At 41.3% G+C, this 144,179-nt stretch overlaps 4 protein-coding genes across 7 annotated transcripts; 1 reads left to right on the top strand and 3 right to left on the bottom strand.

The window, feature by feature from the left end:
• Positions 1 to 23,974: 23,974 nt before the first annotated feature.
• On the bottom strand, positions 23,975 to 37,142 carry BATF3 (basic leucine zipper ATF-like transcription factor 3). Its single transcript, XM_089528424.1, has 3 exons — positions 37,074 to 37,142; positions 31,108 to 31,212; positions 23,975 to 24,160 (listed from the first exon to the last, which is right to left on the bottom strand). Exons 1-3 carry the CDS (start codon positions 37,140 to 37,142, stop codon positions 23,975 to 23,977), a joined length of 360 nt encoding a protein of 119 aa, XP_089384550.1.
• A 6,323-nt stretch (positions 37,143 to 43,465) lies between these two features.
• NSL1 (NSL1 component of MIS12 kinetochore complex) lies at positions 43,466 to 69,247 on the bottom strand. The gene is made up of 6 exons (XM_089529272.1): positions 69,024 to 69,247; positions 66,198 to 66,276; positions 60,102 to 60,232; positions 57,860 to 57,914; positions 50,360 to 50,427; positions 43,466 to 46,342 (listed from the first exon to the last, which is right to left on the bottom strand). Exons 1-6 carry the CDS (start codon positions 69,210 to 69,212, stop codon positions 46,067 to 46,069), a joined length of 798 nt encoding a protein of 265 aa, XP_089385398.1. The 5' UTR covers positions 69,213 to 69,247; the 3' UTR covers positions 43,466 to 46,066.
• Positions 69,248 to 69,365: 118 nt separating this feature from the next.
• On the top strand, positions 69,366 to 93,169 carry TATDN3 (TatD DNase domain containing 3). Of its 2 annotated transcripts, none has more exons than XM_089529273.1 (10): positions 69,366 to 69,436; positions 72,647 to 72,679; positions 77,456 to 77,529; positions 78,458 to 78,542; positions 79,186 to 79,248; positions 80,735 to 80,844; positions 81,400 to 81,455; positions 82,133 to 82,245; positions 89,203 to 89,283; positions 90,363 to 93,169. In XM_089529273.1, the coding sequence occupies exons 1-10, from the start codon at positions 69,386 to 69,388 to the stop codon at positions 90,504 to 90,506; spliced, it is 810 nt and encodes a 269-aa protein (XP_089385399.1). In that variant the 5' UTR covers positions 69,366 to 69,385; the 3' UTR covers positions 90,507 to 93,169. The 2 variants fall into 2 exon arrangements, with proteins under 2 accessions (XP_089385399.1, XP_089385400.1); XM_089529274.1 differs by having other exon boundaries at positions 89,206 to 89,283.
• A 13,224-nt stretch (positions 93,170 to 106,393) lies between these two features.
• SPATA45 (spermatogenesis associated 45) lies at positions 106,394 to 111,807 on the bottom strand. Of its 3 annotated transcripts, none has more exons than XM_089528319.1 (3): positions 111,732 to 111,807; positions 109,232 to 109,512; positions 106,394 to 106,577 (listed from the first exon to the last, which is right to left on the bottom strand). In XM_089528319.1, the coding sequence occupies exons 2-3, from the start codon at positions 109,494 to 109,496 to the stop codon at positions 106,552 to 106,554; spliced, it is 291 nt and encodes a 96-aa protein (XP_089384445.1). In that variant the 5' UTR covers positions 109,497 to 109,512; positions 111,732 to 111,807; the 3' UTR covers positions 106,394 to 106,551. The 3 variants fall into 3 exon arrangements, with proteins under 3 accessions (XP_089384445.1, XP_089384444.1, XP_089384447.1); XM_089528318.1 differs by having other exon boundaries at positions 109,232 to 109,515; XM_089528321.1 differs by lacking the exon at positions 111,732 to 111,807 and adding an exon at positions 111,512 to 111,535.
• Between the last annotated feature and the right edge of the window lie 32,372 nt (positions 111,808 to 144,179).

Here is a 144,179-nt window from a genome sequence, read left to right on the forward strand (position 1 = left end):
GTGGAGTGACTTTCCTTTGTTTGGGGATAGGGATGGGGAGAAGAGGAGAATGGTGGAAATGTGATGCAACAACAGGAGGGTCATGACATTGTGTGATAAGGACGGATCAAACATATTACTAGGCAAGGTAATTGTGCAACAAACCTATTGTGTGATAATGTGTGATAACTCACTCACCTCTCTCATATCCTTCACTTTGACAGACTCGCCTCTCTCATTCTCGTATTCTTACATGAACTAAAATGAGTCTAACTAATCTCTCTCTCTCCTTTTTTCTAAACCAGAGACTAATTCCTAACACTGACAGAGCCTCTAACTGGCCTGGGAGTTTATCACATGTGGGGAAAATCGGGGGGTTAAACAGTAATTTTCCGGGATAAGTTGCACAATTGCAGTGAAGATTTTCATACACATTGCAATTAGAGAGGACTTATCCTGGGAATAACCAGGGAATAGCTAGCAACAAATCAGTCACATGATTTCCCCGTGAATTATTTGTTGCTGGTTATTTCCTGGTTATTACTGGGATAAGTCTAATGAATCGTGATGTCATGTGCAAATCTTCACCACGATTGCATGCCTTTCCCGAGAAAATGATTATTTAAACCCCTGATTTTCCACAATTTCCCCAGTGTGATTAAGTCCCTACACACTAGCCTTTTACACATGAATGAGAACACAGCAAATATAAAACTTCTAGGTGCTAATGATTTTCAGTGTCTCATTCTTTGTGCTGTTAGGATTGTGAGTAATGAAGGAAAAATTTCATGGATGTGTTCGGAGAATTTTGGAGGCACAAGACCTCATTTACCCTCCCCTCACCCAGCTACACTCCTGGCTTGCAAAACAGTCATAAATTGAAAACAATGGCCCGTTACAGACGGGCCTGAAAATACGGACTGGGTCTGTATTAGGGTTAGAAAGGGGCGTCACTTCCTGACGCTTCTAACCCTAATACAGACCCAGTCCGTACAAAATGGCGGCGGCTGTTCCACACGGCCGCCATTATGACGTCACGACTGCGTCGCCTCCAAACAAGGCGGCGCGGATGTGACGTCTTTGCGCTGTGTGAGGACGCCTAGAGCACCCTTTCAGCGGTGCAAGAAGGAGCTCCGAAAAGGAGCTCCTTCTGGGGTTAGCGTCGCTGGGCGCAGCCTCTACATGGCTGCGCCCACCATCGCCAGGTGTCCTTGGGGCTTGAAGCCCCAATGACACCCCTTTCCAGGCCGCAGGGAAGCGGCCTTTTGCCGCTTCCCCGCAGCATGCAAAGCGGTGGATCGGGGCCTCGGAGGCTGCCGGTCTGGCAGCTGAGGCCCCGATACAGCGGGGAAAGGGGCGGGTGCAGGCTGCCCCAAACGGGCAGTCTGTAACCCGCCATTACATATTAAAATGTTGAAAACATTCTCTAATTAGCAAAAAAAAAAAAAAACCACACACACACACAAAAAACCCTTGAACAGCCCAGACATGATGCTCACTGAGTTCATCTGCAGAAGTGTACATGCATCCAGTAATGCTAGCTCATAGTTGTGGAAACCAGATGACATGTAAAGATGAAAAATTTACATGACACTCATTATGGCAACAGGGAAAAAGAATGACATTTCCCCAGCATCTACATATTGCAGTTTGTATAGGAAAGGGAAGGATTTTTGGACAAATGTTGCTACAGAAGTATAGCCTGGGAAACAAACACTTGGCCGTCCCATGACAGAAAATTTATAGCAGTACATATGCTGCACAGTGAAATGCTCGTCTAGAAATATCTTAGGGTTATTCACACTCATGTTTTTGCACTGAAGATGTTCAAATCACATCATCGATTCAACACCGAATAGAAGTTCCAACTATGTTTGCCATGACCGAAGGTGTCTGTTGGAATTTAACCCACTTCACATTCACAATTAGCTTTGGACTGATTCCTAATGGATTCTCCATCATGGACAAGTTTGATCAGAGCCGACATTTTTTAAAAACTGTCAATCAAGTGATGTGCATCGTTGTCACTGTGACATTTTGCAGGTCAAGTTCAACAGTAAACTGCATTCCCCTGCTGTGTGGAGGAATTTAAAGTGTGAAAACTTCACAGAACTTTAAAATATTTTTGATGTATTCTTAGATATGTGTGGAAAATAATCGCACAATTTTGATCTTATTTTTGATGCATTGTCATGCAAGAGCACGACTGTAAAACTTGTGCTATAGCACGACAGTTCTTTTTTTTTTTTAGTACCATGTACTGAATAAATTCTTGGCAAGAAACACCCGTGAATGGTTCCCCTTGGGGGAAGGAACACTATCTCGGCCTCAGCGGCCAATGCCAGGAACAACCCCATCCCCAATACCAGCTATGTGCCAGCAAGAAAAAAAACCCTGTGGAAGCCACAGAAGTGCAATGGTGTGCAAAAGCTGTCAAACATTAAAAACAAACAAATAAACAAGTCACACCATGTTCCCAAAAGAATCCCCTCCCCAACTTTGGTGACCTCTGGGCATCAGGCATTGGTGCAGATAAGAGGACTAATCCATCAGCAGAAGAGGAAAACAGCTGCATGGTGGTTTAATGGGACCATTTGATAGCATGAGAAATTTGACTACACTGGTTTTAAAGAGCTGGTATCTTCACCCACACAACCGCGAATGATGAGATGGGAAAAACATAGTCAAGACCTGTGGGGTAGGGTGGATATGTTCCGCCCCCTGCCTACCCTCTGCCCATTTGCCATCCCTCCTGGATTTCCTGAATAAGATTGACAGTGTGTTCCAATTGGTGGCTCCCTAAAAAACCCAAGTGCTTTTGAAAAAAACACTATAAATGCCACAGTTTCAAAAGCACCAGGTAAAGGGGGATTTGTGCCAGCCTGCCTGAAATTCGGGTCAAGAAAAACAAGCACAAGTATGAATGACCTCCTTTTCAACCAGTTTTCCAAACTGGTTTATAGCATAGTTTGAATGGGGTCCTTAGACTCCTGGGAAGCACCCTTTCGATTATCTGTGTTCAATATTTTCTGAAGTAAAACTCTGAATAAACCCAGCATTGCATTGTAGTTTGAGAATTAGACAATGACGCTGGAGACCAGGGTTTGATTCCCACTTTGGCCATGAAACCTACTGGCTGACCCTGAGCAAGCCACATGCTCTGAGTCTCAGAGGATGGCAATGGCAAACCCCTATGAAGAAAGTGCCCAAGAAAACCCCATGATAGGTTCGCCTTAGGGTCACAAAGCACTTGAAGGCACACACCAACAATGTTGCTCTATGAAATATAATTTCTGAATGGTTTTGAATACGTATTGTCACATGATTTCAAGTCTTTAAGAGTCCTGAATTATTTCAGATGTGTATCCTTCTTAATAACTTATCTATACTGTATACTGTTTAGGATAAAGTCTTTAACATGGATTGGTAGAATTGGTGTGATGGCAGGGATTGCTCAAAAACATTTTAAATGCTCAGAGATCAACACTGTCAGTGTTACTACTCCTGTGTGGGAAAAGGACAAGGCTATGGAATTCTGGGATTTGTAGTTTGGTGGGGCACCAGAGCTCTCTGACACGGAAGGATAAATATCTCACAAAACTACAGATCCCAGAACTCCATAGCATTCAGCCACGGCAATTAAAGTGGTGTGGAACTGCTTTATTTCTGCAGTGTGGATACAATCATGGTCAATGGCCTTATCTTGCTTTGCATGTAGAGTACAAGTCTTCTATTTGAAGGCAGGTTGTTTGAAGGATTTTCTAAATGGAAGTTCAGAAGTCTGCTTTAAAGATAAAGAACAGTAAGAAGGCAGAAGATGGTCCTCTAGCCATCTTATGAATAGAGTGTTGGACAGATAGGTTGGTTTGACCCAATATTTTTATTTCATTTCATTAATATCCCACCTTTCTCAAAAGATGGGGCCTAGAGCTTTCCAGGTGGAAGTTTAATTACAAAATTAATTTTAAAGCATTAAAAAACATATTTAAAACAGGATGATAAAAGTCCAGCCCACCCTATTTAAAACCCCTTTTGTATAACCAATTAAGGGTCAAAGACTTGTTGAAATAAAATGTTCCTTGCCTGCCAGTGAAGAGAGAACAGAAAGGGGGGCAACCGAGTCTGCAGCCCTCATGTAGTGGGAGACACAGTCCCATTGGCAAAGCCAGAAGAAGGTTCATCTGCCATTCAAAACAGTTTTCGTGGGAGGAATGGGAGAGAGGATACATTTTCTTCAGGCAGCAAAATGTCTTGGGTCAGCCTTGCTCCTCCCACCCACCTCATGTCTGAATTTAGAGTGATGAGAGAGGATTTTATTTGAAATTTGGAAGATAAAGAAGCCCTTGGGAACCTTGAAAATAACCCAGAGATCTAATAGATTTCAGTCTACTTTCTGGCTCATGCATGTTCTAAAGACTTGTAAAATATAGGCAAGAAATGGCAGTCTTTCAAACAGAACTTCAGTGGTTTATTTCAAGGATGTTTCTCCTAGTTGCTTAGTGAGAAAACTGGAGAGAAGGAGATCTCTATGTGAAAATTAATTGCCTTCAGAGTCTCAGAAAATGGACAGGTTCTAAAATATAATTCTGAGAAATTGACACTATCTCCTTCATCAACATTGTGGCAAACTAAGGAAATCCGTGGTTGCACATTTACCATTAAAACCCCCTTATGAACGAGAGTTCAGCTATTACAGAACAAGAATGAAAGGTAAAGTGAGTTTTGTTTGTAGAAACTGCAAGGTGGAGATACAATGCTGTACACAAATGAAGAGCAAATTCATATATAATCTTTAAACAAACCATTCATTGGAGTTTATTGCAGGGGAGGAATTTCTCTTAATTTCGAATGAAAAGAAAGTGGGGCCAGAACGCATTCACATGAATTCGCTAGTTCAGCAAATTTACGTGAATTCGAATTGTGTTCGAACTGACTTCCCATTGCCTGAAAATAGCTTGCCATTGCCCAAAATTGCGTGTGATCACCTCTCACGCAATAACGTGAAACCTCATGATTGCGTTCGGACTGATTTCCCATTGCCCGAAATTGCGTGTGGTAGTCTGTCACACAATAATGTGAAAACCCATGTTTGCGTTCAGATTGCCATTGAATTATACTTCCGATTTGCCTTGTCTGATAAACTCCATTGTTGCAATTCATTTCATAATGATCAGGTGATTAAGGCGGCAGGAGCCTGATCCATGTGTATTGAACTCTTTTGCCTGATCTTCATCCCCATGCTCTAAAAAGGGATATTTTACTCCCATGGTCATTTTTGTGGAGAATCCACACTGAACTAGACCTTACAACAGTGGAGACCTTGTGGCCTCTTCCAACTTTTAATTTATGCTTCTATGGTTTGGCAGTCAGGAGGTTAGCATCATTCAGGAGAATTTCTTCCATTGGGAGGATATTTCAATTCACTGGAGTCAGGGAATACCTTACAATAGAAGACTTTTCAACAAAATCCAAATACATATCATGATGATACCTGAATTAGGCCAATCAGAAGGTGTACAATAACCATGCTAGGTTTTGAAGCACACTGGCTTCCCAAGCAAAATTCAGATCCTTGACACTGAAACCATCACTTTTTTCTCTGTAAATGATTTTTACCATGTGTGCATGAGGAAGAAGCCAGCCAAAGCATACTAACCTTGAAAACTAGCATGATGTATTTTGGACCTTTTGGTTGGCCTAATAAAGATGTCACTGTGGTGTATATTTTAGATTTTGTTGTACAAACCAAGTATCCCTTATCCAAAATGCTTGGGACCAAAAGTGTTTTGGATTTTGGAAATTTTCAGATTTTGGAATATTGGCATAAACATAATGAAATGTCTTTATGTGTATCCAAATATCAAACAAGTCCCAGGGCAGCAGCAAGGAGGTGGCAACAAGCCCCCAGGTGCTCATTTTTGGTCTCCCACCTGCCTCCAGGAAGCTCATTTCTGCCTTGTGAATGAATGAGCAGAAGCGCCACAGCCGCCACCTCAAAGGCAGAAGCGGATGGCTGGCAGGCTTCCCAGAGGCATGGGGAGGTCAATAAAAATGTGTCTTTTTATATATAGCTGCTGTACAACTGAAACCCATCACACGAAGTCAGGTGTGGAATTTTCCAGTTAGAGCACCATGTCAGCACTCAAAAATGTTTAGATTTTGGAGCATTTTGGATTTTCGGATTAGATGCCCAACTTGCAATTTGTTGCATGACCAATGCAGACAAGCCTACAGTGCTGTTTAAAAGTTTGTTTTTACTTTATTTTATCTGATTTTATTTTACTTCTGTTCTGCCTGAAGTTTTCTGGCTCTGAATATTTGGATGGAAAAGATCCACATACACACCTGTGGACATGGGGCATTTTAATACTTGGTATCATACTGTATCTCTCATAGGGCTCAGAATAAGACTTATAACTAATTCAATGCATTCTTTTTTTCCCCCTTAGTGCACAAGGGTTAAGGAGTGGCTCTCTCAGAAAGTCACTGGCCACTCTGAATCATCAGGCTTTCAGGTTGCATGCAAGTTGATCATTTTGATCCATTTGCAGCTTTAAGAAAGGTTCCCACATATTTGTTTCCACGTATGGATGTTTCACTTGCCATTTTATCCCTGCATCAGTCGCCAGTGTGGCTTTAGGTGTAGTAGTACCAGTAATAATGATAGCAAAACTATCAATACTACTAATCATATCCTTTTGTTTTTAAAGTTTCATAAACAATGTTTGTACATGACACTTTGGTTTCCAAGAATTCAGGCAATTTAGTTTAATTGTTATCATGCAAATGCAACTGGAAGCAGGGCCGGCTCTAGGTATTTTGCCACCCTATGCGAGAAATATTTTGGCACCCCTGTTGCCCGTCATAATTATTTTCACCCCTTGATTTCCGCTGTTTCGTTTGTTAAAGCTAAACATAACATAAAATTTAGGTTCCAATCTCTCGTCGCAGTATTGATAATTAGTCAAAAAGCCAGTTAGGTTTATACAGGTTAAAGACTTTTTTTATTGCTGAGATATTTGGAATGGAAACTAATGCATACATGTTCCTTTTGCAAGCTGGAAGCATTATTCATTCTAATGATGTGGAAACATCTGGATCCCATCCCCATGAATTTGTGGGGTAGTAGTGGTCCATCTATGACCCCTAAACTAAAAATCTTCACCCAAGGGGCAAAAAAGGCGTGTCAGAAAGAGAAGAAAACCAGTAGGGTCACCAGGTGAGAGGACCAGGGCTGCTGCCACACTTCAGAATTAATGCAGTTTGACACCTCTTTAGCTGCCCTTGGCTCCCATGGTGACCGGCTGTCCTAACTGCAAAGGAGGACAAGGCACTGCAGAATGTAGGTCTTTCAAGTAAAATGGAGAACATGACTAAGTAAAAGCTAAAACACCTCATATAAATATAAATTCATGCGTCTTAGTGATGCTCAAAAGGGAGGACATTTTTGGAATTCCTCCTGGACAGAAGACTGAAATGTAAGATATACCCCAGAAAAAGAGGACATCTGGTCATCTTGCTGGTTCCATGTTATGGAGCCCTGGGATTTCTAGTTTGTTGTGGCTCCACTGCTCTCTGACTGAGAAGGCGAATTCTCCTCCCAAAATCCAAATCCCAGGATTCCACAGCATGGAGCCAGGACAGTTAAAGCGGTGTCAAATTGAATTATTTCTGCAGTGTAGGTGCAGCCTGTGAAAAAAAGGATGGGAATGGCTTCAGGGTGAGAAAGAAAAGACACATAGTAGGCACACCATTTACAGTGCTTTAGAAATAAACTATAACAACAACAACAACAACAACAACAACAACAACACCAAGAGTGGGCAAGCCACACTTTCTCAGCCTGAGGAAGGCCATGGCAAAGCTTCTCTGAACTCATATTACCAAGAAAACCCCATGATAGGTTTGCCTCAGCAGGGCACGGCAGACCTCCTCCTCTTCCAGGACATGTCCTCCATCCCAACCTTCTGTCCAGAAGGTTTTCTAAAACATCCTCCATTTTGAGCATGACTAAGAAGCATGCATTTACATTTCTAGGAGTGTTTGGAACTTTTCTTGAGTCCTGTTCTCCCTTTTTCTTTAATGTTTTCCATTTTGTGGTGCCTTCCTTTGTGGTGAAGACATTTGGAAAGAAGACCAAGCTTTTAAAGTGGATTGTTGGAGCCAGTGTGGACTAGTTGTTTGAGCATTGGACTCTGACTCTGGGTTCAAATCCCAGTGCAGCCGTGGAAACCCATTGGGGGACTTTGGGAGAGTCACACTCTCTCAGCCTCAGAGGAAGGCCATGCCAAGCCCCCTCTGAATAAACCTTGCCAAGGAAACCCCAAGAGAGGGTGGCCAGGAGGCAGAAAGGACTTGAGGACACACAACAACAAAAAGTGGGTCTAGGAATCATAGAAAAGGGTGAGTGAGTGGGAAGGGAGTAGGTGGATAGGGAAGGAATAGGGTCAAAGTCTGGGAAGGAGAAGGAGTTATTGGAGGTGGGGGGAAGAAATGGGGCCATGGAAACCCACTGGGTGGCTTGGGGGGAGTCACACTCTCTCAGCCTCAGAGGAGGGCTATGGCAAGCCTTTCCTGAACAAGTTTCTCTCTTGGCAAGAGAGAGAGGGAGAGAGGAAGGAAGGAAGAGAAGAAGGAGGGAGGGAGGGAAGGAAGGAAGAGGAAAGAAAGGGGGAAAGTAGGAAATAAGGAAGGAAGGAAGGAAGGAAGGAAGGAAGGAAGGAAGGAAGGGGAGGGAGGGAGGGAGGGAGGGAGGGAGGGAGGGAGAGATAGGAGGAAAGAAAGAGGGAGGGAAGGAAGGAAGGAAGGAAGGAAGGCAAGAAGGAAGGCAAGAAGGAATGGGGAGGGAGGGACAGGAGGAAAGAAAGAGGGAGGGAAGGAAGGAAGGAAAAGGAGAGAAGGATGGAAAGATGGGGCAAGGAAAGAAGATAGAGGGAAGGAAGGAAGGAGTGAGAAGGGAGGCACTCTGCACTCCACAACAAACTCCAGCTCCCAGAATTCCATAGCCTTGAGCCAGAAAGAGTTAAAGCAGTGCCAAACCGGGTTAATTCTCCAGTGTGGATGCAGCCCAGGAGTTGCAGAGCACAGCAAATTTCTTCCCTCCTTTCAGCCTCAGCAAGCAGCTCTCTCTTCCTGCTACTTGGAGGCTGGCAGTGCTGCTGGCTGCTCTGTTTGGCTGATTCTGTATCCTGAGGCTAAAGCCACTCTCTCTCTCTCTCTCTCTCTCTCTCTGGCGCCCCCTAGAGGTTGGTGTCCTAGGCAGCCACCTAGTTCGCCTATCTGGACGAGCCGGCCCTGACTGGAAGTCAGAATCCTGCTAATGAAGTATACCGGCAATTGCACATTTTCTAGCAGTTGCAAGGGTGGGTAGGCAAAATCTGCCACTTTGGAGGCAAAAACTACACTGCAGAGTTAATGTAGTGTGACACCACTTCAACTGTCATGGCTCAATGCTATGGAATTCTGGGATTTGGAGTTTTGTGAGATATTTAGCCTTCTCTCTCAGAGTACTCTGGTGCCACAACAAACTACAAATCCCAGGATTCCATATGTTAGGAAGTCTCTTGCTTAGGGGAATTTTAATTAGCTCAAATATAGCCGAGAGGTGGCCCTAACAAAACCACGTGCCAGAATCAGGTCCCAACAGTGTATACCAGAGGTCGCCAGCAAGCTCCAAGAGAAAGAGATGCTGATACCAACTAGGTCCAATTAAAAGGGTAACGTTTATTAAAGCACAGGGAAAACCAAACAGCAAAAGGGAGCATACACACACACACACACACACACTCAATGCTACAGCAGGGGATGGATGAGTTAGGGAGATAGGTTTGAGAAAGAGAGGCACCGCTAGGGAATACTACCTTAGAAGTCTTTTCCGGGAAGTCTGATGAAGCTTGGATGGATAGTGGATCACGGCCGCAGGAGTGTGGGGGAAAAAGGCCGCGGGAGCTAAGATCAGAGTTCAAACTGGCATGGACCAGCTTGCAACCTGGTGATAGCACAAGGAGGGTCCAAAAACCTGGGGTTCTTATAGTATGAAACGTAGCTGGAGGCTAGGGAGGCTTGCAAGACAAAGGTGTTGATTGCTTGGGCTTTGTTAAGCCAAGAGCAAGTAATGTGTTGCACAATGCATTTAGGTCTGGACACAATTTGGAGGGGCATCCGACTTGATTACTGAGTTGTTAAGCTGATCACTGGCTCATCAGGTGTGAGGCCAAGTCTATTGCCTTACTTGGGTAAGCAGTGGCGATTCTGGTTTGGCGACTCCCAAACTTCCTGAGGAGAATTTTTTCTAGTGACTCTGCCTTTGCAAGGTGAGTTGTCTATGTGGCCTCCTCGCCTTTGGCTTAATGGTGGGTCCTTTATGAGGTCAGTCAGGGGTCATAGTACATACCACATGTACCCCAAATTTTATCAGAACCAAACTTGCTAACACATAGAATGGAGCCATGACAGTTAAAGCAGCATCAAACTGCATTAATTCTGCAGTGTGCCAGTAATCTTAATAAGTTGTCTAGTTATTCAGTACCTCCCTTTCTTCATTGCTGCTACTCCCATCATCGTTTTCCTCCTATTGCCATCTCCCATGTACATCCATCAGGGCATTGTCAATAAAATTTCTTCCTGTGTGTCCATTCTCCTATTCAAAAGGTTTGTGAATGAAAGCTTCTCCACTACATGCAATACTGGCATTGAGACTGTTGAAAGCTCTTTTTTTCCTTTTTAAAGGAGGGAGTAACTACAGAGTCGAAAATACAGGGGAGCGCCAGACCTGGAGGCTCTGATCCCTCTTCCTCCTGCTCTTTCCATACTTTTTATATGTCAAATTTACACATGCATTGTGTTAAATATTGTCTGTATTTAAATAAATCTGTCCAATTTGAACAATGTTATTTCCTTATAAAACATTAAAATATGAATATACATGAATGTGTGAATGAAAATATGCAAACTAAGTGAAAATATTTTTGTTCATATACTACAATGACTCTGTGTGTGTGTGTGTGTGTGTGTGTGTGTGTGAGAGAGAGAGAGAGAGAGAGAGAGAGAGAGATCACAAGGGTAAAAAGTACGTGAACCATTTAGTTATACTCCCGAGATCCTGCATCAGGAAACAAGACATAAACTTTGCTGCAGGAAGAACTGCACATGTCTTCACTCTCATCTCCTGCAGAACACACTTCGTCTTACCACCCCAACATAGCCATGTATTGAGCAGAAAGGTGCTGGGCAGTGGCAGAGTGCCTGGCTACATCCCTATAGCTGGCTGCACAATGGCAGCATCATTCTCTGAAGGACCTACAGAAGCTTCCAGATGATGATGGAGTGATCTGGAGGGCCTGATCCTCTCCAGTCCAGCTCAGTTCAGATCAAAGAATATACTGAAGTAAAACTATATAATTGAGAGTACAGATTTTTACTTTACTGATGGCAAATAGATGGGGAAAGCATTTGTTGCTGCTACTGTGTGCCTTCAAGTTGTTTCCAACCTATGATGACCATAAGGCAAACTTATCATGGGGTTTTCCTGACAAGATTTGTTCAGAAGATGTCTGCCATGGCATTTCCCTGACACTGAGAGAGTATGACTTGCCCAAGATCACCCAGTGGTTTTCATGGCTGAGCGGGGAATCGAACTCTGGCCTCCAGACTAACACTCAAATTACTATGCCATGAAAAGCATGCTGCAACAGAAATAGACAAAGAAAGTATTCTTGTGTCCCTTTAGGAAATACATAAGTTCCAATTCTCTTGGTTTGCTAGGAACATCCTCAATGAATCCTCTGTCATCCCACTTTTGCAGATGTTTTAAAAATGTCCTTGTTTCTTTTTCCTTCTCCCCGTTTTCTCATTCTCCTTGGTTTACTTCAATTGCTGCAAATTAAATTCAAAGTGTTAATTTGTTTCCAGTTTAGTAGCAGGAAGGAAAGGAGAAGAGAAGGTGGAATCTTGCGCTTCCTAAATGCTGTGCAAAAGTTTAATGGTTTCTTTTCTTAAAATAGTAATTTTGTATCTTTTTCCACATTAATAACTTTTGCCCTTTTGTTACCTTGCCATATCCTTATGATGTAGCTCAGCCACCTGTGTTCCAGTTTTCATCTTGTAAAATATTGGTGGGCATGTGAATGCTCTCACAGCCTCAAGTGCAGATGATCTCCAGGTCTGCACTTCTATACATTATGATGCTTTCTTATAGGGTTGCCATAATTTGCTACCACCAAACCGGGACAAAATGTAGAAAAAATGTAGGACACAATGTAGGACAAAATTTGCCCAAAATGTAGGACATTGAAGAAAAATGGAGGACACAACCAACTGAAAGCCAGAAACATTAATTATTTTAAAAAAATTAATATAAATTCTTATTTACAAAAAAAATCAAGGAGATTTTGACACTAGACAGAAGGCACACAACAACAGATATAATAAAAAATACATCTGTACCAACCTGTGAGACGCATCTGCCGCTGCTGCAGGAGGCCGCTGGAGGACTCCTTGGCAAGACAGCCTCTCTGTAGAGGGCCCAGCCAGCTGGCTAGGCCCCTCGCGGCTCCCTCGCAGGCGGCAGAGTCGCTGAAGGAGGCCTCGCCACGGCAAGGGCTCCTTCTTTGGGGCCTAGCTGGTCGGCTACACCCCACACAACTCTGCCACCACTGGAGGAGGCCACCACTCCTCCATGGCAGCTTCCTTCCAGAGGGCCCAGCCAGCCAGCTCAGGCCCTGCGTGGTTCCTCTGCTGCTGCAGGAAGCCTTGCCGGCAAGCATGGAGGCCCCTCCCCTTGCCCCTCCTTGGGCCCAACAAGGCCTAGCAAGGCAGATAGGACTTGCTTCATACTGCTGCCGCTGTGCTGAACACATGGCAGCGAAAACAACAATGGAGGAGGCAGAGGAGGAGGAGGAGGGAGCCAGGAGCTGGGAGTGGCTGCAACCCAGGACGGGACATTCAAAACCGTTAGAAAACCATAAATGTCCTGCCAGAAACCAGGATATGGCAAGCCTACTCTCTTAGCACCATATAGGACTTCACCTTCTCAGACAAAGCACTCACGTTTCCCTTTTTGAGACTGGAACAAACGGAAGACCACCCAAATGGGGATTATATAATTATATAAGTTGAGGGCAGGTTTTGGGGCCAGAATTATGAATTTTGATATGACCCATGGAGAAGTCAAGAGTAAAACTTAGGGGCATGTAATGAAGGATGTAAAGGATGAAGCAAAGAAAAACAATGCTAAAAAATTTACAAAATTCCAGCAGGGATGATTATTTGTGCTCATACTAAAGGCTGGATGGATGAGCGAGTAGAAAGGGGTCAGTTCTTCCAGGGTGGATTAAACTCTTGCCTTTCACTATATATATATATATATATATATATATATATATATATTTAAAATACAGTACTTACATTGATTCATGGATAAGTTGACTCAGGTTTTTGGGGTCAATTTTTAACCTAAATCTCTAGACTTATACATGAGTATATACAGTATTTTCAAAATGTTTTGTGTCCCAGCCTGCCAGCCCGCCAGTTTGTTAGTTCACTTAGAGTTATAATGCAAATATAATAATCTAGGAATATATTCCCCTGCACAATTATAGCCATTTAATTGCAGTTTAATTGCCATAGTTTCTTGCTATGGAATGCTGGCAGTTTTAGTTTGGTGAGGTGCACAGAATTCTGTACTAGGGAGGTCTGGTGCAGTACTGTACTACTTTAATAGTCAGAGTTCATTCTATTGGGATCCCAGGATTTGTAGTTTGATGAGGGTAAAAGGAGGGACAGATTGTATACTCATGTATAAATCTAGAAATTTTAGTGATAAAATTGCTCCCCAAAACCTGAATTGACGTATCCATGGGTTAATGTAAGTACTGTACTTTAATTCTTATATTAAAAAAGAAATCCTGTGATTAAAGGGAAGAGTGTAATCTGCCCTGGAAGCACTAACTTGTCTCTTTTCCCTTATCCATCCAGCTTTTAGTTTTAGGAGACAGATATGCCTGCTATAGTTTTTAAAGTTGCTTGGCATTGTTTTTCTTTGCTTCATCCTTTAGATCTTTTGTTACATTACCTTTGGGTCATATCAAAATCCATAATTTTGGTCCCGAAACCTGCCCTTGACATGAGGTCAACTTATAGTTGAGTATACAGTGGGCCCTTCCCTTATGCGGGGGAATCTTTCTGGACCCCTGTCCCTCACATAAGGGAAAAAACATGTATGCTTGAACCTCACTGAAAACAATGGGGTACATGCATGCAGTGCGGTGCAGTGTGCACGTCATGGGTGCACGTATCATTGTTTGTCCCTTGGTGCAGCTTCACCATAAGCTGAAAGCCACTTATGGTGCATATGGTGTGGTCGCACTGTATATTGTGGATTCACTGGTGTAGTTCAAGGGAATACACTAGATCTTTCTAGCACAGAATTCTATATGCCTCATTAAATTACAGATGCCAGGATTCCATAGGACTGAATTATGACCATTAAAGTGGTATCATACTGCTCTAACTGTGCTGTGTTGGTGGTGCTATTCTTATGTATTTTCCCATTTGAGCAAGGGATGCATTTATACTGTAGAAATAATGCAGTTTGGCTGCCATGGCTCCATCATACAAAACCCTGGGATTTGTCATTTTCTAAGGCACCAGTACTCTTTGGCATAGAAGACCTTGTTAAGGAAAAAGCAACATGGGATATACAGTGATTGAAATAAAACTTGTATGTGAGAGTCAGGATGACTCAGCAGAAGCAAATTAAGAGCCACACAGGTGTATATGGTAATGTAATTAGCAAGTCCTGAATGCCAAGGACAGAAATGCAAAGTGGATAATTTAACACACCTGAGAATTGTTAAATTGTCAAGGCTGAGATGATGAAATCATTAATTGTGGGTTGAACCAAGAGAGCCAATGAGAGTGGATGTACACGCCCACTGGGTGGAAACAGACAACAGTGGGTGGTATTTTGCAATGACTATAATAATGGCTATGAATCCCAATGTATTTTGTGGGTAGTAGTGGATAGTAGTGAGGAGTATTGGAGTTGTGTTGAATAGTTTTGGAGCTGTATATAGTAGAATAAAGTAGATCTTTGATATAAGACTACTGAGTTGTCTGGTGTCTTGAGTGAAGATACAAGAGCCAGCTGGATCCTGAAGGAGTGGGAAGACTTCTGTGGAAACAAGAGTGAGAAGGCTTGGAGAGTTTGTCAGGGTCTTCAGCCTATTCTCTGTAACTCTGCTGCTTTTTGAAGCAAAGCTTTAACCACTGACCAAAACTGGTCAGCGCCGGTGCGTAACAAGGTGGTGAGTTCGAGCCAGAGGTGAAGAGCTACAACTCCCATCATCCCTGACAGACCAAAGACCATGTAAAACTACAAATTCCACGATTGAGTTACAGAACTTAAAATGATATCAAACTGCCTTAGTTCTACAGTGTAGATTCACATCAGGTCTCTCTCTCTCTCTCTCTCTCTCTCTCTCTCTCTCTCTCTCACACACACACACCCTACAGACACCCAGTCTGTATGTGAACTGATGCAATGGAAGAAATTGTCTAGGAATATGGTAGGGTACATTTTCTATGAAGAAACAAACACAGCAAGAGCAGTGTTACATTTTACCTCTAGAGATTTTTTTAAAAAATATAAAAGTAAAATTATGGAAGCATGGCAGGGCAACAGAAGATCATGGGAGGATTAAAGCAATATGAAAAGCATCTGAAAAGTTTGATAGGGTTCAATACATATAATGTCACAACCCAATGTCACAACCAAGATGCCCACAAATGAACTGAAATTTGAACTGAATCTTCTATTGACATTTTTTAAAAAAAATTCAGGGGAGGTTTTGGATGAAGGCAAGAAGCATCATTAATATAAACTGGCACAAATCACCAATCTGGATAAATCCTAGGATACCTTAAGATATTTTTTCTCAGAGGGCCTAAATAGCCTAAAGGCATCAGATCCCATCTGATCTTGGAAGCTATGCATGGTCAGCCTTGGTTAGTACTTGGATGGGAGACTGCCAACAAATACCAGGTGCGGTGGGCCATAAGTTGACCGATGACTTGAAGGCACACACACACACACAACCTACTTTGGAGGATGTGAGGCTAGAATGGAATGTGGATACCTCTGAATATTTAAAATGGTTTTTAAACTATCTTGGCTTTTTTTTTAGGGTAATTTAAGTTTCCCAAGGCTTGAGCCCTTGCCAAGGAAACAAAAATGTCAAATGTCAAAAATGTTAGGGTATTGTTTTAAATGAGCAGAGTAGCAGAAATGTGTCTTTGTCTAACTATGAGCTTCCCTAACAACTATTTATTTATTTATTATTTTATTATTTTATTTGACTAAGACTGACTCCAGATACAACACAAGTAGCTTATAGTTCAAAACAAAAGTTGATTAATGGCTTAATTAATCTATTCTTACATAAAAGGCTATATCCTAATCTTGCTAGTGAATGGTTCAGGTAAAAAGAAATCTTTATCATCTCACCATCTTTCCAAAGAAAGTTGAAAGAGGAGGAAGATGGAAAACCAACAGTTCAGTAGAAATTCATTGACAAAAATTTCTGTTAGTCCCAAAGGGGAAGAGACCTAAATCACATGGTAAGTTTGAATGAGAAAGAGGGAGAGGAGAGTTTGCATGCAGGAAATCTCTATCTATCTAAGGAGGGGAAAAGAGAATGCAAAAATCTTCTAACAGTTTTAACCAGTTAGATTGTTTAATTTGTTTTTAGTCTATTCAAATTACTTTTTACTCCTTTAAATTCCTTTAAATTGGGCAAGTTGATTTGATAGTACACTGCCTTGAGATCTTTAACTAGAGGCTGGAAAGAAATATGTTAATTTTTTTTACAAAATCACACACGGCACCATGAGCTGCAGAACATGGAAGTTACTAGGCAGCAAAATTAACAAACCAGAAACCCCTAGCTAAAGAGAATATGATTCCAGCCAAACATACCTCATAAAATAATAGTGTGCATGATCGTGTGTGGGTTTTCCAGAACTATGTAAAGCATTTCTCCTAAATCCTAGGTGCTGCAACAGCCTTACATACAAATTTTATTTCCTTCAAGGGCACAATCGCTCAACGTTAACAGTAAACCTTCTTTCCCACTCCTTCCTGTTAAAGAAATTATGTTACTACATTGATGGGAAGAAAAGAAAAAGGGATTTCCCCCAAAAAACCTAGTATCTTATTCACTAGTTTTCTTTCAGCACTTCAACATTCTCTAGATTGATTCACCAGCGGAAACCCCAGACGCTGTTACTAAAGTTGCCTGAGTAACCTTGTGGGTTTTTGCTCTCAACTAGGCTCAACAATTGGTTTAATTCCCCACTTGGTGGTGCCAGAGGGTTCATTGGCTCTCTTCTTTTAAAACATGGAAGGCAAGGAAGAGAGACAAGTCCATGTCTTGGAAATAATAGGCTACAAACAACTAATAATCCATTATCATTAATTTTTCTTTTCTGTAGTATTTATCTATGTATTTATCACATTTATATGATGCCTTTCTCCAGGATTGGGACCCAAGGTAACTCAGGCTGCTGCCACACTGCAGAATTAATGCAGTTTAACGCACTGCGTTGGTTGTTATGGTTCTATCGTATGGAATCCTGGGATTAGTAGTTTGTGGTGGCATCAGAAATCTCTGACAGAGAAGGTTAAATATCCCAGAATTCCATAGCATTGAGTCATGGCAGTTAAAGCAATGTCAAACTGCATTAATTCTACAGTGTAGATACAGCTTTAGTCACGAAGGCCAAGTACACTGACCATGGATATACTTTAGCATCCAATGTTAGTAGAATTGGGACATATTTCTCCTTGATTTTGTTGCAGCCCCCTCAAAATGTGCTCCAAAGGGTTTAGGGTGTATGGGGTAGAGGGCTGTAGGTCAGGAGAGGTTCACTAATTCTACCAGAAACATCAGAGTCAAGTGGATATGCATGGTTGGATCCTAGCCTAAAGGATAATTATATTACATTAAGAGACTATAACTTAATGAGAGATAATGCTATTTTTGTGGTGTAATTACAACATCAAAAGTTACTTACTGTTACTTTTTGTGTCCTCATGACGTCTTCATAAGTTGAAGCTCCCAAATCATTTTCAAGAGCAACCTTACCTACATCACATTCCAGGAACCTATAGATCACCATGGCAAGGATATACCTTAGTGATATATCTGAAGTGTTACTGATCATTTTCTCTAAGGCTTAGAACAGGAAAAAAGGAAGATGGAGAATGTACAAGCAGGCATCCAATACCATACTCTTTTGAATGAACCAGGAAAGGAATGGATGAATAAGATTAATAAAAAGGTCAAAGAGTTTTATGAACTGCTGTTGCTGTTGTTAACTGCCATCAAGACAACTTCAATGTATGGTGACCCTATGAATGAGAGACCTCCAGGTTACCCTGTCATAGACAGCCTTGAAAACTCAGGGTTGTGGTTTCCTTTATTCAGTCAGTCCATCAATAATGTGGTCTTCCATTTTTTCCATGTTAAAATATAGCACTGAAATCCTATATGACCTTTCACTAAACATAAATTTGTGTACACCTAACTACATAATAGAGGTGCTAAAAAACCCTGTTAGTGAATTGTGAAGATGTGTAACAAGGCACCAGCAAGTGCCCTCTGCTACATATGGCCATTGTGCATCTTCGCAGTTTTGATTCCCACAAGAGACCACCAGGGCCATTCCATCTGCCCCCTGCCATGCAATCAAAGCACGCCTGATAGATGACCATCCAGCCTCTGCTTAAAAATCTACAAAGAAGGAGACTTCACCATAATCCAAGGCAGGGGATTCACTATCAAACACCTCTTATAGTCAGGAAGCTTTTCCTAATGTTTAGGTGGAATTTCTTTTCCTGTAGTTTGAATCCATTGCTCCAGCTCCTAGTCTCTGGAGCAACAGAAAACAGGTTTGTTCCATATTCCATAAAACAGCCTTTCAAATATTGAAACTGATGGAATCACATTCCCATTCCTATGCCTGTCTAGAGGAATTACTCAGGGACAACAATATTGTATTCTATCAGTATTGGCTTTTATATGTGGTATGTGTTTTAGATTATTTTTTTAACTTTTGAATGTTTTTAATCTTAATTTTATGCTGTTTTAACTAGGTTATTTTAATTGGTATTCTAAAAATTGTTTTTAAAGTGTTTATCTTGTGAGCGCCTTGGGTCCCTTTTTGGAAGGAAGGCGTCATAAAAATGAAATAAATAAATAAATTGTATTTGAGTGTCAGAGAAACAAGAGATACCTGAGAGACAAACATCTGAATGCTCTGCAAAAGAATTCAAAAGAAAGGAGAGGTGGGGAGGGGGGTGAGAGGAGTAATATCTATATATTCCTTGCACAATGACAAAACATCTGGAAAAATGCAAGGACATATTCCCTCTACCAAGCAATTTAATAGTTTTCTTCTCTTCCCAAGGAATCCTGAAGTGTAGTTTTTAGAAAAGAAGTGACAACTTCTAACTTTTCACCAAATACAATTCCCAGGACTGCTGTGGTGGGGATCCATGACAGCTACAGTTGTATAAATGTAATACAAGTACACAGGATATTCTTCAACTGGCTAAATTTGAAAAGAAGAATCTGATTCATATGAAACCTCAGGTTCCATTACTGAATCCTTGAATTAGGAAAAGATGTGTTTATTATATAGCCACATTTACAATGTGTACTATAGCAATGAGGATATGGCATTGTCCAAAAGGAGAAGTTTGTGACTTTTGAAAGAAAAAGGACTTCTGGTTTCTTATCCCTTAAACAAGAGGATAGTTTCATCCTAGTCTCTGAAGTACACTTTTGGTTTTGAATTTGGAACACTGAAATATCAAATTCAAGTTCAGTTTTATTGTACAGTCACAGATCTGTTGAAAAACAAACACCTCATCAAAGACCAACACTGTCATACATTAAATGAAGCAACATAATTTGTTGTTATTTGCTGTCAAGTTGCTTTTAACATATGGCAACTCAATGGATGAGAGACCTCCAAGAGCCTGGGCAATTAAGGACACGACTCTGGTTTTACAAACCTGACTGTGGCTTCCTTGATGGAATCAGTCCATCTGTAATGTCATATTTCTTTCCCCCTATTATGATGTTGTTGCTATGTGCCTTCATTTCCAACTTATGGAAGGTGAACCTATAATGGGGTTTTCTTGGTAGGTTTTTCCTCACTACCTTCAACTTTATCAAGCATTATCTTATCAAGTTATCTCATGTCATGATAAGTACAATAGCCTGAGTTTAATCTTTTTGGATAGTTGGAATTGAGTTTTGATTTGTTCTTGGACAATTGCACATTTTTTAAAAATTAATGAAAAAGTAAAACAATAAAAGACCAAAATACACTTGATCTGACCAGACCTTAGAATATAAATTTCCAAACGCTTAATTTGTTTTATTGATTATTAATTAATTGTATCCAAGAAGTAATCTGCCGTTGTAAACATTGTCAGGGAACCAGTGAGCCTGTTCAGTTCATCTTCTATTAATTGTTTTGCAAATTGAATTTTTGTACTCTAAGCTAGTGCTTTATGTGGGATGCAGGCTGCATGGGATGGGGTGGGAATGCCGGGACCTTTCCTGACATAACAAACAATATGTAGGAGAAGAAATCTCTCTGTAATTGTAAACAGGCATTTTTCAAGAAGAAATAGTATCATACAAAATAGATTTACTTGGTTCTGTGAATGAACCACATTTTGCTGGCAGTCGAGTTTAATGAACTACTCTACACATTAACAAATAAGATACTATTTCAAGCCAACAATATTATTGTATGAGTCTTTGAAGCAAAAAAAAAAATTAACAACTATTTCTGTAATTATTTTGTTAGTATTGATTAATAAGAAAAGCCAAATACTGCTCAAAAGTCTTTCTTGGGTTCTTTAAGAAGCTGAGTGTTCAGTTAGAACTCTGGAGACCACGGGTTGAATCCCCACTTGGCCACAGAAACCCACCCCTAGGAATGTCGCACTCTCAGTTAAAAGGAGAGCAAAAATCTGAATGCTAATGACTAGGCTCTACCTTTCAGGCCACAGATGAAATGAAAATAGGGTACAGAAAAGATGGTACAGAATATTATTGATAACACAAATTTGACAACATGCTTAAAACTTCACATTTAGACTGGAATATTGTAACAACTGGAATAAGACTTTCAACATCCAGAGAGCAACAGGGAGAAAACGTATGCAAACACCCCATCCCACATTATACAGATATCTTCTGTGGTTAATTTCTGTTTGAGCAGAAATGCTTTGAGAAGGCTTCCAGTCAGGGATGCATCTACTAATTCTACCTCTGGTAGATTTGCAATAGTTGAGTACAGGTTTCTGACCTCTAGCTGTTTAACAATAACAGCAACAAAATGACTCTTTTTTCTCACTTCCACATCATACTATTGAAATAAACATAGATTACAGGTTTATTATAGGTTTGAAATAAGCAGGGGCAGACAGACAGAAGGTAGTTCTGGAACTTCTGGTATACCTTTGGGGGTGATTTGCAGTGGTTCAGCAAGGATACCATTCCTGTGTAACGGTAACAACAATAAAAGAGCTTCCCTCCAAACACTTTAAATTATGCTGCAAAAATGAATAGAACTAAGAATTTATTATTATTTATAGAAGGTATGTGAGTGCCATGCAGTTCTGGTACTGAGCACAAATTCTTGGGCTCAGAGTACTTAAAGTCTAGAGGTGGGATAGTGATAAAAAAGCAGATCCCATAGCTGTCAAATTCACCCACCTCTGCTGTTAATGTGTTATAAAAAAGGGAAGATCTCATCAAGTGTGGTTTCCTATCTCACTGCAGCATGGTGAAGTGAAAAGCCGCACCTTCTTTCTGAGCAGTTCTTAAAAGGTAAAGCCCTTTCTTCTCAAGTTCAACCTGAGCTTATCTGTACAAAGCATCACCACATATCCAGGGGTATCTGGTGGCCCCCATGCGAGTGGGACAGTGAATCTGAATCTGGGTTCTAGTCCCAACTTTAAATGAGGTATCTAAGATGATCAATGTATTTTGTGGGGTGTGTGGCTGAGCACATTGGAGTGGTTTTAACAAGTTCAGACTACAATCCAGAGTAGACTCACATGAAAACCACTGGCAGCACCATCAAATCCCTGTTTGTCTGAGGCACGTTTGATCTGTGCAATCTCAACTGGAAAACTCTAGAGAATGTGGATATCTTTTGGTTCACTGAACACTCCAGTGTGGAGGGAGGCACAGCTTTAGGCTGCCAAAAGCAATAGCGATGTAGTGGAGGCACACCTCACAATGTCAAGGTCAGAATTTGAACATCCCAAGTAATTCAGTTACCTGTAGCAAGTGATAGGAAGGGATTAATGAAGATGTGTTTCAAAAGGATCCTACTTTGAGCTTTTCTTCCAGAAAATACATTCAATGGCTGGTGATTGGGTTGCACCTGACAAGGATGCTGAAGCCAGGGGAGACTTCCTTTCCCCTCCTTCCCCTTATACCTATCCTAAAAAGCCTCATCTTTTGGTACTGGACTGACCCAAGCACCTTTCTCACTACACAGTTATAGCGCTATAGCCACATTAACTTCCATGGTGCCATCCTATGGAATCCTGGGATTGGAACTTCTGCTATATCTTTGGGGGGATTTGTAGTGGTTCAGCAGGGACATTCAGGATCTTCCACCAGAGAACTCTAGTGCCCTCTTCAAGCTACAAAATCCAGGAACCCATAACTGTAATTAAAGTGCAATCATAGCACTATAATTGGGTAATGTGAAAGAGCCCCAGGAAAGAATTGAGACATCAGGTTGGCGGCTGAAAGGGGAGTCATGATCATTGGTCATGCAGTTGGGGGAATTGTGGCATTTCTGGTCCAAAAAAATAATTATTTCAAGCTATTTCAACAGTCTGATGGCACAAGCTGTCCAACATAGAACAGAGGTTCTCCGTTGGAATGTGTGTCCTTCAGTAGAGTGCTTCAGGAAGAGGCTGGATACCCGACTTGGAGGTCTGAAGCACTTTCTGGCTTTATTATTCTAGGAGTAGGGGGGCTCCTACAGAGCAAGCTCTGCTCCTACTCTTTTACAGGTTGATAATAATTATTATCCTCCTTCTGGAGCTCCAGAAGGCTCCCTGCTTTGTAGCTGTGATTCTTACCTGGCTGTACTTTGTGTATATCTCATTACAAGTTTGTTTGGTACCCTGACAAATGCCTAATGGGAATGGTTTGGGAGTTGGTGTCCAGTTCATACCACAGGCTGCCAGTCTTTTCCAGGCTTTGAGAATGCATGGCATTGCTTCATGATTGACACAATGCATGACAAATCAGCACAGGGCAAAACATGACTTTTCAATAAATGGAAAGAGCCACATGGCTGTTGCTGAATTGATAAGCAGCCTGAAAGCTAAATGTCCAATTGTGGTGTTAGAGTTTTCACAGAATTTGACATCTAGTTGTGAGTGGAGTGTAAGCAGAGAACAACAAGGGAAATGTCAGGGAACAAGGAATCAAACTGCTAAGCACAATCTGTTGATTGCAGATTTATAAGTTCACAATCCCTTTTGGTTTCAAAAGCTGCAGCATTTTCTTCCTCTTTTCCATGAGCACCAACTTATTTCTTAACAATGAGAACTAGGCAGTTGTATAGGTAGAAAATAAAATGAGGTGAAAATTATTTGTATTCTTGCTTCTGCAATATGCTTTGGATTCTTTGCAGGACAAGAGCAAACATTGAAAATTTGTGGAATGCAGACTGTTCTGTTCAAAGGTCCTCCAACAATTTTAGAGCTCATCATTTTTTTCACTATCAAGGTGGCTTCCTGATGGTCAGTAGTCTCCCAACTGTAAGATGAAGTCCTTATTGCTGTGAGGCTGTTGTGTTTTATGCAGCATGATGAAAGAGAAAGACAATAGATCTTGAACACTCTCTCATCTCAGTAGCACTTTAGGGACTTCTGGAGAAGGTTTCATCTCGGCAAGGGACCACTGAGGACGTCGTGCCTGGGAATCAAGCCAAAGTTTAAAGAGCAATGTAAGAGAGGACAGACTTTTTCATGGTTCCTCAAAACTTCATTCAAATGTTTCAGTTCATCTGTCAGTTTGCTGATCTCTCTTTTCAGGGAGGTATTTTCTTGTTCCAGGCACTCATACTCCTGCAACAGATTATCAAAATAAATAAGGAAGCAATACAATATTTCTTTTGTTTGGGCACACAAATGTTGGATTCATGGTGAAAGAGGGATCCCAACAGGATTCAACACCAACCTTGAAAAGTAAATTAAAATCATTCATTTCACCCAATTCATAGAATCATAGAGTTGGAAGAGACCGCAAGGGCCATCCAGTCCAACCCCCTGCCATGCAGGAAATCTAATTCACTTTCAGCCAGAGGACCAGCCCTTACAGGGCACCCTTAAGAGCCCAACAAACCAAGAGCTTCCAAAACCATAGCCCTTATACCAGAAACCTTTACCAGCTGGTATAACCAAGGCATGATGCCATACCTTCCAGTCTGCAGGGTCAGTCCTGATTAATTCACTGTCCTCCCACTTCTACAGCTGCTTTGAAAATGTCCCACTTTCTCCCTATTCCTCCTACTTTCCCCCTTTGTCCTTGGCTTGCTTCCATTGCTGCAAAGTACAAAGTGCAAATGTAGTTCACACTCAATTAATTCAGCAGCAAGGAGAGGAGGGGAGGAGAGAATCTTCTTCTTCTTCTATTTCATTGTACCCCGCTTTCCCCAAAAAAATTGGGATTCAAAGCAGCCTACAGTCTAAAACCACAGTATAATTAAAAACCTACAAAAGTGATAATTAAAATGAAATTAAATTGTTACAATATTAAAACAGAGCATTTGTTTAAAAACAGAATGTAATTTAAAAAAAAAAATAAAAGCACTTAAAAACCACTTTTGCCCTTTCCATTAAGCTCAGGCAAAAACAAACCCTTCCTAGCTTGTGCATTAATAACTTTTGCCCTCTTGGCCACACTTTAATGTTGTCTGGCCACATGTGTCCCAGTTTTCATCTGTGATAATCTGTGTATGTGATACTAGATTTAATACTGAAACTATTTGGCTGGAAGCATACATATAGAGAGATGTATTTATTTATAAGCAATAAACTTTACAGAGAACCAGAGGGATATTTGGGAAAGTAGAAAGGGGCAAAAATAATAAAACTTAATTTAATCTAACAATATATATCACAGTACAGATCTTATCATTAGCCAGTACAGTGTACTGGTTTCAGCATTGATTTACAGCTCTGGAGATGAGGGTTCAAATTCCCCACTCGGCCATGGAAACCCACTGGGTGACCATGGGCAAGTCACATATTCTCAGGCTCAGAAAACCCTGTGGTAGATTGACTTGAAGGCACACAACAATAACAGCAACCACACCTTATCAGACCAAAAGGCAACTGCAAGACCAAGGTTTGAGATCCCAGGATTTATATCTGAAATCCATTAGCAGTCTCCAGTAGTTCCCATCAACTGATCACTGGTTGAGTAGCCACAGAGCTTTCATACTTTCTAAGGCCTCTTTCCCACTGGGAGGATGAATCGCTCCTGCTTCGCTTCTGTCCCGGTTATAAAAGTGATTCTAAAAACTCCCCAGTTCCCACTTATGAAAGGGGATCTTTTCCTTACCCCAGTCCAAGCGATTTAATTCACCCCGATTGTAGTTCCCACTGACAGCGCGCTTCAGAATCTCTCGTCAATCATTAGTGATGTAAGTGGCTGCCCAGCTTGGAAATTGGGGGGGGGGGGGTTGGAGGTTGGGCCCAGAGGCTGAGAGAGTGTGAGGCAAGGCCAGGGAGGTCACAGGTGAGCAGGCAAACCAGGGAGAGGACAAAGGGAATCCCAAGTAACACAATTTTAAAATAAAATAAAATAACAGTAATCACAAAAGCACTAGAATGGTTTAACAGCTGCTTGCCTTTGCAAGCAGCTGCTTTGCCAATCTATCGATTTTTCGATAAATTTTATTTTTTTTAAAAAAGGACCCAAAAAGGCAGCACTGGGGGTGTCCCTGGGAATCCCTGGGAAGAACACAGGCAAAAAGGGGACGGGGGGGGGGAAGGATGAAGGAAATCCCAGGGAGGACACAGGCAAAAAGAGGAGAGGATGAAGGGAAGCCCAATTAAAAATAATAATAATGATAAAAGTAATCGCAAAAGCACTAGAATGGTTTAGCAGCTACTTGCGTTTGCTATTTATTGCTTTTTTTGTTGTTTATTGCCTGACTATTCCCTGGTTATTCACTGGATAATGGCTCTTGTGTTAATCTCATTTTAATCGAGTTTTAATGTCAATTGTGTAGTTTTCACAGATTAATCACTGTTTAAACTCCATATTTCCCCCCATGTGATAAACTCCAGAGAGGATGAATGGACTGCAGGGAGCGCAGAAGGAGAAAGTGGGAGCGTTTCTGTGACCACAGCAAATCACCTCTTGAATCGCGGGATTGAAGCCACTACATGCAGTCCCAACACCCCTTCCACTCTAATGGGCCTGGGGGACCAAACTTTGCCCAGCCCTGCTCCAGAAGATGAATGCTTTCTTTTCAGAGAGTATATACATGGGAGTGTTGATGATAGCTAAGTTGTGGGGAAATCACTAACATCAACCCATAACATCAGTGGAAATTACAGATAAATCACTAAGGTGTCCACTTGCACACTGCTAACAAAGAGAAAATATACTACCAAAACAGAGACAAAAAGGACACAAATCTGCATATATTTTAATGTACACACAGAGGTGCAACTATAGAAATAGTTACCAAAATTTCAACAGAAATACAATGCATCGCCCCATAGTGAGGCAAGATTGAGATAAGATTGACCAGGCAAATGCAGATGTCTGCTCAGTCTACTGTACTTGCTCATACTTGATGAACAATTCACAGTCTCATTACATAAAACAGGTTATAGATGTTTTACTAAATAATAATAAACAAACGTCATGGTCCTTGCTGTTCTCATTTCTTCTTATTTTTGGCTGGGGTAGCCCTTAAAATAGGTGACACCTTGAAATAGAGGGCACTAGTCACTCCACAAATTACAGAGATAATGTATATAACTGATTTCCTGAAGTTATATATTACTTAAACTTGCAAAGATTAGTAAGAAAGCAGACCACAAAAACAATATATTTGAAAATAGCAACAGGAAGTGCTTTTTTTAATGAGCTATTTTAATCAAGTTTTAAGAAACAGGAAACAATATTACTAAATTTTTTAAGAGATGGAGAGAATAAGTCATTGGCAAAACATCTATTCAGTTATCCCAGTGGAAATCCATGGACATTCATCATAGCAATAAAATGATGTTAATCATCACCAGCAATTATACTGCTGAAATGAAAACAGGAGTGGATTTTCATAGGAGCCACCATGAGCTTAATTCAGATTGTAAAACAACCTCTTGGACTACAAATTCTTTAATTCAGGTAGAGCAACCCTAATGATAATACCTAGAGATTGGACTACTCCTACATTTCCTAAGCTCTTACCAGGCTCTTGCTAGTCAAGCCTAAATGAATTTGGGAAATTTCCCTTTTTTGAATTGCAACTTCCAGGCTATGCTGGCTGGGGAATTTGCAAAGATATAGCTGTGTTTGTGTGGAAAATCAGTATGCAAAGGGATCTTGCAGTGCCTTTGACACTAAATCGAGATACGGTGCTGGTGAAGAGTGCTGAGAATTGTGTAGACAACCAAAAAGACAAACAAATGGGTCATAGAGCTGATTAGGCCAGAAATCTCCCTGGAAGCCAAGATGACAAAACTTAGGCTATCATACTCTGGACATATGATGACAAGGCATGAATCACTAGAAAAAACAATAATGCTAGGAAAGGTGAAGTAGAAAGAGAGGAAGGATGCATGCTAGATGGATGGACTCTATTAAAGAGATCATGAGTATGAGTCTGCAGGAGCTGGGCAGAGCAGTGGAGGACTGGGGTCTTGGAGATATCTCATCCACAGGGTCGTCATGGGTCGAGGTTGACTCAAGGGTGGTTAACAACAAAAGAAGTTGGTAGCATGAGCTTTTGTAGACTTGAGTCTACTTCCTCAGATGCATGGAGTGGAGGGTCCAGGAATAGACCTATATAAGCAGGCTGTGTGTGTGTGAGAATAGCAATAGAAATGCAAAACGTAGGAGAATTTGCATAACTGTAGTCCAAAAAAAAAAGGGGGGGGGGAATTTCCCTAAGGCTTGGCTTAATAATGTTAGCTTTTCTTCCACTATTTTCTTTCCCTACTCTCCTCCTGCAAATTCTAATACCAGTCTTAATTTTTCCCACTACTGTGGGCATGGAAGATGACTAGAAGGACTTTGGGTTTAGTGAATCCACAGCACCTTCTGTTCCACTCATTGGTTCTCTGTGAATTGTTGGATCACAGTTTCCTTCGTCCTTCTCCATAAATTAAACTACTGTACCTTGGTTTGACGGGAATTGCAACAATCCAGATAATCTGGGAGATAACACATTCCCTACCACTGCTGTAGAGGAAGGGAAGAGAGAGAGAGTGGGAGTTGGGCATAATAGTTTTGCAGTGCAAATGTACAGCAAATGTTTAGTTTCTCCCTCAATTTGAATGAGGGTGGAACATACTGATACACTTAAAACACAAACACACATATACATACATTAAGAGAGAGAGACACTTCTGTTCAGCCACTGTGATCAGAATGTGCACCACCTGCATGAAGATTGTGCTGCTTGACTGTACCACATGTGGAGTTGCTAGAACAGATGAATAATCAGCTTTCTTCCATGGAAAAGACAGATTAGTCTCTGGATCTCCACCCTTAAAGGTTTTTTTTCTTAAATGGCATTCATGGTTGCTCATAAGAAAGCTTTCAGTATGAATGATAACAGTGGTGGCAAACATTGTTAGAACTTCAGATTTAGTCAACACCCTTATTATAATATATTTGAGCAATTTTCCTGAGAAAGAGCCATACCATAATCAGTGATGTATGCACAAGAGGGTAGCTGGACTTGAAAGGAAGATGGCAAATATAATCTGAGAATAAGAAAGGAGGGGAAAGACAAAGGATCAAGCTAGGTCCCACTAAAGACAATGGAATTTGCTCCTCAGTAAACTCCGTTTTGTGCTGTTATACTGTACAGAGGTAGTTTACAAACTTAGGAATCCTGGTTCCTTATATTTTGATTACTAATTCAGGCTTTGAACTGATGACATAATAAATTTATTCTACAGGGAAATATATGACTTCCTAGCAAGGTCTGCAGCAAAATCTTTCTTAGATTCCAAGTGGAACAAATATGCATATTGGGATGCACAAAAGGGAATAATGCACAGTTAATCCACGGTGTCTGAATCCTGAGGGTGGTGGTGTCCTTAGTCACGTGGTCAGTAATGACTGTGTAGGTTACAACCATCCATAGAAATTGTATTTTTGATTTCTATGTATGGCTGGACAGTAAAATAAGGTGACAGGAAGAAAATCAACACATTTGAAATGTGATGCTGGAAAGGAGTTCTATGGATATTGTGGACTGTCAAAAAACAAATAAGTAAATGAAGGAGTCTTAAGGCAAATCAGGTTGGAACTCTCACTAGAAGTCAAGATAACTAAATGAAAGCTGTCATACTTCAAACATCTCATGAAACAACATGACTCACTGGAAAATACAATAATGCCTGGTAAAGTAGAAAGCAGTTGAAAAAGTGAAAGACTACGCTACAAGTGGATTAATTCAATCAAGGAAATCAGGGCCCTCAGTTTGCAAGACCTGAGCTGAGCAGTTGATGACCGTGGCTTTTGGAGGTCTTTTATTCAAAGTATCACTGTATGTTGGAGTCAACATGATGGCAAAAAAACCAACAAGGTCACAACCTCAGTTGTGGCCACAACAAAGGCCACAACCTTTGACACAGGTCAAAGTAGTGAACACCTGACTCTATACCCTAGAACATTCTCAGACCCCTTTGCTATACACCAGATTCTTACCACAGACATGAAGTGGACTCTTCAGTAGATTGCCAGAAAGGCTGTTAAAAATGCAGATCATGTTGAAGAGTGTCTCAGTCTCTATCATGTAGAGAAAATGGAAACTGTGGGCGATATAGTTCAAGAGCCTCTGATAACCAAAGGTTGGGAGGAGGAAAGGCTAATGTGTCCCTTCTTTTCTGCTGCAGTGTGTATTCACTTCATTGTTGCTTTGCAGCTGTTTGACAATATCCCACCTCCAAGACCTGGACACATGGTTTAATTCTCTCCTTGAAATATATTAAGAATAATCCTTATTTGTGTTTATTTCTAGAATGATATCTGTTTTACATGACAGCCAGTGTAATGTAGTGGATTGAGGGCGAGACTATGACTCTGGAGAACAGAATTCAAATCCCCACTCCGGCACAGAAACGCACTGGGTGATCTTGGGCAAGTCACACACTCTCAGCCTCAGAGGAAGGCAAAAGCAAACTCTCTCTGGAAAACCTTGCCAAGAAAACCCTGTGATAGGTTCACCTTAGGGTCGGATACAACTTGAAGGCCCACAGCAACAACAATCTGTTTTACTGTTACAAGAGTCTTCTGATAGTTTACAATAGGTGGGAATTGTGCAACCCTCTAAAAGTTGTTGAACTGCAACTCCCAACAGCCCTAGCCAGTCTAGTCAATGGCGAGATACATTGGGAAACTGTTGTTGTTGCTGCTGCCATTGCTGTTATGTGTTTTCAAGTTGTCTCCAACTTATGGTGACCCTAAGTCAAACCTATTGCAGGGTTTTCTGAGGCTGAGACTATGTAACTTGCCCAAGGTCACACGGTGGGTTTCCATGGCTGAGTGGGGATTTAAACCCTAGTCTCCGGTCTACTGCTCAAACCATTACTACACAATGGCTCCTCCTGGGAAGATACACTCCAACAATATTTGGAGGTCTACACAATTCCCACCTCTTCCTTAGAGACTAACTATTTTTTTTAAAGAAACAAGCATTCATGAGCCATGATAGCTTATTATGTCACAATAAATGAGTCAGTCTTTTAGATGCCACAGGACTCTATCATTTGTACCTTAGACTGATACAAGTACTGCTGAAAGTCAGGGTAACAATCACCTCATGGAGTTTATCTGCTTTCTGAGTTTGTTTCTTTCTGCTTCTCTGTGCGGCCACTCTGTTCTTCTCTCTTCTTCTTATTCTCTTTTCATCGTCTTCTGGACCCTGGCCAAAAAGAAATCACATGACTTTCAGTTAGTTAGTTGTTCTTCCACCCTACCCCTGTGATCCCTTAGGATTCCCAAAATGGTGCAGTGTTTATCATCTGCAAAATGGCCAACCTAACCATGCATTCCAAGATGATTCCACTATACCCATCAGGAAAATGAGGTACAGAGAGTCCCAGCTGAACTACAGTGGATTTTTCTACAAATTTTTAGACTGGGTTGACTGTTGCTGCATTCACACACAAGAACTTTTAGAACACTGCTTGGAGAAGGTTTTGAGAAGGACCAGACTAAAGTTGTCTACCTTCTTGTGCCTCCACAACTACATTTCTGAGAAGGGAATTTTAGAAAGAAACAGTGAAAGACATTTGCCTAACAAATTGTTAAATTAGATCAAGTCAACTGCAAGTCAGACTTAACCAAATTAAGCCAAGGAATCTTGTAGCATCTTTGAGACTAACTAATATAAACCCACTGGATGACCTTGGGCAAGTCACACTCTCTCAGCCACAGAGGATGGCAATGGCAAAGCCTCTCTGAACAAATCTGGCCAAGAAAACCCCATAAATCAGAAACGACTTGAACACACACACACACAACAACAACATGCTAAACTAAATTAAAGTAGACTCACAAAAATGGCATGAAATCACAAATATTTTTGGGAGGAGGTTTTATTGTGATTTTAAATGGGAGGTGGCTGGGTAGGTCCAGAAGAGTTATCCATATAAATTACTTGATCAGAGAATTTCAAAGGACTTTAAGAAGCATGTGCCCAAATACCCTAAAGGCACAAAATCTTCTCTGATCTTGGAAGATAACCAGGTTAGTACTTGGATGGGAGACAACCAACAAATACCAGGTGCTGCTGTAGGCTATATTTCAGAGGCAGGAACTGGCAAAACCACCTCTGGGTATTTCTTTCCTTAGAAAACCCTGTGAAATTCATGAGGTCACAAGTAGAGAGGCGACTTGAAGGCACATACACACACATTAAAAAGCATGAGCTAGGCTGAGAATGAGAAGTTCCAAGCAAATTGTTTTCACAACTTACAGAGATCCATAAGAAAGTGAAAGGGAAGAGGAAATGGTAGGAGGCAAAAGAGGGAAGTTAGTGAATGAGAAGCGTGGATGGATTTTGCTTTCATCTCTGGTTCTGATTGCTATAACAGAGAATACATGCACATCTGGCAGGTTGCTAGTATGCAAAAGCTCTATCCTGGCCTGGCAAGATGAGGCTGAGTATCTTCAATTTTGTTTCTCATTTGTATTAACTAATTAGGTCATCATTAAGACAAGAACTGCTTCATGTTTATATAACAGCACTAACATGCTGGGAGTAAATTTGCTTCTGCTTGGAGAGTGTACCATGCAGCACTTGGAAAAATTATTTTATTTTATTTTATTTTAGGATGACCACACCCAAGGTTTGCCAGCCACCATGGGTAATACTGGCAGAGGCTTCTGGGAGTTGCTGTTCTAAAAAGTAACTTTTCTAGGTCCTGAATTTGTATTAGACAAAATAGTGGAGAATATGTGCAGTGGAAGGTACCAGAGGTAGGGAATGGTAATGTTCCATTCTAGTCCATTTTGACCCACTCACCCTAAGTATTGCAATATTTACACTTTCCATTTCTTATTTTATCACATGTAACTTCCCATGATTCATGTGTCTCACATACCATATACATATATTATGTTATACAACTTCGGACTTTCCTTTCATCTCTGAGCATGTCAACAGCTGAATATTTTTTTAGTTTGTGTCAGTAGCCAAAGTGCTACTCGTAGTTGTCCCCTGCTGCATCCCAGTAGCTTGGTGAATGTCATTTGATCTGGGAGCGTCATCTTCTGGAACTATGTCTTCCTTCATTTTGGATTGTTTCATCATAGAGTTTTCATGGTAAAAGATATTCAAAAGGGATTTACCATGCCTCTTTCTGAAAAGCAGTAACAAGTGTTAGCTATGGTGTCACTGCCATTGTCTCTAAGAGATCCTCCACCAGTGTCATCAAGGACATAGCCAGGATTTTAGGAAGGGGGAGGGTCCAAACTAAGTGCCACCATTATAATGGGGCTTGGGTGCGGCGGTGCAGCAGCACACACCATTCATTTTTCTAATGGAAGGGGGGCAGACCCCAAGATCTCCCCCCTTGGCTACGTCCCTGGTGTCATACACCCCCCCCCCCCATTACTTTTGCTGACCAGTAGCTGTTTGGCACATTTATTCTGGCTCCTCAGCAAAAGCCTATCTGTCATGGGAGACCCTACCAGCAGCACTATTGCCATCAGCATAGCCTCTTGCCTCTTAGGATCACACAGTTCCTCCGCTGTGGAAAGGTAGTGCCATTGGTGGGTACATAACCATATTTTACCTTAATTTCTCTAGTGAACACAACAGTTTTTAAACAAAAGTTCATGATCTGACAGACTACAACTCCAATCATCCCCTCTGTTGGCTTGAGGGTGAGGGGTGCAGTAGTCTAACAAATTTGGAAGGCAGAAGGTTGGAGGAAGCTGCAACAGAGCAAAGGGGCAAATGTAGTATTATCTCTCTCTAACAATCAACATATAGTGCTCAATGCAAAGGTGATCAGAGTTGCCAAGCTGTATGGGTGTGGCTGTGTGTGTGTATGTGTGTGCAAGTAAAATGAGGGCTTTGGGGAAAAGTAACAGTAAAAGAAGGGACAGTCAAAATATTGAACAAATTTGCTATTTAAATGTATATAGAATAATGCCAATGGATTGTTTTTCAAACACTTTGAGAAGTAACAGGAATGAATGATTTTTCAAAAAGTAACTTCCCACATTCTGACTAAGGCCAATATTCTGTATCCTACTAGTGGCTGACCAAATGCCCCCAGGAAGCACACAGAGAAGACATGAGGACAATAGTTGATTCTCCTCAGAGAGTGGTTAATTGTTATTCAAATCTGGAGGCACTACATAGCCATCATGTCTAGTAGTTGCCACTGAGAATGTGATTCCCCCATCAATGTGTTCTCATTCCTAGTTAGCCATCATTACTTCTTGCAGCAGCAACTAAATCCACAAATAAAATAGGCTCTGGTTGAAGAAAGATGTCCTTCTATCTGAAGAACTCGGAGAAGGTACTTTTGGGGGCTACAACTCCCAGCATGGTCAAGTAACTATTGCAAACTTTGTGCAAACTAGTTTCATTAGATAGCTCTGAATACTAGTAGTAATGAGATGAGAGAAGGAAAACTCCCTGCATGCAACACCACCCATGATTTTATTCAAAATCTATCATGTCCCTTCCCTGTAGCTTCCTCCATCCTCTAACTAAAAATAAAATAAAGTTCAAATTTTGCCCTTTTTTCACAGGGAAATCACTCCAGTTCCCTTAGCATTGATCTTGATCATTTCTGCACTATTTCCTGGGTTTTATGGCTGTTGTGTGCCTCCAAGCCATTTTTTACTCATGACAAGCCTAAGGTCATTGGCATCATTGGGGCTGGTATCAACCAGTGTGGTAACCCTCATGGTGTCAACCCCCACTGACCCCATCCCATCGCATCCCAAATCCTTAGTTATGTTTTTTCCTGTATATCACTAATTCCCATATATCCCGTGACATATGGGAATTAGTGACATTACTAAGGATTCTGTATGGTGTGGTAAGGGAGGGGGTCAATGGGGAGTGTAATGGCAATGATGTGACATAAACAACCAGCACAATTAACATTATACCTTTAAATTGCAATTTCACACGGGCATCCAAAATATATTTACATATACAAAGTTTCCTGTGGTTAAAGTGAAAATTTGGTTAAATGTGATGTTTCTAAAGTCAATTTTACAAGTTTTTTTGGTTAAATTTAAAAATTAATTTTTGAAATTTGAAATCTGAAATTAATAAAAACAACAACCTGGGGCCTTTCCTTTCTCCTCCCACTGAGCCTTCCCCCACTCCCGCTACCTCTTCAGCATTTTAATTTAATTGTTTGGCTTGTTGGGACTTGCTGGAAATCTGATTTGATGTCAGTTAATGATCACTTTGGACTTTCCTTTCACCTCTGAGCATGTCAACAGCTGAATATCCTTTTGGTTTGTGTCAGTAGCCAAAGCGCTACTTGTAGTTGTGGGGTCATCCCCTCTTAGGGAATCACCTGGTGTGGTCAGCACCCCCCGCACCCCTTAGTGATGCCACTACCTAAGGTGACCCTATCATGGGGTTATTTTCACAAGTTTCTCCAGAGAGAGTTTGTCATTGCCATCCTCTGAGGCTGAGAGAGTGTGACTTGACCAAAGTCACTCCAGTGTGCTTTGGCGCTTGAGCAGGGAACTGAACCCTGATCTCCAGAGTTGTCATCCAGCATTCAAACCATTACACCATGCTGTCTCTCCCTGGTTTACAAAAGCCTTTTGAAAAGGCTCTTGTAAATTAGGGGGAGCCAGTGTGGTTTAATGGTTTGAGTGCTGGACTATGACATAAAGCAATACGCATGGAAGGAGTGCAACAGCACCCTCCCTCTCGCACTCTGAGAGAAGCTTCAGCCTTTGGTGGTGGTGGTGGGAATGAGAGAGAGAGGGGGGGTGGTCCTAAAGAGACTGCAGAAACAATCCAGTTTGAGACCGCTTTAGCTGCCCTGGCTCAGTGCTAGGGAATCCTAGGAACTGTAGTTTATTTTGGCACCAGAGATCTCTGACTCCTCATTCCCACTTATACATAAACCGGTGTGCAATCCGAATCGATAGATTGATTCGACATCGGATCATGGTTTACACTACACTTGCCCCAATTGCATTTTCTGCCATCAAAATAACCCACTTGTGGTTCCCATTCACAAATGAATCGGTTCAAAATGATTTGGTTCCAGCTGGCTGAAGGGGAAATTTGAATCGATTCCAATCTGCTTGTGGTTCACACTTGTGTGGAAACGATTTATCAAAAAAGAAGCAGAAAAAGTCAGTGTCAAAAAGACATGGGTTAAATGGGTCTGGAGCATGCCCCCCCCCTTGGAATCGCTTCAGTGATTTGGATTAAGTGGGAACCAGGGTCGTTTAAACCGGTTCAAACTGATTTGCAATCCAATTTAAATGGTAGTGGGAATGAGAGAAGACTATCTCAGAGAACTTCAATTCCCAGGATGATGATGATGATGATGATTAAGATTAATATCCTGCCTTCCTCCCAGCATAGGGATTTAAAGCGGCTATTCCCTAGCAATGCTAGGATTCTCTAACATTGAACCAAGGCAGCTGAAGTGGTCTCAAACTGGATTATATCTACAGTGTGTTTTGGACCAAGAGAGATGAGGACTTCTGGTCACTCTGGCTGAGGAGGGCTATGGAGGAAAAGTGATGGAGAGGAGGAGAGAGAAAAAGGGGGACATTGTAAAACCAAGTGTGCCTCCTTTCCAGCGCCTTTGGTCCACTGTAGGAATAGTCCTGTTTGAGACTGCTTTATTTTATTTTATTTTATTTCTATCCCGCCTTTCTCCCAAAAAGGGACCCAAGGGTAGCTCACAATATAAAAAAACATTACAACATTAAAAAAAAACACACAATTAAAATAACCTAATTTAAAACACTAGAAAATTAAAAATTTTAAACATACAAAAGTGAAAACATAATCTCAAAAAGCTTTGAATTGCCCTGGCTCTGCGCTAGGGAATCCTGGGAACTGGAGCTTGGTGAGACATTTTAGCCTCCTCTGTCAGAGAGAGAGAGGGAGAACTTGGTCTGGGGCCACAAGACACCATCCTCCCCAGGGTTCCCTAGCCCTGAGCCAGGGCAGTTAAAGCGGTCTCAGACCGGATTATTCTTCCTGCAGAGGGGCTGCAGCCTCCCTGCCCCCCTCCCTTCCCCAACCCGCTCCTCATACTTTTGCCTTACCTGAGGAGCCCCTTCAGAGGAAGAGCTCCTTTGCAAAGGGCTGCCAAAGGAGGAGAAGCCTTGAGACATGATCCTCTGGAGGGAGAGGAGCTGCAGAAAAAAGAACCCTCCTTTTACGGACAGAGCCTCCAAGGAAAGGAAGCCAAGTGTGTCAGGCACTCTCTCTCTCTCTCTCTCTCTCTGTGTGTGTGTGTGTCTTGTGGGTTTGTGTGTTATGTGAGGAAGAAGAGAGTCGAGACGCCTCTCAGTCGGAAAGCCCAGCCAGCAGGGAGATCCCAGCAAGAGAGACTGGTTTCACAGCAGCCTCCCCAGCCTCTCTGGGAGGCTTTCCCTTTGCGCGCCAGTTTGGACCTCTGCAGAGAAGGGCCTCTCCAGCTCCACAAGGCTTTCCTCCTCAGCTTCTCCTCCATTCATCTGGGGGCCTTTGGAAACTTCAGCAAGGAACTGGGTGGCTTTGAGAGCTGCTCTAGGGAAGCCCCTCTCTCCTCAACCCCCGTTGCCTCTTGTGCCTTCTTCCTGGGAGACAAAGTGCCCCAAGATTGGAGTTGCTTTCAAAAAGAGGGACTCTCTCAGACTGCCATGCCCAGCCTCACAGGTCCCAAGCTCACCTCAGAGGCCACCCCTAAACTGCAGTGCCTCAGCCATGGCTCCAGCAAGGAGAATGTCATGGCTTCCTGATTCACTCCATACATTCCAACACTATTGGACCACAGTTAATAAATAATAATAATAATAATAATAATAATAATAATAATAATAATTTATTTCTACCCCGCCTCTCCAATTAGACGAAGGTGGCTGACAACATTGAAACATTAAAAGGCAATAAAACACAATATCCCACAAACCAACCCACCTACAGTAAAGTTTTAAACGAGTTTCATTTGAAACCTTTTCAAGAAATCAGAGGACCAATACTAAGGAGGCCCTTTTCCTCCTGCTCCTGCTTCTTCTGCCTCTCACTACGTGTTGTTTTCCATGGCCAAGTAGCGCATTGCAGGAAGTGAGAGAGAAAACCTCGCCAAAACCCAAGCCAAAAATACATCGGCACTGTCACCGTGGTCTGTGGTGTAGGGGATCCTGTAGACCAAACCAGCACTGATAGAATTGATATTAACGGTGAAAGTCATTGCAAAGTCTGGTGAAAAAGCAGCATTTTTCTAGGTGCTAGTGAACTCTGCAGGAGTAGTGTAAAAAGAGCTCTGGATGCAACTGAAAATGCACACAGTACCACAGCTAGATTTATCCTCATGCATCCTCTTTGGTCACATATGCAGCAGTCATGTAGTTGGTCTCAAGAATATAATAATTCAGGTGAAAGAGAGCATAATGCATTGTAGAATCCACTGTGATCCAAAGGAGACCCTTTGCTTGTCTGAACTGATATAATGCATCTAAAGCTCAAGCTGTCATTTTTGGATTAGGTATCTGTAGCGGAGTTGAGCTAAATTAAGAAAACAGCCAGACATCTTCTGATGCAATACCCGTTAAGTCCAAGTTAAAAATAAAAAACTTGAATGTTGTAACATTTCAAGCAAAGGGAGATTTCAGACTTTTTACATTGACTCCAAACTCACTGGAAAGCTGAATAACTACACGGAGCTAATTTTCTCAATGTTAATGCAACACTTGCGTATTATCTGATCCACCCACCATGGCTGTTTCCAGAAAAACAATATTACCTTGGCCAGCAAGGTCCTTTAGAGTTTTATAGATATTTTGTACTTCTTCAATTTTGCCTCTTTAAAGTCATTATTATTATTATTAAACTTTATTTCTAAAGCACTGTAATTATACACAGCGCTGTACAAAGTCGGTAAAATTAAAGAGTATATAAAAGCCTGCCCAAGGCGTACATTCTAAGATAATAACAATTAAAAGAGGAATAGATAAAATTACCATATAGAAAAGAAAAACAAATTAAAAACATCAAATATAAAACAAATCACATCACATCAAACATTATCAGACAGCCAGATGATAATCACAAATTCCCAGAGAATGCTTCCCTAAACAATATGGTTTTCAGCTCAGCCTTAAAGCTGGTTAGGGAAGTGATGAGCCGTGCATGCAGAGGAAGAAGGTTCCAGGAATGAGGGGCAGCAAGAGAGAAGGGACGGATCCGGGATGGGGCAGAGAAGATCCTGGGTTGAGAGAGGAGACTTTGGCTACCAGAGCGGAGAGTGCGAGTAGGGATGTAGGGAGAGAGAAGATCGGTTAAATAAAGAGGGGCCAGCCCATGCAGGGATTTAAAAGTGAGTAGCAAAAGTTTGTACCTGATGCGGAAAGGAAAAGGGAGCCAGTGAAGGGAGAACAACAGAGGGGAGACATGATCATAACGGCGAGCGAGTGAAATAATGCGTGCAGCTGAATGCTGAACAGATATTAATGGGTGGAGATGAGAGAGGGGAAGCTCTGCCAAGAGGAGGTTACAGTAGTCTAGTCGTGAGACCACTAGGGCATGGACCAGTGTTTTTGAGGTAGAAGCTGAGAGATATGGACGGATTTTGGCGATATTATAGAGAAAAAATCTACAGACTGGCTGTAGTCTGGATCTGAGGGATAAATGACAAAGAGGAGTCAAAGATGAAACCAAGAGTGCGGGCTTCCTGGACCGGCTGGATAGAGACGTTATTGACAGAAATAGAAAAGGAGTAGTGAAGGGTGGGCTTAGGAGGGAAAACAAGAAGCTCGGTCTTGGACATATTGAGCTTCAGACACAGATGGTGCATCCAGTGGGAGACAGCTGTTAAACAGGATGACACTTGCTGCTCTAGCTCTGGCAAGAGATTAGGGGTGGAAAGGTACAGTTGGGTATCATCGGCGTACAGATGGTAGGAGAAACCAAAAGAACTGATAAGTTTGCCAAGGGAGAGTGTGTATAAAGAGAACAGAAGGGGACCCAAAACAGAGCCGTGAGGAACTCCAACAGATAAGGGGACAGAAGACGAGGTCTGACCGCCCGAGACCACTGAAAAAGATCGATCTGACAAGAGAACAAAGCCCGAGAAACCAAGGTCAGAGAGTACATGTATTAGGAGACAGTGGTCCACGGTGTCGAAGGCCGCAGACAGATCAAGTAGGACAAGGATAGAATAGAGGCCATTTGCCTTGGCCCGCAAAAAATCATTCAAGATCTTAGTAAGGGCCGTTTCTGTGGAGTGCCGTGGGCGAAAACCAGACTGGAAGGGATCCAGAATGGAGTTGGTTTCAAGAAACTCAAGACAGCGTGAATAGACAACTCGTTCCAACACCTTAGAGAGAAAAGGAAGAAGAGAGATTGGACGATAGCTAGCCAAGGAAGAGGGGTCGAGAGAGGGTTTTTTCAGGATAGGGGAAACTAAGGCATGTTTGAAGACTGAGGGGAAGGAACCCGAAGAGAGAGAGAGATTAAAGATATAGAGGAGGGAGGGTAACAAAGAGGGGGCTATAGAGATTAGAAGACGAGAAGGAAGTGGGTCAAGAGAGCATGTGGTGGGTTTTGATGTGTTCAGCAGTGAAGAGAGTTCTTCCAAAGAAACAGGAGGAAACACAGAGAGTTTATTAGTAGGAGGGGTGAGGAGATTACTGGTGGGAGCCAAATCATGAGGAGTTAACTCAGAACGAATGGTAGTAATCTTTGTAATGAAGTAATTGGCGAAGTTGGAGGGAGAAAATAATGGAGAGACGGAGGGAGGAGAGGGTTTTAACAGTGTGTTGAAACAGGAGAACAAGCGCTGTAGGCGCCTCTCGTTGGCGCAGATCAATGATTTGAAGTAGTCTTGTTTTGCCATCGACAGGGCGCGTGAAAAGGATAAAAGAATGAACTTAAAATGGATAAAGTCGGCCCACTCCCTGGACTTTCTCCAGAGACATTCGGCTGCTCGGGAGCAGGACCGGAGAAATCTAACAATGGGAGTGATCCAGGGCTGAGGCCTAGTCGTAGAGGAAGAGAAGGACATGCGCGTAGATACTGGGGCAAAGCTGTCAGTGTTACTCTTACCAAAACTGGAAGAGGATTAATGAATAGCATTTTTATGATCCTTGTGTAAGCCAGTCTCTGCATTGCTTAATTGCTCAACATTCTTCTCCTAGTTCTAACTCTTGCTTTGACTTCAAAAAACCAATTTCATGTCATATACATTCTCATTGTCATATCAACTTCACTTTACAAATATTCATTAATGTTTCTCTGAGTATCTCAGACTGCTTAACTGTATTTAACTCTTCACATATAAGGAATCATAGATTTGGAGGTGACCCCCCAAGGCCGTCCAATTCTACCGCTACCATGCAGGAAGACATAGAGCATCCCCCCCCCCGCTGCAACAGATGGCCATCCAGCCTCTATTTAAAAACATCCAAAGAAGGAGACTCCACCACTCTCTGAGGAAGTGTGTTCCACTGTTAAACAGCTCTTACTGTCAGAAAGTTCTTCCTAATGTTGAAGAATCACTTTTCTTGTAGTTTGAATCCATTACTCCATGTCCTAATCTCTGGAGCTGCAGAAAACAAGCTTGCTCTATCCTTAACATGACATCCTTTCAAATATTTATTAAACAGGGCTATGATTATCACCTCTTAACCTTCTCTTCTCCAGGCTAAGATGCCCAGCTCCTGAATTCTCTCCTCATAAGGCATTGTTTCCAAACCTTTCACCTTTTTGGTCGCCCTCAATATCCTTCTTGGACTGTGGAGCCCATAACTGGATGCAGTATTCCAGTTGAGGGCTGACCAAAGCAGAATAGGGTGGTACTATTACTTCCCTCAGTCTATACACTATACTCCTATTGATGCATTCTGGATTTGCATTGGCTTTCTTAGCTGCCGCATTACATTGTTGACTCATGTTTGGTGCTTCTACATAGCCTATTCAACAAAAAGGCTTTCTGCAGCAACTCTTGTCTCCTAAATAGGCTTTTGTGACAACAACAACAAAAACCAGTGGGAATAGACCTTTGAAAAGTTCACGCAGGGCAATTGTACAGTACAATACCACAGTAATGTCCACCTGTCCTTGACGGGGGTCACGCTTCCCCTGAAGGACTCTGTTCGCAGTCTGGGGGTGCTCTTGGACTCGTCGCTCCACCTCACATCTCAGGTGGATGCGATGGTCAGAAGTACCTGTTATCAGCTTCGGTTGATACGCCAGCTGCGACCCTACCTGGGCCGGGGGGACCTTGAAACTGTAGTACACGCTCTGGTAACCTCTCGTTTGGATTTCTGCAATGCGCTCTACATGGGGCAACCCTTGTATCATACCCGGAAGCTTCAGTTGGTTCAGAACATGGCAGCTAGGCTGATCACTGGATCTTCCAGGGCTAGCCACATAACACCGGTACTTGAAGATCTTCATTGGCTGCCTATTCGCTTCCGGGCGCAATACAAGGTGTTGGTCGTTACCTATAAAGCCCTAAATGGCTTGGGCCCAGGGTACTTAGAGGACCGCCTCTCTCCATATAATCCGCCCCGCACTCTCAGATCTGGGGATAAACATCTTTTAAAAGTTCCAGATGCGAGACAAGCTGTCACCACGCAAAGGGCCTTCTCAATAGCGGCCCCTAAGCTCTGGAACTTGATCCCCGATGAGCTCCGCTCGACCCCCTCCCTAGCCCAATTTAAAAAAGGGCTGAAAACGTATTTGTTCAAACAGACTTACCCCCAATAGCCCTATTATGTTCCCCTCCCCCATTGCTAGCCTGGATGCTTGGAAACGCTATTGTGTATTGTTGTTTTTATGCTGATATTGTAACTGTTTTTATTGTATTTTATCTGTTATTGGGATGGTATATCCCATTATTGTACGCCGCCTTGATCCCTGGAAAGGCGGGATAGAAATAAAACTTTTATTTTATTATTTATTTACAATACTTGTCTGGAAACACGCCTCTAAGAGAGAAACAATAGCAAGGACTCCATGAAAAGGCCTACTATAAGCATGTTTGGATCTTGGTGAATTTAGTGGGAATTACCTCCATTCAAATATGTTAAGAATTGCAGAATCAATGGAATTCATCAATTTGATTAGTGACAGAATAGTGGCATCAACATTCAGGAGAATATATATTTCTGGATTTAATTCAAGGTATTGTTCATGATGTCCAGATTTAAAAGAAAATCAGTAATCAACTCCTATTCTGGGGTTTTCGAGATAATATTGACTTTAAGCATACATAACAAGGAGACCTTCTAATGAAGACACTATAGCAGTAAATTATATTGTTCATTTTCAAGATGACTCAATACAGAATAACCATTGGATCTAAAGATGGTTGCTTGGAGAATTAATCAGATATAAATGTTTCATTTTTATCTCTTAATATGCATGGGAAAACAAGACATATACTGGAAAGCATCTAAAATACTTAAAATCCCAACCTCTGCATGGTGGACAAAATCATAGAATACAGAAATCATGAGGGAAACCGCCCCTTTTATTGCATAATAGAACACATGGTCAATACTGAAGATGTTTTAACAGTCAAAGTTCTTCTCACATTACAATGTGAACTGCAGAATTCCTTTTATAACTAAACATGATTAGAACCCATAAATCTAATTAAGTTAAATTTAAGTCCAGTCAAGTTTTTTATACTCTCTCTTCATTAAAAGAGTGTTATGCTAGAACAAACTGCTTTTGGCAGTACTCTAGTTCAAGGGTGAAATTTCATATTACATTGTGAGGATAAGTTGTTGCTTGCTCCCTTGAATGTACAACGCCAGTTGTGATCCTAGCTACTGAATTTTCTATTTTATAACCATCATTTCTTTATATAAAATATACAGTCATATACATAGACTGTCTTTGCTTTAGTAGTTTTTCATATCTGAATTCTCAACTCTGCAGGTGATGAATCAGAAATATCATGGTGATAATTTAAACCAGAGTTTGAATATAAATCAAGACGTCTTAAGAAGTATTATGTGTAAAAAAAGAATGTTTTATATACAAATATACATTTTACAAGAGACAAATGAAATGCACACATTCAGAAAGCAAACAATACTCCATTGATATTTACTTACTAATTTTTCCACTTTTTTTTATAACAATGCTTTCCTCAGTAAAATTAATTATTAAAAAAGCTAACATTTTAGTGCTGATTTTGGAATTTCCAAAAATAAGCTTTTTTTAGTGCACCTATAGTATATAGACTGTTCTTAATGTAGGGAAGTTCAGGAGTCTGCAGTGGAGGGAGAATGGACACAGGGAATTGAGTTTTATTCTGTTTTGTTTTGTTTTTTTAAAGGCAAAAGCACTAGAGGCTTACAGGTCCCTCTGTGGAAATTTCTGCACAAACCTAGGCAAGTGTTATATAGGCAGTGCCAGCTCCTAAGCAATGCAAGTCCAGCAATTCCAATTTCAGAATTGCTTCTTTGCACCTTTCCTTGGGCATATATATGTCAGCTTAGCATCATCAATTATTAGTTATAATTTTACAAGAAATCTAAAAATACCATCACTTTAACAGAACACAGATATACATCTATATGCAAGTTCACCAGAAGTACAGCATAGTTTGACATTTATTCACAAGAACTCTAAAACTGGAGTTTTAATATAATACATAAATTAGTGGCCAGAATCCTGCTGGGAAGTTATGAATATGTAACCTATAGTTATGCATTTGTAACTGCTACATACTCATGAGCCCTGCGTAACCTCTAGTTTAGGGGCGACGTAAGGACCACGAAATCCCCCCAAACTTCAATTACTGGTAAGCAGCTTCTGGGATCAACATGGGTACATTCCTATTGGTCAAGAAGCAGCTACCTGACACTTCCACTCCCCTCATGCAAGCAATCTCTAGAGCAAGGGGGATTTGTGACAACAGTCCTTTTTCTGTCTGTTGTGCCAAAGATTGCTCATGGAAGGGAGTAGGACCATCAGGCAACTACTTCTCAATCCCAGTAGCTGATTACCAGTAAGTGAGATTTGGGGGGGAAGGTCTAGTTGGAATCCATTACGTAGCACTGTAGTTACGCAATGGTTGTGCAGAATTCTCGTGAGTAATCCTGAACTGGTTTTTCAGGCACACACTAAAAGGCCAATATAATTATAGAGGGCCCTTCTGGTTCTGATTTAAGACATAAACATATTAATACCAGACTGAAATATGCATCACTAGACTGTTTTAATATAAAAACAAAACATTATGCAAGCAAGTATTTCCATTAGTATTTCAAAAGCAGGTATATATAGTCCAGGCTGCTTGAGAAAACCAGATGTTTGGCAGAAGACCTGGGGCTTGCTAACTGGGTCTCCACTGAACAAATGAACAACTATATTTGGGATAAAGATGCTGTGGACGGAAGAGGACCCCTAATGCATGTATGTATACATACCTATGAGAAAAGAAGATGCAGAAGGGAAGTCTGGAGAGAAAGCAACAGGTGTGAGGAAGATTAAGTGCTTTGTCACCTGTCAAATTACAGCCTTTTCTCCAATAACTTTTTAGATGTTTAGAGAAAAATCCATCTGTAACAAATTATCTAAGTTATACCAAAACAAATCTCTTGCTGAGATCAAGCCTTTTAACATGCACCTATGGTACTGGGCATCTGCAACTGGATTTGGACCTTTCCGGGGTTTTTACTTTGTGTAAAACTGCTCCTCAACACACAGAAATACACACCCATGGCATGAAATCTCCCTGGGTGATGAACCAGAATCTTGGGTATGCTAACACACAGCTGTCTGCACTGTGCATCTATTCTGTGGAGAATGAAACTCAGGACCATCGCTGCTCACCTTGCTGTAGTACAGTGAATGTGCAGCTGCTTCAAAGAACAATGCTCAAATGTAATTAAAAATGTGCATAAGCATTCAATGTAACATTGAGATATGACACTATCTAGCAATGAACTCCTCCACTGCCATGTGAGATCTATTTCATTATACAGTTTTCAGAGGACACCACTCTTGATGTTTTTGCAGTTTGTATTTATGTGCTGCAGGTAAATTCAAATAAAGAACAGGATGGCTGTGCAGCAGTCCCACACAAAAGAAGTCCTCATGTATCAAGACTTATCTTTTTTTGTTGAAGTGGATAGCGTTCCTGTGTGGAACATGACGGTCTCTTTAATTTGAGTAGAATAGAATTACTAATAGCAGTCTGTGTGGGAATGACTTCCACTTGTGATGTGAGGTTTTTGACATCGATTTTGTTCTCCTGTTTCTCTTCTGAGCCAGCAACAATTTCTTGGTGGAGTTTACACTGTTCCAAAGTTGGCTGCAGAGACAACACTTTTGAGAAGCCTTCTGCTTTTTCCAAAAGAGATGACAAAGACTTTGGAGTATGTGTGAAGGGGAAAAAAGAAAAGAAAAGAAAAAATTAAAACATTTATGATATTAGAAATAATAATAACAATAACAATAATAAGTTTTATTTATAAACCGCTATTCCGTGTTGATCATAGCGGTATACAGGTAAAAATTGCAATATCAAATACAAAATAAAGGATAAAAATTGCAATACATAAATAAAACTTCAATAAAAACATTTCAGAATACAGATTAACCATACATCAAATCCAGGCCAGCTAAATGTGCTTGGTAATGCTGTACATATAGGGGGGAGTCATATATCATCAAGGAGCATCGGGGAAGGCTTGCCGAAACAGGAAGGTCTTGAGTCTCTTTTTAAAGAGATCCAGGGAGGTGGCGGAGCAGAGTTCTTCAGGAAGGGTATTCCAGATCCCAGGGGCCGAGATAGAAAAGGCCCTTTGTGAGGTTGATACATATCTCGTTATCGGGATCCTCAACAGATTCTTCCCAGACGACCTGAGTGTGCAGGGTGGACTATATGGGGAGAGGCGGTCCTCCAAGTACCCTGGGCCCATGCCATTTAGGGCTTTATAGATTATAACCAACACCTTGTATTGTGCCCGGAAGCGAACAGGCAGCCAATGGAGATCATGCAGAATCGGTGTTATATGGTCGGCCCTGGGACATCCAGTGACCAACCTAGCTGCCATATTCTGCACTAGCTGAAGCTTCTGGGTTTGGTACAAGGGTTGCCCCATGTAGAGCACATTACAGAAATCCAACCGAGAGGTTACCAGAGCATGTACCACTGTTTCAAGGTCTCCCCGGTCTAGGTAGGGTCGCAGCTGGTGTATCAGGCGAAGCTGGTAACAGGTGCTTCTGACCGTCACATTCACCTGAGAAGTCAGCTGGAGCGACGAGTCCAAAAGCACCCCCAAACTGCGAACTGAGTCCTTCAGGGGGAGCGTGACCCCATTCAGGACAGGTGGACAAATTTCACCACCCGGACTGGGGGAGCCTATCACTAGTACTTCCGTTTTCTCTGGATTCAAGCTGAGTTTGTTTTTCCTCATCCAGCCCATTACCGACTCCAAGCAGGCATTTAGAGGAGAGATGCCATTCCTAGTTACTGCATCAGTCGGGGACACAGAGAAGCATATTTGGGTGTCATCAGCGTACTGATAACACTGCGCCCCATGTTTCCGGATGATCTCTCACAGCGGTTTCATGTAAATGTTAAATAGCATGGGGGACAGAATAGCTCCTTGAGGGACACCAGATGTAAGCGCTCTCTTATCAGAGCAAATGTCCCCCCCCAGCTGCACCATTTGGAATCTACCTGAGAGGTAGGAACGGAACCACTGGAGCGCAGTGCCCCTGATACCTAACTCCCTCAGGCGTTCCAGGATACCATGGTCAATGGTATCGAAAGCCGCTGAGATGTCCAAGAGCACTAACAGGGACACACTTCCCCTGTCCATGCCCAGACGGAGATCATCAACTAAGGCGACCATGGCAATCTCAACTCCATAGCCCGCCCGGAAGCCGGTTTGAAATGGGTCTAGAAAATCTGTTTCTTCCAAGATCCCTTGAAGCTGGAAAGCAACTGCTCTCTCAATCATCTTCCCTAAAAAAGGCAGCAGCGAAACAGGCCGATAATTATTCCGAATCAGGGGGTCCAGGGAGGGCTTTTTTAGTAGAGGTTTTACCACTGCTGATTTTAAGCTCGATGGAAAACGCCCCTCCCTGAAGGATGAATTAATTATACGGCGTAAAATAGAAGTTACCGCCGTTCCCCCCTGGGCCGCCAGCCATGAAGGACAGGGATCGAGAGAGCATGTTGTCTTCCTAACACTTCGAAGAATCTTGTCCACTTCCTCAGTACTCACAAACTCAAAATGATCCAGTCTAATGGAGTCCACGGAAGCTCTGGAAACCTCTCTTATAGGATCTGAAGAAATACTGGCGTCGAGATCAGCCCTTAGCTGAGAGATTTTATCCGCAAAGAAGTTGTTAAATTTGTCACAGCAGGCTTTAGATGGTTCTAAAATAGGGTTCAGGGAGGGGGGCAGTTGTGTTAGCTCCCTCACTACCCTGAACAGCTCTGCCGGACGCGACTCCGCGGACGCAAGACGTGCAGCATAAAACAAATGTTTAGCTGCGCTTATTGCCACTCCATAAGCCTTCAAAAGAGACTCAAGGAGTGCCTTGTCGGCTAAGTGATGATGTCTTCGCCAGTTGCGCTCTAGTCGTTGCACGGCCCGCTTCCTATCGCTGAGGTCTTCCGTGTACCAGGGTTGCTTATTGGAAGCAGGCTGGAAAGGACGCTTGGGAGCGATACTGTGTATAGCCCTGGAGAGATCGCTATCCCAGGTGTTAGTCAGGGCATCAATAGAGTCGCCGTCAGTTCCAACCATATAACCCTCTAGGGCTTCTTGGAACCTTTTGGGTTCCATCAGCCTTCAAGGGTGGATCATCCTAATAGGTCCTCCACCCCCGGAGGGGCTTAAGGTAGAAGCCTTGATTCGAGCCTCAACCAGGAAATGGTATGTCCCTGATAGGGCAGAGACATTAAAGACCTCTGCCAACGGAGTGTCCGTGTCCGTACTAAAGACAACGTCGAGAGTATTACCAGCACAATGCGTGGGCCCTGAAACCAATTGGGACAGGCCCATGGCAGTCATGGTAGCTATGAACTCCCGAGCCGCTCTTGTTGGACCTTGACTGGCCTCGAAAGGGATGTTGAGGTCCCCCAGAACAAGAAGCCTAGGAGATTCCAACACCAGTTCCGAGACCAGTTGTGTCAACTCGACCAGGGAGTCTGTTAGCGCACGGGGTGGACGGTAGACCAACAGAATCCCCAGTCTGTCCCTGGTATTCAGGGTCAGGTAAATACACTCAATGAAATCAGTTTTACGGACCTGGTTCCTGGTCAAAGGATGAGTGTTCTTATAGACCAAGGCAACAACGCCCCCCCCCCCCCGCCCCCAAACCTGATCTGGTCCTTAACTGAGTATCCGGCTGGAAGGGCCTGTGAGATATGTATTGGCATTTATAAACAACAATTTATAAAATGCCTTAACAAAAGGTCAAGTAGGATTCAACAATAAGAATTGAGATAGAAATTCATAAATTGATAGGAGGGCCAAAAGAATAATGGAATTTCTTTTAAAGAAATATGTATGCAGTACTACAATTACACAAAATGGTTGCCCATATTTTCTGCAGCGACATTAATAATGTATGTCAATACCATCAACATATCACACTCCATGCTACATAACAGCATAAAGGTGTTTTTAGTGCTAGAGGTCAAACTACGTAACTTTTCTCTTGAGCTTCAAAGCCCAAGCATCTACTTGGAAGCTGCATATGTTCTGTTCAGCTAACATTTATTAGAAAAAGAGGTCAGCCATAATAGAATTACTTTCTGTTGTCATCAAATACTGGATCTCCAACACACATAAGTAGAAAACTTTTTTTTGAAACAAATTAAGCAATTTTATAATTTTACAATGCTCTATATTTTTGGTATTCCAAGTGTAACCAAATACAACTAATAATTCCTTAATGACAGAAAGATGGTTACATTATTCTTTGTTACCTCTGCATGGGCTTCTACACATTTACAGTCTTCCTAGGCTAGCTGTGCACATTGGTGAGAGTAAAAATCCCATGAGTTAAGAACCTTCATTGTCTTTATTAAATCCTAGATACAACAAATACCTAAACAGGCCCATTCAGCAGAACAATTAGAAGTCACTGTAGAAAAGGCACAGACTTTCAAACTACAAGTACTTTTTATAAATATAAAAGTTAAAAGATCACATAAAAAGATTAAAAGATATTTCCTTGGCTTCTGCTTTAGCAGGCACCCTATGGATTTGTCTAAGTGGGTTAAAATGCTTTAATGATGATAAGAACCACTGGGTTGGATCCAGAATTCAGAACAGCTAATCAATAATTGACTGGACATAGACAATTCTTGAAATGTGATTAGGTTGAGATCCAACCCATTGTCTCATCTTATAAATCTCACCTTAAATGACTCTCCAATGAGTTTGGATGCATTTTTTGTTGCAAGGCTCAAGTCTGCCATGTGCAAATCTGAAAAGAAAGAGTATAATTTTACATGCTCCCTGAAACAATAAAGTGAGAGAAAACAGAGTTGCCAATATGGTGTAATGGTTTGAGCACTGGACTATGGGCCAAAACAAACTGCAGAAATAATCCAGTTTGAGACTGCTTTAACTGCCCTGGCTAAGTGCTAGGGAATTTTGAGACCTGTAGTTTGTTGTGGTACCAGAGCTCTCTAACAGAGAAGGCTCAATGTCTCACAAACTACAGTTCCCACAATTCCCTAGCATTAAACAAGGGCAGTTAAAGTGGTCTCAAACTAGATTATTTTTGCAGGCTGATTTTGGCTATATGACTCTGTAGACCAGGGTTCAAATCCCAGTTTGGCCATGTAAAGCCACTGGATGACCTTGGGCAAGTCACACTCTCTCAGCTTCAGAGGATGGCAATAGCAAACAACCTCTGAAGAAAGTTGCCAAGAAAACCCCATGATGCGTTCACCTTAAAGTGGTCAAAAGTCAGAAATGACTTGAAAGCACACAACAACTACAGTTGGCTCTCCTCTTCCAGAGGTTAGCCATCTGCTGATTGGAGCATCTGTGGATTCTTCCCAATGGTGGTGTATGCACAAGCCCATGCCAATGTGCTCTTGCTGACGTTGCGCAGCCATTGGATATAAAGGGACTTGATGTCCCGTAGATTTTTCTATCCATGGGGGGAGGGGGTCTGGAATGGAAAGAGCTGACTATACAAGATTGCTTTTTTTTTATAAGGCAGGGGCACTATCACAGGTAGTATCTAACATTTACAATACTTAAACAGTTTTAAAATATCTTATTCAACTGGTAAAAATCCAACATTTTCCTTGGGTCTTCTGTAGATCCCCAGATGACAATGCAGATGTAATACCTCAGGGGTCCTGGACTGCAGCCAATAAACTGGACCAGACCTAGGCATGCTTACTGAAACAACGCCTCAGCACTTTCCCAGTTTCTTAGCAAAGCTGATGGCTACAAAGTCCCATCAGCAACCAAAAGCAAAAGTAAAACTTCAAGTTGTTTTGGGGCAGCTTTAGTTTTTGCTCACTGAAATACAACTATTTCCCCACCCCCCACCCCCTTTTAACAGAGACTTAGCATGTGAAATAAGTTAATGCCAAAAACAAAAAGTGGAAAGCCCATGCACTGCAAAATGAAAACTTTCTGTTGAGTCAAGCCCTGAGAATAGGAAGTTTTAGGAAGCAAGATGCTTAAGTTGAAATCATTTAAAAAGACAACCAGGTATTATGTCAGTAAAAAGAAAATGAAATTAAGTAGAAATGACTTCTAAAGTACTTTCTCTTACATTAAAAAGGACATGCTGAATTGGTGCAAGGCAAGAGTTCATCCAGGAAAGCACAGCACAAATAAAGTACAAAGCAGCAACAACAGAGAAGAAAAAAAATCCCCCAAAACTTTCTAGGTCACTCATCCCAACTTCATACAAGAGAGTTGACACATGGGAACAGAAGCTATCTTATGGTTGGGAACCTCACCCCAAAGAACAATGGCTGTAACCCTGAATTACAATGTCCTAAGCCTTCTGGCACCATCATGGTTCACTTTTACAGTCGCTAGGTAGGTGGAAATTCTCACCATTCAACAATTTAAAAGTCCCCCTCCTAGCTACCTTCTCAGTACTTTGGAGGAATTGTGACCACAGAATACTGGGCAAACTGGTTCCGATTCCTCCTAAGTACTGAGTGCATTCAACCTTCTACATTTGTCACTTTCACTTTTACAGATTTGATTATTCATGGATTTGATTGATATGTTGTCTCTAAGAATCTCTAGGTCCTCCAGCATGACTCTATGGACAGAGAGAACACTTCTCTAGGCATTTGTAGGTTCTTCAGCACAATTCTGTGCTTAACTTCTGGTGGCTGTTGACCATACATTTGCGCTGGAGCACCTACAGATACCTAGAGACGTGTTCTCTCAGGTAAAAAATATAGTGGGATTTTTTATTTGCAGTTTTCCCACTTTCATAGGGGCCCTGCATCTCTAACTCCAGTGAATGTGATGGGTCCACTGTATGTAAAACAGAAAACAGTTTCTGGAGATACTAGGCAAAATGGCTCAGTCTCAAATAAACCTGGGAGACTACTTCAAGTTCAACAGCCAATATTATACAGTTGTAATTGCATCTCCAAACACATGTATTGTATAGTCACTTGTTTTACCTCCTTCAAATTCTCTCCCTTCCAAACTTCTGTTTTGATGAATAATGCTTTGTTCTCCATTATCCTATTGAAACTAAAACTAAATATGTGAAATAGAAATGTGCATATCTGTCCCTAGTTTACCCGAGTTCCATTATCATTCCCTTCTTTTGTCATTCCCCACTGGGAGCTGATCCACTGAATCAGAAGAATTTAGATACAGTAGAATTTATGTAAGTTGCTGACTTATCAAAATAGTGCTGATTCAATGGGTCTAGACTAGCTGGGGCTAACAACAGGATTTATGCTACTGCATTGATTTTGTTTTGGGAGGCTCCAGTTCTTTCATATGCTGAGGGAGGTATGGAAGGCTGGCAGTACTAATAGATGTGCACAATATACCTGATGGTCAGAGGCACTTCACCCATAGGTAATGAGCAGAGATCTAAAAGCTCATAAAATAATTGGAAACATTCTCATTGTTTTTTCCCTTAAGCTATTTGAAAAACCGAGTATGTGAAGTTTTCTTTTAGAATCATGACTAAATTATTAAAGAAAATGTGTTCTTATATTTACCTAACCCCACCTCACCCCCACACGTTATTTGTAAAAAATGATGCAGCAAGTAGGTTTTTTTCTAATTTGAGAAGATTCTGAACTCATACAAGAGATGAGATTCTCATCTCTTGTAGAAAGTGCTAGCAAAGAAATGACATGAAGTTGCCCAGCCAAAAAGTTGCAAATGCCCCAAGGTGTTGCATAATTGGCAGCAACTCCCAAACCTCAGATACTGCTGTTGTTAACTGCCTTGGAGTCAACTTCTATTCATGGCGACCTGTGAATGAAACATCTCCAAGACTCCCTATTCTTAACCTCTCTGCTCAGGTCCTGCAGGTTCAGGCCCATGACTTCCCTGTCCACAGTATTCTCAGCACTCTTCTCAGGCACCACAACTCAAATAAGTTTATTTTCTTTCTATCTGCTTTCTTCAGTGTCCAGCTCTCACATGGTAATGGGGAATCCAATGGTTTGGACAAGTCTGACTTTAGTGTTCAGTTATATATCTTTACACTTCTGGATCTTGTCTAGTTCTTCCACAGCTGTCCTTTCCTTTCCTAGTCTTCTGATTTCTTGACTGCAGTCTCCATTCTGATCAACGTTTGATCTAAGGTATGGGAAATGTTTAACTATTACAATTTCCTTGTTATCTAGGTTGAATTTCTGTAACTCCTCTCTGGTCATTATTCTTGTTTTCTTTATGTTCAGCATTAACCCTATTTTTGCACTTTCTTCTTTAACTTTCCTTACTTGTTCCAAGTCCATGATGCTTTCCATTACTAGTGTGGTGTCCTCTACATATCTTAAATTGTTGCTGTTCCAACTATCTTCACTCCTCCTTCCACTGAGTCTAAACCTGCTCTTCATATGACATTTTTGCATACAATCTGAATAAATAGGGTGATAGAATACAGCCTTGCCTCAGCCCTTTGCCAACTGGGAACCATTCTGTTTCTCCATATTCTGTTCTAACAGTAGCATCTTGTCCTAAGTACAGATTTCTCATTAGGACTATCAAATGTAGTGGCACTCCCACTTCTTACAGGAATATCTCATCTTAAGTGGATATGCTATAATGAGATTCTGTTTACCTGGAACAAGTGAGGTCTTTCTCTTCTGCCATTTGTATAAGAGGATGTCTGCCTGAACCAAGTTACTGTCTTTCTTTGTCTGGTTTGGTGTAATAATACTGCAAAAAAGGCAGAGCTTCAGGGATATGTTCCCATCAGATCCAGCATTCTTGTTCTCATTGCTCTGGCCCTTTAATGTTCTCGATTGAAATCACTTGTTAAAATCACTTTTGGCTCAGACCCTTTGGCTCTGCCAGAAAGCTTCAGTATCAGTCTCTTCCCAGCATTGGTCACTTGATGCCCTACTTTTTGCCAAAGCTAAAATCCCCAACACAACCTTCCAAAAGACTTTTTTCCCTTGCAGTTGCAGCAGGAGTTTCATCAAACCTCGATGCCATCTTCAGGACAATCTGGGGGTAATCTTACTAGTGACAAAGCGTAAGAAGAGGAATACAGAGCAATGTGACCTCTCTCTGTATACTCCAAATATTTTACCCATCTTTTTGCAATCATGATCCTATACCAAGGCTAGACAGTGGCCTTCACTTGTATTTAGATGGAAACCTCTGCAGAACTCTTTTCATTTTCTACTTTAATTCTCTCTCTCCACCTCTCATTTCCCACAAAAACCCCAGAGCAGGGATGGATAACACATAGCCGATGGGCCACATGTGGCCCCCAACTCTTTTTTTGAGGCCCCTAAATCATGTTATAAATTCTTAAAAATACAGTCGCCCCTCCAAGTCTGCAGACTTGAAATCCACTGACCTGAAAATTCATGGAGAGGCGACCGCCATTAACCTCAATGGGTTGCATGCCCCACATGCATGTGTCCCATTCAAGCCTATGGGACTTGAATATGCACGAGTTTTGGATGCCCCGCGAGTTCCTAACACCTACACCCTTCCTATAGGTGGAGGAGTTACAATTTTACCAGGCTATTAAAGCCCCAGGAGAGACCTTTTTAAAATTGTTAAGTTAATGGGAGTCAACTTTGCTACTATTTATGGTTTACCTAGACTGGGTTGTATATTTACAACCCAGTCCAGGTTATCAGAAGGAACATATTCCTCCATATGAGCATGCCTATATGTTGTGATCTTCTTTATTTCTCCACTACTCCCAGAGGTACCTTTGGTGGGAATGTGGGAGGGGACATTCTTGCCCTGGCACTCTTTTCCTAGAAAAGTCAAATTGGTGCCATCCCTGCTATCCTTTCATAGGCAGGTAAAGCCCTTTTTGTTTTGGCAGACCTTTGATGGCTGACTGTTCAGGGGAAAAGGACCTTTCAGGATGTGCTGTACTGGGTATTCGTTGTTTTCTTCTTAATGATCATGTTTTTAATTCCACAGTTAATTTAATTATATTTTAAATTTTGTACAAGAATTTAAAAGCTGTATTTGTTTTAACCTTTTAATGCCACCCTGTCTCTCATAATGGGAAAGAAGCAGGATATACAAAAATATAATACAACAACAACTACTTTTCTGAGCTTGAAACAACTCAGTGGGACAACAAAAATGACAAAATTTGTCCCCTGCCCATCCCCCATGGTGTTTGGGAGCAGTTTTGAGTTTTAATTTCCTGTTAAGTTTAGCATTTCTATAACTGGATATCTATTTCAAACAAGCTGATTCCCTCCGAGTGATCATTCTGTATATTTTCTATGTTTATGTGATAAGTATTTGAAGGGATGTGATCCAGAAGATGGGATAAGTTTGTTGCAGCTCCAGAAAATAGGACCCAGAGCAATGGATTCAAACTACAGGAAAAGGGATTCCGCCTCAACATCAGAAGACCTTCTTGACAGTAACAGCTGTTTGGGAGTGAAACACACTCTCTCAGAGGATGGTGGTGTCTCCTTCTTTGGAGGTTTTTAAACAGAGGCTGGATGGCCATCTGTCAGGGGTGCTTTGAGTGTGTATTCCTGCATGGTAAGGGGTTGGACTAGATGACCCTTGGTCTCTTCTAACTCCTCTCTCCTACTCAAAAAAACCCCAGAGCATTTGTGAGTTATGTTACTGGAATACGTCTGCTAAAAATTCTGCACATGCTTTTATTTTGGAATCTAGGAAAACCTAATGCTTTGTCTGGAGAGGAAACTTACTCATAGTCTCCTGTGTCAAACTTCATGCTCAAGCTTCCTTGGACAGACCTATCCTCTTGTAGTATGCAAATCACCATGAAGACTGAGGACATTATAGATAGAAATAAATTCTTCCTCAGCCAAGAGCCTGTTTGGTGAAGCTGGAGAATTTATTCCCTTTTAGCCTTAGCCTGTAAGGCAAATTATTTGTAACAGGGAACCAGTGCTGCAGATTGCAGCTCCACTATGAGCTTCCGATAAGCACTGGACTGGTTTCATTTGTGACAGAAAAGTAGATAATCTGAAATGATCTAGCCCAGCAACTTGTATAACACATAATTAACCAGGAAGACTATTAAATGTTAAAGGTACTTGGTATTCAGTAGCTGATTTACATGGCTTTCAAAACACAAGGAAATGAAAAAAGGAAATGAAAGGTAGTGAGTAATCTAAATCCCTTCAGTTTCTGGCCACTGCAGTTACTAAAGAGGGATACATGAACATCATTGACACTATGCAAATGCACACATTCAACACAGCACATAAATCTGTGTGGTATTTTAGTCAGTGATTTGTTTTTCTGTCCAGTTTAGAAAGACAGATAAGAAGCATTCACTATTGGTCACTGCTAGGGAAATGCTAAAAGAAATCCAGTATATTACTGAATATATTTATAGCTCTATTTCAAAATTATTTGCAGTCTTTAGAATATTCATCCTTACAAAACTTGGTGAATTAAGTAAGTCATAACTCCTGCTGGTGAGACTGAATGTGAATGTCCAACTTGTCCCAAATCTCTCTTTGACCTCCAGTGAGATTTACAAAAAATTGCCTTAAGCACTGGACTTCACTGGATATTTGAGACTAAAGCCATATGGGAAATCTTTTGCTATACAGGAAATGGAACTCCTCTGTTAGAGAAAATGTTGTCCAAATTCAAGACAAACTTAACAATAAAAATTTAAATTTGTTGAACTATTAGTTTAGTAACTGCTAGAGATAATCACACAAAGAAAGTGGCACAACTCATATTGCCTTGAATGATCGGCTAACCATGGGGAGAAACAGTGAACTCATTGGCAGGACACCTATTTTGCATGCTGATGGTTCTTTGTTCAGTCTCCAAAACTGCCAGTTAAAATGGGTATGCGGAAGGAGAAAGAACCATGCTCTTTTTGGCAGTTATGCAACACTGTTCAGAGCTGGCCGTACAGATTGTTGTAAAGACTTATTTTGTCTATCTCTCCATCCATGTCTGTATGCATATCTGCCATCATAGAATAAGATTTCCTGTACTGATTATGTGGATTCTAGTCAATAAATCTAGTGGATTCAATAGGTCTACTCTAGAGGATGTCTGCTACCCTTAAACACTTTAAACACAAAGCTATTATGCTTTAGCAGACTAATAGTTACTCCTCTGGAAAAGAACAGATGAGATATTATTATAACATGTGACTATACACAATCAAAAAATAATAATGCCATATTTACATCACTTTTCAATTAGCATTAAACTATATAATTTCACTGTCTCAGACAATTTACCTTGAGAAGGTTTCGGTGTTATTTCTTGAAGATTCTCAGTAGTTTGATAGCAGTCCTGCATAAAGAAACATATATTTGAAGCATCTTCTGCTAAGCACTGGGCTTGTTTTAAATTTTAATCCCCCCCGCATGGCATTTATTATTAGAATGTATTTCTTTTATGTACAAAAAAAGCAGAGGGGAGGAACCTGGGCTCAGTAAGACAGGGATATAATAAAGTTTACCCAATAGTATCAGGTGTTTCAAAACTTGAAACAATAAAAACATATTTATTTTGCTTTCTTATCGCAATGCAATTAGTGTTTGCCATTGTAAGTTTAGGAATTAGGTTTACTTTATAGTCTCTTGAAAGTTCACATCCCACTCAAAAACTCTAACCAGCCAGTACAAGATATCCAGCCTAATGACTATTTTTAACCTCAACCAAAGTAGACCAATTAAATAAATGAGATTTTTATAAGTGCTGACTCACCACTATACAACTGATTCAATAAGCCTACTCTTGCTGGGACCATGAACAAGACTCAGGTTTCAAAGCTACAACCATTCCATGTTTAGTGAAATGATTCATATCATAACTCATGCTGCATGCCTCCAATACAGACTGACAGTGGTAGGGGAAGGGAATTTCATGTCATACTGATGTGACAAACTAATTATTATTGGGATGCTAGTGACAGAGAAAAAGTAGCAGCATCTCCATGAGATATCTAATCCTAGTATGGTAGACTGGGTAACTCTTGGATTTAGGCATGGTAAAAAGCTATGTTCAAAAACTAATTAGCTGTGAAGCAGGTTGGCTGGAATTGAGCAAGACACCATACAGGACTGATGTGAACATAAAATGGCATAACCCCAGATTTGTTGTTCAGAAATCACTAAAGGACGGTTGGGATATAAGCATTTTAATATAATCAGTGCACATGATCTCCAAGGATTTTAAATAATTTTTTATTTGGACAACATCTTGAACCAACATTTTTATGAAATGTAGTAAACTGTGCTTAGAGGCAACTTTTACCAATGGGAATATTTCCCCTCAAAACACATGAATTTCCTCTTTTTAATCTATTTACCTGAGTAAAGGATGGCAGCAGGAATTTTTGTTATTATTTATTTATTTGAAGAATTTCTGTATCACCTCCCAGCCCACAAGGGCTCCTGAGGCAATTAACAAATAAAAGCCAATTAAAACAATACTAATATAAAAACATTTTAAAAATACATTAAAATATTCTTTAAAAGCTTCTAAAAGTAGTTTAATTAATGCATGTACACTTAAAATCAGGATAGCAACAGTGTCAACTGTTCCTGTTCCAATTTTCTCTTCTTTTCCTCAGTTTTAAAGCCTCCACAACGTAAATGGTTTCTGAAATACCTTTCTCAAATACACAAATGGATCACTGCCAATTTAAGATAAATTTCAGTAATTGGCTAGGTATGCATAGCAACCTAACCGCTCGGCATCAACTGACTGTGGGCCGAAACAGATGGTCCGAAAAGGACAGATTGGAGCCGCTCCAGAACTGGTTGCCCCAGGGCTGCAGCAATCACACGGCATGGCCCCAATACATCCTGATGCCAGCCCAAATAGGAGCAGAAAAGATAGGTTCCTATTTGGACTAGTAAAGGGTTGCCTTTGACGGGCCCACTGCAGCCCCAGGGTGGCTTCTGGGCGCTCTGGGGGCATGCGGCATGTAGACGGCATGTCCCTGGAGCAGATCGAAGCCACCCATGTGTAATTAGCCAGGGCAGCTTCGACACGTCTTCAGATTGTGCCATATCTCAGCTATCAAAACCACTTTACATTCACATTAGTAATACTTGCAACACTCCAAGAAGGTTAGTGTTATGATACCTTCATTGAATATGAGGAAGGCTGACAAGAGTGTGGCATAAACAAGGCTAGCTACCACTCATGGATGAAACAAAATCTGAATGGGCAATTCTTACTTGATACATTATATTATCCATTTAATAGCACTATAATAAATGCCAGTTTTGGACACCTATAAATACTTGCTGACCTGACTAAGAAAAGTGACTTTTTTGGATTACACTTTCCAGACTCATTCAATAAGCACAACTTGGGTGATTCCAGAAGCTATAGTGTTTGTTTTTTTAAAAAAGCATATTTCTAAGCTCTGTCACTAGCCTATCCATAAGCAAAATGACTGATAATTCAGTTTTCCTTTAAAAACATATAACTTTCCCCAGAAAACTAAGAATTAGGTTTACTCACCAACAATTTTTGCTGTGCTTTAAGGGCTTTGACAACCTGTACTTGAACTTCTCTGGGATACTGATTACGCTTGGAAGCTACTTCTACTATTAACTCATCAAGCTGATCTTCTAGGAGTTTGATGTCTGCATCTAATTCAAAAGAAAAATATTAAAATTTAATACATGAAAATGAAGTATGTGAACAGTATGTTTGCAACTTCTCTGCAAGAAGGGTGTGCTTTGTCCCAGAAAAACTTTGATCCAAGTGGTCTCTAGGAATGCTAAGAAATGCACAGCTGAAGTGTCTTCCCACCCTGTTTCCAGAAAAATAAACAGTTAGGGTCTAGCTTTAAATCAGCAGATTAGCCGAAAAATGCTTCTCTAAGAACTGAGACTGAACAAACCCAAGTAGCTTGCAGTTTAAACAAACAATGGCTTTAATCTACATATACATAGAAGCTATATCCTAATTTAGCTAATGAATAGTTCAGGTCAAGTAGAAACCTTTCTCTCACCATCCTTCCAAAGAAAGTTGAGAGAAGAGGAAGATGGGGACCCAACAGGGCAGGAAAAAAAATCTTTTTGAGAGAGCTTCCCAAAAGGGTGTGTGACCTGAATCACATACATGGTTTACCATTTTGCAAAATTATTGTCCTGTGATTCAGTAGGAGCAAATGGGATGTTTGCAAGAGGAGTGAAAGCGGGATTTGCATGCAAGAAAATCTACCTAAGGAGGGGAAAAGAGAATGCAAAAAGTCTTCCAACAAAAACAAGATGAACTTGATCTAAGATTCCTGAATGACAACAAATGCTTTAATTAGCTTCTTCTAGTGTAAAAATGAAGTTCTTAATTCACTATTTATTAAAAATTCATGCTATTTAGAGGAAGAAGGGATATTACGTGTGGCCACAGTCTTCAGTGATTAAAATAAAGACTTTTTATTTCTCTCAATTAAAAGAAGTAGGTCTATGACAATTATAAGAAGCTGGCACTCTCCTGAATATTTCTTTAGGACTCCATGAAAATATGAGCAACCGCTCAAACAAAATTACTGTAAAGAACAGATGTCAGATTAGCTTTATATAAGGTGTCTATTTAACTCAAAAGAATCAGAAAACACAAAGTGCCCCATCATGACACTAGAAGGCTTTTATTAGGACATGAGATAACATCCACTTCCTCTTCTCATGGATGGCTTCCTATGTTGATATTTGTGATAATTTATTAGCAAAAATAACTTGATACCTAATGATATAGACAGCTCTGTATTTTGAGCAGCCTCTACTGGATAAATATGGTAAAACAAAAGACAAATACTAAGGAAAGTTGTTTGGAGACCTACAAGATGACTAGATGGGATAACTGATTTCTAGGAATATTTCAAAGGAGAAATCAACAATATTCAATGAACTTTCTACTTTACATTTAAAATTAGAAGTAATCTTTAGATATATAATCACTACACTTAAGTATACTGCATATATTTTCACTACAGATGTTTATATTGTTTCATACATTTAAAACAACAACAGAAAGGCACTTCTGAAATATATCAACCTATGCACCCCTGTTCATCTTAATTTAAATGTGGGCTGCAACATCCATTTCTTTAAACTTCCCATATTAAAATTTTATTCCCAAAATCTGGAAAGTCATTGTATACCATGATTAAAACAAGACCAATGCCCAATTATTAAGGATCAAGAGATTATTTGTTGAGGGTGCTATATTATTTTAACTGAACAATTTTAATAGCTTTTTATCTTTTTGTTTTTTATTCTTTAACTAGAGTTTGGATTGTGTTACTATTGTAAAAAGTTTAATTCTATTTTCATATGTTTTTAATGAATTGTGAGCTGCTTTGAGTACCAATTTTGGTCAAAAACAGAATATACTGTAAAATATTATTGTTGTTGTTGTTATTTTGTTCTGCATCCTCAAGTCGTTTCTGATTTATGGCAACCCTAAGGCAAACCTCTCATGGGGTTTTCTTGGCAAGATTTATTGAGGAGGTTTGCCACTGCCGTCCCCTGAGGCTGAGAGAGTGTAACGTACCCAGGGCCACCCAATGGATTTCATGGCCAAGCGAGGAATTGAACCCTGATCTCCAGTCATAGTCCAATACTCAAACCACTACACCATCTTGGCACTCACATCTAATTCATTTTCATAGATCTTGTTCAGATGTAATGCTAAATTATGTGCAAACAGCAGCAAAGTTCAGTCTCATACACTCATCCTTCTCTTTATTTACACTTATGTACCCTGAAGGAAGGACAGGAAGCATCTGCTAAGAAGCAAACAGATGGTGTTTCTCCCACATTTAAACTAAGAATAGTTCCTTATTATGTCCAAAACCTAAGGAATCTCTGCTTAATTTAAACTTTAAAATATAACTTGGGAAGCTATGACCATAAACCATGGCTTAATCTTTGCTTGCTGAACAAACCACAGTTTAATTTAAACAACATAGATAACAAGGGACACTGATTAGTTCAGGAAAGGGAGCTTTTCCTGTTCAGTGACCACAAGCATGAAACCCACTTTTGAGTCTGTTCTTATTGATTTTTACAATATTCTTTAGATTAAGATCAGTGAAAACTGAAATATATTAATACTTGTGTGTCAATGTATTATCATTAAAGCACAGGTGACCATTACTAGAATTCAATTATGTCACTATGCCAATGTAAAAATTGTTGGATAAGCAGCTGTGCTTGCTCAGAAGTTGCATCATTACACTCCTTTGTCCAGCCAATCATTTTGCAAATATACAGAGCCCTCAGTTTTTTGTGGGTGTTTCGGGCTATGTGGCCATGTTCTAGTTGAGTTTCTTTCTGACATTTCGCCAGCATCTGTGGCTGGCATCAAGATGCCAGCCACAGATGCTAGCAAAACGTCAGAAAGAAACTCAGCTAGAAGATGGCCACATAGCCTGAAAAACCCACAAAAACTATGGATGCTGGCCATGAAAGCCTTTGACTTTACATATGGAGCCCTCTCTTTCACTTTTCAACTGATAGGCGCGGAGTTGCAAAACGAGTGAGTTGAAGACCAAGGCACTTGTTGCATAACTGTTGGATTCAGCATAACTGCACTGATAAATGTTTATGCTACACCAAACATGTATAGGATTGTTGGTCCATGTGACTAATATAGGTATACTATATTTTTGAGATTCACTGAAGTCTTGATTTCAAGCCCCTCATTTTATTTTGTGTGGTAAATCAGTTTAGAAATGAAATTCTCAAATGATGAGTTCAAATGCAGAAATTTATCAATAAAAAAATCAAAATGAGAAAAAGTAAATTAGTCCATGCTTGCTATTATATGATCTTCTGGATTTTTTAAATTAAAACAAATGAATACCTAATCAAGAATGAAAATTTTAGCAAAAGTCACAAAATTAATTACAACTTAAAGAGTGTTTCCCAAACTTTAATCCTCCAGATGTTTTGGACTTTATCTCCCAGAAGCCCTATCCAGTTTGGCCAACAATCAGGAATTCTGGGAGCTGAAGTCTAAAACATTTAGAGAACCCAAATTTTGGAACCACTGGCATAAAGGAAACTAAATTAATTTGAAGACCATGATAGGCCAAATTGCTTTCTTGAACCCAATGAGCTCACATCTCAACACTGTAAGAAGCACAATCCTTGTTTTTAAGGTAAGTTGTGCTTCGGTAACACTCCTGGAAGCATTATGTGGTTTGAAAGGTTTGTGTGCGTAAAGGGAAAGTGGTGTGTGCTGCCACCCTGTCAAAAGTTTGCAGCATGGTGGTAAATCCCACAAAGCTGGCTTCAAAAATGTTAATGGACAAATGTAGCCCATAGACTGCTTGTTGTCAACACCTGCCACGAAGGATGTACAGTCTGCCCTTGTCTTACGCGGGGGATCCGTTCCGGACCCCCCCCGCGTAAGCCAAATACCGCGCATGCTAAGCCTCATTCAAGTGAATGGGGCTTGTGCATGCGGCGGCGTGACTGCGCCATGGGTGCATGCCCCATTCATCCGGATGGGATGCGCCGCCCCACGTGGCTTTCAGAGTATGCTGAAAGCCGCGTATAATGCGGGTGAACTGTATTATGAATTTATCTGAAAAAATGTAATGGAATAATCAAAAATTACCTTAAAATGTTTGGATGAATAATATTTCTTTCATCCTGCTCACAATTTCTTTGTAGGTTAACTGTTTGCTAGGTACATACAGAGGTGATAAGTGATTCATCCTCAAAAGTACAAAGAGATGTTAATATATTATTAATTCAAAGGTTTTTTATTTTTTTAAATAAAATACTTTTATTAAACATTTATGCATATGAAAACACATAACACATCAGACATACACATAAACATACACACACATATTTACATTACAGCACTGACATTCTGACTCTCAGCTGCTACATCCCAACATACTTTCATAACAAATATCTCCATTCCTTTCCTTAAATTTCCCATCCTCAAATCTTCCATTTAAAACACCACAAGTTTCAAATGGCAATACTTATAAAGTAAATGAATTGATAAAGAAATGAGTTTAGTGTTCCTTTGTTTTGCTCAGGAAGTTATATTTATGGAAGCAGATGTCATGATATCAATATCTATACATGGTAGTTTTCACAATAATACGTCTTAAATGATTCACTTGAAAAGGCACAATTTCCTTACCTCATTTTAAATGTTAGTTTCACTAATATGGGAACAACTGTATGGCTTGCTGTTCAGATAAAATGTTGTTGTCTATTCTCTGAATTTACAAGCTAAGAACTGTTGTTAAATAAAACCGCAATATAAACTTATTGTTGAATTTAAAAGTTTTGGTCATTGCAATTAATGGGAGCTATCAGGAATCTCCAATTTCCCCTTTATTTTCTGTGAGTATTCAAACATTACTAATTCATACTTCTTTTCAATAATAAGATACTGGCTTGCACAATTATAAATTGTTCTCTGAACTAATCTAGTGAGCCAGAAGATGGCAGTAAAGTTAGGCAAGTCCCCTCTTCTGAATCTTAAATTCTGATCTAAATTCTAGTGCTTTTAACCTACTGACATTTCCTATAATGATATCTAGTTTTATACTTTGGATTATGTTTTCCATAACCAGGATGACAACTCACTTAATGTTGCGCATAAGCCTACCTCAGGCTACATTCGTACTGCACACATTTAGAGTTGAAGAACTCCAAGATCGAAGAGATCCTATCTAGTTTAATATCCTTCCCCAAGATTTTTTACTCGATTCAAAGTATCTTTGACAGTACTGTCTGGAACTGATGGGAGTTGGAAGTTGACAGGTGGAGGACAATGGGTTTTCCATCCTTGCTGTATGGCCATGTCTCATTAGTGAAGTTTTCCTTCAAACACTTCCATACTAAAAGGTCATACAATACCACCAGTAAGAGGGAACTATCCTACAACATGAACAAAGTAGTTCAGAGGACCAAAAGAAATATAACCTCCAATTTTGGAAGTAAAACAAGCAATATACCATGGGCTTTGCAGTCACTTAATGCTTATTATTGATGGGAGGAGATAGAATACAATTTCTTTAATGCACATTGTGTAAAGGTAAAAGATAAAGGTAGTCCCCTGACATGAATGTCCAGTTGTAACCGACTGCAGGGGGCAGTGCTCATCTCCATTACTAAGTTGAAGGGCCAGCATTGTCCAAGGACTGCTCTGGTGGTCATTTGGCCAGCATGACTGCACTGAAAACTGTTACTTTCCCACCAAAGTGGTACCTATTTATCTACTTGCATTTGCATACTTTCAAACTGTTAAATTGGCAGAAGCTGGGACTAGTGGCTCACCCATTATGCAGCACTTGGACCTTGAACTGCCAACCTTCTGATTGTCAGAATTGGAATCTTAAGCACTAAGCAATCACAACCCATAAATTGTATATGTGTGGGGGGAGCCATATTAACATATGAATACCACTGAAATAAAGCAGTAGAACCGAGCATTTGATCTGAAGCACATTTAGTATTAGCCTCATTAAATAGAATATATGAATACACACTTATAATAATTATTTTTGTCAGTGAGATCCAACCAAAGTATTAAATAATGAAGCACAAAAGAAATCACACGCCATAGTTTTTGTACCATTTTGAAGATCATCTGATGACTCCTGCCATGGCTGTCCATTAACAGTAATGTTCTCTTGTACCGCTGTTTCAAAGTTCTGTAAAAAATGTATACATGACAACTTTTAAAAATGCTGCTTTGCAAGTGTAATACAATTTTTCACAATAACCTGAACATTCCCTGTACCATCAATCATACTTTTTCTCTACTTCTATGGAAAGAACATAGCAAATTATGAAGTAAAGCTGGTTGGCAAAAACTGGGAGGGATGCTGAAAAGATGATTAATGAGTGGGCTAAATTTGAGGCCATATGGCTACTTCACAGATGTTCAATGCATATCATTATTCTACCTTAAATTTGCCAACACCCTTCAACGTAAGGCTATCAGTGACACAACAGAACACCACCAGGCACTGACCAACAGGATTTGGCTGACCACACTCCCTTTACAATCAGTCAGAAGAAACAGTTTTGAGGTAGAAAAATTAAAGAGTACTGCCACTTTTGGCAGAAAATATTTTATACAGAATATAAACGCCTTCCTTCCATGTAATCAAAAAATGAATGCACAATGATTCACCAATAACCATTGGCAATATGAAGAATTCCTGAAACGGTGATAACTAATGCTCACTACAATGACAAGTATTTTCAAAACTATCTGGCAAGCATTCTGTCTTTGCACAAGACTATTGTGGGAGCAGTAAGAATACAGAAAAAACATGTTATTATTTCATTAACATCTGGTAAAATATCCAGATGTTCAATAAACTGGTCTAAGGCCAAAAGCAGATGGAGGGAAAAAGCTAACTTACATTTGGGGTTGCCACAATGTTGTTTCAAGAAAAGTCTCATCTAAATCAGCAAATTGCTGGAGATGTAATACTGCTAATGATTCCTTTACACAGGTCCTGTGGTTGCATCATTTTGGATGGAAGTCATTATGTGAATAGACTTGGTAGTAGGAAGTTCTTTGATATTTAGGAATGTGCATGTTCTTTTTAATTATTTACCCCAGAAAATAAAAAAGGGCCAGCGGACATGGACATTTAGCACCGTTTTGACTGCAAAAATACTGATACACGGATGTTGGAAAGATAACCTTCCTCTAACTCTGATCGAAAGAACAGATCTAACAATACAGTACTTGCAAATGTAATCGTGGCCAGATCTGGCTTCTCAGAAACAGGCATAGCTTGCACAGTAGTTTTAAGTGTACAAATGCACTCCTGGACACAAAACAGAAGCATTTTATGGGAGCTATCCTGTGTTGAACTTCTTCAGCGAATTAAATTCAGTACCCTGGATAGCTTCCACAAAATACTCTAATAAAACCTGGCTCAGATTAATTGCCCAGACGCAATGGGGCCACTGGACATTGCTGCAAGTAGTTTGCCCCATTTAGAGTGGGGCATTCTATGATGTAAACTTTTTAAATACTTTAGAACGATGGACTTTGCGATCAATAACTCAGTTATTCGTTTAATTTATGCAGTAAGGTTTTGACGGAGTTAGTGAAGACTATAATCTATAAAAAGTAGGAGATCATGGATCAACTGGAGGAAAGTTATTCCACTTGGTATGTAAGAAAAACTAGCACTCTGACAGGCTCTCTCTTGAGACAGTCTTTCAACTGTTTTTGTCCTGTTTCATTATTCTCTATGGGCAAGTATGGTTTCCCTGAGGGCAAGTCCTCCCATTTGTTTTTAGTATGCCCCTGCCCTGGGGGGGGGGGTCTCTTCCAACTCTATGACTAAGGCACACAACAACCACGCTTCTCTGGCTGCAGCCAAGGAAGACCAGGCTGACTGCGGTTACCCAGAGGACCTTCTCATCCGCCGCTCCCAAACTACGGAGCAACTTGCTGGAAGAGATCCATCTTATCATCACTCTTGACTCCTTTAAGAAGGCTGCCAAGGCGGATCTCTTCCGGCAGGCCTTCCCTGACTGACCGTCCCATTATATTGATCTGGCTTGCCCTTGTCTGCCCCAAGATGCCTCGTTTTAATTATGTCTCTTTTAATTCATTTTAATCTGTATTTGATAATACTGTTGTTTAGTTTCATAATAGAGGAGGGAGGGGTAAGGGGATTATGCAATTTTATTTGTGTATGTATTGCATATGTTGTTGATGTATTTGATTGTTGTAACCTGCCTTGATCTGATTTGATATTTGTGGATTTCATTATTCACGGTGTGGTTGAATGGAGCTGAAGATTATAGTGCTGACATGTACTAAGAGCAAAGGCTGACATTTTAGGTCATGCTACATTATCTGTTTTGGAACGCAAACAATTTGGAACTGGCTCCTAACTTATAATTGTAACCCAAATAAAAGGAAGCACTACATAAACAGTTTGAGGACAGCGAAACAAAACATACAGATAAGTCATTATTATTATGGGTGGCTAACCGACGAGGGATAGAGACGTATGTTAGGGCATCCAATGAATATTCAGGGGTGTTAATGCTTAATTCAACGTAACCAATGAAATGTGACTTCTAGTTTTCTTTCTTCAAACCGCCATAAAAACTGGGTCCGCTTTGAACCTGGGGTCCCAGTAATTTGGATGGATTTCTACCGGGGAACAATGCTGCAGCTAAGAATCGAAACACGTTTCCTTTCCAATCAGCTCCTTGGTCTCCCTGATGATTTCTGGTTAGAATTATTAAGGGGATCAATAACCAATAATCAATAACATTATCTCCCTGCCCTTGGGGGGGTGTCTCTTCCACCTCTACGACTGAGACACACAACAACCGTAGTGTGAGCTTAGTGGTGCCACTGGGAGGACACTGGGAGGGTGCCCCCTTCCCTTCCTCCTCCGGGGCCACGTCTTACCCAGAGCGCTTCGGCCAGAGCCTGCTCCAAGCCCTTGCTCTCCAAGGGCTGGCCAGCCCCAAGCTTTTCCAGGAAAGGCCTGTAGTCGCCCAGCAGCTGGGAGGCCCAGCCCCGGGAGCGGCACTGGACCCGCGGGTCCCGAGGGCAAGAGGCCGAGGGCGAAGGCGCCTCTTCCCTCCCGGCCGCCATTTCCCGCTCTCCTCCTAAAACCGTTCATGACCCCGCCCTTCACCCAAAAGCGGAAGTGACACGGATGCCATTGGCTGCTGCACACTGAGCCTGGCTGGCGGGGAAAGGCGTTGGGTCCGACAGGAAAATAGGTCCGTCTGGAAACTGGGGCCCCAGACACTTTTGGTTCCGCGATGGGGGCGGTGGATTGCCATTGTCACCTGGCGGCGCCCGACTTCGAAGCGGTGAGTCTGGGAAGGGAAGGAGAAGAAAGGCGGCTCCGCTCCGGAGGGGCTCTTTGCTATGGAATTCTGGGAGTTGGAGTTTGTTGTGGGCCCGATCCTGAAACTCCAACTCCCAGAATTCCATAGCAAAGAGCCAGACAAGTGTTAAAAGCGGTGCAAAACCGGGTTATTTCTCCAGTCTGGATGCAGCCCAGGGCTCTTTTTTACCCACAGCTGGTCCTCAGACATTGACTTCACATTACCGCGCACTACACTCTTACAGCGCTGCTCTTCTGCTTTCACTGCTCTGGCAGCCCTCCTGTTGCATTCTGGGGCTTGTAGTTCAGTGAGGCTTAAGAGCTCTCTGGCTGAGAATTCCAAACGCACCCCCTCCTGAAACTGCAAAACCCAGAATGCCACAGGAGGGCAGCCAGAGCAGTGCAAGAGCAGCACTATAAGAGTGTACACTTGTCCCTCCACATTTGTGGCTTTGACTTTGGTGGATTTGATTATTCATGTATTGTATTAAAATGTTCTCTCTAGGAATCTCTGGGTCCTCCAGTGCAACTCTGTGGTCGATGTCTGGCAGATGTTGACCATAGAGATGTTGACCATAGAGTTGCACTGGAGGACCCAGAGAATCCTAGAGAGAACACTCCACTAGGCCTTTGTGGCTCCTCCAGCACAACTCTGTGGTCAATATCTGGCAGGTGCTGACCACAGAATTGCACTGGAGGACCTAGAGATTCAAAGAGAGGTGTTCTCTCAGGTTAAAAACATAGTGCTTTTGTTATTTGCATTTTTTTCCAACGTTCACGGAGGTCATGTGCCCCAACCCCAGCGAATGCGGAGGGGTGAGTCTATACCAGTTTACTAAGCGGTTTACAAAGCATAAGCTAATTGTCCCCAAAAAGCTGGGTACTCATTTTTGCGACCTACAGAAGGATGCCAGGCTGAGTCGACCCTGAGCCCCTCCTGGCTGGGATCGAACTCACAACCTTGTGGCCGCAATACTGGCTGCAGTACAGGGATTTGACCACTGCGCCACTGGGGTGCCCTGGTAATAATAGTTGGGACATAAAACAGCTAGCAAAATTTAAATTATACTTTCAAATGACAATATCGTACGCTCGACCTAAATGTGTTTATGTATATGTAGTAAAGATTTTGGTTAAAATGTTAAGTTTTTAAAGTAAATTTTAAACGAATTTTTTTTTGGAATTTTTTAAAAATATATATTTTTTTAAAAATTAAAAATTTTGAAATTTGAAATTTTAATTTAAAAAAAATCTAGGGCCTCTCCTTTCTCCTGTTCCTGACCTTCACCCAACTCCCACCATCTCTTAAAGCATTTTAAAGGGAAGCAAGTGAATGCCACAGCACGTTTCTGACAGAAGGTAGTTGTTTGGGAACAAGTGGTGTCTCACACACACACACACACACACACACACACCCTTTTTGGTGTCACCTGGTGCAATCTGACCCCCCCTCCCCGTGACACCACTGCACTGCACTCTCTCAGCCTCAGAGTACAGACATGGCAATCCCCCTATGAAAATACTTGCCAATAAACCCCATGATGTGACAGTTTTCTTAGGGTCGCTATAAGTCAGAAACGACTTCAAGGCACACAACAATAAATGTGAGCCTGCATGGCATTGTGGTTCAAGAGTTGGACTATTTACTCTGCTGTTGTGTGCCTTTGACCCAAAACACACTGAGACCTTGCTCAATGCTAGCGAATTTTGGGAACTGTATTTTTGAGTGACATTTAGCCTTCTCTGTCAGTGTCTGGTGCCACAATAAACTACAGTTCCCAGGATTCCCTTGCACTGAGCCAGGGCAGTTAAAGTGGTCTCAAAGTGGATTATTTCTGCAGTGTGTTTTGGACCTTCAAGTCATTTCCGACTTTTGTCGAGCCCATTGCAGGATTTTCTTGACAGGTTTCTTCAGAGGGGGTTTGCTATGACCATCCTCTGAGGCTGAGAGAGTGTGACTTGCCAATACACCCAGTGGGATTCAGACACTGGTCTCCAGTCACACTCAAACCACTATGCCATGCTAGCTTTCAGCAAACTAGGGTTTAATTCAAATCTTGCCGAGAAAACTCCATGATAGGAACATCTTAGGGTCATCATAGGTCGAAATGCTTGAATGAACACAACAACGGTTTTAATTTTAGTTCTCTTTTACAGTTATTTACAAAAGTGGCTATCCACACATCTTGTGACAGTAAATTCCACAAATTACCACCTCCCTCCAAAAAACAATATTCAAAGACTTAAGCTGTGTTAGTCTGGAAAATTAGGAGACAAAGGGATCTTGCAGCATCTTTGAGACTTACTGAAAGATGTTGGCAGCATGACCTTCGTACATGCATGTGAGGAAATAGTCTACAGAATCCTGGGATTTATAGCTTTGTGAGGCACCAACATTCTTTGACAGAGAAGGCTAAAGCCCGTGTTAACACTTAAAATCCCAGGATTCTATAGGATGGAGCTACAGCACTTAAAGTGGTGCCATACTGCCTTACTTCTGAAGTGTAGTTGCACCCCTAGTGGTAGGTTGAAACCCAATGTAGGCACGGGACAGTTCGCCCAAAAATGGCAGACTCCCGGTGCCTGTTTTTCTGCCGGAGGGAAGCCGCAGCCCCCAAACTGTGCGACTTCCCGTTGGCAGAAAAAGAACCCGCGAAAAGTGGGTTCTTTTAAAGCCGCGCAGCGCTTACGTAACAATGGTGGCTCCCATGGATACAAGGCACCGCCATTGTTGCGCCCTCGTCGCTTGCGAGGGTTGCGCTTCGCCCCCAGGCAACCCTAGCACGTGATGAGGGCGTCGCAAAGAGCCCGTATGTTTACATGGTATTCTCATTAAACTGGTGAGACTTGCTTTTGAGTAGGCATGCATAAAATGGCACTGTAACAAGAGCCAGTGGATTGGTTATATAACATGTATGTTGGACTGCAACTTGGAAAAAAAGAATTGGCATTCTTGTGAACTTCTCAAAGTCAGTAATTTCTGCAGCTCCCTTGACCCAAGATTTGATAGTCACATTGCCCATTCCATTCACTAACAATGGCAACAAGAGTGTTCAAAGACTTTAGAATTACATGTGTAAATATTAAGTGAAAGAAGAGGGGTGGGAATCATATATACTGTTTGATTCTTTCTTCTGTTTCCTTCTTTCCCAGTGATTCTTCTGTTTACTTATTTTTTTTAAATATATTTCAGGACATAGAGAGTGTATTGGAAGAAGCAAAGAAGGTTTGTAATTTTATTTTTTGTAGTTAAGTGTTTCCTTTTGTCATGTTTAAACTTTAGGAGTGTTTACCTCTTTTCTTAGTTTTTGGAAGTTTACTTCCAGCTGAATTTTTAAATCTAACACATCTTTAGCTTACTAAAGATTGCCTTGAATCTTAAGGCAGTTAATGCAAGAATGTTAGCAGAAATTTCTCATCCCCTATTCACCTTACAGTTACTTTTGCCTTGGATTTTGCTTTGGAGGAACTGTGACCCTCCTGATGACTGTATATGAGATAGAAGGGCTGCTGTGATTGGGGAAAATATCCCAAGATTATGCCTGGATCCCAAAATATATTCAGGAGGTTCACAGAAAGAACTTTTCCTAGCCCTCCCTTCTTCTGTCAACCTCCTTGCCCCATTTCACATTGATTAGGAGTATTCCCCAGCTTTTCAGAGGAGCTTGGTGATAGTGGGGAAGAGGGGACAAGAAACTTGATTTCTATGAACTTCCTTTAGTTAACTTATCTTAGAATCTGGGTATAATTCCCACATCTTGGAGCTTGTTGGGGGAGGTGAAGCTCAGGGTGTGTGTGTGGTCTTAAAAAATGTTTTTCACTATATTGCTGGCCTGCATTATTGCAGGCTGTTTCAGAGGAACCTTTAGAACGCTCTCCTAGTCACCTTTTGCTCTCATTCCTCCCCCCCTCAAGTTTGTCAAACTGTGGCTCCCACAAGAACTCAGAGTGGGAATAGTCAGTGCAAGGAATACTGAATTGCCTCAGTATTCACTGCCTCAGGAGTAGCTGGATATAGGAATGCTGCATTGTGGCTTTTAATATCATAGTGCCAAAACAAACTGCAGAAATAATGCAGTCTGACACCGCTTTAACTGCCCAGGCTCAATGCTAGGGGATTCTGGGAATTGTAGTTTTGTGAGACATTTAGCTTTCTCTATCAGATTGCTCTGGTGTAACCCCCCCTCCACAAAACCCTACAGTTCCTAGGATTCCCTAGCACTAGGCTTGCCATATCCCGGTTTTACCCGGGACAATCCTGGTTTTGGGTCTCTGGGATGGTCCCTGCGTGGGTTTAGCAGTTTGTCCCGGGCCCAAGGGCCCGGACGCTCACGCGCCTCTGGCGCACTTGCAGGCCTGGCCACAGCTCCTCCTCCTCTAGGCTTGGCCAGGAGGAGCTGCCTGCAGTGCCTCCAACTGCCCATAAGGGGCAGTGTCTGGCCCAAAGGGGGAGGAGCCCAGGTAGGAGGAGCTGTGGTGGGGCGTTGGGGGATGCCACTGCCATTTGCCACACTTTCGGCACAGCAATGGCGGTGGGGTGAAGAGAGAGGCCTGTGTAGGCCTATCTCTTTTGGGGGGGGGGTGCGGCAGCGACAGCAGGGTAAGGGGGCCTCTGTGGCTGCTGCTGCGCTTTTGATGCAGCAGCAGCCACAGAACAAAGAGAGAGGCCATAGGCCTCTCTCCGGTGGCTGGGGGTTGGGGGGCCTCAGTGGCTGCTGCTGCGCCTTTGGTGTGGCAGCAGCCATGGAGCAAAGAGAGAGGCCATAGGCCTCTCTCTGGTGGTGGGGGGTTGAGGGTTGGGGAGCCGCCTTCACCTCTTCCTTATCTGCTTTTTCTTCTGTTTCTTTCCCCTATTCCTCCTCTTCATCTTCCTTCTCCTCTTCTTCTGCCTCTTCCTCCTCTTCTGCCTCTTCCTCCTCTTCTTCCTCCTCCTCCTTCCTCTTCCTTCTCCTTTTCTTCCTCCTCCTCTTCTTCTTCATCCTCCTCTTCTTCCTTCTCCTCTTCTTCCTCCTCCTCTTCCTTCTCCTTTTCTTCCTCCTCCTCTTCCTCCTCCTCCTCCTCCTCTTCTTCTTCCCCTCTTCCTCCTCCTCCTCTTATTTTTATCTTCTTTTTCCTATTCTTCTTCTTTCTCCCTCTTCTTCATTTTTCTTCTCCCTCCGTCTTCCTCCTCTGCTGTTGTTGTTGTTGTGTGCCTTCAGCTCTTTCTAACTTATGTTGACCCTGCAAGTTTCTTCAGGAGGAGTTCCCTTTACCTTCCCCTGAGAGGCTGAGAGAGTGTGACTTGCTGCCCAAAGTCACCCAGTGCATTTCCATGGTCGAACTGGGATTTGAACCCTGGTCTCCCCCTGTCCTAGTCCAATACTTAGGCTACTATATCATGCTGGATCCTCCACTGCACTTAAAGGTACAGTACTCAGTTATTATTTGTTGTGTACCTTGAAGTTGTTTTCCACCATATGAAGACCCTAAAGCAAACCTATCCTGGGGTTTGCTTGGCAAGGTTTGTTCAGAGGAGGTTTGCCAGGGCTTTCCGCTGAGGAGGCTGAGAGAGTGTGACTTGCTTGAGCTTGAGGTCACCCAATAGGCAGGGAAATGAACCCTGGTCTCCAGAGTCCTTGTCCACCACACAAAGCTACATCCCAAACTTCTATCTAGGATCAGGAAAAATGTCAAAATGTCCTCCATTTTGAGCATGCCTAAGAAGCATGCATTTATATTAATGCTTTTTGAATTTATTAATTTCTTTAAAGTTGTTTGTGTCCTCCATTTACAAAATATGTCCTACATTTGGGGCTAAATTTTGTCCTACATTTTTTTTACATTCGTCCCCGTTTGGAGGTAGACAGTTATGGCAACCCTACCTAGCACTGAGCCAAGGCAGTTAATGCAGAGTCAACTGGATTATATTTGCACTGTGGATTATACATAGTGTTCTATTTTAATTATATTCCCACCTTCCTAATGCTACCTTAAACTATTGAAGTTGCAGTACAGTTTCATTTCTTATTCAGAGGTGGATGGATTCTACCAAAGTTAGCAAAACTGTGGTAGAAACGTCTTTCTTCAGCTCTTGATTTCTTTTTCTTTGAATTCTTGATTGCATTTCTCTCTTTCTTGTCTTCTTTCTTCATCATCAAGAACTCCTGATTAAATATCTTCTTCTCCCTCTCTCCTTATTCTTTGTCCCTCAAGACTCCTAACAGTACATTCATCTTCTCCTTCATTCCCTAGTCCCTCATCTACTTGTCCCCTTTCTCTGCTCAACTTCTAGTTAAATGTCTTCTCTTTCCCTTCTCCCTATTCTGTCCTCTTTCTCTTCTCCTCTTGAGCTGCAAGTCTTAGCTAAATTACTTCTTTTTTTCTTCCTTCCTTTTCTTTCCACATCCCCTGTTTGTGTTTATCTTTTTCCCTAGTCTTTCTCTATATCTCTTGTCCTCTTTCTTCTTCATCCCTCCTCCATAAGTCTCCTTTCTTTCCCACTCTTTCCCTATTCTGCTATCTACACCTGTCAATATTGTCCCTGTTTCTCCAACTCTTTTCCTTCTTACCTCCCGGAAACCATGTTATATTCTCCACATTTCTCATTAAATTCCCAAAGGACTTGCATTTGAATAGATATCCTATGTATATAGGATTGCCCTGTTAGCATCATCATCACCCTTTCCTCAAAATATTTGGTGATTTTTAGTAGCATTAGCATGACTTTGATTATTATTATGATTTTGTGGGTGAGGCAGTATTCCACAGCCCATCGGAAGGAAGGAAGGAAGGAAGGAAGGAAGGAAGGAAGGAAGGAAGGTGTTAGAATCCTGTTAGTATTCTACCAGATAGTGGTTAGTGTTGTAGTATAGTAGTTGGGGATGATGGGGCTTTAGTTGCAGTTAGAAATGTAGATAGTGATGTTTAGTGCATAGCAGGGCCAGGTGTCTTATCGGGTGGCCTTGAGGGCCTGGCTCTCTGAGCAGGGAATGTGCTTTCAGTTCTGTGGGAACCATGAGGGGCTTCGCTTGGCGGGTTTCTGCATGGGAGGGGATTTTGGCTTTTGGGAATTCTGTTACTTTGTCTGTGGGAGGGGTGTGGTTAGTCTCAGCTAAGAAGCTGAGTGAGGCACATGTCTGATTCTGGATCTATCAATAAAGTGCTGTTGATTATATCAATCAAACTGACTGGTTGATTGTCTGGGATTCTGGGTGCTAACTCTGACAGAAGGAAGGAAGGAAGGTGGCCAGTGAGAGGCAACATTAAAAGCATTAAAGGTTTGGAAAATCTTTTTGCTTGGAGAAGTTTCTTTGGTTGAACTACAACTCGCATGTACTCCTAAAAGTAATTATTGCAAAGATATTACAAACGACTCAAAATTTTATTTCTCTTTAGAGCTGAGCATGGAAAATTGAATTTCCAAGCAGCAAAACATTTTTTCATATGTTTTTTAATTTGAGTAATATTGTCTAAATGACTGTGACTGACACTTGATATAACTTGCTTAATGACATCAGCATAGGCTGGACCTAAAGTCTCAAGGTTTTGCCCTGAAACTTAAGCTCCTGATCTGGTGATTCTTGATCCAAGCCATTAAGAAATGAAAATCTCTTTTATTATTATTATTATTATTATTATTATTATTATTAACCTTTATTTATATAGCGCTGTAAATTTACACAGCGCTGTACATACAATCTTTTAGTTAGACGGTTCCCTGCCCTCAGGCTTACAATCTAAGAAGACACGACACAAAAGGAGAAGGGAGTGGTGGTGGGGAATGGGATCAGGTCCAGCAGTTTTTCTCCACCTCCGAGGCCTGGACCAAGGCAGATGGACTGGAGGAAGGGCTTGGCTTCTTAATGGATGCTTAAAAGGAGGGTTTTAAAGGCTTTTAAAGATAGATAGATAAATAGATAGATAGATAGATAGATAGATAGAATAGATAGATATGCTTAGAATCAAGGAGACTGTAAGACTTCTAATTATTGTTCTCAATTCTACTTATTTTTTGCTGTTTCAGGCTAAAATATTAGCCCTGGTGGTAGTTGCTGAACATTCAGGAGATTTTGAAAAAATTATTCAGCTTTCAGAAAGGTATTGAAATTTCAAGTTCTTTGGCCTCACTTATTTGAGATGGAAAAGATTGCAGAGTAAAATCCAAAGAACCATGCACATAGTTCCACACATCTAGCTGGCTTTGGATGTGTTTCTTAAACAATAGTTCCCTAATTCTGCATAGCAACTGATTTTATTTTATTTTATTCTATTCTGTTTCAAAGACACATTGTGATATGATATAGTATCAGCTGCTCAAAGAACCAGCTGTTCTGAGAAAAGAAGTGAAAAATCCCAAATAAATTCTAACACTTCTGAATTCTGCATATTCTAAAAATAACACTTCTGCCCATTGCGCTTTACACTGAAACTGCAGTGAATTTACATCGTTAACTTCATGATATTGAGTAAACATGCAGGGGTAGCTCTGTTGAGAGAGAGAAAGAGAGAGAGAGAGAAACTTTCTTAAATTCTGCATGTTACATTGGAGCTTGTTCTCCACAATATTCTAAAATATAAAATACAGTCAGTCAGCCCTCCATATCCATGGATTTTTTTATCCACAGATTCAAGCACTCACGGTTTGAAAATATTTTTAAAATATGTATTTTCCAAAAAGCAATCCTTGGCTTTGCGATTTTATACAAGGGATGTCATCTTACTGTGCCATTGTATTTAATGGGATGAGTATCCATGGGATTTTGTATCCATAAGGGGTCCTGGAACCAAACCCCAGTAGATATCAAGGGCCCACTATATAAATTTTGCATAAGTTATTGTTAATAATTAAGCAATCAGAATAGTAATAATAATGACCAGTTACTTTCTTACCTTATTCTAATCTAGACATCCAGTTTTGTTGGTTGAAATAGCAAAGGCTCCCAACCCCCTACCTTCTCCCAGTTTTACTTGGCAGTCATGTGGATCTAACCATTTCTATCACTTTGCTTGATGCATTTATATCTAGGCACTCAGGATTTGTCTTTGGATGTCTGGGGATCCATCCGGTTCAAAGCAGTCCAACAGGATGTGAACGCAGTGCTACTTTACAGGTGACATGGAAACAAATTGCTGTATCATTTTTGTAGTATTTCTCACTTTCATGACTACTTTTCAGTTTCTGTTGCAAGGCCAAATGCCAATAATGTGGCAATCAATGCTACTCACATTTTGCTTTTTATTCAAAATAATACAGCTAGGTGAAACACACTTTTTAGAAAGTGGAAACATCTTTGTGTTCTCCCCTCCCCCCATTAACTTCCTATTTCTCTCACCCAATACCATTTTATTTCTCTTCCCTCTGTTATCCATATTTATGGAAAATTCCACAGGCGTTCAGCCCATACTACTTTTCCTACCTGCAAGAAAATTGGCTTGTGCTTAATTTATATTTGTGACTTAAGCTTTAGCAAAGTTTCTCAGACTATGCAATGTGTGTCTGAAATGAGATAATAAGCTGGCCCGGCAAATCTCTTAAAAGAATTGAAATAATACTTTCCTATATTGTAGTTTTGTGAGATATTTAGCGTTCAAGCTCTGGTACCCGACCAAACTACAAATCCCAAAATTCCATAGCATTGAGCCATGGTGGTTAAAGTGGTGTCAAACTGCATTATTTTTGCAGTGCAGATACAGCCAAGGTTATAACGGTTTCAAGCTCTGTTTATTGGACATTTACACCAGAACTTTCTGCAGGATCTAGATGCAGCATTGCCACTCATAGAACTCTATAAGGACCAGTTGTTGGCCATAGGAGAGGTAAGCAGAATCTCTATGCACTTTAAGCTTTCACAACAGTTTATGTTTCTAGATTTACAGCTGCTTTGTATGTTATGTTTTTGTTATGTAAAAAACCCCTGTGCAGAACAGTTCTAAGCACTTTTACTTAGAATTAACCTCCACAAAAATAGATGGAATATCTTTCCTTGTAAATGTCTATATACAAACCTGTAGCACAATCCTATCCTTGTTTACTCAGAATTAAGGCCAAATGTCTTGTAGGGCTTACTTTGAGGTCAGGGTGCATAGAATGGCCTTCTTAGGCTGCACTCCTGTACATATTTATCTTGGAATAAGTCCAATTAAATTAAAAATGGATATTTTGAGTAGACATGTATAGAGTTTCCCTTGAGGAGATAATAAGCACATCTTGTTGTTAGATATGTGTGGGACTAAAGCGCCCATACTGGGTGTTCACATGGCTCAAAAGCTGTGTTTGGCTGCTATTCCAGAAAGTGTGCATGTGCCACAATATTCATATGTACAACCATCATACATTATTGTATCCATGCATCCTTTATGCACAAGGAAAGATAGGACACAAATATTTAAAGTACATGAATGAATGTTTCATATATGGGATGCAAAGGTATCTTGCAGCTCCTTTGAGACTAATTGTGTGAAAGATGTTGTAGCTTGAACTGTTCATTCATCTGAGGAAGCTCATCCTACAACTTCTTTCACACAGTGAAATGGTGCTGCACGATTCCTTTGTATATTGATATTCCAGACTAATATGGCTAAATCTCTGAATTCATATGTCAGATGAATGGTTGTTGTGTGCCTTCAGATAGTTTCCTAGTTATGGCACCCCTAAGGCAGTCCTGTCACAGGGTTTTCTTGGCAATATTTGTTCAAAGGAGGTTTGCTATTGCCTTCTTCTGAGTATGGAAGGGAGTATGATTTGCTCAAGCTCACTGAGTGACCAGGGATTCGAACCCTGATCTCCAGAGTTGTAGTCCAATGCTCAAACTTCCACATATACTGTATATATGGGATGAGCTACATGTGGGTGGCACAGGCTTTCCTACGTGAAAAGTATTTATTTTATCTTGTTTAAGTTGATCCTTAAACTCACAACATACTGTTGGCTTTTTCAACACAGAATCTGTTTTCCTGCCAAAATTCTGGAAAGATTATTGATGAAGGATCTCAGGAAGTTTTTCATAAACACAGCAAGGCTTCAGTAATGTAATCCTTATTAAATGTAAACTGGATTACATTTAGAACAGGAATAGTGAGTGTGTGGTCTTCCATTTGTTGATCTACAGTTCGCATCATCCCTTACTATTGACTGTGCTGGCTAGAAGTGATGGAATTTGCAGTCTAACATATTTGGAAGGTTTCACATTCCTCACCCCTGTTTATTTGACCTTATTTTAATTGCTGCTTCTAGCTGAGTCTATTCTGAGTTGATAGTCAAGTCTAAAAGGAAAAGATTCTAATTTTTCAATTTTTCCTCCAGGTTGGTCTGGATTTCACACCACGATTTGCCAGCACTGAAGAGCAGAAGAAAGGGCAAAGACAAGTCTTGATCAAACAGATTCAACTGGCAAAACAATTTGATTTGCCTTTGTAGGTCTTGTGTGTGTTAATTGCAAGAAAACTTATTATTTTTATCTTTAGGAAGATAATACCAAATTCCTAACCCTTTGAAATTAGGTTCTAGTTACTAATTAATCTAGATGTTATCACAAATTTATTGATCTTATTAATATTCTTATTGCAGCTTACATAAATCTGGTACCAATGGAGATAAATGTGGTTCTTACATTTTCAGGATAATTGGTTGTTTTGTTGTGTAATCTTAGCTTAGTTCTTTGAGGTATCTCTAGGCATTATACTAATAGCTGTTTTCTCATGGCTTCACTCCATTTTGCTATAATCATCATCTTAGTGATCTATCAAAAATACAGTTATTCCCATGTTTATGTAATTTTTAAAATAAATGTGTCCTGAGGCCATGTGGTGGATAACAATAAGCTAAAATGTCCATATTCAATTAAGCCTAAAAGGATAAGAAATGATCAGATGCCACCGAAGTAATTGGCTTATCTGGCTATGACAATCCAGCTCAGCTTTTTAAAAATATATCCTGCTGCTGTCTTTTGTTCTCCTTATTTATTTTAGGAATGTCCACTCCCGCTCAGCTGGAAGGCCAACCATTAACCTCTTAAAGGAACAAGGTATTTGTTTTTGATGGATTTTTAAAAAACGGTTTATATTTGTTCAAGGTTTGTTTTTTCCTCTCCCAAATTCAGGAACACCTGGTGTGAAGCTGACCAAACATCACTGTGGGGAACAGTCAACTTTTCTCCTTCGATGTTACACCTTTTCCTGCTTCAGTGTAACATCCAGAACCATTCTTAATTATAGGCGCAAGTCTACGTACATGGAGGCCACAAGAGTTGCACTTTTAAAGAGATTCTTCCTTTAAGTTTAAGCAATTGTCTCCCCAGGCTAAGATTCTAAAGAAAAGCTCCAGTGCCTAATTCAGTAGATTAAATAGGAAGGACGTAAGTCTAGTTTACCAGATTTTGAAAAAAAATACACAGTACTTTCTACACTGAAGTAAAGGAGGCATGAGACCATTAAGATTGATTGACCTCAATACAGAGTATAAGATGACATTCCAGCAAAAGGATAAAATATGCTATGAAATGAGTTGGAACCTTTTTTGTAGTTTTGAACTATGACTTCCATTGTCTACCACCTACCATGCTGGGAAGTGCTTTAAAGAGAGCCCCATGGGCCATTGGTTCTTGCTTCCAGTGTAATTTTCCTTCCCATTCAGACCTCTTGACATAAGCATTGTAACGGAAGCATAAGTATTATTTTTGCTGACTCTTGTCATTCTCCTTAGGTGCTGAAAAGGTGCTGCTCCATGCATTCGATGGCAAGCCATCAGTGGCTATGGAAGGGGTGATGGCTGGGTACTTTTTCTCCATTCCTCCTTCCATTGTAAGGAGTGAGCAGGTGAGAAGTGGTTCTTCTGCACAATTTCTTCTTCCTATCATAAATATTTTTTCTACCCTGTCAGAACCTACTGGGGACATATGCAAATAATATATAAAATAGACTGGTGGTCAGGTTCCGGAGCTGGCAGACATGGATTCAGAGGAAGATTACATGATCTGAAACAGTTGTTCTGGTTCCATTCCAAGAAATCTGTTTAGGAATTGTCATTACTCTGAGCTGCCAAGCCCAGGAGAGTTCTTATATGACTGGGATGGAGAATGTGGATACTATTGGACTCAAGTTCCCATGAGCCCTAGCCACTCTAGGCAGACTAATGCCTAATTATGGGAGTTGCTGTCCAACAATATATGAAGAGCAGCATATTCCCCATCCTTGTTATAAAAAGCTAGCAGGACCTTTGGTGGATTCTCAGGTCACTTGATCCTTTCTGGAATGACTGGCTTCAGTTTCTCCTCCTTTTAAGGTGTGTGTGTGTGTTGGCTGTTCAACAGCAAGGCTTAGGCCAGGCAGTTCCTCCATCTCTCAGCTATCCTTGTGGTTGCAGAGATTATGGATCCTTTTGCAATAGTGGCACTAGGGATCAAATTGCAAACATGCGATAGATAATAGAGCACACCAGAGAATTCCAGAAGAAAATCATAATGTGCTTTATAGACTATAGCAAAGCCTTTGACTTTGATCATGAAAAATGATGGATTGCACTTAAAGAGCTGGATGTGCCAATACATTTGATTATCCTGATATGTAATCTACAGTATACACAGGAAAAAAGGTTACAGTTAGAACAGAATATGGAGAAACAGAGTGGTTCCCAACTGGAAAGGGAGACAATCTTATCACCCTATTTGTTCAACTAATAGACAGAAAATATCATACAAAAAGCATTTAAATTCAGAGGAAGGAGGAGTAAAGATTAGAGGATGGAATATCAACAAACTAAGATGTGCAGCTAACATCATAATACTGGCAGAAAATGACAAAGATTTGGAATAACTATTAAGGAAAGTCAAAGAAGAAAATCAGGTTTAATGCTGAACATTAAGAAGACTAAAATAATGTCCATGAAGGATATTCACAAATCCAGTAACAATGATGAGGAAACTGAAATAGTCAAAGACTTCCCAAATCTTGGATCAGTCATTGACTAGAATGAAAACTGCAGTCAAAAAATCAGGAGAAGACTAGGATTAGAAAGGGCAGCTATGAAAGAACTAGACAAGATCCTAAAGTGCAAAGATACACAACTGAAGTGAGGATTGTTCATGCCATCGTATTTCCCATCACTATGTGTGAGTGCGAGAGATGGACAGTGAAGAAAGCAGATAGAAAGAAAATTAGCTCATTTGAGATGTGGTGCCGGAGAAGAGTTCTGCAAATACTGTGAACAACTAAAAGCAAACAAATGCATATAAGAGCAAATTGGATCTGAACTTTCCCCAGAAGCCAAGATGACTAAATTGCAGCTGTTGTACTTTGGCTACATCATGAGAAGATATGACTCACTAGAAAAGATGATGATGATGATGATGATGATGATGATGATGATGATGATGATGATGATAATGATTTATTTATAGCCTGCCCAATCACAAGGAATCCAAGCGGGTTACAACAGTAAAAATAAAGATAATAAAATAAAATACAATAAATAAATAAATAAAATACAATAAAATTAAAGAGAGCGAAGTGAGTACATTCACAGTTAGGCCTGATGGAAGTTGGGCCTCTCTTTATCATTCCCTCCCAGGTCTGATGATGATGTCATGGAGGGAGGGCTCTTCTTCTTGAGGCAAGGATTTTATTTTAATTAATTTTAATTTAATTCTTCTCATTAAATTTCAGAGAAGAATTGATCGACAGAGTGACATAAGTCACAATAAGTGGGGAGTAGAACTAGGTAGGGAAGGCCTGCCGGAAGAGATCCGTCTTAAGAGCCTTCTTAAAGGCTGTAAGAGTAGAAATGTCACAGATCTCCTTCGGCAGGTCATTCCATAGCTTCGGAGCTGCGATGGAAAAGGCCCTCTGGGTGACTGAAGTTAGCCTAGATTTTATTGGCTGAAGTAGATTCTTCCCCGAGGACCTTAGAGTGCGGGACGGACAGTATGGAAGTAGGCGATCTCTTAAGTATTCTGGACCCAAACCATGTAGGGCTTTGAAGGTAATCACCAACACCTTGTACCTTGCCCGGAAACTAATTGGCAGCCAGTGAAGGGATTTCAAAACCGGTGTTATGTGATCGGTACGACGAGTACCTGTAATTAACCTGGCTGCCATATTTTGTACAAGTTGAAGTTTCTGAACTTGGCACAAGGGTAGCCCCATGTAGAGCGCATTACAGAAGTCCAATCGAGAGGTGACCAGCACATGTACAACTGTTTCAAGGTCTCCCTGCTCCAGGAAGGGGCGCAGCTGGCGTATCAGCCGAAGCTGATAACAAGTGCTCCTGACTGTTGCTTCTATCTGAGCTGTCAGGTGAAGCGACGAGTCAAGGAGCACCCCTAAGCTGCGGACAGAGTCTTTCAGGGGAAGTGTGACCCCATCCAGAACTGGCTGACATAATTCCATACCTGGGCTTGGGTTTCCTATAACAAGTACCTCTGTCTTACCTGGATTCAGCTTGAGTCGGTTTTCCCTCATCCAGTCCATTACCGCCCCAAGACAGGCATTCAGAGGAGAGATGCCATCCATAGTCACTGCATCAGTTTGAGACATAGAGAAATATATTTGGGTGTCATCAGCGTACTGATAACATCCTGCCCCATGTCTCCGGATGATTTTTCCCAGCGGCTTCATGTAAATGTTAAACAGCATAGGAGACAATATTGCGCCCTGGGGTACACCAAATTTTATCTCTCTTTTAGAAGAGCAACTGTCTCCTAGCGCCACCATCTGGAATCTGCCTGAGAGGTAGGACCGGAACCACTGTAGAACAGTGCCTCCGATACCTAACTCTCTCAGGCGTTCCAGAAGGATACCATGGTCGATGGTATCGAAGGCTGCTGAGAGGTCTAAGAGCACCAGCAGGGTCACACTTCCCCTGTCAATGCCTAGACGGAGATAATCGACTAAGGCGACCAAGGCCATCTCAATTCCGTATTCCGCCCTGAATCCAGTTTGAAATGGGTCCAGATAATCAGCTTCATCCAAGACTGCCTGTAGTTGATTGGCGACCGCCCTCTCGATCACCTTGCTCAAGAATGGCAACAACGAGACTGGCCTATAGTTATTTCTATCCAGAGGGTCCAGGGAGGGCTTTTTTAAGAGTGGTCTGACCACTGCCTCCTTAAGACAAGATAATGCTTGGAAAGTTAGAGGGCAATAGAAAGAGAGGAAGACTGCACACCAGATGGATAGACTCAGTGAAAGAGGATATGGCCCTAAGTCTGCAGGAACTGAGCAGGTTCATTGAGGGCAGGGAGCTTTAGAGATGCCTCATTCACAGAGGTCGAAGTTGACTTGAGGGCAGTTAACAATGTCAAGTTTTGTACATATCCCACAGTGCTAGTTTAAGAAACACTGAACTTCTAAAATTAATCAGGTTCAAGACACACCATAACATTTCCAAAAACATGTGCACTATCTAACAATTATGTCTTTATTGTCTCTGGACTTTATTACACTGGGAAAAAAGATAGGAGCATAGTGGGATGCTCCTGTCAACGTTGCACGATTTGGCAAAGATTATCACATGTCACAAATGTCCCGCAATTATCCCGTGAATAAAGAGGAATTATAGCACCACTTTTTATTCACAGGAAAATGCCATGAATAAAAGGCGGTGCTATAATTTCTCTTTATTCATGGGATAATCACAGGATATTTGCAATGTTGTGTGATGTCAAGGGATAACTGCAGAATATTTGCAATGTTGTGCAACGTCATGTGATAATCTTTGCCAAATTGTGCAGTATTGATAGGAGCATCCTGCTAAGCTCCCATGTTTTTCCCCAGTGTGATACAGTCCCCAGTTATATAAAATGGGAGATGTTATTTAATGACATTTCATGAGTTGCAGTTCTAGGATATAGCCTGCTTAATTTATACTTAAATCTAGCACCAGATCCTGACATTTTGGGAAATCTTTTTAATTTGGAGAGACAGGAGACTCCCCTGCAGGAAAATAGTTGCTGCCCCCTTTGCCATAAAGCTGTGTCAACTGCCAGCAAGGCTACCTGCTCTGTTCTGCTTGCAATTGTGCTTTGTTATTTTGGTGATACTGTATTATTTTAAGATCCTTTTGTTAAGAGTTTGATGTAATGCTTTAATGTTCAGGGGGTGTTCACTTTCCCTCCTGCAGCACATGTGAAAATCTAGCCAAAATTTGTTTTTAAAAGATGTATAAATAAACCCCTGCAACCTGGATAAACACCCCTCCCATTTATTTCCCAAGGATGGATATCCTGCTATTGTCATTGAAATGGGCTTGCTGTTGGGGTGTTCACATGGAGAAAGCAAGCGGAAAGGCTTTTTCTCTTTTTATAGTTAATTTTAGTCCCAATTTAATAGACTAAATAATAGCATCAGTATTTCAATGAAAACAGGAACTTGGCTTCCGCCAGGTCATAATGTAGAGTAGCTCCTATGATTTTTGATCTTTATTATAGATTTGTAATTTATAAAATGTCCTGATAAGATCAAAGGTTTTTTTTTACAAATGGAAGCATTTGTACTACACCCCAAAGAGAGCAAATAACCTGAATTCTTATTCAAAAATTTACTCAGCCTCTTATTCAAAATGCAGTGGGAATTTCTTCTGAATAAATATAAATAATAAATAAAAGAGGATTGCATTCTTAAACTGCAGTCCTATAAAAAAGCACTGATAATAACCCAATTGAACTGCTTCAGTGCACACAGACAGAAGCAACTTTAGTTCCAACCAATTTATGTCAAATATGGAAAACAAAACGATGGGCAAGAGACTGAAAACAATGAATATACACCCCCATCCACAAAGGAGACATAAAAGACTGAAGCAGTTGTAGAAGCATAATATTAATCTCACATGCAAGCAAAATTATCCTTGAGATTCTGTAAAATAGACTCCAGCCATACATGGAGGGAGAAATCCCAGAAGTGCAAGTCGGGTTCAGGAAAGGAAGAGGCAGTGGGGACCACATGGCAAAGATAAGATGGCTAATGAAGTGTACAAAAGAATTCCAGAGGGGAAAAAATCTCTCTGTGCTTTATAGATTATAACAAAGCATTTGACTGTATAGGAAACAAAAAGTTGTGGATGGCTCTTAAGGTCATGGTAGTCCTGATGAGAAATCTGTACTTGGGACATGAATCTACTGTCAGAACAGAATTCAGGGAAACAAGATGGTTCCCAGTTGGCATAGGGGTCAGGCAAGGATGCATTCTGTCCCCCTATTTGTTTAACTTGTATGAAGAAAATATCAGAAGAATAGCAATAGCAAGTACATTTCTACACTGCTTATCAGTGAATTAGCACCCCCTATGAGGCTTACGTTGTGTAAGCCAATTGCCCTCAGCAAGCTAGGTACTCATTTTAACAGTCTACGAAAGGATGAAAGGCTGAGTCAAACTTGGAGCCCTCCAGGATGGAACTTACAACGTTGTGGCTGCAGGACCGACATTTAATCGCTGTGTCACAGGGCTCCTTCAACAGAAAACATCACAGACTTAGAGCAATTACTAAGGAAAGCAAGTAAGAAAGTGCAAATTAGGCTTGTTGCGGAACATAAAACAAGAATAATGACTATGGAGGATCTACACAAATTCAATCTAGACAATGAAGAAATTGAAATAGTTAAAGAGTTTCCTAGGGTCAAACATTGATCAGAATGGGAACTGTAGTCAAGAAATCAGAAAAAGACTTGGGATGGGAAGGACAGCTGTGAAAGTACTAGACAGAATCCTAAAGAACAAAGATATACAATTGAGCACTAAAGTTAGAATTGTCCAAACCATTGTATTCCCCATCATTATGTACAGATGTGGGAGCTGGACAATTAAGAAACAAGTTAGGAAGAAAATCAATTCATTTGAGATGTGGTGCTGGAGGAGAGTGCTGAGGATACCGAGGACAGCCAAAAAGATAAACAAATGGGTCCTTGAGCAGATAGAGCCAGAAAGTTTTTTGGAAGTCAAGATAATCAAATTGAAGCTGTTGTACTTTGGCCACATCATGAGAAGGCATGATTCACTAAAAAAGACAATAATGCTAGGAAAGGTAGAGGGGAGCAGAAAGAGAGGAAGATTGCATGCCAGATGGGTAGATTAAATCATAGAAATCACAGACATGGATATGAAGTAACTAAGCAGAGTAGGGGAGTAGAGTAGGATAGGGGGTCTTGGAGATGTCTCATCCACGGGGTCGCCATGACTCAGGGCTGACTCGAGGCCAGTTAACAAAAACGTCCCATTAAATTTAATAAGGTGTATTTATGACTGGCATAGACTTGTGCATTAATCAATTGATCAGTAAATTAAAGTTTTAGTTGAGCCAGCAGTAAAAAATTATTTTTACCATTGGCTTAAGAGTTAAGAGCACTTCTTTAATTTTGAAAGCTTTTTAGCTTTCATCTTCCTAAAACCAGGAATGGAAAATAAGTTAACAGTGTAGTCTGTTTCCAATGACTGACACCTGAAAAGTTAATAAAGAAGTTATTTCCTATCCTTAAAGGGTCATTTTTAGTCAGCTTTTGAGGGGGATATTAATATTTTAATTATAATTCTCTGGGAAAAAGAAGTATTCCTTATTCAGTGGACAGCTCTAATTTATTTTAGTACAAAAATGGAGGTTATCATGTTAGTCCATATAAACAAAACAAAATCCAACGTGCGTAAGTGAGCAATATATTTATTAAGACCAACTATAATTCCACAATAGTATGCATGGTTTGAGCTTTCCCTCATTTAAAAGATTTGTTTTAATGCTTATGTGTGTGCAGACTGTAGACATTAATTACCTATTTTGTGTCCTTCAAGAAGCAGAAACTTGTGAAGCAGCTGCCTCTAGAAAGCATTTGCTTAGAAACAGATTCTCCTGCTCTAGGTCCTGAAAAACAGGTAAAGGATCAGCTGTGATATTTTCTTATCAAGATCAGCAGTAACAAATAAAACATAAGATGCAAATGACAAGACTGGTGATAGCACATGAATTCAGAGAGGTAACAAGACCTAGAGATGTAAAAATGGGATAAATTCTTAATGGAATGAACTATGGACTCTGCTCAAAACTTGACAGATCCACTAAATGTTTGGTTCTTTGAGCTATATATGTCATCATTCCAGGTGTGATATGATCATGACAGTGGTGCCTGCAGGGTTTCTTTAGGTGCATCTACACTGCAGAAATAATGCAATTTGACACCAATTTGCTATAGCTCCATCTTATGAAATCCTGGGATTTGTAGTTTTAGTGGGTCTTCTTTGAAAAGAGTGCTGGTGTCTCACAAAACTACAAATTCCAGGATTCTGTAGGGTGGAGCGATGGCAGTTGAAGTGGTATGAAATCGCATTCTTTCTAAAGTGTCGATACACCCTTAAATTTCACTGGCTTGGTTCACCACAGACTCTTCTACCTTTTCTTAGCTGCAATGAAGTTCATGAACCCCACTTTCATAAGAAAAGCAGAAACAAAATAATAAATAATTGATGATACTGAGGCAACACATGTTATAAAAAGTTGAGCTTTCCAAAACGATGCCTCTTCTAGAAGACGGAAAGGGAACGGCATGAGGAAAAACAAGAGCTGGCTGCTTGACTTTCCTACAGCACCACGAACAAGGATGGAGAAGGGTGTTGAGTGGTTAGTGGAGTGGAAGAAGGAAAGCTGAGTTGTTCTTCATTTTTTCAATATCTCTTTGTTCTTAGTTCTTCTGTGTAGGTGGCAGGTATAGTAAACTAGATGATGTTTTTAGTGCACAGTAAAAGAGTAATTGTTTTAGATTTTACTGTAATCCCTGAAACTGTAGCAATAATGATTGGGAAATCCTGCCTTAATGTTGGAGAAAGGAGTGTGGTGCAGTTAATAAGTGCCAGACTACCGCATAGTTGGAGCCATTCTTTAACAGCTGGCTCTAAAGATACATTTAGTCAGCAAAAGATGTTGATGAAGAAACCATAGTTCTGTATTTGTATTTCAGGTAAGAAATGAACCAAAGAATATCTTCATTGCTGCAGAATACATTGCTAAAATCAAAGGAGTTTCGGTGGACGATGTTTTACACATAACAACACAGAATGCACTGAAGGTTTTCCCCAAATTGAAAAGCATCATCCGGAAGTAGTAATGTCTTAATCTAAGACAGGCAAATATCCTTGTTATCTGTGGACATATGGACATAATTTTACATTTTGTTTTAGGTTCTGTCTTTGGTTCTTCTATCATGTCTGTCAGTTGACCAGTGGGGCCAAGTATAGAATCTGTGGTTCTGTTTTTTAAATTTAGTGACATTAAGATTCTTCTTAAAGGAGTTAGCTATAACTTATTTCACATCTACAGATTAATTCCTTTTGAGCCTAATGAGCAATTAAAGGTAGAGAAAAGGGTATGTGAATAAAGTTAAATCATTTATTTCTCATATTTGTATATGTCATCTTCTGTAGAGTTCAGCCCAGCATACATGGAATCTTCTGACCCTCACAGTAGTACTGAGGCAGATTAAGAGAGAATGTAATTTGTCTTCATTCGTAGCAAAATGAAAATCTGAACTGGGTTTTCCTCACTTAAAGGAAACCAGTAAAGTAAAGTTTGCAGTCCTACAGACAACCTCATGGGCTGCTCAAAGCAAATGTGATGCAAAAGATAGGTTAGCCTAACAGTTGGAATGCATTGATGCAGTTCACCTTCAGTGATTTATACTAATCTGTTAAAATTCCAGTTCAGTAAAAGCTATATAATAACTTTATCACACTTAGCTATAGGGATTTAAAATAGGATGAGCAATGTCTGGGGTTGAGGGGCACTGCTGCCCAGCAAAGACCTATGGGCCTGTACGCACACAGATGGCTCCTGCCTCTCTACTGCCACTGTAGTGGGGAAAAGTACCATTGTACTTTCAAGGAGCCATTTGTCCATTAAAAGAAGGTGTGTGCTCCCATGCTCATCTTCTTTACTAGTGGATTAGAGCTTTGAAAAAGTTTCCAAAAGCATAAATATGCTTGTAAACTAGATATAAGGGAATCATGTACTGATCACCACACAAGGCTACAATGTAGCTTTTTTATGGTAGTAATAGGATATGGGAACCTTCTAGATCCCTCCAAAAATGACTGGGAGCTATATTAGCTATCCCCTATTTAAAAAAAGAAAACACAGACTATTCCTTGATAAGTCCAAGATCACAAAATATTGTCCAAGCTTTTGAATTCCTTAGAACTCTTCAATAGGCAACATATTAAAGTACATAAAAATAGGGTAGAGGGAGTGGATGGTGTTGAAATAATGAACCAGCCTAATCAGTGATGAGTAATTATAAGGGTTCAACAATCTCTGGAGCCAACACATATTGTTGCTGTGTGCTTTCAAGTTGTTTCCGATCTATGTTGACCTTAAGGAAAACTATCATGGGATTTTCTTGGCAAGATTGGCTCAGAAAAGGGTTGCCTTTTCCTTTCACTGGTGATGGACAAGTGTGACTTACCCAAGGTCACACTCAATGGACTTCCATGGTTGAGCAGGGATTCGAAACCTGGTCTAGGCAGAGAACACCAAATCTCTCAAGAGACGCCACCATGATATAGCTTTACAAAATATTTACCTGTATTTTCCGGCGTATAAGACGACTGGGCGTATAAGACGACTCCCAACTTTTCCAGTTAAAATATAGAGTTTGGGATATACTTGCCATATAAGACTACCCCTCTTCCAATGCACACCAAATAAAAATTTTAAAAAACATGAGATTTGATTTCAGTATGGTAATTTTAATTGCAATGTTTATGACATGCAGGTACTTAGCAGGAAAACTTGTTTTATACAAAGCCTGTTTGGATTGGTCAGCTCCCTGCCTGCCCAGCCCTCCCTGTCTCCAAGGCTATCAGAATGGCAGTGCAAACACGGCTCTTTTTTCCATACCCCGGGTGTCCTGGACGCCTGTAGCTTGTTCCGCCCTTCACTTACACCTTCCCGGTGAGGCGCCCCTCACCTTGTCATCAGGACTGTGTTAAGTCACTTCTTTCCACAAATCCTGGTGAGTCACCACATAAGGTGGGGATGCAGCCGCTGCCATTTTGAGCTCCCCCCACCATATGCGGCAACCGCAGATTCTCCAGTCCAGCTTGGAGGTTTCAGCACCTGCCCTGTAAGACAACACCCGGTGTATAAAACAACCCTTGACTTTTGAGAAGATTTTCCTGGGTTAAAAAGTAGTCTTATACGCCAGAAAATACAGTAGGTGCTGTTTTGGTTAAACATGCCAAATGTCCCATTTAAAAAAAGTTTCATCTTTGTGGGAGGTAAAAACCCCAAACAGAAAGTCCGTTTGCTTTCTCTTTAGGATTCCCTGTAGCAGCTAAAATGCGGTACCTTCACACTCACAAAACATATTCAAGGGTAGCTGCGTTCGCTATATAGCAAAGCTTAATAACATCCTAATAAAGAGGACTGTGATCTCACAATGGATGGAGAATCTTGGATTTCACAAGAACTACTTTTTGTATTGCTAATGGAATTAAAATGTTATCTCCTGGACTTTGGAATGCTTTGTTTCCAGTGCCACATGGCCAGGAGGAGGAGCCTGTTTACATAGATACCCTTCCACAGAACAACACAACAACACCTTGAAAAAATGTAGGTCTGTGACTAACATTGTCATTTTATCACTTTTTTCCCTCCTGTATGATTTTTCAAAGACCTTTGCCTGATGAAGAAACCAGTGAAGCTTTGAAATCTTGCATTATGTATTTTGTGCATTTTGTTTGGTGAAATAAAGGTATCACTGTTTGTTGATTTTCTATATGGCCTGCATTCCTCACCATTGGTTACACTACCTAGGGCTGCTTCTGCAGTCCAGTAACATATGGAGGGTCAGAGTTTACCCATGTCTACTTTAGGAAGAAAATCGGGGGGGGGGGGGGGGGGAGAAAAAAAATCCCAGTGTGAACTTTAGCTATAAAATGTTCAGCGATGTGGGGGAAATGATAAATGTGTGAGGGAATAGGAATGTGGGTGGATTACCCTGGAACAGGGCATTACCTAATATGTAATAAAGCCCATCTCTTTGGTCTTGATATGGGGAACAATAACATCATGAAGTATTTTCTCTATACAGTCGGCCCTTCTTATACACGGATTTTTTATACACGGATTCAAGCATACACGGTTTGAAAATGTTCCAAAAAAGTATAAATTTACCTTGATTTTCCATTTTTATTAGGGACACCATTTTGCTATGTCATTATATTTAATGGGACTTGAGCATACACGGATTTTGTTATACACGGTGGATCTTGGAACCAAACCCCAGCGTATAACAAGGGTCCACTGTATTTGATCATCTAGTTGTGAGTTGGTGAAAAGTTCTACCTCTTTTATGGTGGTAATACTATTTAAAAAGGAATATAAAAGTGACTTGCTCTCCTTTATTTTACATTTTCATATTTAAAAAGAAAGAGCTTTCTCTATGAACTTTCACAGTCATCCCCTATGTGGGAAATTCCCCGACAAGCAACTGGAACCCAGAAGCGATGCTCTATCTGCCTTTGAACATAGGAAGTCACTGTTTGAAGTCAGACTGTTCAGTATTGTTCGCTCTGATGCAGTGACTATATGACAGTTACCTTTGCACAGAAAAGGATAGAATGCAAAGCGAGAAGGAAGAGAACAAAACATGGAACATATTGTCAGAGAAAAATGGCTAGATTTCTTTCTTTCTTTCTTTCTTTCTTTCTTTCTTTCTTTCTTTCTTTCTTTGCTACATCTGGATAGTCTTGGCACAGCATAACATATTAATAAAGATGCTGGGCAACTCATTTGTTGACTAATAAATTGTCTTCAACCCATCTGCTAGGAGACAAAACCATGATATAGCAGGTGATGGGATCCCATAAGCATGGAAGCTATTGTATGATTTTCCTGCCACCTGGGAGGAAAGCAGGCTCAACAGTCTTCAAGCAAGGCATGTTTCTGAAGGCCTTCTCAAAATCTCTTTAGTGCACCCCCAAATTTGGGGAAAACAAGCACACAGGTCCCCTTTCCCTCCAAATGATCCATCCCTTTCCCCAGATCTGTGCAAGAAGTGGGCAGGAATATATTCAGCTCTTGGCAAAGGTGCTGCAGCTGTAACCAAGCCCAAAGTTTGTTCTGCAGCCCTTTCCACCATCTGTCTTGCCCCTCTGTCTGAAAAATGAATCTCATCTGAAGCGTGCTGCAATCCTAAAGTAGACAGGAGTGTTTTGCCAACTGACCATCTACCACAGAGACAAAGAGGCCCACCGCCTTGTGGTCTTTACAACTGATCATGTTGATCTTAACTGGGTCAAAAGTCCATCTTTTTAGTAGGTCGGGCCAGAAGAGCTGGCTGTATCCTGTACAAACAAGCAAGTAAGCGAGCCTTGCTCAGTTCTGCATTGACAAGGTTGAGTTCTCTGTTTATAACAAGGTGATTTTTTCTGAGCAGGATAATAAATGTATCCAGTGGCCCTGTATCCAGCATGATGAAAGATAGTGAGCATCAGTTAGTCCCACAGCATTCTTCTTTAGCTTAGCCAAGTGACGTGAAGAAATTCTTTCACTCTAAAGTGTGGTCACCATCCCACGGTAGCTGTTCTTTCCCATTTTTCTTCTCATGAGCTAATTTTCTAGTTTTCTTCTCAGAGCCCAATTTCATTCCTCCAAAGATCTGCCAAAGACTGGTTTTAACTCTTAGTGGTCTGAGGAGAAAAGTTTCTTTCTTGGATCTATCAGCAGTATCTGTCCCTAACCATTGAGCTGACAAGCCAAGTAAAGATCAGCCAGCTGGAATTTGGCATGAATGATGTTGTCTGTCACACCCTTAGAATCATAGAATAATGGAGTTGGGTCCTAGTCTCTGGAGCAGCAGAAAACAAGCTTGCTCCCTCCTCAATATGACATCCTATCAAATATTTAAACAGGGCTATCATATCACCTCTTAACCTTCTTTTCTCCAGGCTAAACATCCCCAGTTCCCTAAGTCGTTTCTCATAGGGCATGGTTTCCAGACCCTTCACCATTTTAGTCGCCCTCCTTTGGACATGCTCCAGTTTCTCAATGTCCTTTTTGAATTGACACAATATTCCAGGTGGGGCCTGACCAAAGCAGAATATAGTGGCACTATTACTTCCCTTGATCTAGACACTACACTTCTATTGACACAGCCTAGAATCGCATTGGCCTTATTAGCTGCCGCATCGCACTGTTGACTCATGTTCAACTTGTGGTCTACTTGGACTCCTAGATCCCTTTCACATGTAGTTTCATTCAGCCAGGTGTCTCCCATCCTATATCTATGTATTTCATTTTTCCGCCCTGAGTGCAGTACCTTACATTTCTCCCTGTTGAAGTTCATTTTGTTAGCTGTGGCCCAGCTTTCTAGTCTATTCAGAGTAGAGACAAGTTGAGACAAGTAGACACTCTGATCCTTCCCCACACAGGTACATAAAAAGGGCATGAGTAAACTGGGAACCTGCTACCTGTCACAGGTTACCTGATCTTTTCTTTTTCAAACTGCAGATGACAGGGAATTGAATCATGCACTCTTACCACCGAGTTATGTTCTCATGCCACTCCATAGACTGTGGTCCAAAACACACTGTAGAAATAATCCAGTTTGAGACCACGTTAACTGCTCTGACTCAATGCTAGGGAATTCTGGCAATGGTAGTTTTGTAAGACATTTCTTAGATTGTATGCCATAGGCAGGTTTACTCTATATTTATTGTTTTTATGTAGAGCGCTGTGCAAATCTACAGCGCTATATAAATAATAATAATAATAATAATAATAATAATAATAATAACAACAACTACAACATTTAGCCTTCTCTATCAGAGAGGTCTGCTGCCACAATAAACTACAGTTCCCAGGATTTCCTAGCACTGAGCCAGGGCAGTTAAAGCAGTCTCAAACCGGATTATTTCTGCAGTGTATTTTGGACTTATGTCTGCTTAGTTTGGTGTAACTTGTGGAATTTGTGAGAGAGCCAAGGTCTGATGATAACAACAGCTCAGAAATTAAAGACTGAGAAAGAACAGGAACAGAAACAGGAACATTCTTCAGAGAGTTTTCCAGCAACCTGGGGCTAAGCAGTTATTGTTGGCCAGAAGCAAGAAGAGGAGAACAGCTAGTTATGGGTTCTGTGCTCCTTCCAGCAACAAGTAATGTCTCTGTCCTCTTTTCACCCTGGCAGTCGTCATGGGATGAAGGGGGCATGGCAGCTGTCTCCTGCCTGCTTTCCTTCTCTCTTGTGGGCAGGAAGAAAGAGGGAAGCTTGGTGTGTACATGTGTGTTGTTTGTGTCAGCCTACAGCTAGCTGTTATCATTGGCTCTCTCCATTAATGTAGCAAGTCGGAGCTGGAAAGGATTTGAAACACAGATTGCTATTAGACTGCATAGGACATCTGCCACAAAAAATATGGAACCAGATGGTACAAGGAAGCTGGAAATAGAAATTAATATGGATTAACAAGTAAAAAATGTGCACCAAGGGTTTTGAAGGCACCTTCATAGCATTCACCTGAGAGCAGCATTATACTTTTAAACAAACAGCTGAGCTGAGTGTGATGGTTTGCGTGTTGAACTAAAATTCTAGAGATCAAAGTTCAGGTCCCATGGAAATCTTCTGGGTGATCTTGGCAGAGTCACAATCTCTGCCTCAGAGGAAGGCAAAAGCAAACCTCTTCTGAAAGGTTTTGCCAAGAAAACCTCATGATAGGTTTACCTTAGGGTCACCATAAGTCAGAAACTACTTGAAGGCACACAGCAACAAGGTAGAAAGAAGCTGTTCTTCTTAGGTAATTGACTGCCTTAGAATAACCCTAACCATTACTTTTTGGAATCCATTTAGTTCAGTGTTTTGGTTCAAATAGTAGCCATCTCCAGTTTTCTTTTTAAAATGCAGGCTCTTAGCACAACAGTCCACATGGCCAAACCTCCAAGGAGAGTTCGACAATATGTACCACCTCTTGAGACCTCTGTCAACAAACTACAGTCATCCCTCCATATTTGCAGCTTTGATATTAGCGGATTTGATTATTCACAGATTTCATTAATATGTTCTCTCTAGGAATCTCTAGGTCCTCCAGTGCAACTCTGTCGTCAACTTTAACTAAAAGTTGCACTGAAAGACCATTTGTAGCTACTCCAGTGCCATTCTATGTTCAGTGTATGTTGGACATTGACCACAGAGTTGCACTGGAGGACCTAGAAATTCCTAGAGAGGTGTCCTCTCAGGTAAAAACAGTGTTTTTGTTATTTGTGGTTTTTCCATATTCACGGGGGTCTTGTTCCCCTAACCCTAGCGAATATGGAGGGACAACTGTACTTTCAGAAGCTTTCATCTCCACAAGCAATGGATCTTTTGTAAAGCTATTGGAGCTCAATTGCATAACCTTTCTAGTGACCAGGTGTCGTTAGAGAACAACCCCAAATGCTTTGGATTGCACTAGGGATTACATGTAACAATATATTGTTCCTGAAAAATGGATCAGCTGATACCAGCTACTTTGGGGACTGCAACTACATTCAGAGGGAAGAATGAAATCTGATTTGATGGTAAATGACTTAATTATAATCTGACAAATCAAAAAGCCACAAGTCTTTGAGTCTGTGAACCACCACACCACTGGCCAGTTGGGTACCTCTGGAAGCAAGATCTGTTTCTTTCTGGTCCCTGAAGGCAGCAATTCCATTTGCTTTTCTGATTGATAGCCTCTAATAGACCTAATTTAAAAAAATATTAAAAGAAAGAAGAAAAGTAAAGAAGAAGAAGAAAAGTCCATTCCATCAACCTGGTTGGATCAAACACCTTCCAGAACTGCATTCTAAGTAGCCATAAGAGTTGCTCATAATAACAATTATGTAACTTTCAGTGACTTTAAAATGTGATACTTGAATCTGCTTGTTTTCTCATTTTTCTTCTCATGGTGTTTTTCTTTGTTAATGTATCTATTATATTGAGAAACTGCAGGCAAATACTGTTTTGTTTTTTATCTCTTATACAGTGCTTAGAAAACATTAGGCAACATTCCTGTTGAATGTCAGGGAAGTCCTGTTGAAAGCCAGTGAACATATCTGGGAATGTAGAGAGGATGGAGATAGTCTTAGTCATGTGGGGTGGTGGTGGTGGTGGTCCTGAAGTACTGGACCACAAGAGAAGCCTGCTATTTCACCACCAGAGCACCTCTCTGTGAAAAGATATTGGATACCTCCTTGTGCAAAGTTGTAAAAAGTACCTACACTCATGCAATAGAAAATTATATGAACACAGGACTCTATAGAATTCTGACCATCATCACTATCATGATGTTCTTCATCGCCATCATCATAATCTTGCTTCCTACTGTATGGAGTGCATGAAATCAAGGTACATTTTTCCATAGATGCAAGAGGGAATAGCAGGTTTAACTTGTCCCCTCATGAAAACAGAGCCAGTTGAGTGCCCCCCCAGTGTCTTCCTCCTTAACAATGCTTTAGAATACAAATAACTCTGAGACTGTTTTTGAGACCATTCACAATTTCACAGACATAACTTCAGAGACATGAGACACTGTTTACTAAGCTGAAAGAATATGCATGTTAAAGAAGAGACAAGCAAGGTCAGAACTGGATGCCACAAGCAGAAATATAGCACCCTTTTTGCTATTCCAGACAAACCTCTTTCTCAGACAGAGCCAAAGACACTTTGTTGTCTGAGATAAAGGTCAAGATAGCAACCCTTTCAATTGCACCTAGCTGACTAGACTGGCAATTGATTCTTACTTTGATACTGGTGATGAGGCAGAATCGTCCACCACACCTGAAGACAGTAAACTAGGAAGTGCAGAACAGTCTATCCAGAATGGAAATTGCTGTGGTAGCCATCCATACCATTCAGTACCTGCTACCTAAGGCAACTGTTCCACTCTGTCCAGTGTTATGGCTGGCCCTTTTCCAAGTTCCTCTGGGAAATTTATTCTGATAGATAGGATACCTGTGTTGCATATTACACTGTCAATATGTTTATTTTCCAGCATGTTTCCATGCAATCTACAAAGTCTTGCCCAGCTACCAAAGTTCATCATGGAACTTAGTGACCCTGGGCTCCCAAAGGCTATTCTAGCAAACCTCAAGTTCCAGCATAGTCTACCAAGCTGGTAAAGCTTCGAGTACAAACATGGTGGCCAGCTGCATGTGTGCCATCAGAGGACCAATGTAGCTAAGTATCTTCAGAAGGTTGATCAGGTGATAAATTAGCCACAGCAACTATGTACAGAATGATAATACATAATAGTTCAGCTTTGTATCAATGGGGCAGAGGTAAACTGGGAACCTCCTACCTGTCACCACTAAAATCACATTTTTAAAAAGGATACACCTATGTAATAATCAGATACTATTTATTATAAAGTATTTAATCTAGTCAATAATCTTTCTACTGAAGAATTTGTTTTACCCTTGAAGCTATGCAACTGCTAGCCATGTCCAATTCACACAATACATTTTTTGTTGACATGTACACAGATCCTACCACCTTGTGGCATATGGAAAAATACTTGTATATACTCAACTATAAGTCGACTTCATGTATAAGTCAAGGTCAGGTTTTGGGGCCAAAATTATGGATTTTGCCATGACCCCTGGATAGGTCAAGGGTAAAACTTGGAGGCTCCTTTAGTGTGTGTAAGTGTGCGTGTGGAAAGAAAGATTCAATGAGGCTTTGTGCTTCAGTGTTCAGCTTTCATTTCAGTGAAGTGAGGCGCACAGACAGGAGATGGACCCAGCAATATCAATCACTCAGGACTCTTTCTGCTTGGCTCAAGAGGTAAATAAACTCTCTCTCCATGGGGAAATCTGAATCACATTACCATAGTGATCCGTAAATAAGCCTATCTGGGATTTTGGGGACAATTTTCAGGCATACATTTTTAGACTTACAGACAAGTGTATATGGTAGATGAGAACCTGCCAGTTGGCCATAGAGCAGGCAATAATTTCAAAGTTCAAGACAGCAATGAAAAGTTTTCATATTATTGTTAGCCACACCTACAATTGGTCATTTCAGTCAATACTTTTGTCCTAGTGAGCTCCTGCCCAAGGAAGGGGATAATATTGTTCACATATATACAACAAAGATTTGCATGAAAATCCAGCAGCAGCAAAATGAAGAAACATTTGTGAATGACATGCTCCCAAAGACTGAGCATTAAAAAAAGTGGACATAGCCTTCAGTCAAATAACATATTTTGCAAAATTTAACTTTTAAGTAGGAACACCAATACTGTACTTTAATGGCATATTTAATAGTACATTCTACACATCTGACTATCATGTCACCTTATAAATGCATGCCAATATAAACTTCTCACTGCCCTTCCAAAGGTCTCTTAAGGTCTTGAGGTCTAGTAAGGTTTTGCTTAACTTGGCTATAACTTGCAATTCCACATTAGAGAAGCACGTTAACAGCCGCTATTACAAGTAGAGAATGTTTTTATTTCTTTGTTAGCAAGATTGTCTTGACTTAGCTATCATGCTGTTAATCAACACACATGCCATCTTTTAGCTTAAAACGTGTTTATGTGTTTCAAGAAATAAATGTACTGAGATCAAGGGTTATGCCCCTCCCCCCAAATTTTACTGTAACTTTGGGTTTAGGTTGGAAGAAATACGTTTTTGGATGAACACTCCCAGAACCTTCCACTGGTCATACTGGATGAGTGATTCTGGGGGCTACAGTCCTCAAACTAATGTCTCTAAGCTCAGTCTTTGGGGCCAAATGAAGGCTGGGTTTTTGTCTGACTAAAGTTGGAAAACCACCTCTGTATTCCTTGCCTAGGAAAAACCCTATGAAATTCATGGGGTTGCCATAAGTCAACAGGCAGCTTGAGGGCACATACACACACAAAGTTGGACTCTACACTATTTGTACTAAAGACCCCAAGAGTGGCCTGTAGTTCTGTGAGAGCAGGAAGAATCTTTCACCTATAATTTTCAGTGTCCTTATGATGGTTCACATGTCAAAGTAGCCATAGCAGTTAAATATGTTATATACCCCACCCATACTGTATGTATGGAACTGAGTGAGCATGAACTGATGAAAAGGATCAGGAGATGCTGCTACCAGTGGTGTTACTATGGTTGGTGTCACTGGGTCCAGAGGTGTAGCCTGCCCACCCTCCCTCTTGCTACCTCACTTGCCTGCCACTGGCCACCTGCCTGCCACCTGGCCATACCACTTCTGGAGCAGGTGGTGTCTTCTGGTCAGGGTCACCAAACCCTAAATAGAAGGCACCCCCCAGAAACACCCCCCAAATGGCCTGTTTAGGGTCTGGTGTGGCTGCTCAGATGAACAGGTACACCAGACCCTAAACAGAAGGCAATGCACCCCCAAAAGTGGCCTCTGAAGCCTCTGGTCTCACACAGCTGCTGGGCAAGTAAGAAAGGGAGACAATGCCCTTTCTCATTTGCTTAGCAGCCACCCTATTCCCACTGGCTGTACTGCTCCACCAGGTGTACACTCCCCCTCTGGGGTGTGATCTCTACTCCATGCACATCCCAGTGATGCCCCTCATGGCTGCTGTGTTCACACACACTGGCTTGCACCATAGGGAGAACTGTGTGAGCAGCCAACAAGAAATTGGCCAGGAACACTGGACAGGAGAACAAGGGGAGGCAGAACTTTCTTATTGAGAGTATCAATATGGAACAGAGTATCAAAACCAGTCTGAATTTACAGCACAGTGAAACATATGCCGCAAATAAGCAGCTGCAGTTCGAACAAATTTAAACTTGTCTTTGTCTTTATAACAGAAAGGAAAACCTGCTGCATGTCATGTCATGCCCTCCAACTGTCTGCAGGCACAGTCCCAACTAGTCCTTTGTCATCCACATTTTCAGCTGCTTTTAAAAGGTCCCCGTTTCTCTCTCTTCCTCCCACTTCCGCCCTTTGTCCTCTGCTTACTTTATTGGTGAAAACTGAATTAAAAGTGCAAAAGTGGTTTCCATTTCCTATCTCAGCAGGTGGAAGATGAGAAGATGGGGCAGAATCATGCCCTTCCGAGTAGAGTAAGGCAAAAGCTAACTGCTGCTGTGTCTCCTAACTTCTCTAGTTTTTCCCCCCTCATTAATAACTTTTATGATCTCAACCACATTCTGATGGTGCTTAGCCATATTGTCCAATTTTCGTATCGAGTATTAGAAGGTATGTGAATGTATGTAGAAATGGTTACTCATGTCTCCACATGTGTGCTTTATGTGAATAGAAAATTTAAACAAGACAACAGCTGTAGTCTTTCAGGAACAGTTAGGGTTACATTCGCCTGCTTGGATTACCCAAAGGAATAGTTTGAGGGTGGTCACACAGACCAAAATGTATGACAGACAACTCTGTTCGTGACTCACTTGCCATCGCTTCCCGTCTCCTCACCTCCTCTCTGAGGGGATTCCTTCACTCTACCTTATAGGGTGGATCTGAAAATAAGTGATAGATATGTAATACTCCTCTGGCTACCAATTCTATCACTTCTTTTTGGATTCAACCCATTAGGTAGAGTAAGATATCCAAGTCAGCTATCAGGTTTTGCTGGTAGAACTGGAGGCAGGCATCTCCCTTTGCACAGGCTGCAAAATGCCTTGGGCTTGTGTAACCCCTAAAAGTATTGATTTGGCTAAATGGCTGGAGAAACCCTATGGGAAGGGCTGTACTTGCTGGTCTTGTTCAGAAGGAGAGATGGAAATCAATTGTAGTTGGCAGGGCTAAGGATAAAGCCATTTTCACTTTGAATAAAGTAGTGGTAGTTAGGGTTTCTATAAGTCAAAAGTGATTTGAAGGCACACAATAACAAGATTTTCAGTTAAGTATTTAGAAGGGAACAAAAGGGCAACTTCTTTGTAGAGTAATTTCTATACCAGATTTGTTTCTATTTTGTATGTTTTATTTAGGGCTGTAAGGTTGCATCAAATGTTTCAGTAATACAGGCAGAAGCGTGCTGCAATCAAGTCCTGAACTGAGAACCTGTTTGTTAAATATATATATTAATATTTAAAGTGCAATAGTGTCTGCAATATTCAATTATAGTTGACCCATGGAACTCAGAAAGAGTACACTTGCTTTCTACCTTTTTTCTGTCCCTTATCACCGTATTTATATTCTAGTACTACAACATTAGATCAGTGGTTTTTGCCAGATTTAAAATAAAATGTGATTCTTCCCAAGGGACAGCATTGGGGGGGGGGGGGGGCCTTTCACAAAGGACAAGGTAACTGTGGTACCTGCCAATGTGATATGTGAAACTGCTATCACTATTAACACCATACAGCCACTGGTACTAACACAGGGCAAAAGGATCATGTGTATTCCACTGACAATTTTAACACAAGAATCAAGCATACATTGTGACCCACATATCAAACTGAGATGGTCCATTTAGCACTGAAACTTCCATCACAAACTGTCTTTATCCTAATAGCTAACCAATTTTTAATGATAAACACAAGAAATTTAATTGGCAACCTGATCTTCAAAATGATTTTTTGGCTTGAACTGAATAGGGCTTCTGCCAAAAAGGGAGGCAACGAGGATTGGCAGTTCTGAGTTTGTTTCATGGAAGCTTTTAATCTCTCCCTTTAATTAGATTCCAGGCACACCTCTCAATTCAGATCAAATGTGCTTAGTTTCCTAGAGCTGAAATTAATGTTTTGCATTTTTTTAAAAATGAGACAAATTTAAATCAAGTTACAGGGGACTCTGAGTATTTAATTCCTGACCTATTGATGCTTCTAATTCAAAATGAAACAATGAAATATAGATTGTCTGGTGACGATATGCAAATGGCAACATTTAAGTTGGAACAGGAGAGATTTGGGATGCATCTCACTGTAGAAACAATGTAGTTTGACACTACTTTATCTGCCATCACTTCATCCTACAGAAACTTGAGTTTTGTGTGGCACCACGACTCTTTCTAGATGACTAGTGTCCATATTGGCTGTTGGTACTGGGATCAATAGTCCAAAGAAAAACTTGTTTAAAGTCTGCATCTAAGAAGGCTTTGCAAGTGGATTTAGCTGATCCTGCAAACTATCATGTTTGCAGTCTGGAACCCTGATAAGATTGGGTCACCAAATCAGAGTTATTTAATAAGCATATTCATTCAAACGTGCTCTGTTGCTGTATGCCAACCCTAAGGCAAACTTATCACAAGGTTTTCTGAAGCTAAGAGCGTGTGACTTGCGCAAGGCAATTTAGAGGGTTTCCATGGCCGAATAGGGACAGTTCGCTTTTAGATCGTCACACTAAATGTGCAAAAGATCACCAAAGCAGTTGGGATGGAATTTCCATGATGCTCTCTTGAGCCCTGTTCATGTTGTGCCTATACCAGCCTTTTGTCCTGTTAGAATTTGTTTGATTTGGTTTAAAATGAATTGCTTTCAGATGCTTCATTATGACATTTATATAACATTTGGTGTGAGCTGTATGGGAAAAGGCCTATATAGCTAAAGTGAAATAACTTACTGAGATTTGAGCAGTCTAAAGCAAGTTTAATAGAGTAATCTAAGTATAAAGAAAAATGTTCGGAAAGGTCTTTAGAAGAAATGTAGGTGTTAGCATAGGCTTCTACAACAAAGGCATTTGTTTCAGAATAATATAGCATCTTCTTCTTACACAACAGTTTTGCCCCTTCTGTTTATTCAGAGTGGCATCTGTTGACTTTGGAGACTGCATAGCATTTTTTTCACTTTATAAATTCTGTCTTACCTCTATTAAGGAAGAACAAAATGCATCCTGTTTTCCCTAGTGCAAAAATGCTTAGTGGTGGCCCATGGGTTGTGTCTGCTCCCCAGGGCACTATCAAATAGGCCTGGAAATCCTATCAAGCTTTACTGAACAGCTGGGCAAAAATGTTGCCTACAACATTAAATTTAGGGAGCTATGTTAAATTTGGAACTGAGCCAGCTTTAATATGAAATATCTGCTTTCAGAGTTTGTATATATAATTAGTTTACAGTTCTTTGTGTCATTTTTTTCATGTAATACTATCCCAAGAGAGATAAGGTGAGAGGATGATGGGACTTGTACTCCAACACAACTGAAAGTCACCACTTTGGAGGAAACTGTCCAAGGAAGCATTTACTCTGCAATCCTGAGAAATAGTATGCGAAGGGATCTTGTAGCACCTTTGAGACTAACTGAAAGAGAGAAGTTGACAGCATGAGCTTTCGTAGACTTGAGTCTACTTCCTCAAATGTGTACTGATTGTCCAGACTAATATGACTATGTCTTTGAATACTACCACTGGAGAAATAGGTAGTGTGGAAAAGTAATTTTTTGAATTGTTGTTGTGTGGCTTCAAGTTGTTTCTGACTTATGGCGACATTAAGCCAAATCTTTCATGGGCTTTTCTTGGCAAGATTTATTCAGAGGGGGTTTGCCTTTGTGTTCTCTGAACCTGAGAGCATGTGACTTGCCCGAGGTCACACAGTAGGTTTTCATGCCGGAGCAAGGATTCGAACCCTGGTCTCCAGAGCCATAGGGCAATACGCAAACCACTACACTACGTTGGGCTCAGTCAGGAGGACCACTGCCCAGCCATCTCCCTTCATGGAACATTCAGGGAACAATAGTCCAAATGCTCTGGAAACTGAGTTGATAGAGTTGATGTTGGTGGGTTAAACCTCCCCACAATTGCATTTGACTAATGCAATAGTTTTGAAGCATGGTTCGGCAGTATTGCTGACAGAATTATCAGCTAACCAAAGAGTCTTTAGTTCAGTTGACTCCTGTGCGTTTATCTGAGAGCAGAAGCTTTAGCAGATCATCATATCTAAGCTACAACACTCCCATCTCCATGGGTAGTTATGACCTATGTTGCAGTGTTATTATAAGGATATCACCATCATTAATTTGAAACATTCTGTTAAGTAATGTATTAACATTTTAGATATCGTGCCAGTATACCTCATTTTTTACTCACTGAATAAACAGATATATTTTAACCAATAATTTTTATTGGTGTTTATTTTACATTAATAAAGACTGATCAGTTAGTTAATGTACTGTATCTTTAAACCATGTAAGTTATAAACAATTTAAATAAAAGAAAGAATAGTTTCAGAACAACATGGGTCTTTCAGTCAGATGCTCAGTACTCCAACAGAAACAGCTTCTGAGGAACAGGTTATCCAAAGATAGCATGATCTGTAACTAAAAAATTAATAAATAAATGAAAAAAGGAGAACAGAATCATTGAGCTATACAAAACAACATTCCTATGTAACCTTAATTAAAGACACACTTTTTACATTTTATTACAAATGAAATTGGACAACATAAACAAAGTTCATACAATGTCCTATCAACATGAACTCAATATATATCATACTTTGGCTGGAAATGTTGGCATAATATCCTATTACACTAGCATATGCACTTTTGAGGTAGTTGTGGAAGGGGTATCCAATAACTCCTTGTGTAATGCCCCCTCAGAGCACAACCTCAACTTGAGGGATAAGATGCACCACCATGGCCAATAAGTGGGCAAAGGACTGCTGGGCACCATCTGACTTCAGTCATATGGCTGGGAAGAAGGAAGAGCTGTTGTCCTCCCAGACCTCCAGCATATTTACTAGAAGTCTGGGGATGTTGCTACACTGCAGAATTAATGCAGCTTGACACTGCTTTAACTGTCATGGCTCCGGTCTATGGAATCCTGGGATTTGTAGTTGGTTGTGGCACCAGAGCTTTCAGACAGAGAAGGCTAAATATCTCACCATGCTACAAATCCCAGAATTCCATTGCCCTGAGCCATGGCAGTTAAAGTGGTGTCAAATTGCATTAATTCTGCAGTGTGGGTGCAGCTTCAGTAACCAAGGCCAAGTACACCAACTATGGTATACTTAAGCATCCAATACTAACAGAATAGGGGCTCCCCATACAGTTAATGTGGTGTCAAACCGCAATAATTCTGCAGCATAGCAGCAGTGGAGGAGAGCTTTTCCCTCAACTTCAAAATTGTAGCTGGATGGTGCCCAGAAGTCCTACCAATCCATTAGTCATGATTAGCCATGCAAGTGTGGCCCAGTGTCTCAGAAGGGAAAGATCAGTGGAAGTATTTTCTTATGAATGTATGTATGGATTTATGTACATATGTAAATCCACATATGGATTTATATATTTTTTTATTCCAGCAGAACCTTATGCTCCACCAATAGTGAAAAGTCGCAACAGGATCCTAGCCACTGACTGACCAAACTTTCAAAGATACATTTTGTGTCATCTAAAATGGGACAAAGTTGGAAAATTTACGCCCATTCTTGTAATAGCTTTTTTCATATATCATGTGTTGCACATGGTGTTGGCTTCAAAAGGGGGGGGGGGACCGGAGCAAAGTTCTTTCAGCTCTTTGTCACTGGATATTTCTCTTGGCCATAAAAGTTAATCCCATGCAGCACTCTGAGCTATCCAAGATAAGGCTATAGCTAGACAAATAAACACAACTTTGCTCCTCATTGTTATGAAAGTGGTGGCTGAAATAAATCTAAAGGCAATGGTGCAGCATTCCATTCTGTTGGTACTGGCTTGTGATCAATGTCAGCAGTTTGTTAGACATGGAATACTGTTGGCAATTCAGATACAATTGAATCTCAACTGAATGATATGCTGGCTATAGGAACAAGCCTAATTTTCTGGCAAACATGTCCTTCTGCTGACATAACTTTCTGCTGACTGATTTTGGAAAAATGCCTGCAGAACTGCTCTGCTGGTCAAAGAGGCTGCAGGAGCTGTCATCAAAATTTATACCAGATCTGAAACAGCAAAGTGCAGAGATACACCCCAGGCTACAAATTTAGACTAAGATTTGTGCAGTCTTAAGTAACTGCCAACATCCTTACAGCGAAAGGGATTGGATTTAGCACAATGTCACCTGGCTATTGACCATCTCTTGCACTATGGACTGGCCTCTAATTCAGATCTTCCTAAGAGTGAACCTACAATGTAGAAATAATGCAGTTTGGCACAACTGTAAGTGCTGTAGCTCCATCCTATGGAATACTGGGATTGTAGTTTTACAAGAACTTTAACCTTCATTACCAAAGCATGCTGATGCCTTACAACACTACAGATCTCAGAATTCTGTAGGATGGAGGCTTGGAAATTAAAGTGGTGTCAAACTGCATTATTTCTACAGTATAGATGCACCTCAGTCTCACACCACATATGCTTTTTGCAGTAATAAAGTTCAGCTATGAAGTTAATCAAATTAAAGAAGCCTGTCAATTTATGGCGACCCCATGAGTTTCATAAGGTTTACTGTAATATATGGGAAGGGGGGGGGGATGTAGCAGAACTGTATTCACTGAGAGTGGGGGATTAACATAGATGGATAATGCCAGACTTTCTGACAACATACATCCAAAGAAAGAAGAAAATGATGTTTAGGGAAAGGAAAAAGGAGATGGCACCGAAGAGTGAGAACTGAACAGAGGAAAAGCACAGGGAAATGAAAGAAAAAATGGACAGCAGGTAGGCAGCATAACCTAAGGCTGCATCCACATTGCAGAAATAATCCAGTTTGATACCACTTCAACTGCTATGGTCCAACACTATGGAACTCTGGAAACTGTAGTTTGTGGCACCAGAGCTCTCCAACAGAGAAGGTTAAATATCTCACAAAACTAACATTCCTAGAATCCCATAGCATTGTGCCATGGCAGTTAAATGGTTAAAGTGGTGTCAAACTGGATTATTTCTGCAGTGCAGATGAAGTCTGAGTTACTCTGAATTTAATCAGTTTTAAGAAAAATGACATACTTATGTAGCAGTAATATTTATCTGCAGTACAACATATATGAGCTTACCTTTTTCTGGAAAGTGTCTTTTTTCTTTGTGATCAGGAGGAGTTATCTTTATCCAGGTGGTTCTACCACTGTCATATTCATGCTTCTCCTCTATGAATTTTTCTAGTGAAGTGCGATTCGACTGGGGATAATGTCTTCTCTGAGGTCTGAGCCAAGTTGATTCATTCTTTCCTTCCAGCCAGCAGTAGGATTCCCTCATCTTATTATAGGCCAGCACACGTTTTTTCTCATCCTCAGCCATGGGTGGTTTAACAGACTTCTCCATACAGCAAGATAAAGTCCTGCTTTAATTGACAAAATTAAGCAGCCTCATTATCTTAAATGTCTTGATTGGTTGCCATAGAAATGAAACCTAAGATCTACTCTCAATAGAAGATGGTACAGTACAATGGACATGAATAGCAGCTATACCAGTAGGCTATACCAGAGGAAAAGAGAAAGGAGGGCCCTTCTGGCAGTCCAAAACACACAGCAGAAATAATCCAGTTTGAGACTGCTTTAACTGCCCTGGCTCAGTTCTAGCGAATCCTGGGAACTGTAGTTTATTGTGGCACAAGAGTTCTCTGACAGAGAAGGCTAAATGTCTCACAAAATTACAGTTCCCAGAATTTCCTAGCATTGAGCCAAGGCAGTTAAAGTGGTCTTAAACTAGATTATTTCTGCAGTAGGTTTTGGACCTTACTGGAAAGACCACTTTTAAAAGGCTCCTAATCCCTCAGCTCTGACCAGCGGCAGTCTTGTTCGGCAGGCTGTAACCTACTGGGAGGAGGTACAAAATAGGGTTATCATATTTTGAGTAATTTAAAAAAGGACATATGTACTATTTCAGACCACTAGGGGTATTATGGAGATTATCACACAGAGAAAAAGGATGGAAGAGAAGCGGGATGCTCCCATCCTTACCGCACAGGAAACTACCATTAATGACTTCACTCAGGGGAGAAGGACAGGATGAGCGGGACATTGTGTGATAATCTTCTGGCAATCGTGTAATAAGGACGGGAGCATCTTGCTTCTCTTCTGTCCTTTTTATCCATGTGATAATCTTCACACCAGTGGCATCGGTAGGAGGGTGCAGCCGGTGAGGCCTGCACCAGGTGACACCATCAGGGGGGTGTCCCAATGCCTTTCCTCTGGAAAGAAATGAATTTGGTTTGCCATTTCCTTTTGGTGAGGGGAGTGAGGAGAGAGGTGAAGCCATAAACATTACTTTCTGATTCCCCTCCTGCAGCCACCCACTCCTAGAATCATTGAGTTGGAAGAGACCCCCAAGGGCCATCCAGTCAAAACTCCTGCCATGCAGGAATACAGTATCAAAGCAGCCCTGACAGCTGGTCATCCAGCCTCTGTTTAAAAGCCTCCAAAGAAGGAGACTCCACCACTCTCCGAGGGAGTATGTTCCAATGTCAAGCAGCTCTTACTGTCAGGAAGTTCTTCCTAATGTTGAGCTGGAATCTCTTTTCCTGTAGTTTGAATCTATTGCTCTGGGTCCTAGTCTCTGGAGCTGCAGAAAACAAGCTTGCTCCATCCTCAGTATGACACCCCTTCAAATATTTAAACAGGGTTATTATGTCACCTCTTAACTTTCTCTTCTCCAGGCTAAACATACCCAGCTCCCTAAATCCTGATCTGTTTGGTTCCTTTCCACCATTGTGCTCTTGGGAGACTGGTTTGACATCTTCTTTCCTTGAGGGTGAAGATAATTCATAACTAAAGCACTATTCTTGCTCAGAGGGGCCATCCCGTCTTTGCAGTCTTGGATGGGGGGATGGTGGCGAGAGGAGGCTGGGTCCCCCAGGATGGTTTTGAAAATCCACCTGGACTGAAATTTTGCCTCTGAAAAAGAGGACATGTCTAGGAAAAGGAGCTTGTATGGTAACCCTGTATAAAGCAGGACCATTTTACTTGCCCTGCCAAAGAACCACTTTTTCCCGAGCTTGGGAGCACTAGTGTTAGCTGCTAACATCTTGACGTTTTGTGTGTGTTGTGTGCCTCCAAGTCATTTCCCACTTATGGTGACCCTAAGGTGAACCCATCACAGGGTTTTCTTGTCAGTTTCCTCAGAGGGAGTTTGTCATTGCCTTTTTCTGAGGCTGAGAGAGTGTGACTTGCCTAAGGTCACCTAGTGGGTTTACATGGCTGAGTCAGGATTCAAACCCTGGTCTCTAGAGTCTAGTCCAATGTTCCAACCACTACATCACATTGGTCCTCTGTTGATGTTACCATGGAACCATTTATCAAGCTACTAGTTATGTTTCCCAAAAAAATAGCTAAACTTACTCAGGAGTCTTTGGTGGGGGACTTTGAAAGCCTGTTTGAAAGTCCACAATGTGTACAGCAGTGATTCCCAAATTTGGTCCTCCAGCTGTTTCAAACTTCAACTGCCAGAAGCCCAAGTTAACTTGGCCAACAGTCAAGAATTCCCAAACAGCTGGAGGACCAGAGTTTGGGAACCGTTGGTGTACAGATTCACTCCATCCATATATTTGTTGATACATACCTGTGCCCTTCTATACCTGATTTCTGACAAAAGGTGTTGTGACTGGGGCTCCCAAGCCAGAGTTCAACTGCTGATGAAAAACAGCCAGTGGAAAATGCAGAACCTTAGGAGGTTCCAAAAGTGCTTAGCAACAGTCAGTTCAAACCATCATAACTAATCCTGTGTATTAGGGCTTCTGTTTACTTGACCAAACTTGTTTTAATAGATCTCGGCTGCCTTTCTCCTTTTTTGAAAGGAGATCCAGTAGTTCAGGTGATGAGATTTTTCTGAACATAATGGTACAATAAAACAATAACATCATAAAAGGCATTATAGTTAGATCCCTTACAAAAGTCATTTACAAAACAAATGAAGTACCAATATTTTCAGTGTAAGATCGTGGTAGTTCTGAAACCCAGGCCTTGCTATAATATTTCTTACAGACCAACATGTGTTCTGAACATTGATTATAAAACTCTTTTTCTAGTGACGTCTTCATAAAGAACCTCATTGCATTTTTAAGGAGTAATGGTATAGTAGGAAGGAAAGACAGATAAAATTTGCTGTTTCTAAGCAGCCTGTTTCTCCATTGCCTATTTCCCTCATGGCTGCTGTACCCAGGGCATTTTTCTTTCTTATAAAAACAGTTGTTGTTCTGTGCCACCAAGTCATTTCCAACTTATGGTGACCCTAAGGGTCCTCTTGACAAGTTCCTTCAGAGAGAGTGGGTTTGCCATTGCCATTCTCTGAAGCTGACAGAGTGTTACTTGCACAAGGACACCTAGTGGGTTTACATGGCCAAGCTAGGATTCGAACCCTGGTCTCCAGAATCATAGTCCAAAGCTCAAACCACTATGTCCATCAATAGATTTTTAGCCAAAGTGTGCTTCCAGAATAATTTTTATTGTATAATTGTTTGTTATTGTTGCTGTTGTGTGCCTTCAAGCCATTTCCGACTTTTGGCAACCCTAAGGTAAAACTATGATGGGGTTTTCTTGGCAAGATTTGTTCAGAAGAGGTTTGCCGTTGCCATTCCCTGAGTCTGAGAGCATGTAACGTGCTCTAGGTCACCCAGTGGGTTTCATGGCCAAGTGGAGAATTGAACCCTGGCCTCCAGAGTTGTAATCCAACACTCAAACCACAACACCATGCTGGCTCTCAACAGTATAATTGTTTTGCCTCAAACTTAGAATTTTATTATGGGTCAGTATGCATGTGTGGACAGGTGGTATTGATTTCATTTTAAATTTTAAAAAAATATCTTAAGGAAAGAAAGAAGGACTACTTGCACAATACCTATTAGCTGACAGCACTAGAAGGCCTCTGCCGCAAGCAACCCCAAAAGCTGAGTGTATCCACACTGCATACTGTAATTATAGCAGTTTTATTACTGTCATGGCTCCATCCTATGAAATCCTAGAATCTGTGGTATGGCAGTACCTTGTTGTTGTTATTGTTGTCGTGTGCCTTCAAGTCATTCTGACTTATGGCGACCCTAAAATGAACCTATCATAGGGTTTTCTTGCAGTCCAACAAACAAATCACTATGCTATGCTGGCTCTCTTCAGTTGCAGTACAGTACCTACAATTCTCTCTAATCCATTCCCCTGACATAAAGGTATCTGGCAAAAAATGTATGAGAAGTACCTGACAAGATTACATATCCCAGAAAGTGGTATCAAACTGCTATAATTCTGTGGAATCAGTCCATGGGATTCACTCACAGACTAAACTAGTCTTTTAAGAGGCTATTGAAAGTTATCATCAAGAATATGAACATGTTTTGCCCCAAACAAGAGGAAGGATTTTGGAAAATACACCGAGCAATGTGTCACTGTCCTTTGAAATTTAATGAGACTTCAGTCTGGGAAGTTAAAGTGGTTTGCACCCTCAGCACCCCAATTGTAACACCATTGACAATATTTCACAAGAACTTACCACACACTTTCATTTCCTCCTTTTTTCTCCCAGCCTCTTTCTGAAAGTCATCTGTATTTCCTCTCCATCCTAAATACCAGCTTTAAGGACGTAATTTGGAAGGAGGAGCACAATATGACCAGGCAACAGTTAAGCAATCCCTTTCTCCTCATGATAGCTGAATATGATGGGAGTTGTAGTCTAGCATGTTGGGAGGGTGCCAGGTTAGCAAAAGAAATTATCTCTGTGCAGCCTAATAATTGTTTTTTTAAAAATACATCAGGACTCGGTTGCAAAGCTTAAGAGATATTGGAGCTCAATTACAAAACCCTTCACTAATCATTTAGTTGGCTGGATGGCTATCTCTCAGGAGTACTTTGATTGTGAGTTCCTGCATGGCAGGGGGTTGAACTGGATGGCCCTTGTGGTCTCTTCCAACTCTATGATTCTATGGAGTTTATCATACTGGGGCTAATTTTGGCATTAAAGAGAGATTAAAGCACAGTTAAGGCAACCTGCAAATAAAGCGAACATGGTAATTGCACAAATGGTTATGACACACAATTGTGCAAATGAAGAAATATCGGAAATGCATTGTCACTGAAATCCCGAAAGTGAAAAGGTGTGCGTTAATGCTTCTTTGTGACCATTTTAATAGTGGGTTTTGTGTGATGTTGTGTGAAATAGTTTTGTGTAATTATGCGATTTTTCTGAGATATTCACAGGGTAAGCTCCCAATGCATTTCCCTTTTATTCCCAATTGATTGCATGGGTCAGTTGGAATTGACAGGTCTCTCTCTCTCAGCCTCAGTGGAAGGCAATGGCAAAGTGTAAGCAGGAGGAAAGGGTTCAGGTCAGGTCAAAGGCAAAGGCAAAGGCAGGGCACGAACGGAGCTCCCATCAGGCACTTTCCTCCCTTTTTTAAAAAACTTATTTTTGGTAAAATGTGCGCATGTTTTGTTTTTTCTTGAGAAATATATATATTCTTGCCCTTTGCAACATTTTCCCTTTGCTGGAAGTCAGCAAATGAAAGGGAAAGAGAACAAGCTGCCAGCCACGTTATATATAGACGTTTTTTCCTTTGAGAATCCATCCTAAAATGTGAATGTTACATTCGAATGTTACATTTGTTGCTCTTGTCAATTAGGCAATTGGCAAAATGAGACATGCTTTTGCAAAGAATTCAGGGATAGCTCTGAATTGCTTTTAAATGCATAAAAGAATGCATGACAATCACATCCTTTTCTGGCATTTACGAGGTGATGAATTTATTATTATTATTATTATTATTATTATTACATGTGCAAGAGGCATTCTGGGGTGGCAAGGAGTGGGGGATACAGGATGCATTAACTTGCATTTTGGGGTTGAAAATGGGGCCAAGGGCAGATCATAAGAGGTTTATTTGACAAAATGTGCGCACTTTGGGGCATTTTGTGCCTGGCTCTTTGAAAAAAAGGAGGGGGAAAGGGTTAGGGTTAGAAGGGGCTGGACTGGATGGCCCTTTGGCACCCCTTCCATTTCTAGGGTCCTATTTATTCCTTCAGAAAAGAAGAAGGAGCTGGACTGGATGCCCCTTTGGGGTCCCTTCCATCTCTCTGACATCCTATGTATTCCTTCAGGGCAGAAGAAGGGGCTGGATTGGATGGCCCTTGGGATCCCTTGCATAGATTAGATTTACCTATAGGTACAGACCCCACTCCCCCCACATATACCTATACCTATAGAACACGCACACACACACACACACACACACGCATACACATCCAGATAGATAGATAGATATATTCACACATACACACACACACACACACACCTCTTTATAAATACAGGCAGACAAGACAGATATACATATATATATATACACATATATGTCAGAGACACATACTAATAAACATCTCTCTGCATATTCACAGTATCCACAATAGCTGATAACACACACGCGTTTTTATATTCACAGGTATTCCTTCAGGACAGAAGAAGGGGCTGGACTGGATGACCCTTTGAGGTCCCGCCCATCTCTCTGGCATCCTATGTATTCCTTCAGAAGAAGGGGGGGACTTGATGACCCTTTAGGGTCCCCTTAATTTATAGCATCCTATGCATTCCTCCATCACACATCAAGGCAAAACACACACACACACACACACACACATATATATGCATGTTTGCATTCGCGCAAAGAATGTATCTCTGCACATATTCACTCAGAACATACATTTATTTATATATACATTTATATATATATACACTCAAAACCCCCTCCCCCCCCCCCCGGAGTTGCCCTGAAAAAGGAAGGCCACCGGAAGGGAATGGGGTGAAAAAGCAGCTCAGCATCATGGGAACTTTGCGATCAGTAACTTTTGCCTCGCGTTGCGTTACTCCCTACCACACCAAACCATTTCACAATGCATTAGAAAGGATAACGGGAGACAAATACCGGACTCTCCTTCCCCCCCCCCCCCCATAATGTCCCAAAAGGGGAGGAATGACACTAAAACTACGGAAGCGTTGTGCAACGGGCTCCCATAGAAATGATGACTTATTGTGCAATGTTGGTTGCGCAAAAGTGACTCTTTGGGCAGGAAAAATCGCCAAAAACTCCCATGACACCTCAATGGCTGTTTCTTTTTTAAAATGATACAACAAATTGCAACATAATTATTGTACTAATTAATGGCTATATAGCAGGGTGAGCAGGCGCCCTCCTTTTCCAGGACATGTCCTCTATTTCAGCCTTCTGTTCAGGCGGAATTCAGAAATGTCCTCCATTTTGACTCAGAAGCGCAAATGTACATTTCTATGAGTATTTTAGTTTTTCTTTGGTCACCGCCTACATTTTTCTTGCCTGTCCTACATTTCACGGTGCCTTGCCCACCTTTGCACAGGGTGAGCAGGCGCCCTCCTTTTCCAGGACACATCCTCCATTCCAGGCTTCTCTCCAGAAGGAATTCAGGAATGTCCTCCATTTTGAGGACGACTAAGAAGCATGAACTTATAAGAAACGTTGATAGTGTTGTGGAAAACTGATAAAACACTGCAAGTTCTTCCACTTGACTCACAGCAAACCCGGTCTGACAGAATCAGAAAGGAGGGGACCAAAGATGAATTTGCAAAACACAGATTGTTTATTTTAGACAGCTGTCACTCTGGGAGGAATTCACATTCCAACAAAGATCCCAGAGCCCCGAAAAAAGGAAAATGGCTCCTTTATATAGGATAGAAACAAAGAACTCTAGTTGGCATATCCCATTGGACATGGCAAAAGTTAAACATATAGGATTTTCGTACAATCAGGGTACAGATGCATGAATACATTAAAGGTACATTTTAGCCACATTCCATTAGCCTATTAGTCTTATCTGTCTTTGCCCTCCTTCTAGTCCTTGCGGAGATATCTCTTCTCCAGGATTCATGTCTCTCTGCTAACTTCAACTAACAACAATCTCCAGAACCTCGAGGTCAGAGCCTTAGGTCACTCTGAGCTCTTATGTCTTAAATCTTACTCTTTTGCCTGCATTCCTGGGCCTCTCAAATTCATTCTAATGCATGTACCTTTATTTCTACAAACTACATTTATATGCATACTAAATATGAAACTTTAAAAATCTTCTATCTCATTCCCCCCTTTATGATATTTATCAATATCTTATTGCATAACATCATCATTCAGTTATAATATTGTTGTTCCAACATTCTATTTTGAGTTTGCATATTGAAAATAGCACAAACTTGAGTAGCTGCTTTTGTCTCAATTACAGTCTCTAACTTCTGTCTTATAAATTTCACAAGGCATGGTAAGCACAAACATCCTAGTATTCCAACCAAAACCATCATGGTCAGGGACATGAGCAGACTTCGAATCCATTGGCCATTTGGCAGTAAATTATCTAACCATGACCAGAATTCTCCAGGTTTTTCATAGCCAGCTCTTATATCTCTGACCACTTCATGGATCTTTTCCACACTTTCTTCCACCAGTCCAGACTGATTTATAAAATGACAGCATGTTGCATTAAGCCAGACACAGAGCCCACCTTGGCGGGACAACAAGTAATCTAAAGCAAGTTTGTGCTGAGCTAATTCACCAGCCAGGGAGTTTATTTCAATTTGGACAGCAGTTAAACCTTTTGCTGTGGAGTTTGCCACTCTCTCTAAGTGTGCTGATAGCTTTCTTATTTGTTCTATATTCCATCGCACACCAATTCCTGGAATTCCAACAGCAAAGAAAGTTTCAACGTCTGTCAAATAGGTGTTGCCAGGATCATAACCCAGTTTCGGGTCATAATCTCTGCGAACTATTGTTTTTGCCAGGCAAACTGTTTTTGCCATGTTCCTTTGGACTGTTCTAGGGGATGATAGGAAATGCCTGCCGGAGCTAGGCCACCTATTGTGCATGTGCCATTCCACCCCGGTGGCAATATTTTCCCTGCCCAATCCCCACACACCCAATAAAATCCTTGCGGGAGACCATATAGGAACAGATCTTGTGGTGTTCTTTCTTGCTCCTGAACCCTGTTTATTGGAGCAGTATTTTTAACATTTCCATAGAGTGCCATCCAACCCACTACAGGGTCCAGGCGTTCACAAGTAAGAATTGTCTCTATATGGTCTGATATGTACAGACATCCTGGTCTCAACACTATTATGCGTGTGCAATTGTTATAGTTTCCCACATTTATGCGTGTTCGCGGGTGTGCCTTAGAAACAGTTGCTTGACCCTTAATTTCTTGCCAATTTCTAACACACAAAGGAGATATTGGGTTTTGTGCTTGGTGTGATAACATGAATTGGCTTGAATCTTTTATAATTTGTTTTGCTTCTTTTGTAGTGGTGTGGATTTCAGCACTATTCCAGCCTGTTAAACTCATGGTGAAAACCACTTTCACTGGCCATCCTTTCATTTGTGTGGGGGGCATATGTGTACAAGCCCAACAACTGGTTATGTTAGCTATTTCAGATATGTTGTTAATTAGCTGGTGAAACTCATTTGTACTCCATTCTGGCTTACCACTTATAGCAAACCCAATTATCATCAGAAAGCATACAGAAAAGCATCTAAAAGTAAAAAGGGTAATAGAAAGCATTTTTAACTATGATCTTTAAGAAATCTTCTTTCTTTCGGCGGAGCTGGCGTAGAGCACCTGAAGTCCTGGTGGGTGCAGCCTAGCTCTTCTTGATTGATGACGAAGTAGAGCCCACTCAGCTTTCGGTTGTAAGTGGGGCTTAAACTTCGTTCCTCTTAATCTTCGGCCGAGCGTCGATAGCCCTTTTCCGGTCAGGCTATATGCTAGGCGCTGACGATCTATCTTCACCTGTGGCCCCACCCTCCTTCCGGCTGAGGGGGGACGCAGAGGTTTCTTCTGGGACTCTTCTGAAAACTAATTTTAATGGATTATCAGGATCCAGATCTGATTTCCATTGAGGTGCAGCTCTTTTAACTCTGGTCCAGTGTACCCACGGCTTAATTCCAGCTAACTTTACAGCGGTGGGGGTGGAGAGCAGAACAGTTAAAGGACCTCTCCACTTGGGACTCAAAGAACTGGGTTTGTATTCTTTTAGCCATACTTCATCTCCTGGACTGAATAAATGTAATCTAGTTTGGAGTAGAGGTGGTCTTTGCTCTAGCACATATTGGTTTAACTTGTGCAGAGTCTTTCCCAGTTCCTGGACCTCTTGAAACAGAGCTGATCTCCCTAATTCTCCAATGTCCCCCCTTATTCCATCTAGGATCTGTGGAGGTCTGCCATACATTAATTCAAAGGGAGACAGTCCTGTTGCACTGTTTGGAATGCACCTGATCCCAAACAAAGCCAAAGGTAGGGCTTGAGTCCATTTTAATTTGGTTTCTTGGCAGATCTTTCCTAATTGGGCCTTTAAGGTTCTGTTCATTTTTTCAACTTGGCCTGAGCTTCCCGGGTTATAGGAACAATGCAGTTTCCATGTGATGCCTAGCAAGCTAGACAAGCTGTGCAGGGTTTTCTCTACAAAGGAAGGGCCATTATCAGATCCAATATGATGTACCATTCCATATCTGGGGATGATGTCTCTCAATAGGGCTCTAGCAACTTCTATGGCTTTCTCAGTCCTTGTAGGATAAGCTTCTGGCCAACCGGAGTAGGTGTCCACGAACACCAGTAAGTATTTGTAGCCACTACTTCTAGGCATCTCAGTAAAGTCAACCACTAGTGATTCAAATGGTGTAATGCCTCTGTGCTGGATTCCAGGAGGCTTCCTAGGCCCTTGTCTTGGATTGTTCCTAGCACAGGTGAGACACCTTGATGAGGCTACTGCAGTCAATGTATGTAGTCCATCTATGTACAGTTGTTTCTCCAGCAGCTGGCTCAGTGCACTTTTTCCCAGATGAGAGGTGGTATGTGCTTGAGTCACAACTTCCCATGCCAGAGTTCTTGGAACAAAAATCCTTCCATCTGGCAGCTGCCACCATCCATTCTGAGTTTTCTTCCCTTGCATTTCCTTCTCTGCTACCTGATCCTCTACTGCGTTGTATTTTGGATGCATGTCTGTTAATGAAATCTGGAAAACAGGAACTATGATGTTAAGGGCTTTAACTTCATGTTTGTTGAATGCTGCCCTTTTTGCTGCCTGGTCTGCCTTTTTATTTCCCAGAGTGATTGGTCCAGATCCTTTTTGATGTCCTTTGCAGTGCATCACTGCCACTTTCTCCGGGATCCAAACTGCTTCTAGCAATCGCAAGATTTCAGCTCCATACTTGATAGGGGCTCCTGCTGAGTTAATGAATCCTTTTTCCTTATATAAGGCTCCATGAGCATGCAAGGTGGTGAAAGCATATTTTGAATCAGTGTATATATTGACTGTGATTCTGTCTGCTAATTCCAAGGCTCTAATGAGAGCTATTAACTCCGCCTTCTGTGCAGAGGTTCCTGTGGGCAATGAGCCTACCTCTATCTCTTTGTTCAGTGTAACAACAGCATATCCAGCATATCTCACTCCATCTTGTACAAAGCTGCTTCCATCAGTGAAGTAAGTCACATCTGGGTGTGGCCATGGCACATCTCTCAAATCTGGTCTGCTGGAATATACTTCATCCATGGTTTGGATGCAATCATGATCTGGCTTCCCATTAGGGTCTGTAGGAAGGAGTGTAGCTGGGTTCAAGGTAGTAGATATCCCTAGTTGAACCCTAGGGTTTTCACACAGCATGGCTTGGTACTTTAGCATTCTGCTATTTGTGAACCAATAGTTCCCTTTATAGTCCATCAGAAGCAGCACTGCATGAGGCACTTTTACTTGCAAGGTCTGGCCTAAAGCCAGTTTATCAGCTTCCTTGACCAAAAGAGCAGTAGCAGCAATTGCTCTCAGGCATCCAGGCCATCCCTTTGCCACTGCATCGATTTGCTTTGAAAAATAGGCTACAGGACGATGCCATGATCCCAGTTGTTGTGTTAGAACTCCCACAGCCATTCCATTTCTCTCATGGACATATAGAGTGAATGGCTTGGTGACATCTGGCAGTCCCAGAGCTGGCACCTGCAGTAGTGCTGTTTTAATTTGCACAAAAGCGGCTCTCTGTTCTGGGCCCCACTGTATTGGTGATTGTTCCATTCCTTTAGTGGCTTCATACAGGGGTTTTGCCATCAGTGCATAGTTAGGGATCCAAATTCTGCAAAATCCTGCTGCTCCCAAAAACTCTCTTATGGCTCTGCGGCTCTTTGGCTCAGGCAAGGAGCACACTGCTTCCTTTCTTTCAGCTCCCAATTCCCTCTTTCCCTGGGACACATGGAATCCTAGGTATTTCACTTTCTGCTGGCATATTTGGGCCTTTTTTCTGGAGACTTTGTATCCTGCATGCCACAACAGTTGTAGTAGTTCTTTTGTTGCTGCCCAACACTCTTCATATGAGTCTGCTGCCAACATTAAATCATCTACATATTGCAGCAATACTCTTTTCCCAGGTATGGATGGGAATTGTTGCAGGTCTTGACTAAGGGCAGATCCAAACAAAGTTGGAGAGTTCTTCCATCCCTGAGCTAAGCGGCACCAACAGAATTGGCTTTTCCTTCCAGTTATCCCATCTTCCCATTGAAAGGCAAAAATCAACTGACTTTTGGGTGCTAGTCTTATACAGAAGAAAGCATCTTTCAGGTCCAGAATGGTAAAGTGGGTTGCACTTGCAGGAATCAAGCCCATTAAAACATATGGATTTGGCACTACTGGATGTATAGTCACTGTGGCTTGGTTTACTAGCCTTAGATCCTGTACTGGCCTGTAATCATCAGTCCCTTGTTTCCGAACAGGAAGTAGGGGCGTATTCCAAGGCGACTGACATTGTCGAATGATGTTGTGTTGCAGCAACCTGTCTAAATGTTTTTGGATTCCGATCACGGCTTCCCTTGGAATAGGATATTGTCTGACATGTATTGGTGTTACTCCTGGCTTTAGTTCTACTTCCACAGGAGCTATAAATCTTGCCATCCCTGGCGGGTTGTCTTCTGCCCATACTCCTGGTGTATTAAAAGCTTTCCAGGCTTCAGGATCCTCTTGTACTACATAGGTTTGGAAACATCTCCACTCCTCTTCTATAGGGCATTGCAGTGTCAATATCTTTGGGCAAGCTGGCATTTTATCAGGACCTCTAAAAATCACATTGGAAGTCCCATCAGTTTCAAAAGAAATTTGGGCTCTCATTTTAGAGAGTAAGTCTCTTCCCAGTAGGGGAACTGGGCATTCAGGTATGTACAAAAACTTGTGGGCAACTTGATGATTTGCAAGATTAAAAATTCTTTGTTGGAGCAGTGGTTTTAGTTCTTTATAACCAGTAGCTCCCACAACAGGAATCTTTTGATTCGTCTCAGGGGCAATCTTCTTTGTAACTACTGATCTATCTGCTCCAGTATCAATCAAAAAGGAAATCTCTTGACCTCCCACTTTAATTCCGACCATAGGTTCTGGGGGGGTCTTATTAGCCAAAGTGTGCTTCCAGAATAATTTTTATTGTATAATTGTTTGTTATTGTTGCTGTTGTGTGCCTTCAAGCCATTTCCGACTTTTGGCAACCCTAAGGTAAAACTATAATGGGGTTTTCTTGGCAAGATTTGTTCAGAAGAGGTTTGCCGTTGCCATTCCCTGAGTCTGAGAGCATGTAACGTGCCCTAGGTCACCCAGTGGGTTTCATGGCCAAGTGGAGAATTGAACCCTGGCCTCCAGAGTTGTAATCCAACACTCAAACCACAACACCATGCTGGCTCTCAACAGTATAATTGTTTTGCCTCAAACTTAGAATTTTATTATGGGTCAGTATGCATGTGTGGACAGGTGGTATTGATTTCATTTTAAATTTTAAAAAAATATCTTAAGGAAAGAAAGAAGGACTACTTGCACAATACCTATTAGCTGACAGCACTAGAAGGCCTCTGCCGCAAGCAACCCCAAAAGCTGAGTGTATCCACACTGCATACTGTAATTATAGCAGTTTTATTACTGTCATGGCTCCATCCTATGAAATCCTAGAATCTGTGGTATGGCAGTACCTTGTTGTTGTTATTGTTGTCGTGTGCCTTCAAGTCATTCTGACTTATGGCGACCCTAAAATGAACCTATCATAGGGTTTTCTTGCAGTCCAACAAACAAATCACTATGCTATGCTGGCTCTCTTCAGTTGCAGTACAGTACCTACAATTCTCTCTAATCCATTCCCCTGACATAAAGGTATCTGGCAAAAAATGTATGAGAAGTACCTGACAAGATTACATATCCCAGAAAGTGGTATCAAACTGCTATAATTCTGTGGAATCAGTCCATGGGATTCACTCACAGACTAAACTAGTCTTTTAAGAGGCTATTGAAAGTTATCATCAAGAATATGAACATGTTTTGCCCCAAACAAGAGGAAGGATTTTGGAAAATACACCGAGCAATGTGTCACTGTCCTTTGAAATTTAATGAGACTTCAGTCTGGGAAGTTAAAGTGGTTTGCACCCTCAGCACCCCAATTGTAACACCATTGACAATATTTCACAAGAACTTACCACACACTTTCATTTCCTCCTTTTTTCTCCCAGCCTCTTTCTGAAAGTCATCTGTATTTCCTCTCCATCCTAAATACCAGCTTTAAGGACGTAATTTGGAAGGAGGAGCACAATATGACCAGGCAACAGTTAAGCAATCCCTTTCTCCTCATGATAGCTGAATATGATGGGAGTTGTAGTCTAGCATGTTGGGAGGGTGCCAGGTTAGCAAAAGAAATTATCTCTGTGCAGCCTAATAATTGTTTTTTTAAAAATACATCAGGACTCGGTTGCAAAGCTTAAGAGATATTGGAGCTCAATTACAAAACCCTTCACTAATCATTTAGTTGGCTGGATGGCTATCTCTCAGGAGTACTTTGATTGTGAGTTCCTGCATGGCAGGGGGTTGAACTGGATGGCCCTTGTGGTCTCTTCCAACTCTATGATTCTATGGAGTTTATCATACTGGGGCTAATTTTGGCATTAAAGAGAGATTAAAGCACAGTTAAGGCAACCTGCAAATAAAGCGAACATGGTAATTGCACAAATGGTTATGACACACAATTGTGCAAATGAAGAAATATCGGAAATGCATTGTCACTGAAATCCCGAAAGTGAAAAGGTGTGCGTTAATGCTTCTTTGTGACCATTTTAATAGTGGGTTTTGTGTGATGTTGTGTGAAATAGTTTTGTGTAATTATGCGATTTTTCTGAGATATTCACAGGGTAAGCTCCCAATGCATTTCCCTTTTATTCCCAATTGATTGCATGGGTCAGTTGGAATTGACAGGTCTCTCTCTCTCAGCCTCAGTGGAAGGCAATGGCAAAGTGTAAGCAGGAGGAAAGGGTTCAGGTCAGGTCAAAGGCAAAGGCAAAGGCAGGGCACGAACGGAGCTCCCATCAGGCACTTTCCTCCCTTTTTTAAAAAACTTATTTTTGGTAAAATGTGCGCATGTTTTGTTTTTTCTTGAGAAATATATATATTCTTGCCCTTTGCAACATTTTCCCTTTGCTGGAAGTCAGCAAATGAAAGGGAAAGAGAACAAGCTGCCAGCCACGTTATATATAGACGTTTTTTCCTTTGAGAATCCATCCTAAAATGTGAATGTTACATTCGAATGTTACATTTGTTGCTCTTGTCAATTAGGCAATTGGCAAAATGAGACATGCTTTTGCAAAGAATTCAGGGATAGCTCTGAATTGCTTTTAAATGCATAAAAGAATGCATGACAATCACATCCTTTTCTGGCATTTACGAGGTGATGAATTTATTATTATTATTATTATTATTATTATTATTACATGTGCAAGAGGCATTCTGGGGTGGCAAGGAGTGGGGGATACAGGATGCATTAACTTGCATTTTGGGGTTGAAAATGGGGCCAAGGGCAGATCATAAGAGGTTTATTTGACAAAATGTGCGCACTTTGGGGCATTTTGTGCCTGGCTCTTTGAAAAAAAGGAGGGGGAAAGGGTTAGGGTTAGAAGGGGCTGGACTGGATGGCCCTTTGGCACCCCTTCCATTTCTAGGGTCCTATTTATTCCTTCAGAAAAGAAGAAGGAGCTGGACTGGATGCCCCTTTGGGGTCCCTTCCATCTCTCTGACATCCTATGTATTCCTTCAGGGCAGAAGAAGGGGCTGGATTGGATGGCCCTTGGGATCCCTTGCATAGATTAGATTTACCTATAGGTACAGACCCCACTCCCCCCACATATACCTATACCTATAGAACACGCACACACACACAGACACACACACGCATACACATCCAGATAGATAGATAGATATATTCACACATACACACACACACACACACACCTCTTTATAAATACAGGCAGACAAGACAGATATACATATATATATATACACATATATGTCAGAGACACATACTAATAAACATCTCTCTGCATATTCACAGTATCCACAATAGCTGATAACACACACGCGTTTTTATATTCACAGGTATTCCTTCAGGACAGAAGAAGGGGCTGGACTGGATGACCCTTTGAGGTCCCGCCCATCTCTCTGGCATCCTATGTATTCCTTCAGAAGAAGGGGGGGACTTGATGACCCTTTAGGGTCCCCTTAATTTATAGCATCCTATGCATTCCTCCATCACACATCAAGGCAAAACACACACACACACACACACACACATATATATGCACGTTTGCATTCGCGCAAAGAATGTATCTCTGCACATATTCACTCAGAACATACATTTATTTATATATACATTTATATATATATACACTCAAAACCCCCTCCCCCCCCCCCGGAGTTGCCCTGAAAAAGGAAGGCCACCGGAAGGGAATGGGGTGAAAAAGCAGCTCAGCATCATGGGAACTTTGCGATCAGTAACTTTTGCCTCGCGTTGCGTTACTCCCTACCACACCAAACCATTTCACAATGCATTAGAAAGGATAACGGGAGACAAATACCGGACTCTCCTTCCCCCCCCCCCCCATAATGTCCCAAAAGGGGAGGAATGACGCTAAAACTACGGAAGCGTTGTGCAACGGGCTCCCATAGAAATGATGACTTATTGTGCAATGTTGGTTGCGCAAAAGTGACTCTTTGGGCAGGAAAAATCGCCAAAAACTCCCATGACACCTCAATGGCTGTTTCTTTTTTAAAATGATACAACAAATTGCAACATAATTATTGTACTAATTAATGGCTATATAGCAGGGTGAGCAGGCGCCCTCCTTTTCCAGGACATGTCCTCTATTTCAGCCTTCTGTTCAGGCGGAATTCAGAAATGTCCTCCATTTTGACTCAGAAGCGCAAATGTACATTTCTATGAGTATTTTAGTTTTTCTTTGGTCACCGCCTACATTTTTCTTGCCTGTCCTACATTTCACGGTGCCTTGCCCACCTTTGCACAGGGTGAGCAGGCGCCCTCCTTTTCCAGGACACATCCTCCATTCCAGGCTTCTCTCCAGAAGGAATTCAGGAATGTCCTCCATTTTGAGGACGACTAAGAAGCATGAACTTATAAGAAACGTTGATAGTGTTGTGGAAAACTGATAAAACACTGCAAGTTCTTCCACTTGACTCACAGCAAACCCGGTCTGACAGAATCAGAAAGGAGGGGACCAAAGATGAATTTGCAAAACACAGATTGTTTATTTTAGACAGCTGTCACTCTGGGAGGAATTCACATTCCAACAAAGATCCCAGAGCCCCGAAAAAAGGAAAATGGCTCCTTTATATAGGATAGAAACAAAGAACTCTAGTTGGCATATCCCATTGGACATGGCAAAAGTTAAACATATAGGATTTTCGTACAATCAGGGTACAGATGCATGAATACATTAAAGGTACATTTTAGCCACATTCCATTAGCCTATTAGTCTTATCTGTCTTTGCCCTCCTTCTAGTCCTTGCGGAGATATCTCTTCTCCAGGATTCATGTCTCTCTGCTAACTTCAACTAACAACAATCTCCAGAACCTCGAGGTCAGAGCCTTAGGTCACTCTGAGCTCTTATGTCTTAAATCTTACTCTTTTGCCTGCATTCCTGGGCCTCTCAAATTCATTCTAATGCATGTACCTTTATTTCTACAAACTACATTTATATGCATACTAAATATGAAACTTTAAAAATCTTCTATCTCATTCCCCCCTTTATGATATTTATCAATATCTTATTGCATAACATCATCATTCAGTTATAATATTGTTGTTCCAACATTCTATTTTGAGTTTGCATATTGAAAATAGCACAAACTTGAGTAGCTGCTTTTGTCTCAATTACAGTCTCTAACTTCTGTCTTATAAATTTCACAAGGCATGGTAAGCACAAACATCCTAGTATTCCAACCAAAACCATCATGGTCAGGGACATGAGCAGACTTCGAATCCATTGGCCATTTGGCAGTAAATTATCTAACCATGACCAGAATTCTCCAGGTTTTTCATAGCCAGCTCTTATATCTCTGACCACTTCATGGATCTTTTCCACACTTTCTTCCACCAGTCCAGACTGATTTATAAAATGACAGCATGTTGCATTAAGCCAGACACAGAGCCCACCTTGGCGGGACAACAAGTAATCTAAAGCAAGTTTGTGCTGAGCTAATTCACCAGCCAGGGAGTTTATTTCAATTTGGACAGCAGTTAAACCTTTTGCTGTGGAGTTTGCCACTCTCTCTAAGTGTGCTGATAGCTTTCTTATTTGTTCTATATTCCATCGCACACCAATTCCTGGAATTCCAACAGCAAAGAAAGTTTCAACGTCTGTCAAATAGGTGTTGCCAGGATCATAACCCAGTTTCGGGTCATAATCTCTGCGAACTATTGTTTTTGCCAGGCAAACTGTTTTTGCCATGTTCCTTTGGACTGTTCTAGGGGATGATAGGAAATGCCTGCCGGAGCTAGGCCACCTATTGTGCATGTGCCATTCCACCCCGGTGGCAATATTTTCCCTGCCCAATCCCCACACACCCAATAAAATCCTTGCGGGAGACCATATAGGAACAGATCTTGTGGTGTTCTTTCTTGCTCCTGAACCCTGTTTATTGGAGCAGTATTTTTAACATTTCCATAGAGTGCCATCCAACCCACTACAGGGTCCAGGCGTTCACAAGTAAGAATTGTCTCTATATGGTCTGATATGTACAGACATCCTGGTCTCAACACTATTATGCGTGTGCAATTGTTATAGTTTCCCACATTTATGCGTGTTCGCGGGTGTGCCTTAGAAACAGTTGCTTGACCCTTAATTTCTTGCCAATTTCTAACACACAAAGGAGATATTGGGTTTTGTGCTTGGTGTGATAACATGAATTGGCTTGAATCTTTTATAATTTGTTTTGCTTCTTTTGTAGTGGTGTGGATTTCAGCACTATTCCAGCCTGTTAAACTCATGGTGAAAACCACTTTCACTGGCCATCCTTTCATTTGTGTGGGGGGCATATGTGTACAAGCCCAACAACTGGTTATGTTAGCTATTTCAGATATGTTGTTAATTAGCTGGTGAAACTCATTTGTACTCCATTCTGGCTTACCACTTATAGCAAACCCAATTATCATCAGAAAGCATACAGAAAAGCATCTAAAAGTAAAAAGGGTAATAGAAAGCATTTTTAACTATGATCTTTAAGAAATCTTCTTTCTTTCGGCGGAGCTGGCGTAGAGCACCTGAAGTCCTGGTGGGTGCAGCCTAGCTCTTCTTGATTGATGACGAAGTAGAGCCCACTCAGCTTTCGGTTGTAAGTGGGGCTTAAACTTCGTTCCTCTTAATCTTCGGCCGAGCGTCGATAGCCCTTTTCCGGTCAGGCTATATGCTAGGCGCTGACGATCTATCTTCACCTGTGGCCCCACCCTCCTTCCGGCTGAGGGGGGACGCAGAGGTTTCTTCTGGGACTCTTCTGAAAACTAATTTTAATGGATTATCAGGATCCAGATCTGATTTCCATTGAGGTGCAGCTCTTTTAACTCTGGTCCAGTGTACCCACGGCTTAATTCCAGCTAACTTTACAGCGGTGGGGGTGGAGAGCAGAACAGTTAAAGGACCTCTCCACTTGGGACTCAAAGAACTGGGTTTGTATTCTTTTAGCCATACTTCATCTCCTGGACTGAATAAATGTAATCTAGTTTGGAGTAGAGGTGGTCTTTGCTCTAGCACATATTGGTTTAACTTGTGCAGAGTCTTTCCCAGTTCCTGGACCTCTTGAAACAGAGCTGATCTCCCTAATTCTCCAATGTCCCCCCTTATTCCATCTAGGATCTGTGGAGGTCTGCCATACATTAATTCAAAGGGAGACAGTCCTGTTGCACTGTTTGGAATGCACCTGATCCCAAACAAAGCCAAAGGTAGGGCTTGAGTCCATTTTAATTTGGTTTCTTGGCAGATCTTTCCTAATTGGGCCTTTAAGGTTCTGTTCATTTTTTCAACTTGGCCTGAGCTTCCCGGGTTATAGGAACAATGCAGTTTCCATGTGATGCCTAGCAAGCTAGACAAGCTGTGCAGGGTTTTCTCTACAAAGGAAGGGCCATTATCAGATCCAATATGATGTACCATTCCATATCTGGGGATGATGTCTCTCAATAGGGCTCTAGCAACTTCTATGGCTTTCTCAGTCCTTGTAGGATAAGCTTCTGGCCAACCGGAGTAGGTGTCCACGAACACCAGTAAGTATTTGTAGCCACTACTTCTAGGCATCTCAGTAAAGTCAACCACTAGTGATTCAAATGGTGTAATGCCTCTGTGCTGGATTCCAGGAGGCTTCCTAGGCCCTTGTCTTGGATTGTTCCTAGCACAGGTGAGACACCTTGATGAGGCTACTGCAGTCAATGTATGTAGTCCATCTATGTACAGTTGTTTCTCCAGCAGCTGGCTCAGTGCACTTTTTCCCAGATGAGAGGTGGTATGTGCTTGAGTCACAACTTCCCATGCCAGAGTTCTTGGAACAAAAATCCTTCCATCTGGCAGCTGCCACCATCCATTCTGAGTTTTCTTCCCTTGCATTTCCTTCTCTGCTACCTGATCCTCTACTGCGTTGTATTTTGGATGCATGTCTGTTAATGAAATCTGGAAAACAGGAACTATGATGTTAAGGGCTTTAACTTCATGTTTGTTGAATGCTGCCCTTTTTGCTGCCTGGTCTGCCTTTTTATTTCCCAGAGTGATTGGTCCAGATCCTTTTTGATGTCCTTTGCAGTGCATCACTGCCACTTTCTCCGGGATCCAAACTGCTTCTAGCAATCGCAAGATTTCAGCTCCATACTTGATAGGGGCTCCTGCTGAGTTAATGAATCCTTTTTCCTTATATAAGGCTCCATGAGCATGCAAGGTGGTGAAAGCATATTTTGAATCAGTGTATATATTGACTGTGATTCTGTCTGCTAATTCCAAGGCTCTAATGAGAGCTATTAACTCCGCCTTCTGTGCAGAGGTTCCTGTGGGCAATGAGCCTACCTCTATCTCTTTGTTCAGTGTAACAACAGCATATCCAGCATATCTCACTCCATCTTGTACAAAGCTGCTTCCATCAGTGAAGTAAGTCACATCTGGGTGTGGCCATGGCACATCTCTCAAATCTGGTCTGCTGGAATATACTTCATCCATGGTTTGGATGCAATCATGATCTGGCTTCCCATTAGGGTCTGTAGGAAGGAGTGTAGCTGGGTTCAAGGTAGTAGATATCCCTAGTTGAACCCTAGGGTTTTCACACAGCATGGCTTGGTACTTTAGCATTCTGCTATTTGTGAACCAATAGTTCCCTTTATAGTCCATCAGAAGCAGCACTGCATGAGGCACTTTTACTTGCAAGGTCTGGCCTAAAGCCAGTTTATCAGCTTCCTTGACCAAAAGAGCAGTAGCAGCAATTGCTCTCAGGCATCCAGGCCATCCCTTTGCCACTGCATCGATTTGCTTTGAAAAATAGGCTACAGGACGATGCCATGATCCCAGTTGTTGTGTTAGAACTCCCACAGCCATTCCATTTCTCTCATGGACATATAGAGTGAATGGCTTGGTGACATCTGGCAGTCCCAGAGCTGGCACCTGCAGTAGTGCTGTTTTAATTTGCACAAAAGCGGCTCTCTGTTCTGGGCCCCACTGTATTGGTGATTGTTCCATTCCTTTAGTGGCTTCATACAGGGGTTTTGCCATCAGTGCATAGTTAGGGATCCAAATTCTGCAAAATCCTGCTGCTCCCAAAAACTCTCTTATGGCTCTGCGGCTCTTTGGCTCAGGCAAGGAGCACACTGCTTCCTTTCTTTCAGCTCCCAATTCCCTCTTTCCCTGGGACACATGGAATCCTAGGTATTTCACTTTCTGCTGGCATATTTGGGCCTTTTTTCTGGAGACTTTGTATCCTGCATGCCACAACAGTTGTAGTAGTTCTTTTGTTGCTGCCCAACACTCTTCATATGAGTCTGCTGCCAACATTAAATCATCTACATATTGCAGCAATACTCTTTTCCCAGGTATGGATGGGAATTGTTGCAGGTCTTGACTAAGGGCAGATCCAAACAAAGTTGGAGAGTTCTTCCATCCCTGAGCTAAGCGGCACCAACAGAATTGGCTTTTCCTTCCAGTTATCCCATCTTCCCATTGAAAGGCAAAAATCAACTGACTTTTGGGTGCTAGTCTTATACAGAAGAAAGCATCTTTCAGGTCCAGAATGGTAAAGTGGGTTGCACTTGCAGGAATCAAGCCCATTAAAACATATGGATTTGGCACTACTGGATGTATAGTCACTGTGGCTTGGTTTACTAGCCTTAGATCCTGTACTGGCCTGTAATCATCAGTCCCTTGTTTCCGAACAGGAAGTAGGGGCGTATTCCAAGGCGACTGACATTGTCGAATGATGTTGTGTTGCAGCAACCTGTCTAAATGTTTTTGGATTCCGATCACGGCTTCCCTTGGAATAGGATATTGTCTGACATGTATTGGTGTTACTCCTGGCTTTAGTTCTACTTCCACAGGAGCTATAAATCTTGCCATCCCTGGCGGGTTGTCTTCTGCCCATACTCCTGGTGTATTAAAAGCTTTCCAGGCTTCAGGATCCTCTTGTACTACATAGGTTTGGAAACATCTCCACTCCTCTTCTATAGGGCATTGCAGTGTCAATATCTTTGGGCAAGCTGGCATTTTATCAGGACCTCTAAAAATCACATTGGAAGTCCCATCAGTTTCAAAAGAAATTTGGGCTCTCATTTTAGAGAGTAAGTCTCTTCCCAGTAGGGGAACTGGGCATTCAGGTATGTACAAAAACTTGTGGGCAACTTGATGATTTGCAAGATTAAAAATTCTTTGTTGGAGCAGTGGTTTTAGTTCTTTATAACCAGTAGCTCCCACAACAGGAATCTTTTGATTCGTCTCAGGGGCAATCTTCTTTGTAACTACTGATCTATCTGCTCCAGTATCAATCAAAAAGGAAATCTCTTGACCTCCCACTTTAATTCCGACCATAGGTTCTGGGGGGGTCTTATTAGCCAAAGTGTGCTTCCAGAATAATTTTTATTGTATAATTGTTTGTTATTGTTGCTGTTGTGTGCCTTCAAGCCATTTCCGACTTTTGGCAACCCTAAGGTAAAACTATAATGGGGTTTTCTTGGCAAGATTTGTTCAGAAGAGGTTTGCCGTTGCCATTCCCTGAGTCTGAGAGCATGTAACGTGCCCTAGGTCACCCAGTGGGTTTCATGGCCAAGTGGAGAATTGAACCCTGGCCTCCAGAGTTGTAATCCAACACTCAAACCACAACACCATGCTGGCTCTCAACAGTATAATTGTTTTGCCTCAAACTTAGAATTTTATTATGGGTCAGTATGCATGTGTGGACAGGTGGTATTGATTTCATTTTAAATTTTAAAAAAATATCTTAAGGAAAGAAAGAAGGACTACTTGCACAATACCTATTAGCTGACAGCACTAGAAGGCCTCTGCCGCAAGCAACCCCAAAAGCTGAGTGTATCCACACTGCATACTGTAATTATAGCAGTTTTATTACTGTCATGGCTCCATCCTATGAAATCCTAGAATCTGTGGTATGGCAGTACCTTGTTGTTGTTATTGTTGTCGTGTGCCTTCAAGTCATTCTGACTTATGGCGACCCTAAAATGAACCTATCATAGGGTTTTCTTGCAGTCCAACAAACAAATCACTATGCTATGCTGGCTCTCTTCAGTTGCAGTACAGTACCTACAATTCTCTCTAATCCATTCCCCTGACATAAAGGTATCTGGCAAAAAATGTATGAGAAGTACCTGACAAGATTACATATCCCAGAAAGTGGTATCAAACTGCTATAATTCTGTGGAATCAGTCCATGGGATTCACTCACAGACTAAACTAGTCTTTTAAGAGGCTATTGAAAGTTATCATCAAGAATATGAACATGTTTTGCCCCAAACAAGAGGAAGGATTTTGGAAAATACACCGAGCAATGTGTCACTGTCCTTTGAAATTTAATGAGACTTCAGTCTGGGAAGTTAAAGTGGTTTGCACCCTCAGCACCCCAATTGTAACACCATTGACAATATTTCACAAGAACTTACCACACACTTTCATTTCCTCCTTTTTTCTCCCAGCCTCTTTCTGAAAGTCATCTGTATTTCCTCTCCATCCTAAATACCAGCTTTAAGGACGTAATTTGGAAGGAGGAGCACAATATGACCAGGCAACAGTTAAGCAATCCCTTTCTCCTCATGATAGCTGAATATGATGGGAGTTGTAGTCTAGCATGTTGGGAGGGTGCCAGGTTAGCAAAAGAAATTATCTCTGTGCAGCCTAATAATTGTTTTTTTAAAAATACATCAGGACTCGGTTGCAAAGCTTAAGAGATATTGGAGCTCAATTACAAAACCCTTCACTAATCATTTAGTTGGCTGGATGGCTATCTCTCAGGAGTACTTTGATTGTGAGTTCCTGCATGGCAGGGGGTTGAACTGGATGGCCCTTGTGGTCTCTTCCAACTCTATGATTCTATGGAGTTTATCATACTGGGGCTAATTTTGGCATTAAAGAGAGATTAAAGCACAGTTAAGGCAACCTGCAAATAAAGCGAACATGGTAATTGCACAAATGGTTATGACACACAATTGTGCAAATGAAGAAATATCGGAAATGCATTGTCACTGAAATCCCGAAAGTGAAAAGGTGTGCGTTAATGCTTCTTTGTGACCATTTTAATAGTGGGTTTTGTGTGATGTTGTGTGAAATAGTTTTGTGTAATTATGCGATTTTTCTGAGATATTCACAGGGTAAGCTCCCAATGCATTTCCCTTTTATTCCCAATTGATTGCATGGGTCAGTTGGAATTGACAGGTCTCTCTCTCTCAGCCTCAGTGGAAGGCAATGGCAAAGTGTAAGCAGGAGGAAAGGGTTCAGGTCAGGTCAAAGGCAAAGGCAAAGGCAGGGCACGAACGGAGCTCCCATCAGGCACTTTCCTCCCTTTTTTAAAAAACTTATTTTTGGTAAAATGTGCGCATGTTTTGTTTTTTCTTGAGAAATATATATATTCTTGCCCTTTGCAACATTTTCCCTTTGCTGGAAGTCAGCAAATGAAAGGGAAAGAGAACAAGCTGCCAGCCACGTTATATATAGACGTTTTTTCCTTTGAGAATCCATCCTAAAATGTGAATGTTACATTCGAATGTTACATTTGTTGCTCTTGTCAATTAGGCAATTGGCAAAATGAGACATGCTTTTGCAAAGAATTCAGGGATAGCTCTGAATTGCTTTTAAATGCATAAAAGAATGCATGACAATCACATCCTTTTCTGGCATTTACGAGGTGATGAATTTATTATTATTATTATTATTATTATTATTATTATTACATGTGCAAGAGGCATTCTGGGGTGGCAAGGAGTGGGGGATACAGGATGCATTAACTTGCATTTTGGGGTTGAAAATGGGGCCAAGGGCAGATCATAAGAGGTTTATTTGACAAAATGTGCGCACTTTGGGGCATTTTGTGCCTGGCTCTTTGAAAAAAAGGAGGGGGAAAGGGTTAGGGTTAGAAGGGGCTGGACTGGATGGCCCTTTGGCACCCCTTCCATTTCTAGGGTCCTATTTATTCCTTCAGAAAAGAAGAAGGAGCTGGACTGGATGCCCCTTTGGGGTCCCTTCCATCTCTCTGACATCCTATGTATTCCTTCAGGGCAGAAGAAGGGGCTGGATTGGATGGCCCTTGGGATCCCTTGCATAGATTAGATTTACCTATAGGTACAGACCCCACTCCCCCCACATATACCTATACCTATAGAACACGCACACACACACACACACACACACGCATACACATCCAGATAGATAGATAGATATATTCACACATACACACACACACACACACACCTCTTTATAAATACAGGCAGACAAGACAGATATACATATATATATATACACATATATGTCAGAGACACATACTAATAAACATCTCTCTGCATATTCACAGTATCCACAATAGCTGATAACACACACGCGTTTTTATATTCACAGGTATTCCTTCAGGACAGAAGAAGGGGCTGGACTGGATGACCCTTTGAGGTCCCGCCCATCTCTCTGGCATCCTATGTATTCCTTCAGAAGAAGGGGGGGACTTGATGACCCTTTAGGGTCCCCTTAATTTATAGCATCCTATGCATTCCTCCATCACACATCAAGGCAAAACACACACACACACACACACACACACACATATATATGCACGTTTGCATTCGCGCAAAGAATGTATCTCTGCACATATTCACTCAGAACATACATTTATTTATATATACATTTATATATATATACACTCAAAACCCCCTCCCCCCCCCCCCCGGAGTTGCCCTGAAAAAGGAAGGCCACCGGAAGGGAATGGGGTGAAAAAGCAGCTCAGCATCATGGGAACTTTGCGATCAGTAACTTTTGCCTCGCGTTGCGTTACTCCCTACCACACCAAACCATTTCACAATGCATTAGAAAGGATAACGGGAGACAAATACCGGACTCTCCTTCCCCCCCCCCCCCATAATGTCCCAAAAGGGGAGGAATGACGCTAAAACTACGGAAGCGTTGTGCAACGGGCTCCCATAGAAATGATGACTTATTGTGCAATGTTGGTTGCGCAAAAGTGACTCTTTGGGCAGGAAAAATCGCCAAAAACTCCCATGACACCTCAATGGCTGTTTCTTTTTTAAAATGATACAACAAATTGCAACATAATTATTGTACTAATTAATGGCTATATAGCAGGGTGAGCAGGCGCCCTCCTTTTCCAGGACATGTCCTCTATTTCAGCCTTCTGTTCAGGCGGAATTCAGAAATGTCCTCCATTTTGACTCAGAAGCGCAAATGTACATTTCTATGAGTATTTTAGTTTTTCTTTGGTCACCGCCTACATTTTTCTTGCCTGTCCTACATTTCACGGTGCCTTGCCCACCTTTGCACAGGGTGAGCAGGCGCCCTCCTTTTCCAGGACACATCCTCCATTCCAGGCTTCTCTCCAGAAGGAATTCAGGAATGTCCTCCATTTTGAGGACGACTAAGAAGCATGAACTTATAAGAAACGTTGATAGTGTTGTGGAAAACTGATAAAACACTGCAAGTTCTTCCACTTGACTCACAGCAAACCCGGTCTGACAGAATCAGAAAGGAGGGGACCAAAGATGAATTTGCAAAACACAGGCCTGTTACAGACAGCCAAAATAAAGCTGCTTTGAGTCACAGTGGAGGTTTGGTGTTTCAATGATGCATGCGTCCTAAGAGTCCAGAAGTCGCACCAAAGCCACGCTTCAGCCCTAAGGACTGGAGTGTGGCTTTGGTGTGGCTTCTGGACTCTTAGGATGCATGCATCATTGAAACACCAAACCTCCACTGTGACTCGAAGCAGCTTTATTTTGGCTGTCTGTAACAGGCCACAGATTGTTTATTTTAGACAGCTGTCACTCTGGGAGGAATTCACATTCCAACAAAGATCCCAGAGCCCCGAAAAAAGGAAAATGGCTCCTTTATATAGGATAGAAACAAAGAACTCTAGTTGGCATATCCCATTGGACATGGCAAAAGTTAAACATATAGGATTTTCGTACAATCAGGGTACAGATGCATGAATACATTAAAGGTACATTTTAGCCACATTCCATTAGCCTATTAGTCTTATCTGTCTTTGCCCTCCTTCTAGTCCTTGCGGAGATATCTCTTCTCCAGGATTCATGTCTCTCTGCTAACTTCAACTAACAACAATCTCCAGAACCTCGAGGTCAGAGCCTTAGGTCACTCTGAGCTCTTATGTCTTAAATCTTACTCTTTTGCCTGCATTCCTGGGCCTCTCAAATTCATTCTAATGCATGTACCTTTATTTCTACAAACTACATTTATATGCATACTAAATATGAAACTTTAAAAATCTTCTATCTCATTCCCCCCTTTATGATATTTATCAATATCTTATTGCATAACATCATCATTCAGTTATAATATTGTTGTTCCAACATTCTATTTTGAGTTTGCATATTGAAAATAGCACAAACTTGAGTAGCTGCTTTTGTCTCAATTACAGTCTCTAACTTCTGTCTTATAAATTTCACAAGGCATGGTAAGCACAAACATCCTAGTATTCCAACCAAAACCATCATGGTCAGGGACATGAGCAGACTTCGAATCCATTGGCCATTTGGCAGTAAATTATCTAACCATGACCAGAATTCTCCAGGTTTTTCATAGCCAGCTCTTATATCTCTGACCACTTCATGGATCTTTTCCACACTTTCTTCCACCAGTCCAGACTGATTTATAAAATGACAGCATGTTGCATTAAGCCAGACACAGAGCCCACCTTGGCGGGACAACAAGTAATCTAAAGCAAGTTTGTGCTGAGCTAATTCACCAGCCAGGGAGTTTATTTCAATTTGGACAGCAGTTAAACCTTTTGCTGTGGAGTTTGCCACTCTCTCTAAGTGTGCTGATAGCTTTCTTATTTGTTCTATATTCCATCGCACACCAATTCCTGGAATTCCAACAGCAAAGAAAGTTTCAACGTCTGTCAAATAGGTGTTGCCAGGATCATAACCCAGTTTCGGGTCATAATCTCTGCGAACTATTGTTTTTGCCAGGCAAACTGTTTTTGCCATGTTCCTTTGGACTGTTCTAGGGGATGATAGGAAATGCCTGCCGGAGCTAGGCCACCTATTGTGCATGTGCCATTCCACCCCGGTGGCAATATTTTCCCTGCCCAATCCCCACACACCCAATAAAATCCTTGCGGGAGACCATATAGGAACAGATCTTGTGGTGTTCTTTCTTGCTCCTGAACCCTGTTTATTGGAGCAGTATTTTTAACATTTCCATAGAGTGCCATCCAACCCACTACAGGGTCCAGGCGTTCACAAGTAAGAATTGTCTCTATATGGTCTGATATGTACAGACATCCTGGTCTCAACACTATTATGCGTGTGCAATTGTTATAGTTTCCCACATTTATGCGTGTTCGCGGGTGTGCCTTAGAAACAGTTGCTTGACCCTTAATTTCTTGCCAATTTCTAACACACAAAGGAGATATTGGGTTTTGTGCTTGGTGTGATAACATGAATTGGCTTGAATCTTTTATAATTTGTTTTGCTTCTTTTGTAGTGGTGTGGATTTCAGCACTATTCCAGCCTGTTAAACTCATGGTGAAAACCACTTTCACTGGCCATCCTTTCATTTGTGTGGGGGGCATATGTGTACAAGCCCAACAACTGGTTATGTTAGCTATTTCAGATATGTTGTTAATTAGCTGGTGAAACTCATTTGTACTCCATTCTGGCTTACCACTTATAGCAAACCCAATTATCATCAGAAAGCATACAGAAAAGCATCTAAAAGTAAAAAGGGTAATAGAAAGCATTTTTAACTATGATCTTTAAGAAATCTTCTTTCTTTCGGCGGAGCTGGCGTAGAGCACCTGAAGTCCTGGTGGGTGCAGCCTAGCTCTTCTTGATTGATGACGAAGTAGAGCCCACTCAGCTTTCGGTTGTAAGTGGGGCTTAAACTTCGTTCCTCTTAATCTTCGGCCGAGCGTCGATAGCCCTTTTCCGGTCAGGCTATATGCTAGGCGCTGACGATCTATCTTCACCTGTGGCCCCACCCTCCTTCCGGCTGAGGGGGGACGCAGAGGTTTCTTCTGGGACTCTTCTGAAAACTAATTTTAATGGATTATCAGGATCCAGATCTGATTTCCATTGAGGTGCAGCTCTTTTAACTCTGGTCCAGTGTACCCACGGCTTAATTCCAGCTAACTTTACAGCGGTGGGGGTGGAGAGCAGAACAGTTAAAGGACCTCTCCACTTGGGACTCAAAGAACTGGGTTTGTATTCTTTTAGCCATACTTCATCTCCTGGACTGAATAAATGTAATCTAGTTTGGAGTAGAGGTGGTCTTTGCTCTAGCACATATTGGTTTAACTTGTGCAGAGTCTTTCCCAGTTCCTGGACCTCTTGAAACAGAGCTGATCTCCCTAATTCTCCAATGTCCCCCCTTATTCCATCTAGGATCTGTGGAGGTCTGCCATACATTAATTCAAAGGGAGACAGTCCTGTTGCACTGTTTGGAATGCACCTGATCCCAAACAAAGCCAAAGGTAGGGCTTGAGTCCATTTTAATTTGGTTTCTTGGCAGATCTTTCCTAATTGGGCCTTTAAGGTTCTGTTCATTTTTTCAACTTGGCCTGAGCTTCCCGGGTTATAGGAACAATGCAGTTTCCATGTGATGCCTAGCAAGCTAGACAAGCTGTGCAGGGTTTTCTCTACAAAGGAAGGGCCATTATCAGATCCAATATGATGTACCATTCCATATCTGGGGATGATGTCTCTCAATAGGGCTCTAGCAACTTCTATGGCTTTCTCAGTCCTTGTAGGATAAGCTTCTGGCCAACCGGAGTAGGTGTCCACGAACACCAGTAAGTATTTGTAGCCACTACTTCTAGGCATCTCAGTAAAGTCAACCACTAGTGATTCAAATGGTGTAATGCCTCTGTGCTGGATTCCAGGAGGCTTCCTAGGCCCTTGTCTTGGATTGTTCCTAGCACAGGTGAGACACCTTGATGAGGCTACTGCAGTCAATGTATGTAGTCCATCTATGTACAGTTGTTTCTCCAGCAGCTGGCTCAGTGCACTTTTTCCCAGATGAGAGGTGGTATGTGCTTGAGTCACAACTTCCCATGCCAGAGTTCTTGGAACAAAAATCCTTCCATCTGGCAGCTGCCACCATCCATTCTGAGTTTTCTTCCCTTGCATTTCCTTCTCTGCTACCTGATCCTCTACTGCGTTGTATTTTGGATGCATGTCTGTTAATGAAATCTGGAAAACAGGAACTATGATGTTAAGGGCTTTAACTTCATGTTTGTTGAATGCTGCCCTTTTTGCTGCCTGGTCTGCCTTTTTATTTCCCAGAGTGATTGGTCCAGATCCTTTTTGATGTCCTTTGCAGTGCATCACTGCCACTTTCTCCGGGATCCAAACTGCTTCTAGCAATCGCAAGATTTCAGCTCCATACTTGATAGGGGCTCCTGCTGAGTTAATGAATCCTTTTTCCTTATATAAGGCTCCATGAGCATGCAAGGTGGTGAAAGCATATTTTGAATCAGTGTATATATTGACTGTGATTCTGTCTGCTAATTCCAAGGCTCTAATGAGAGCTATTAACTCCGCCTTCTGTGCAGAGGTTCCTGTGGGCAATGAGCCTACCTCTATCTCTTTGTTCAGTGTAACAACAGCATATCCAGCATATCTCACTCCATCTTGTACAAAGCTGCTTCCATCAGTGAAGTAAGTCACATCTGGGTGTGGCCATGGCACATCTCTCAAATCTGGTCTGCTGGAATATACTTCATCCATGGTTTGGATGCAATCATGATCTGGCTTCCCATTAGGGTCTGTAGGAAGGAGTGTAGCTGGGTTCAAGGTAGTAGATATCCCTAGTTGAACCCTAGGGTTTTCACACAGCATGGCTTGGTACTTTAGCATTCTGCTATTTGTGAACCAATAGTTCCCTTTATAGTCCATCAGAAGCAGCACTGCATGAGGCACTTTTACTTGCAAGGTCTGGCCTAAAGCCAGTTTATCAGCTTCCTTGACCAAAAGAGCAGTAGCAGCAATTGCTCTCAGGCATCCAGGCCATCCCTTTGCCACTGCATCGATTTGCTTTGAAAAATAGGCTACAGGACGATGCCATGATCCCAGTTGTTGTGTTAGAACTCCCACAGCCATTCCATTTCTCTCATGGACATATAGAGTGAATGGCTTGGTGACATCTGGCAGTCCCAGAGCTGGCGCCTGCAGTAGTGCTGTTTTAATTTGCACAAAAGCAGCTCTCTGTTCTGGGCCCCACTGTATTGGTGATTGTTCCATTCCTTTAGTGGCTTCATACAGGGGTTTTGCCATCAGTGCATAGTTAGGGATCCAAATTCTGCAAAATCCTGCTGCTCCCAAAAACTCTCTTATGGCTCTGCGGCTCTTTGGCTCAGGCAAGGAGCACACTGCTTCCTTTCTTTCAGCTCCCAATTCCCTCTTTCCCTGGGACACATGGAATCCTAGGTATTTCACTTTCTGCTGGCATATTTGGGCCTTTTTTCTGGAGACTTTGTATCCTGCATGCCACAACAGTTGTAGTAGTTCTTTTGTTGCTGCCCAACACTCTTCATATGAGTCTGCTGCCAACATTAAATCATCTACATATTGCAGCAATACTCTTTTCCCAGGTATGGATGGGAATTGTTGCAGGTCTTGACTAAGGGCAGATCCAAACAAAGTTGGAGAGTTCTTCCATCCCTGAGCTAAGCGGCACCAACAGAATTGGCTTTTCCTTCCAGTTATCCCATCTTCCCATTGAAAGGCAAAAATCAACTGACTTTTGGGTGCTAGTCTTATACAGAAGAAAGCATCTTTCAGGTCCAGAATGGTAAAGTGGGTTGCACTTGCAGGAATCAAGCCCATTAAAACATATGGATTTGGCACTACTGGATGTATAGTCACTGTGGCTTGGTTTACTAGCCTTAGATCCTGTACTGGCCTGTAATCATCAGTCCCTTGTTTCCGAACAGGAAGTAGGGGCGTATTCCAAGGCGACTGACATTGTCGAATGATGTTGTGTTGCAGCAACCTGTCTAAATGTTTTTGGATTCCGATCACGGCTTCCCTTGGAATAGGATATTGTCTGACATGTATTGGTGTTACTCCTGGCTTTAGTTCTACTTCCACAGGAGCTATAAATCTTGCCATCCCTGGCGGGTTGTCTTCTGCCCATACTCCTGGTGTATTAAAAGCTTTCCAGGCTTCAGGATCCTCTTGTACTACATAGGTTTGGAAACATCTCCACTCCTCTTCTATAGGGCATTGCAGTGTCAATATCTTTGGGCAAGCTGGCATTTTATCAGGACCTCTAAAAATCACATTGGAAGTCCCATCAGTTTCAAAAGAAATTTGGGCTCTCATTTTAGAGAGTAAGTCTCTTCCCAGTAGGGGAACTGGGCATTCAGGTATGTACAAAAACTTGTGGGCAACTTGATGATTTGCAAGATTAAAAATTCTTTGTTGGAGCAGTGGTTTTAGTTCTTTATAACCAGTAGCTCCCACAACAGGAATCTTTTGATTCGTCTCAGGGGCAATCTTCTTTGTAACTACTGATCTATCTGCTCCAGTATCAATCAAAAAGGAAATCTCTTGACCTCCCACTTTAATTCCGACCATAGGTTCTGGGGGGGTCTTATTAGCCAAAGTGTGCTTCCAGAATAATTTTTATTGTATAATTGTTTGTTATTGTTGCTGTTGTGTGCCTTCAAGCCATTTCCGACTTTTGGCAACCCTAAGGTAAAACTATAATGGGGTTTTCTTGGCAAGATTTGTTCAGAAGAGGTTTGCCGTTGCCATTCCCTGAGTCTGAGAGCATGTAACGTGCCCTAGGTCACCCAGTGGGTTTCATGGCCAAGTGGAGAATTGAACCCTGGCCTCCAGAGTTGTAATCCAACACTCAAACCACAACACCATGCTGGCTCTCAACAGTATAATTGTTTTGCCTCAAACTTAGAATTTTATTATGGGTCAGTATGCATGTGTGGACAGGTGGTATTGATTTCATTTTAAATTTTAAAAAAATATCTTAAGGAAAGAAAGAAGGACTACTTGCACAATACCTATTAGCTGACAGCACTAGAAGGCCTCTGCCGCAAGCAACCCCAAAAGCTGAGTGTATCCACACTGCATACTGTAATTATAGCAGTTTTATTACTGTCATGGCTCCATCCTATGAAATCCTAGAATCTGTGGTATGGCAGTACCTTGTTGTTGTTATTGTTGTCGTGTGCCTTCAAGTCATTCTGACTTATGGCGACCCTAAAATGAACCTATCATAGGGTTTTCTTGCAGTCCAACAAACAAATCACTATGCTATGCTGGCTCTCTTCAGTTGCAGTACAGTACCTACAATTCTCTCTAATCCATTCCCCTGACATAAAGGTATCTGGCAAAAAATGTATGAGAAGTACCTGACAAGATTACATATCCCAGAAAGTGGTATCAAACTGCTATAATTCTGTGGAATCAGTCCATGGGATTCACTCACAGACTAAACTAGTCTTTTAAGAGGCTATTGAAAGTTATCATCAAGAATATGAACATGTTTTGCCCCAAACAAGAGGAAGGATTTTGGAAAATACACCGAGCAATGTGTCACTGTCCTTTGAAATTTAATGAGACTTCAGTCTGGGAAGTTAAAGTGGTTTGCACCCTCAGCACCCCAATTGTAACACCATTGACAATATTTCACAAGAACTTACCACACACTTTCATTTCCTCCTTTTTTCTCCCAGCCTCTTTCTGAAAGTCATCTGTATTTCCTCTCCATCCTAAATACCAGCTTTAAGGACGTAATTTGGAAGGAGGAGCACAATATGACCAGGCAACAGTTAAGCAATCCCTTTCTCCTCATGATAGCTGAATATGATGGGAGTTGTAGTCTAGCATGTTGGGAGGGTGCCAGGTTAGCAAAAGAAATTATCTCTGTGCAGCCTAATAATTGTTTTTTTAAAAATACATCAGGACTCGGTTGCAAAGCTTAAGAGATATTGGAGCTCAATTACAAAACCCTTCACTA

Source organism: Sceloporus occidentalis, unplaced genomic scaffold (assembly GCF_023333645.1).
Source record: "Sceloporus occidentalis isolate IW3139 unplaced genomic scaffold, rSceOcc1.0.p SCAF_6, whole genome shotgun sequence".
Taxonomy (NCBI): Eukaryota; Metazoa; Chordata; class Lepidosauria; order Squamata; family Phrynosomatidae; genus Sceloporus; species Sceloporus occidentalis.

Excerpts from the sequence above, each read along its gene's own strand:
- NSL1 (XM_089529272.1), bottom strand. The coding sequence starts at position 69,212 with ATGGCGGCCGGGAGGGAAGAGGCGCCTTCGCCCTCGGCCTCTTGCCCT. Across the intron at positions 50,428-57,859 it reads AACACCGAAACCTTCTCAAG|ATTTGCACATGGCAGACTTG; the intron begins GTAAATTGTCTG and ends CTTTCTTTTCAG. Across the intron at positions 46,343-50,359 it reads TCATTGGAGAGTCATTTAAG|TCTTTGTCATCTCTTTTGGA; the intron begins GTGAGATTTATA and ends CATACTCCAAAG.
- TATDN3 (XM_089529273.1), top strand. The coding sequence starts at position 69,386 with ATGGGGGCGGTGGATTGCCATTGTCACCTGGCGGCGCCCGACTTCGAA. Across the intron at positions 80,845-81,399 it reads AAACAATTTGATTTGCCTTT|GAATGTCCACTCCCGCTCAG; the intron begins GTAGGTCTTGTG and ends TATTTATTTTAG. Across the intron at positions 81,456-82,132 it reads TAACCTCTTAAAGGAACAAG|GTGCTGAAAAGGTGCTGCTC; the intron begins GTATTTGTTTTT and ends CATTCTCCTTAG.
- BATF3 (XM_089528424.1), bottom strand. The coding sequence starts at position 37,142 with ATGTCTCAAGGCTTCTCCTCCTTTGGCAGCCCTTTGCAAAGGAGCTCT. Across the intron at positions 31,213-37,073 it reads CCTCTGAAGGGGCTCCTCAG|GGTCCAGAAGACGATGAAAA; the intron begins GTAAGGCAAAAG and ends CTTTTTGGCCAG. Across the intron at positions 24,161-31,107 it reads AAGCAGATAAACTCCATGAG|GAGTATGAGTGCCTGGAACA; the intron begins GTGATTGTTACC and ends AATCTGTTGCAG.
- SPATA45 (XM_089528319.1), bottom strand. The coding sequence starts at position 109,496 with ATGGAGAAGTCTGTTAAACCACCCATGGCTGAGGATGAGAAAAAACGT. Across the intron at positions 106,578-109,231 it reads AAGACACTTTCCAGAAAAAG|TTACAGATCATGCTATCTTT; the intron begins GTAAGCTCATAT and ends TTAATTTTTTAG.